Genomic DNA, 144,179 nt, shown 5'->3' on the forward strand with positions numbered 1-144,179 from the left:
CATTAATTAACAACAAATCCCTTGTATTCATCAATTTGCCTTACTAGTATTTAGATAAAGATTCTTCATCTGGAATCCATGGACCTCTAGAGGGTCTCCCATCTTCAGGTGGAGGGAGGAGGTCCATGAAACATTCTAATTATATACAGCATTTTGAGTTGATGTGTGTTCATTTTTCTGGGTGATGAGTCCATAGTTTTCACCATATTCTCAGAAGACTCTAGAAGGGTATGAAACTGGCCAAGAAAGGTCAAGAAGCCACTACAGACAGTCATCTAAACTGAGTGGACCATTTTTGCCATTTGAAGGCTGGGTTCTCATGTCTGAACAAGCAGCACCCTTACCAACTGCCCTGGGAGTTACTCATTACACAAAGTCCTCACCAACTGCAAATAATAGATTAAATATAAATCTTTGCTTTCCAACAAAGTTTTCTATATCTTACTCTGATATGATAATACAAAGTGGGGGGATGGAATGGTCCCATAGTTCAGTCCCAAATGAGTCTTTCAGAAGCAATTTTTGGGTCATTATAATTTTATGGGTGAGCTATTTAGTTAATTCCTGGCAGTGGAGTGAGCAGCAGGGAGGAGCCTTCTAAAATTTTAGAAATGAGAAAGAATGCTGCTCTTTGAATCCTAAACCTATCAACTCAACACATATAAGAAGCCAGCAAAATGTCTCCTAGGCCCTGAGAACAGCTACATAGTTAAAGTGAATAAATCAATTAATAGGAAAAACTAGTATTTTAAAGCAGTTCAGACTACAAATGGACTGCACAGGGGAATTTATAGGGTGATGGAAATACTCTATATGATACTGTAGTTGTAGACAGATGACTTATGTCTTTGTCACAATCCATAGAGTTATGCATCACAAATAGTGAACTTCTGCATGCAAATTTCAAAAATATCAACCAGGATGCCCAGGGATCCCAGGATGGAATGCAGACAATGACTAATGAACATAATTGTATTACAAATGTATAATGTAACTTGACTGAAGGAAGTGAGGAAAACAGGAGCTAACTTAAGTAACTTTGGAAAACCATGTTTTGACTGGATACTTTAAGGCTAAAGACAAAACTAGTTGACCTGAGTTAGCATTTCTGAAACTGCTTTATATATATACTAGGGTAGAAGAATTAAATAAGTTGTGGATAATAGGAGGCAGATTTCCAACTGTCAGATAATAGTTAAAAAATTAATTACAGAGAAAGAGGCTAGAGTTAATCCTATAGTGCTGTATTAGAGTTGGGGATGTATGAACTCATGTTTATTTTAAGATATATGCAGGCAGATACAGAAACATATATATGTGTGTTTACATGGGTTAGTATGTACGTGTACACACGCATACACACACACACACACACACACACACACACACATTTGCCAGCTTTGTTCACTGAGTGGGCTGAGAAACAGTGGCAACTCAGTAGCAATGAGCACACCCAGGACCCAAACCTTGGTTTCTAAGTATAATTCTCCAATAAAAGGATACTGGAGGTAACCTGAAATAGCTCTCAAAGCTAGAAAAATTTGGCCAAAGCTGGAACTATCTGAGCAACAAAATAATGACAGTACTCTATTATGACCCAAAGAATAAAATATCCATGAACCTATACTGATATAAACAATTGAATAAACAAGTAGATAGGTAAGTGCTGAAGAAAGAACAAATTTTTCTTACAGAAGAATTCAAAACAATATTTGTAGATACTTCCTCCTCCAGGAAGTAGAGATAATTCCCCTCTCCTTGAGTGTGGGCTGGATTTAGTGACTTGCTTCCAAAGAAAGTATGGGAAAGAAAAATAGTAACTTTCAGTGGAGAAAACTGGCAGGTACTACCTTAACCAAGGGAATAAGGTTAACATCATCAGTAATAAACCATTTTGATATCATATGCCTCCTGATACATGATGTGCAGAGAAGGCACTTCACCTTTGTGGTAATTTCCCCCAAAACTCATAACTCTCATGTAATCATGAGAAAAACCCAAACTGAAGGACATTCTCAAAGTATCTGATCAGCTCTCATCAAAACTGTCAAAGTCATAAAGAACAAAGAGACAGAGAAACTTTCAAAGATTGGAGGGGATTAAGGAACCGTGATGACTAAACTCAGTATGGGATACCGGGTAGGTTCCTCAAATGGAAAAAGGACATTAGCGGAAAAACTGGTAAAATACAAAGTGCAAGGTTAATGGTATTATAACTATGTTAATTTCTTAGTTTTGACAACTGTACCGTGTTTGTGTTAAGATGTTAACAGTAGGGGAAGCTGGGTGAAGGGTACATGGGAACTCTTGATCCTACCTTTGCAACTTTTTGGTAAATCTAAAATTATTCCAAAAGTATAAGGTGGTTCTGAAAAGCAAATTCTGACAGAGTGCCTAGTACAAGAAAAACGTTCTTCTGTGGGTCAAGAATATTTCCCCAGGCCTGAGCTGGCTGAAATACGCCTCAGGTCTAACTATATGCTTTGACTGGAATTCCCTGCTTATCCAACAACTTTCAGAATGTTGATTCAGCCTACAAGAGACTGTGGTCTTGGGAAAGGAATGCAGTGAAGAGGGCACAGGAGCATAATGTCACTAGAAAGATATATCCCCTTAATATAAATCAATCATCCAGCATTCAAGCTAATTGCACCAACTCAGAAAATTCTGTTATGAATCTCTCACTGAGAACCTGTTCATTCTAGGGTCCAAAGTCTATTTTCTGGACTAGCAAGCCTCAAATTCAGACCTTACAGTCTGGTGGGTTCCCTCCCCAATTCCTCCCCACCCCCACTCCCAGCACCCCTTTATCCACATTGTTGTTCCAGCCCATTAGGCCTCCCAATAGTCAGCTCTCCCAGTGATACCTCCAGTAACACCATACCAGCTATATACAAGGTATTTCTGGTATCTTGGCATCCCTTTTACTTTCTTGAATAACATGAATACCAGTTTAAAAAGTGAGACTCCCTCAGCTCCCTTGATATTTTTACTAAGTAAATGTTGTGGCTGTATCCTATAAAAATTAGGGCACAACACCAATAAACAATGACTCTAGAACCCAGCCTCTACCAGGTTTTTACTGTGCTGAAAGAAAAGAACTTGATTCTCTCCTTCCTGTATAACTAATTTTTCTTTAATCTCTGTGTACATTACTTGTGCTTTTCCTTATCATTCTACGTTTGAAGGCCTATGTAACCTGAATTGCCACTTTCCTTTTCGGAGATGAAGAGAGAAGTACTCATGTCATTTGTATTTCAAGTATGAAGTCATTCCTCTTTCTCACTTTTTTATCCATTCTAAAATTTTGCCTTGAACTTCAAGTTCTTCTGGCCCACATGACTCTAACCTGGTTGTCAATAATTTTTAGTAACTATTGTAACTGAGAGCTTTCCTTTCCACTCAAAGTTCACCAAACCCTATACTAAAAACAGAAATGTGTTAGTGAATCAAGCAGAGGCATGCAGAGCATCTTCTTTTGTAAGCCACAATGAAAAGTAAAGTTGCCGAATATTTGTTTCCTTTTCATTATTCAAACTTGATTACATATAATTTTGTGTGTGTGTGTTTCCTACGGTAAATACACACTTAACTTTGAGAAATGGATGGGGTGATTTTTGACTGAGAGAATTTCTGTCTTATTACTACAGACAAGCCTGGACCTTGAAATGCCTGACTTCTGTGTATTTCTCTCACAGGATTGGGTAAAGAGTGGGAAATTTCCTTCCCTTTTCATTGTGGATGAGCAGTTAACCCCCCTCATTCTTCTCTCTGGGAGCTGATCCTTGCCAGGGTCCCAGGGCCTTGACTCAGTTTCCTCCTCATTCTGGTCCCCCGTTCCATACTGTGCTCACAGTAGGTGAGGTGAAGGGGAAAGCAAGCAAGGAAGGGGAAAAAAAGCCCAACCTGCTGTTGCCACAGTATTAGTCAACACCATGTCCTTCTGCATCACCTCCTTCCTAACTTTTATACTACCCTCATGGTCAAGAAAGGCTGACTGGACTGGGAACTTCCCAAGTTGAGATTTTATGAGAAGGAGAAGGAGTGAGAAAGGGTAAACTCCATCCCAATACATCTTCAGACCCTAATTCTCCCACTCCCTGACATAATGCCTCACCCTTTTCCATAGACCTTTCTTTTAGGTTCTTTGTAGACTAATTTCTTGCCTCATGTTTCAGCCTTTGGTCAGCCCCTATTCTCCCTGCTCCTCAACCATCCCACACCCTACTCCATTGTCATGCTGTTCTTGCACCAGTGCCAGTAACGTGGAGGGTCCACTCTCATTGTCAGAGGGAAGAGAACAGCACCTCCAGGGAACGGTACTGAAGAAAGATTTGCTTCTAGCACCTCAAGATGGAATTCTGTCATTTACCTTGATAAACCTAAAGAATAAGCATATACCACTATCTCTTGATTCATTTGTTTTATCAATGAATGATCAATTAACTGCCTAGTCTCTCCATTTTTTCAATGTACTCACATATTTCCAAGTGAAGATACTTAGTAGGCAAAGTTCAGGGGACAGGATAAGCCTGGATGTTTAAATTTGGGAGTTGTCAGCATCCATATGATATCTGACATACAGACTGAATAAATGCGCAAGCTTCAATCCTTATAATAAATTTTAGTAAAGCTCAATTTCTTTTTCATTTCTGTATATATACATATTTTAAAAACACATCTATAGATGTTCTCACATTTTCTTCCCACACATGCCTGGGGTGCTAGAGCCTTGCTTTACAGAAAAGTGCTCAGGGATACAGAAATCCAATGGCCAAATTCTATGAAATGTACATTTCCAGTTTTACTGCAAACTGCCAAATTGCTTTTCTAAATGCAACATACTAATCTGCAAGCAGTTTATGAAAGAGTTCCTGTTTCTTCACGTCCTTTCTTAAACTTTATATTATCAGACTTCATACCTGCCAGTCTGTGGATTGATCTGTCCCCTCAGGGATCAGATTCCTGCTCTATTTCATTAGAGGAGGAACTGCCACTCTCACCTTAGCACAAGACCTTTGACCATTTAATGTCCCTGAAAATAAGATTATTTCACAGAAATAAAAGTTTCGTTAGTGGGCCAGTAATTAAATGTGGATTTAATACTTTCTTTTCTGATCCCTATAATCACATAACGTTAAGACATTGTCCCAGGAGCCCATTAAGCACTACTACCTACTACTTGGCACATAAGTAAGCCTTCAATAAATATTTTGTGAATGAACAGAAGGAGATGTCACTACATAGCCATGTACAAATACAACTGGGCATCTCTCTTGATCTCTCTCTTTTTGTTGCTTCCCTGACATGAATTACCAGGTCCCGTCAGTTCTACTTCTGAGATATCTTTTGTGGCCCTGTCTTACGGATTCCCACTACCATTGCCCAAGTTATGGCCATCTAAATCTCCTCTCTTCCTTTCTCATTCTTCCATCCCCAAACTGAAAATGTGTGGGTTATTCTCTCATGTTTATGTGACATTCTACATGCTCATCTTCTGCCTGGAAAATACTCACCTGACAATATTCTTACTTATCCTTCGGAATTCAAGTCAAATATTACCTGCTCTGTGAAGACTTTCTTGACTCTTGGGCAGTTTCTCCTCTGTGCTCCCACAGACATTCTAGTGACTCTTCTCATTGGACTTACATTCTATTGTGTTCATCTTTTTTGCTATCTTGACCAATGCTGTCCAATGGAAATATAATACAAGCCACATGTAATTTTTCTAGTAGCCACAATAAAAAGTGTAAAGAGAAACAGATTAAAAGAATTTAAATATTTTAATTTAACCTGATACATCCCAAATACTATCATTTCAACATGTAACAAATGTAACATTTATTAATGAGGTATTTTATTTTTTGGTACTAAGTCTTCAAAATTCTGTGTGTTTTTTATACTTATATTCCACTTCAGACCGGCCACATTTCAGGTGCTCAATAGCCACATGTGGTTAATGGCTCCTGTACTGAAAGACTAGTGTGACGTTCAAAAGGAATCATATCTTGTTAATTTTTGTATTCCCAGGTGTTCGACTTGTCAGAAATACCTAACAAATGCTTGCTAAATGAATTAATGAATAAATGAACAATGATAAAAATAGCTAGTGCTGATTGCATGTGAAAGGCACTGTGGTAAGCAATATACATAACTTCATTCCTTTCCCTACTGGCAAATGCTTAGTTGGTATTCAATGGCTACTTAACAGTCATTAAGTAATTAGTCTTGGGAAAGCCACTTGTTTGTTAAGAACTCAGTTTTCCTACTTGTGAAAGACAGAGGGGATGGGCCAAGTGAGTCTTAGACCAGTTCTAAAATAGTGTGGCTATAAATAAATGCAGAGCGTTTAGAGTCCAGTCATGAAAACAATGAATGATCAGATAAATTTTAGGAGACAATGTTGCACAGTGGAAGGGCACAGGCTTTGGAATTAGGCACACCTGGTTAGAATTCCCAGCTCCACTACTCAGTTATGTGCTCTTAGGCAATGAAATTAAATTTCCCAGTCTTCCACTTCTTCCCTGTAAAATGGAGACAATAATACCTACCTGTTGTGGGGTTCGGAAATAATATCTATAAAGTGTTTGGCATATTAGTATATCTTTAAAAAACAGAAGACATTATTATTGGTTCTGAGAAGTCTTTCATTCTATTTTTTCCCCCTTAGGATTTAACAATCGTAAAGGTAAGCCTTTAGATAGGGCTTACCATGTGCCGGAAACTGTGATAAAAAGCTTAAAAATATTAACTCATTCAGCTTGATAGCACCCCTATGAGGTAAGTGCTATTACTGTCATTTCCATTTTACCCCCAGGGAACTGAGGCACAGAGGGTAAGTAACTTGCCCAGGGTCACACACATAGTAAGTGGTAGTGCTTGGATTCTACACCCAGGTGTTCAGTGCCAGAGTCAGGACTCTTAGTCACTGCTCTATTCTTCTCAAGCCAACCACTGACTAATTTATTAGAAAAAACCTACAATTGGCTGCTCTAATAAATATCATAACAGAGTGGTTAAATGGCTTTTTTATGGAGAACCTAATCTGCGCACTGTTCTCTGATCTGGAGAATAAGTGATTAGGAACTGAGTTAAACATAAGTTTTATTTCCTTAAGAGTCATACCTGTGTATACACTGACAGTTTTTTTTTACACATAGGTGTGGTTTGCTGTCTGAGGTTCTCCCAGTTCAGGTGCTTTGTTTCAACTGTTTCTGGGAAGAGGCCTTTCTCTAGAAGCTCAAGGGTGAGCTGATACTGGTCTCGTAGACTTCAGGCACAGTTCTCAAAAAGCACCACCCAGAGAGCAGGACATAGGGGAGTCAGTCTGTGGCTTACACCTTGGACATGCTGTGATGTTCTTATACAGATGCTGAACTAGTGATTCCCACTTCTGGGCATCTGCAGCAGCTCGGTTCTGACTCATGTGCAAAGAGAGTAAATCCCTAAAAAAGAAAGAAAAAGAAAAAAAGAATAATCTCCAGGTCTCAGGGTCCTACTGAGTTACTATTGCCCCCAAAGTGAGCTCCAAACAATGACAATGCCACCCACAAAAGAAGGGCAAATGACCACCAAATCAGTTGTGGGAAGAAACTGGCCAGCAAGATGGTTACTTCTTTCCACAGTGACACTTGGAAAAAAGACAGCAGATGGTATTTAAAGAAATGTTACAAATACTGTTCCTCTCCCTCCCAATACCTGTGAGTCAGGTAACACCAGAACACTGTTAGCAATAAACAGGGTCTGGAGGAGACACTTGAGAATGTAGGGAAGGCAAAATTTTACCTCTACCTTCTTAGGGGTTTTCAGCTGGGCCTGAGAATTAAACTGACGTTAAGACAGGAGAAATGTATACAAATTTATATGTTTTACGTGACATGGGGGCTCTGATAAGAAAATGAAGATGCAGAGAAATGGCAAAACCCACAGGCTTTTACATTAGGTTGAACAAAGAGAGGAAATTGTGGGAAAGTAACTAAATTATATGGGGAGGTTAAAGGAAGATAAGAATTAACAGTTCTGTTTATACAGGATTCTCTCAGCTTTGATTCCCCATTGAAGAATGTTTCTTTCTCCTGGTATAGGAACAGTATCTTTCACGTGGGAGATTTTATCTCCTGTTTTCAGGAAGAAATGGGGAGATTAGAAGGCCGTTTTGGCATCTGCTATTCTTTCAAGTGCCTTTAGTTCAAAATAATCCTTATGTCACAGTAGCATATTTTGGGGTGGTATATTCTGCCACTTTTTATTCCTCCCCTCTGAAACTTCACCCCAAAGATTCATAGTGCAGAATCTGAGCTGGCAGATTATTCTGTTTCTCCTCGAATTAGTCTTGAGAATAGGTCAGTTTATTTGAACAGTTGTGTCTTAGTTCAGGAGGCAGTGGTGCAGGTGAGAGCAGTAGCTCATCTAAGTTAGATCTCTATATGATGTGAACAATCAGGCATTTAGTGAGGGGTATTTTTTAATGGAAACAAAAGAAAAACAAACATTAATAGTTGGAAATCTAGTTTCTGAGTCCAGAGGACAGCAGGTAAGATTTCTAGATTTAAGCTTAGAAGCATCCTTAGATGGTGGAATGAGGATAGCAGTTTGTAATTTGACAAATTTCCTGGTTTGAAGTTTGAATGTCTCTGGTTATGGCATTGGGTATTCTGGTGAATTTTCTGAGTGGCCCACACAGCAGCAGGCATGAAGGTTGTTTATATATGTTTTATTGTGGTGATTTTTCTGAAGTTTATATCAAGTCATCTAACTTTAGCTTGTAGGGCTTGGGTAAAAGGGCAGTTTTAGTTCTTAGTGATTTCAAGTCAGAAGAGTGGGAGAAAAATTGGAAATGATAACTTGGAGAGTTGTAGCTATGTATTTTAGGAAATTAAAAGAATTCAGGATCCAGACCAGTTTATAAGTAGATAACAAAACCTCAAAGACAGTGAACACAGCTAGAATCTAGTAATCACAAGAGTGTGTTATAGTTTTTCACTGAAACATAATTTTCTCTCTAGAGTCAACCCCATTTTTATTAAATATAATTACAGTAAGACTTTTTTTGTAAAGTACGTTTAGTCTTGTTAAACTTGGCATGATTATTTACATAAGTGCAGCAAGAATGATTTATCATATAGGTTCTTTATAAGTCTGCTTTGTTAGAACTTTTAATAAGGAATCTTAGATTGAACCTTTAAAAGTCTTTCAAGCATAAGAAGCCATGTCAAGAATTCACCAACAGACTTTGCCTATAGCACCCATATATTTGGGTGAATTCCTCTCTTCCTGAGGTACCCAATATATCTTAAGGTTCTTGGGCCTGCCAGGAAGTGACCTTCCTTACTCAGCTGTAGGGCTGGGAATCCTGTAAGCAAGGCATCAGGGTGGTATCTCAAGGGACTTTATAAGCACTGACTTCATAAAGTCAGCCTTAGTTTCTTAAATCTGTCTAGTTAATTGAGTATATGTACATCACTGTCAAATATGACATTACAATCAAAGTCTTGATAATATAACCAATGTTTCCAATTGTGTTCTGTTATAAAGAGAAGAAATTCGTATTGAATCTGTGTAAATAACTGTATTCCCATGAATAAGAATATTTCTTAAGAATTTCCAAATTCTCAGGGGATACGAAGAGAGAAAAAGATGAATGTTTTAATTTTTGTTTACAAAGGTATAATTGCTGTAAGTTAATAGATAGCTTAAGAAAAAGAGAAATGGGGTCTTCTTAAATCTGGAAAACCAACAATGCTTTAAACAAGTTATAAAATTATAATTATCCTCATTGGTTCATTCAGTCCCATGTAATTACTTTTTGTTTGCTTGATCTTGAGTTAGCAGTTTTATGAATCAAACAGTTTCTCCATTAGAATTCTAGAAATAGTTATCCAGTTTAGTGGTATGATCTTAGAGTTATCAGAAACCTATATTCTAGAGTATTTCTCAGGGTCCTTTTCATGAATCTCCTTGAAGATGAAGCATTTTCCCTTGTAGATGATTGTAAAAGCTTTCCGAGAAGAATCAAGAGTGAAACAATAACTGTCTGTGAATGACAAAAGACTTCAAAATAGCCATGGTTAAAGATCTGGTGAGAGTTCACTATTTAAGGAAATGATACAATTATAAGGGACATTTGGTTATTTCTGTGACATGCAATGTTTCAAAATAATAATTGGGTTTATGATTGCTTATACAGATAATAAGGGCACTGACAAATTTCTAGGAACTTTGTAAAATTTTTGAAATATTAGTAACATATGCCCATACAAATATAAACTAAACAAAGTTAATCAGCAATTTGACAATGTTTTCTATGTAATTTAATACATCAAATAAGCTAATTAGTTTAATCTCTCTCTCTCTCTCTCTCTCTCTCTCTTTTTTAAAGGAGAGAGGACAAATCTTTTGAGATCTTCCAGGGGCCATCTGGAAAATCCCAAAGTTAGTTCAAGGTCAAAAAGTCTTCATTTTGAATTTGATTTGGGGAAGTTTAGCAAAATTGTCAAAAGGTTTAAAACACTTGATTAAGTGAGTATCACAGGTCACAGAAAAACAGATACTTAGTTACCCATCTAATTAAGGTTGACAACTGAAAGATTTTAAAGGTAAATTAAAAAATTACATAATTGTAAAATAAAAAACCCTCAGCTTCTTTAATACTGAAGACTCAGTTTTTGTAAGTAATCAAAGACCTGATAAAGACAATGCGAAGCATAGGAAATTATTTTGATAAGACACAAAATCTTTGTTTCCTTGACAGATTATATGAAAGGTAAAGAAAAAAACCTTTTACAATCTCTTATTAAAAGCAGACCAAATGGAGCATAACCTTTAAAAACTGTACAAAAAAATTAAAAATTAAAAAAAAGCAGACAATCTAATAAACTTTGTCATGTTAACAGAGAGAAAATTAAACTCTAGTTTTGTATCAGTACATTATTGCGCTCATTTAAAGAAGTCTTATAAGTAAATGCATTTAATTTTAGCCAGCTTTGACCTTGCAACAAAAAATTTCTGTTCTACAAACCTGTAATTTTCTATATCCATTTTGATTTTGTCCTATTCCTTTTCTCTTTCTCAATCTGGAACATTTAGTCATTTTACTTTAGGACAAAAATTACTTTTTTTATTTTTTAACAGAAACACATCCTACATTCCTTATATGCTCTTCATAATAAGAATACACCTCATTCTCCACCTATACTTTGCTTACAAAGTTGTTTTCCTTTGCTGTTATTGTTTTTAGTAGTTTTGTTTTTATATATTGATTATAAATTGTAGGCAGGCAATTGTAAACTGTCAAATATTAGCATTCTTAGTAGATTTTCAAATAGGCATACCTCAATGATATTGTAGGTTCAGTTTCAGACCAATACAATAAAGTAAATAACACAATAAAGCAAGTCCACAAATTTTCTGAGTTCACAATGCATATAAAAGTTATGTTTACACTATACTGTAGACTGTTAAGTGTGCAATAGCATTATGTCTAAAACAACAATGGACATGCCTTAATTAAGAATACTTTATTGCTAAAAAATGCTAACCATCACCTGAGTCTTCAGCAAGTCATAACCTTTTTACTGGTGGAGGGTTTGAAATATTGTGAGAATTACCAAAATGTGACAAAGAAACATTAAGTGAGCAAATCCTGTTGGAAAAGTGGCGCTGATAACAAAGTATTATGAAAAAGACTGATATATTGATTAAAATTTGCTATAGCTGGGAGTGTCAAAAAAGAAAAAAAAAAAGTAAAAGAAAAGTGGTGCTGATAGACTTGTTCAATGTGGGGTTGCCACAAACTTTCAGTTTGTAAAAAACACAATATTGGGACTTCCCTGGTGGTCCAGGGGTTAAGACTCTGTGCTTCCACTGCAGGGGGCGGGGGTTCAATCCCTGGTCGGGGAACTAGGATCCCACATGCTGTGCGGTGGTCAAAAATAAAAAAACACCCCTCCCACACACAATGCAATATCTGTGAAGTGTAATAAAATGAGATATACCTGCACATAATTATAAAAATTTATAATTTTTAGAGACATATGCTTTTTCATATGTACAATTTTTTAATGTGGCAAAAATATGTGTAGTTAACAGACCACCAAATATCTTTTTTCTCTTTGTAAAAATTAAGAAGCCAAAAGCAGATAAACTTATGTTTAGCAATTAATGTTTTACTGTATTATCTCATTTAGAAATGATCTAGATATTCAATGAATAGCCATAACTTAACATAACTTTAAGGCCTCAAGTTTCAAAAAAGATTTTGGAAACTATTTTTAAGTAGATGTAACACTTTGTTATGTTAATGTTGTTAATGAAATAAAGCCAGGATAATCTTAAATTATTTTTCTTGTAGATAAATCAGGCAAATATTTTTTAAAAATCACAGAAATACTACCAAATGTAAAATAAATAGCTAGTGGGAAGCAGCCGCATAGCACAGGGAGATCAGCTCGATGCTTTGTGACAACCTAGAGAGATGGGATAGCGAGGGTGGGAGGGAGACGCAAGAGGGAGGAGATATGGGGATATATGTATGTGTATAGCTGATTCACTTTTTTATAAAGCAGAAACTAACACACCACTGTAAAGCAATTATACTCCAATAAAGATGTTAAAAAAAAAAGAATAGATATGAAACTGATAACACTGGTTGATTCAGGGAATAGAACTAAAAGGCTGAGGACAGAAATGAAAGTTAAACTTTTTACATATACCCTTTGAATCTTATGAATTTTGAACTGTGTAATGGTGTTAAATATTTTTAAGGTTTTTTGTTTGTTTGTTTGTTTTGCTTTTGTTTTGTTTTTTTTGGTTGCACCAGGTCTTGGTTGCAGCAGGTGGGCTCCTTAGTCATGGCTTGCCTGTTCCTTAGTTGTGGCATGTGAACTCTTAGTTACGGCATGCATGTGGGATCTAGTTCCCTGACCAGGGATCAAACCTGGGTCCCCTGCACTGGGAGCTCGGAGTCTTGACCACTGCACCACCAGGGAAGTCCCAATATTTTTAAGTTTTAACACTGAAAAAAATCTTTTAACTCAGGAATTCCAATTCTAGGAACTAATTCTATAATGTATTTACACGCGTTCCATATGTACAAAGATATTCACTGCAGTATATTATATAATGGCCAAAGATTGGAGACATCCTAAATGTTCGCTAATAGAGGAGGGCTTAATAAATTACAGTACAGTCATACAAAGAGTTGCATGCCTTCATTAAAAAGAATAAGGAAGGGTTTCCCTGGTGGCGCAGTGGTTGAGAATCTGCCTGCCAATGCAGGGGATACGGGTTCGAGCCCTGGTCTGGGAAGATCCCACATGCCGCGGAGCAACTAGGCCCGTGAGCCACAACTGCTGAGCCTGCGCGTCTGGAGCCTGTGCTCCACAACGAGAGGCCGCGATAGTGAGAGGCCCGCGCACCGCGATGAAGAGTGGCCCCCGCTTGCCGCAACTGGAGAAAGCCCTCGCACACCCAACACAGCCAAAAATAAATAAATTAAAAAAAAAAAAAAAAAAAAGAATAAGGAAAAAATAACTTGGTAGCACTATGTGGGCTGATAGACAATAATCTTAAACAGTTTTGAATGAAAAAAGACTGTATGTAGTCTGTATTATCTGCTTATGCTTGCATATACATAGACTATTTATGGAAGAATATACAAGAAATTGCTAATCTTGGTTGACAGGGAGGGGTACTGAGTGGTTGGAGGACAGATATGGGAAGACAATTTTCTTTTCACTGTATATCCCTTCGTAGCTTATGAATGTTTTACCATATGGCAAATACGACCTAATCAACAAAAAATGTTTAAGCACATCATGTTCAAAACTAGGGGAGTGTCTGGGGGACTTTCCTGGTGGTGCAGTGGTTAAGAATCCGCCTGCCAGTGCAGGGGACACGGGTTTGAGCCCTGGTCCAGGAAGATCCCACATGCCACGGAGCAACTAAGGCCATGTGCCACAACTATTGAGCCTGCGTGCTACAACTACTGAAGCCTGCGGGCCTAGAGCCCGTGCTCTGCAACGAAGAGTAGCCCCCACTCGCCGCAACTAGAGAAAGCCCGTGTGCAGCAACGAAGACCCAACACAGCCAAAAATAAATAAAATAAAATAAAAAATTTAAAAAAAAAACCAAACCACAGAAGTGGGACTTCCCTGGTGGTCCAGTCGTTAAGACTCCACACTCCCAATGCAGGGGGGCCGGGTTCGATCCCTGGTCAGGGAACTAGATCCCACATGCCGCAACTAAAAGAGCCCTCATGCTGCAACGAAGATCCCATGTGCAGCAACGAAGATACCTCGTGCCACAACTAAGACCCAGCACAGCCAAATAAATAAATAAATAAACATCACACACACAACAAATCACAGAAGCAAAGAATCTAGAAGTTAAAACATGACTTTCTCCAACTTTTTTAATGTACTGCTGTGTTTGACATACATCAAGCAATTTATTTTTACTATACGTCCTGATTTTAAATTGAGTTTAAAATTTTACAATCTTAAACATCTAGTAGAGATAACATAAATTCATTTGACTAGTAAACCCAAATAGAATAAGTGCTATGTCTTCATTACATTTAATGTTGACAACTCTGAAGACATGACTTAAACAAGCTTTTATCCCAGATCCTGTGAACCTAAGAAACACTTGGGTTAGTTTCTATATTTCTGAGAGTTTTAGGAATACTTTATATAAGCATTTATTTTTTTAAACCAATTAAATAGAACTCCTTCACAGAGTAATTTTGGCAATATCATCCAGAGGTAGAAAAATATTACATATATACATAGACATATAGAGACATATACAAAAGAGATCTTACAGTTTTCATTTTAATCCTTAGCCGTGAGTTAGGTATAAATATAGAAACACAAAATTTACTAACTTATACAAGAGTTATCTTTGTCTTATTAATTTTTTCCTTTCAATTTGACCTTCCCATAGGTAACAATAGGATAATTGTATAGGGTGAGAGCTCTCTAAAAACTCCTTTTAGATCTAAAAGTCCAAATATTCAAGAGCATACCTATTTTAATTATGACTCAAAACCAATAAGCCTTTTATGGCTTAGCCACAGACATGAGAGGCATCCCCAAAGAGAGTACAAAAGATGCAGCCCTCCCAAGATCCAGAAAGTTCACTCCCAGAGTTAGCCTAAGAATGCAAAGAGCTTTACTGTCACAGGCAGTAAGAATAGTGTTTGTGAAACCGGTGTCTCTTGTTTCCTACAGGAACTTGAAATGTCTCCAGCTATAGACCAGCTAATTTGTGGCATTGGGTGGGTGACATTAGGATAAGGGCTCCCTGGCACTATGAAGACAACAAAGTTAAGACAACAAAGGCTCCTTATGGACTGGAATCTCTCAAGACAAACTGGAATCTCGCTTAGGACACACTTCTCTGAGAGGTGGCAAGGTTGGACAAAGAGAATGCTGCTTGTCATTTTGTGTCTTGATTTCCAGCCTGTTTGGCTGGTTACCTGACTCAAGCCAATACTTGTACTGTACAGTCCAGCTGCTGGAGACCAGAGAGAATATTTTCCCTGGTCACAAAGCCAAGCTCTGAAGATGTGAAACAAGATGAATGGAGCAGCTCATTTTATGATTTTCCTCCTTATGACAAACACCACTAAAGACAGAGACAAAGAAACAAAGACTAGGAGGCTGTGGATTATAACCAATGGGTACCCAGAACCAAATACAAAGGTCACAACTCAAAGAACTAATTTTTACAAACTTTTTCTCCTGCCAAGCTACATTTAGAAAGGGAAAAAGATGAGGAGAGACTTTCATTATTCTTGCTTTGGTTGGGCCATGCAGGCAGAGATCTAAGGGATTGATGTGTAAGAATTCTTACCTTCTGCTGGCTTTTTGTCAGCTGTCCCAGGATCTCTCAGTGTCCCAACCATTGAAATCCCAACCTCACAACCAGAAACCGTAGGGGAGGCAAAATTTTACCTCTATCTTCTTAAGGTTTTTGGCTGGGCCTGAGAATTAAATTGGCATAAAACAGATTAACAGTAGAATTGTATACACATTTATGTTAAATGAAGACTCAAAGAAATGGCAAAATCTACAGGCTTTTATACTAGGTTGAACAAATAAAGGCAATTGTGAAAAAGTAAATTATATGGGGAGGCTAAAGGAAGATACGAATTATTTTAACAAAGTCTATGTATACAGGATACTCGGCTTTGATTTGCCACTGAAGAATGTTTCTTTTCTTCTGGTATAAGAAGAGCATCCTTCACATGGGAGCTTTTATCTCCTGTTTTCAGGAAGAAAAGGGGAGCTTAGAAGGCTCTTCTTGCATCTGCTGTTTCTTAAGTGACTTTAGCTCAAAATAATCCTTATGCTAAAGTGGCATATTTTGGGGTGGCATATTCTGCCACTCTTCAAGAACCAGAAAGTCAGTGGTCAGGACACAAGGAATATTTTAGAAGAGCCAAGAACATAGCAGCTCCATTTTTGTTCCACGTAGATTAAAGCTGTTGAATAACTGAGGGTCAGATGATTCGCCTCCACGTGAAAACCAAACTTATTTCACAGATCTCTAAAACACTCAGAACAGATACTGGGCATTAAATTTCACCCTCCTTTTAGAGATGAGGAAATGAAGCCACAGAAACCTGTGTGTACTCATTCAGACTGACAATTGATGTATTAGCAGAAATGTTAGAAACCTGGTAGAATTTTTTTGTTTGCTTTTTAATAACAAGCTTTAAAAATATGTTTAAAGCAGACCAATTCTGGACGTCATAATTGAATACAGGGCAAGGTAGAGATCACCAAATGAACTGCAGAGAGTAACTGTGCTCACTAGAAATTTGGCTCTCTTGAGAAAAGCTGCCTGAAACCCTTTCTATGCTGTGCTCAGTCTATGCTATGAAAGTGAGCATCTCTGATGCATTCTAGATAGCTGTAATGGGTTCTTCACTGCAACTACAAAGTTGTGTTCCCTTTAGTTTTGTCAAAAGAAGTAGTTTCTTTTAAATAGTTCACACTCTCCTTTGTCATGAAATCTGTAAAGATAAAGCATGGTGAAAATAATTATTAACACCATGAGTTCCATGAGAGACATACGTAAGATTCTGTGCTACTCATTGTGGGGAACACAAAGATGTATGAGAAGGCAAAGTGACCAGATCTTGTTTTGGAGGAGGCAAATGTGGCATAGTAAAAAGATTATGGAATTTGCCATCGAATAGACCTAGATTTCAATCCCACTTCGGCCACCTAACAGCTGTGTGACTTTGGGCAAATTACTTGTCTCATTGAACCTCAATTTTCTCTTCTACAAAATTCAGATGAATAGATGAACTTTTGCATAGGGTTGTTGTAAAGATGGAGTGAAGAACCTCAACAGAACTATGTTTAATGAGACACTGACAGAACAATATATCATATGAGTTAGAAAATGATACATGCCATGAGAAAAGTATTTCCTCAGAGCAGGAAGAGGTACTGTTTGCATAAAAAAATTAATGCTTGACCTTACTTGACTTCTGTTTTTAAAGAAGTTATGGAAGTCTGAGGGAATGCATAAATAGCTATAACTAGTTTATGAGTAACATATGTGTTTTTGGTGTCTATTCCTATTTATTTTCTCAGTAATATATGGTATCCTTAGGCTGTAAACTATAGTAATACATTTTTGGCTTGGTATAATTTACCTTCATTTACAGAACTGTGTTTCTGTAGCAAGAATCAAAAGTATATACAGGTGTTCCATATGTGAATAAAATTACAATGTAGTAGATTCCAATATATGGCAGCCCAATTTTGGGGGCTCTTGTTGAAAAGAGATGGGAAAAGCATTTGAATGAATTATTACTTTTTTTGGTATTACTATATTTTAAGTGTTAGACTCTGGGCAAAATCCTTCATTACCTTTTGTGAAGACTATTAGTCACTTTTTATAGATATATGACTTGGAATTCACTTAAAAATGGTGGTGCACTACAAGGGACATGAGCCACACAACATGTCCATGAGACTGTACCATCTTGGATAGTAAACCGTTGTTTTAATTTTAAGTCCTCTTCCAGAATGCATGCTGCCCATCTGTGGGGGGTCTCTGCTGGAGGGACATGTTACATACACATCGACTTGAATCAAATGAATGCCTTTAAGCCTGCAACCCTAAAGTTATTTTTGAAAGTCATAATGTATTCATTAAGCAATTACTTAATTTCTTCACATGTTTTTCTCAGAACTAAGTATTAATTTATATATTTATATATAGCTATTATATTGTTATATTTACATATAACTATTTTTAAAAATTCAAGCTTTGCACAAAAATTTAAAAATTTGTAATGAAAGTATTCTCCAGAAATAGTGCCTAATTGCTTATGGTATGGTGATAAACCTTAGCAGTGGTTAACTTAGCTCTGTGTCTTCTAAGATGCCCCTAAATTCCCTAGGTTGGGTTAGATCCTTTTTATATATATTCTCTCATCCTGCATTATACTGGAATTATCTGTTTAGGTCTGTCTCCCTGTTACACCCTATGCTCTGTGGGAAATACTGTCTTACCTAACTTTATGTGCCTAGTTCAGGGACAAGTACTTTAAACAAAGGTATTTATCTGAAATGAACAACTTAATGACTGAATTAATAAACACGAATCCTGTAATCTTTAACTTGTTTTGCTGCTGATGCCCTTCCACAGGCTAGCATTTGGCCCATAGTTCTTATGGCTATTTTGGGAAGAATATTACTGACCTATAGCTAAGAAGTGTTTCATCTGACCCTGGATATTTCAGAATTTTGCTAATGGACTGGGTTTTAGACACACACACATCTTGCCTAGCCTAGGGAAATGACTCATCCCTGAGGGTAGGCAGCTGTATTAGTTTTGTGTTCTGTGCCCTCCGCCAGGAATGACTGTACCGGTAGCCTCAGTAACCGTAAGTTCCACATCTGTGAATTCAAATAACTGTGGATTGAAAATATTTGGAAAAAAAATTCTAGAAAAGTTTCAAAAAGCAAAAGGTTGAATTTGCTATTTGTCAGCAACTATTTACCCAGCATTTACATTGTATTTACAACTACTTACATAGCATTTACATTGTATTAGGTATTGTAAGTTACCTAGAGATGATTTAAAGAATGTGGGAGGATGTGCACAGTGGTTATGTTAGCAGTGGTTAACTTAATTTTGCATCTTCTAAGAAGATGCCCCTAAATTCCCTAGGCTGGGTAAGATCCTGTTTATATGTATTCCCTCATCCTGCATTATAGTGGAATTATCTGTTTATGTCTGTGTCCTTATTATATCCTGTGCTCTGTGGAAAGTACTATCTTACCTAACTTTATACGCCAAGTTCAGAAACAAAGATTCTTCACCATCTTACATAAGGAACATGAACATCTGTGGATTTTGGTATTTGTGGGGGTGGGGTGGGGTGGGGAGAGTGTGTCCTGGAACCAATTCCCCACGTTTACAGAGGGTGACTGCACTTGGTACTGGACTGCGAGCTCCTCCAAGGCAGAAGCCACGGTCTTCAAAAGAAAGTAAAGTACGCAGCTCCGTAAACTTTTGTAGTTTCCAATTGGGTGCAGCACCACGGGTGCTTTAGTTCTAGTAACAGTGTCAGGCACTGAAACAAGCTCTAAACCCTCAGAGAAAAATCATTCTGAACCATCTTAGCTCATCCTTAAAGCACCAACCTGTGTTATTCACCGTGCCAGGAGCTTTCATTCACTTTAAATTCTCACAGTCCTTTTTTTCTTCCTCTGGTTTCTAGTTTTTGAATGATAGCTAGCTAAATCCTAGTGGGATTGTTTATACCGTGGGTGTCCCATGGAGCCTAAGGTTATGGTAATATTAGAGTTTTTCTCACAATCCTTTTATCATTTAAAAAATTGAGATATTATACATAAAGTGCGTTGAGTGAACTAATCTTAAGTGTACGACTCGGTGAAGTTGTACCTAGGCAGACACCACCTCGGTAACTACCACCCAGATCAAGAGACAGAACGCTCCGAGCTTCCGTGAGGTTCCCTTGTGCCCTTTCCATTTCCCCTCCTCCCCCCGCGAGATAACCATTATTCTAATTTCTCTCACCATGGATAAATTTTGTATGAAATTACTCTGGAAGCAGTGTTAAGTGGAAATATTTGACCCACAGTCCCGCGGGGCTGGACGAGACGCACGCTCGGCTCCCTCTCTATACGGCACCCCGCGGAGGCGCCAGGGGACCACAGAGCCACGGCTCCGCTCCCACCGACCCAAACCAGCCCCGCCAAGAGGCGCGTCGGGCCTCACGAAGACAGTGGGGGAGCACACCACGATGGCTGCCAGCGGTCACCCGCGGCTGCCTCGCCGCATCCTCCCCACCTTTCCAGTGGGCGTCGCTCCCAAACGACGGGCAGCCCGGGTGTGGCCCTGGACGCGACCCGCCGGAACACGAGCTGCCGGCGGGGGCGCTCGTGAGCTCGGGATGTGGGGCGCGCGCCCATTGGATGAACTTTCCCCGCGAGCTGGCCGGGCGCAGAGCCCACCTCCCGGCCCTCTCTCCGCCCTCCCATTGGCCGTTCGCGTCCCACCCGCGGCCGCTCCCGTCCTCCTCCCGCCCGGATAGAAACGGGGTTGAGGGGGTGGGAGGCCGAAGCCAGGAGGAGGGTGAGCGGTCCTCCTAGTAAGGGGGCGCGAGAGAGCCAATCAGGACAAGACGTGGAAAAGAGGCGCCGCGTCAGCCAGTCACATTCCGAGGTCCGGGTCGGGGCCGGCTGACGCGAGCGCGGGTCGCAGCCAATGGGCGTGCCACCACCCGTCCGCTCTTCAGCGGCCGGTCGGGGGCGGTGGAAGAGCGAGTGAAGGGAGCGCGACGGCGACGGCGACAGAGCCCTCGCTGGACTGCCAGGAGGAAAGCGAGGCCCGAGCCTCTGCGTCTAGGTGAGAGGCGGGGACGCCGGGCGGGAGAGGCGGGCTGTGGGTCCCTCCTCGCCTGGCCGGGGCCGCGGCTCTGGGAGCCGGGGAGGCAGGCCTGGCCGAGGCGGGGGCTACACCCGCTGCCCCGCCCCCGCCCACGGCTGCGTAGAGCCGGGGGCACCCGCTTCTGCCCGGATGGTCTCTGCGAGACTTGGCGGGGCCACCGCCCTCTGGAGAGCCGGGACTGAGAGCGGTGCCATAGGGAGGGGCCTGGTTTGCAGACGCGGAGCCTGGGGGCGCCGCCTGGGGCGGAGAGACCGCGTAGAGGTGGCGAAGGTGGGGCGGGGGTAGTTAACGGAGGAGCATGTTTGTGCGCCTGAGGGTGGCAGTGAAAGGAGGCCTGTGATGGAAGGATTCTGGGTCTGGGGACGAAGAAAGTGATGGGAATAGGGTGATGCTCAGAAAAGGGTGCCCGGGGAGAAGGTGCGGAGCCGGGGCGTGTGGTTGGCCTCTTGGAAGTAGGCATTGATTGAGACTGGGGGGGAAATCAGCTGGGAGTGAAGGGAGGACAAGCTTGGGACACGTGAATCTGGAGTAAGAGGCACTTACTAAAGCCGGAAGGTGACTGAGAGGCAAAGGTTTTAGGTGAGGTGTAGATGGAGGCTGTTTGACTAGAAGGCGTTAGGTGGCCAGTTAGGAGAAAGTATACAAGGAGCAAACGAGGTAGGTTTATGTATGGTAACTGAAGGGTGTGGATCTTTTATGAGTAAGTCAGCAAGAATAACTGTCGGTTTTGTCAGGTAGGAGTCAGCCAGCCACATCCATAGGTTCATTCACTACTCATCGATGGCCAAACTCTCAGACTTGTTAACTCTCACTGCTGAGGTTGATTGTCCTCCCTCCCCAACCCTCCTCCTTCCTCCCCAGCCCTTCTCCCACCCGTGTGACAGTTCATCTCATTGTTTTGCCTCAGCAGCGCACGAACTCATCTTCTCACAAGCTATGGCACAAATATTGTTTGCTTTTGATTGGATGGCAGTGAGGAATCGCTTAATTCTTATATCAAAAAAAAGTAGAATGTGTTTGTTTAAAGACAACATCAGAGGATACTTTCCGAAAACTGCAATACAGGGGAGTTTCTCAACAGTCATGTGTAATATAGCATAAAAATGATGCAAGATCTCTTACAGTAACACAAGTAAGAGTGAACATAAGTACAATTCTGTTACTCTATAAGAATCAAGCATTTTGATGTAGAATTTGATTATGCATCATGCTTGTTGGGAAATTTTTCAGCCTTGGGAAGAGTTTTGTAGCTAAATAGGTTCAAAGTTCTTTTCACTTAGAGGAAAGAAAAACATGGTATCACTGCTACTACCTTTCTGTTTAAAGCTTTGGAAGTTTTATTTGTGGGGTATGGGCAGAGGTTGGGGGCAGAGAAAAGATAGTAGAAAAGAAAATCGTCCATTACTACATTTTCATTGGATTTAAACAGGAGGAGGTGATACAACTGAGGTATAATTTCTGCCTGAGGATAGGACAGAAGGATTGTGAAGAGTTAAGTGCTTCTTTACCAACATGAAATAGTACAGTGTTAAGGACAAAACCCAAAGAGGACATTTGTCATATAGGATGTTTCCTTATTAACCAAATCAACAAAGCATTATAGGTAATGGACCATTCTTTAGAATGTAGAAATAGTTTTGTGGAAGTAATTTCTTGGTAATGCTATTCACTGATCACATTTTACTCTTAGTATAACAGAGTACCTGAGTGCTGAGGTGCTGAGGCGCTGAGGCGACTCGGGGCAGAGAAGTAATCTGAGTGGTGTGGAGTTAATCAGGGAAAGTTTCCTGGAAGAGGTGAGTGTTGAGCCATCTTTTGAATTAGGAGTTGGGACATGGGTTATTGCAAGATAAGAGGATGGCATTCCAGTAGTATGGACATGTTACAAGCAACTGTGGACAAGAGTGACAAATTAAAAATGGTTTTTAAGGAGGATTGAAGATTTGAATGAAAATTTTTTTTTTAATAAATTTATTTATTTTATTTATTTATTTTTGGCTGAGTTGGGTCTTCGTTGCTGCGTGCAGGCTTTGTCTAGTTGCGGTGCGCTGGGGTTATTCTTCTTTGTGATGCTCGGGCTTCTCTTTGCGGTGGCTTCTCTTGTTGTGGAGCACCAGCTATAGGTGTGCAGGCTTCAGTAGTTGTGGCATGTGGGCTCTAGAGCGCAGGCTCAGTAGTTGTGGCACACGGGCTTAGTTGCTCCGCAGCATGTGGGATCTTCCCGGACCAGGTTTCGAACCCGTGTCCCCTGCATTGGCAGGTGGATTCTTAACCACTGCGCCACCAGGGAAGCCCATGAATGAAGATGTAAAGGTGTAGAAGTCAAGTAAGTCTGTTGTTATAGCTTAGTTGATAAATGATGGTTTTGTATGGTGGCTAGGAGAGAAAAATTAGAATAGTTGATGATGGATTGGAGATAAGTAGTGAAGAGTACAAAAATGTTTTTTGATAGTTATGATAAGAGGAATATGGTGAAAGTAAATTGGGTTGTTGAGAGGTAGATTTGGTGTTCAACTGTATATAATAGTAAATATCTTTGATTCCTGTACTAGATTATGTTGATAATAATAGCAAAATTTATTGGGTGCTACTTTGTGCCAGAAACTGTTTTGAGCTTTCCAAGCGTCATCTTCCTTTGATAATCCCTACTTTATAGGTGAGAGAACTGAGGTTCAGAGAGATTTAATTTAACCAAGGTAACACAACTAGTAAGTGGCAGGTCAGGGTTGGCAAAGTCAGTAAGTAAACGTGAATTGAGCATCTGCTTCCTGCCAGGCATTGTGTTATTAAGTGCTAGGGATTCAAGGTTGACAAACAAATTCAATGTCAGGCTTGAGCCATGTTTGAGATTGTCAGGAGTTAACAGAAGAGAGCCAGTGAAGAAATAGAAAAAGATTAGTTGGAGAGACTTTTGTAGACACTAAGGAATATACTGTTTAGGGAAACTTAGTATAGAGTTTTAAGAAAGAGGAAGTGATCAGCAGCAAAATATGTAGCTGAGAGACTCAGAAGAACAAAGATTGAGAAGAAACCATTGAGTTAAGTAACGAAAAACATAGTGTGAATTTGGTCTCAAGAAAGCCAAAATGAAGATACTAACATACAGGCTGGTAGTTAATTGTGTTTAGTGGCAAGTGCTCTATACAGATTTAAAGTTTGGTATGATCACAATTATGGTCAAATTCATAAGAAAGATGTTGGTATGTCCCTTTGTAATATTTTAGTTATTGGCTGGTAAAATCATGGGTAGTTTAAAAATGCTGGTACTTTTTGTATTTTTCCAAGTTTAAAAAAAAGCATTGTTATTTTTATCATTAGTGGGGAAAAAATCATTCAACTGAAATGAACTAATAGTGAGGGAATATGTGGGTGGTCTAGTCTGTACTATGTTTGGGGTAGGAGAAAAGATGGTCTTATTTCAGTGTCTACTGCATATGAGCCACTTTGCTAGGCACAATCCCATCTTGGCAATGACTTGTTATTGTTGGAAACAACCTGAAACTACATTTGCTTAATCTGAGGGATCAGGTTACTAAAGCACCCTGAATCATGGAGATATGGTCTTGGCTTTTCTGAACATTGTTTAATAAATGAATTTAAGGTTAAAAAAACCAAACCAGTCGTACATTGAGTCATTTTAACTGTGTCTTTTTGGCCTTATACCCTTCTCTCCTCCCACGCGTAGGTTTATAGTTCCTCTCTTCAGTGGGTTTGTATTGGGCTTAGAGTCTCAGTTCAGTAAGGCAACATGGAAGTGCTGAGTTTACATATAACAAATTTAACTTAAACACTTAAAATTGGTCATTGTTTTCAGTTCCCAATTTGAAGAAGAAAAGAGATAAATTTCAAGAAAATAAGCTTTTCTTATCAAATAATTATTCCAAAGCAAATTAGTAGTATTTGTCCTAGGGCTAGTACAGATTTATTCCAATCTTATAAGTCAAGAATGGGACGTAGTTTTTAGTTTTAATTTCATTTGGTCCATAGGAATTGTGGAAGGAAACTTAATATTTCATCTAGGCACTGTACTATGTTCCTTAAATAAATTATTACATTTAATTCTCAGGCAATTCTGTAAGGTGGATATCTTATTTTATGAAGAGAATGAGATTCAGAGAAATTAGTAACTTTCCAAAGGCCAGAGAGCTAAGTGGCAGAGCTGGAGATTCAAATTTGCTTTCTCTGACTCCAGAGCTCATGCATATGAGATGTATGGCAAGAAGGACTTGTTTATTAATACATACAACTGAAAAATATGCCACATAGCCTTAGGTATTTAGTAACTATTCGTTACTTTAGAAGATGGGACTCTTGCTCTGTGTGTTTGTGCCTGTGACATGGGGTCTTAAATGATAGTGATTTTTGTGTCTTATAGGGTGTGTTATATTTTATTGCTTTAGAGGTGTGTGTTTTCACATTTTAATATTTTTTGAAATGAAGATTTTACAGTGTCTGTATTTTTTTAAAAATGTTTACAAAATGGATACTATGTCTTAAAGTCAAATGTGTCTCAGAATTAAGGAAGTGTGGTATGTGCATATAGTATTCATGTATAACTGTCTTAGCAGTTTGTTTGCATTTTCTTCCCAGCCTCCTCCCTTTACTTAGCATATTGCTTTTTTTTTAGTATGGTAGAATACAGAATTGAAGTGTATATTAATAATAAAATAGTCATTCTCTTTAGGTAGTGAATATTATGGTGTAGGAGAAAATTTTTTGTGTAGAAAATTCACATTGCACTGTGAATGAGCAGATCTGAATTTTAGTTTTGGTTTTGTTAGCAACTTGATGTGTAACTTGAGGCAAGTCACTTCCCCTCTCTGAGCTTTAGTTTCCTCATCAGTAGAATAGAGTGGGGAGGGGAACTTTTAGACCTGTCTAGCTTAAAGAAACTGTATGCCTTCTTTCTAATTAAAAATGTGGATGCCTTAGAGCCCTTTCTTAAAATACTGTATTTGTTGCTTTTTACTTTTTTTTCTTTCTCTTCATCTCCCTGTCTTCCCTCCCTGCCCTTTTTTCCATGGATCCTTGAGGGTATTGTCAGATTCTTAATTTATTAGTATGAATTACTTTTTATATCCTCCATCTATCAAGACAGGATGTCTGAGAAAAGTAGGTAACCAGTAAGTAGTGAATGAATGAATGAATGAATATGTTTTATCTGGTTAATAAAAGAATTGTTTAAATAAAATACCATCAAAGAGTTGTTGAAGTTTCATTGAAGGATAGTACTGCTACCTTTCACATAAAGAATGAAATGTGTTTAGCAAAGTAAGTATCTGCTCTCTACTGGTTAGATGTACAAAGAGGAAAGCTCCTGGACCTGTCTTTAAGAAGCTCTCTGTCTAATAGGCAAGGCACATGTCTTTAAACTTTGTATTATGGAAAATTACAAACATAAAAATACAGTAATATGCATATCACTAGCTTTAACATTTTTCAACTTGTGGTCAATCTTGTTTCATCTGTATCTCCACCCACTCCCCTCCCCCTTTTTAATTTTGAAGCAAGTCCCTAGACATTTTTACCCGTTTTTACCATACAGCATGGTAAGTGCAACAATAGACATGCTAATCTAAGTGAAGTGGAAATTTCTTCATATAAATATATTTGAGACTTGTATATTATACTGTTCTGAGCAAGAGAAATTAGATATAATAATCTACTGTAGGACAGGGATAAGTAGTTGGAGAGACTGAATATACATATATAAAACAGAATGTAGCAACGTAAGATCATATGTCAGTATTAGAGATTCTAAAAGGGAAATGACTTTGGTGGAGTGTGTGTATGTATGTGTGCGTGTGTTTAAGTTTTAACCGTTTGACAGTTTTAAGATTACTTTGAGATATCTAGTCTAGATCATTCTTGTCCTTTGTGGAATTTTTGCCAAAAATGTTGGCATGGCAGTCACATGAGAAATCCTTCTTGAATGTAAGGAATTCTTACCACTGTATCTTATTATTTTGGAGTATTGACTTAAAAACTTTGAACTTGGGGCTTCCCTGGTGGCGCAGTGGTTGAGAATCTGCCTGCCAATGCACGGGACACGGGTTCAAGCCCTGGTCTGGGAAGATCCCACATGCCGTGGAGCAACTGGGCCCGTGAGCCACAACTACTGAGCCTGCGCGTCTGGAGCCTGTGCTCCGCAGCAAGAGAGGCCCTGATAGTGAGAGGCCCGCGCACCGCAATGAAGAGTGGCCCCCGCTCGCCACAACTAGAGAAAGCTCTCGCACAGAAACGAAGACCCAACACAGCTAAAAATAAATAAATAAATTAATTAAAAAAAAAAAAAAAAAAAGGGAAGGGAGAGAGTAAAAATTAAAAAAAAAAACAACAAAACTTTGAACTATTAACTGAGAATTAAAATCTTAAAATATATCCCGTAATGCAGAGTCTTAGTCAAAGGTCATAAACTTCTTTGAGCATCTCAAAGCTTTGTGCTATCTCTTCTCCTCAGAAAAAATATACATATACACTTAGTTTTTCGAATAATTTCAGGAGGCTAGTAATAAGACTTTCAAAACCCATTCAGATATCTTTGAAGGTTTATAGATTCTGGTTTAATAATCCGTTCTTTAATGTATAGGCAGATAGCATACTGCTAAAATTCAACTTATATTTATTTCTTTGTGCTCTTCACCTTTTACAAACAAGTGTATTTTTTTTTAACTTTAAACAATTTTTATTACACAAAGATTGTCACATAATTGGATATTGCTCTACTCTGTACACAATTATTCTTACTCTCCACAAAAAGGCTGCTTCTTAACTTCTCATCTGTTGATGGCAATCACTAAAATCCTGATTTTAACAGAATAGTAGTAAAAATGCCTCAGTGTTTTAAGTTGAAAGCAGTACATTGGTACATGGCTCTTACACTCATTTACCAGGAATGTACAAATGTCTTTATTCAAAAATACAAAATAAATTATCTGTAGGCATGGACAATGACAGCAGTAAACCATTCTATGTTGTCAACTGAAACCAGTAACTGATGGTTATAGTGATTTTCTTAAACATCAGCCAGCCTTTTCTTCTGTCATCTCCTTCAGCTGACCTCTCTTAAAGCTATTGGTGAGGAACGCTGCCTTGAGCTTCCTCTCACAGCTCATTAATGATGGTAAAGCACTATTCTAGGAATTAGGACATGCCGCCTCCCATACCACCTCCTATTCCACCCATTCCACCCATTCCAGGATCCTTCTCTTCTGTAGGAATTTCTGTGACTACACCTTCTGCTGTAGTTAACAGAGAGGCCGCTCCAGCAGCATCCAGTAATGCACTTCTTACAACCTGAGTTGGATCAGTGATTCCTTTTTCCACCATATTCACAAAATCTCCAAGTATAGCATCATAACCAACTTCTGAAGAACTTTGCAGAATTTTCTCAACTATCAGTGATCCTTCGACGCCTGCATTCTTAGCAATGGTCATTGCAGGAATTTTGAGTCAAACAAGTGTTTTTCATTATTGAGTGAAATTATAAAATTCATTATGCAAATGCCTAATTTTTTAAAAGACCAATTCTTAATTGGATTCTTGGGGGGAAACAAGCTGTAGCCAGTTTGAATATGTAGGAATGATTTTTCCAAAGATTTTGGAATAAGTGTGTGGAACTTTGTATAATGGCTGCTATCCATCCTGAATTAAGATGAAGTAGAATATGACTTAAGAATGAATAAATACATAAATACCACTTTCTCAGAGGTAAAGGAAAAAACTTCTTTGACCTCTCTGGACCTTAAATAGTTAAGATCTATGGAGGAAAGGATCTGTTAAAAGTATTTTGAGGTTCACATTTGTGTTAAAACAACTCCTAGATATGATACACAGAGGCTTAGAAACATGTATTGGTCTGACAGAGGATTGATTCTCAGTAGAGTCCGGAGATCGTAAGTGTTTATCGTCCATCTACTTTGAAGGATGGTCCTAAATATATTTCTTAGAAGTATGGGTTTTTTTTTTTTAACATCTTTATTGGAGTATAATTGCTTTACAATGGTGTGTTAGTTTCTGCTGTATAACAAAATGAATCGGCTACATGTATACATATATCCCCATATCCCCTCCCTCTTGCATCTGCCTCCCACCCTCCCTATCCCACCCCTGTAGGTGGTCACAAAGCACGGAGCTGATCTCCCCTTGCGATGCACCTGCTTCCCATTAGCTATCTATTTTACATTTGGTAGTTCATATATGTCAGTGCTGCTCTCTCACTTTGTCCCAGCTTACCCTGCCCCCTCCTCGTGTCCTCAAGTCCATTCTCTATATCTGCGTCTTTATTCCTATCCTGCCCCTGGGTTCATCAGAACCATTTTTTTTTTTTAGATTCCATATATATGTGTTAGCATACGGTATTTGTTTTTCTCTTTTTGACTTACTTCATTCTGTATGACAGACTCTAGGTCCATCCACCTCACTACAAATAACTCAATTTCGTTTCTTTTTATGGCTGAGTAATATTCCATTGTATATATGTGCCACATATTCTTTATCCATTCATCTGTCAATGGACACTTAGGTTGTTCCATGTCCTGGCTATTGTAAATAGTGCCGCAGTGAACATTGTGGTACATGACTCTTTTTGAATTATGGTTTTCTCAGGGTATATGCCCAGGAGTGGTATTGCTGGGTCATATGGTAGTTCTGTTTTTAGTTTTTTAATGAACCTCCATACTGTTTTTCATAGTGGCTGTATCAGTTTACATTCCCACCAAGAGTGCAAGGGGTTCCCTTTTCTCCACACCCTCTTCAGCATTTATTGTTTGTAGATTTTTTTTTGATGATGGCCATTCTGACTGGTGTGAGGTGAGAAGTATGGGGTTTTAAAAATTTGTGGATTGTACCTAAAATATAATCATAATAATGGTTATTAGCATAAGCAGAATCCTTAGGAGATAGGAACAGATCAGTTAGCTGCTAAATGGGACATTTGACTCTGCAGAGCAGAGCATAGGTTGTTTGAAGATCAGTGAATATTAGGTGTATGGCTTTAAAATGATAACCTTGTGACCCATTGGAGTTAATAATTTTCTGAGTATCTAATGTATTACTAGGAAATAACTTATTCTAATACACAGTAATACATAGACTTTGAGAGCTAGAAGAGGATTTATCCATCAGTGATTTAGCCTCCCCTTCAGTGAATTTTGTGAATGATCAGAGCAGTTAATTGACTTGCCCAAGGTCAGGTGGTTAGTGGCAGTTCCCAACAGTGTAGTCTGTTGCTCTTATTTATCTTGGCTGTCTTTTCGTTCTGGATCTCAGTTTCTGGAGAAGGAAATATCTTGATACTTAGAGTTTTTAGCATTGTGACTTTGATTCTCAATTGATAAATTGACTAAGAATTCCCTGGGCTTCTTAGATGCGTTAAGTCAGTTTCAGAGCTGGAAAAAGATTCTAAGAATCCACAAAGTCATCAAACGCTTCCCTCCTGTTTTCTATACCTTTCTGTGCTTGACAGCATTTTGTTTGTTGCAAGCTGTACATAAGAACCTGGCAAGGTTTTAAAGCTAGACCAGGAAGATTTTTGAGAAGAGGCTTTGTTATGGGATTCAGTTGTTTAAAGAGATTCCTGGAAGCTTCCTACTAGAAACTAGAGACTGGAGGGATCATTGACATTCAAGTTCAGAGAAGTTTGAATTACTTCCACGAAGGGCTCTGATTCCAGGTCCTCATGCCACATTTGGTTGGTGTGGACCTGGTGACCAGGGAGAAGACCTGCCCCTGTAGCTGGGGTAAAGACCTTTAGAACAGTGACCCTCCAGCTCTTTTAATCCTGGCCCTTTAGCTGGGTCATTCTTTAGCTCAATAATTCCCACTTTCTAGTGGAATAATAACAACTAAATTGTCAAGGTATAAACATTTTGGTGGGGAGAGGGACTTTCCTCAGCAGTTAGGGAAATGGATGGTTCCTATTTGAATCGCAAAAAATATACTTATCTTAAAGTCTAGACTAGTTGGAAAACTATAGGTCTCAAATTCTAGTGATGGAATTATATAACACATTCTGCTGGTTTAATAAAACAACTAAAATGTTAATAATGAAGCTCAACTTAATTAGAAGTAAGAATAATGATAATTGAAAACCATGACCAGTTTCACTGACAGTGATTGATTGTTCCTCTTGAAAATTACGGAATTCCAGGTTTTGAGTGTGCATATTTGGTAGAAGCTTTGCAGCATTGTGAGTTGCAGCAAGCAGAGTTATTTATTGTATACAAACTGAAGTTTTCGGTACATTCTAATAACACACTCATATTTGCAACTCTTAATACCTGGCTTTATAGTTTATTCATAAGTAGCCTTGTGGATCAATGGAAGGTCATGCTTTCTAAATCATTTGTAGACCATGGGAGGTTTGGTCCATGTTTGTATAGTCATTACCTTAGAAGGCTGATGTGGTAATAATGAGCTTTTCAGGAGCATTGTTTCCCTAGCGGTGTTGGGAAATTGGTGAAAGACCAGCCTTAAAAAGAGGTCAGATGAACCGGTTTGCAGGGCAGAAATTGAGACACAGATGTAGAGAACAAACGTATGGACACCAAGGGGGGAAAGTGGCGGGGGGTGGGGGTGGTGGTGTGATGAATTGGGCGATTGGGATTGACATGTATACACTGATGTGTATAAAATGGATAACTAATAAGAACCTGCTGTATAAAAATAATAAATAAAATAAAATTAAAAAATTAAAAAAAAAGAGGTCTAGCAGTTTCTTTACCTCAGCACATTTTGTAGGTCTTTGATATGCTAATGCACTTTATAGCTCTCCTGGTTGGGGATAAAGTGTACAGCTTCCCAGCCCCATTTACCACAATTTGGAAAATGCTGCCTTGGCGGACTAGAGCCTGTTTTTAGGTTTCAGCCTTGGGAACAGATTCAGAAGGCTTCATAAGAAAGTGACACAAGAGAAACGGAGAGGAAATACAGCATACAACAGGAGCTTCAAAGCACTTTTCTGTAGTTAAGAGTTGCAGGTTATTTGCTTTAATAATCAGACTGAGTATAAACAGCTTTTAAACAAAGTCTACTTCTGTAACCAGTGAAATAGCTGATTCTAACAACTTGTTCTTAAAGTTACTAATCTTCATGAATAGGCTTTGGTAGTTTTAAATCAGACCACACAAGGTACATGATTAGTAATCTGCCTGAGTCAGTTTTTTGGGTAAACTTGTATGTGTACCTCTACATGTAATGTTCAGGGTATACATGGAACATTTGCATGTTAAAATCAGTTTTTCTGAGTAATTTGAAATGTGTATATATTTTCACATAAAAGTTCTTAGTTTATTAATTGTCTCATGAAAAATCTGCACAGTCACCACAGATACAGTCACTGCAGAGTCTTTACTCCTTCTGTTGTCCAATCTCCAGCTCACTTTTTCCCAGCACCAACATTGGCCTTTGCAGTCCTCTTGACTTTCTTCATTCTGTTCTTCGTTCCTTTTGCTGTTTTCTTGAGGTCTTTTTCTTTGCAGGCCATGTCTTGCACGTCTATGTTAGGGTTCATTTTTCTTTCTGTAGTCCAAGGAATAGTAAATCCTGCCAAAGCCAGTTGTCTTGCCACCGCCAAAATGGATTCTGAATCCAAATCCAAAGATGACATCTGGTGTGGTCTTGTACATTTTGGCTAGTTTTTCCTGAATATCTCTCTTAGCTACTTTTGCCTTCCCAGGATAAAGGATGTCGATGACCATTTGTTTCTGCTAAAGTAGTTGGTTGGTCATGAACTTCCTGGTCTGGAGAGCTACTGTGTCATTTATGATGGTTGCTGATCTTCAAGCAGCCAGAGAGGAAAAGAGTGAAATATTTTTATATTAATTCTTAGGTATATTATGGAATCAGATGCACAACTTTAATGAGTTTTTAAGCAAAATGGGATATTTCGATTTCTGTGTTGTGTTGCAGAAGTTTAAGAAGCCTTATCTTTGCTAATACACTTAAAATACTAGTATGCCTTTGTATATTGTATTTCACTTTTTTGAGTCTGAAAGTGTTAAGATAAAAATTACAATATTTAACATGAAAACATTTTTATTAAGGTAAGGAGTCTGTAGCACAATAGTTGATCTAAAGAAAATCATGTATGACTTTTGGAGGTTACTTTTTTAAGATTGTTTTCTCTCAGAATGGAATTGGATACATGTTTTTGCAAGCAGTGGAACTGTTTATTACCAAACTGTGTTAACAAGAGCACAGCCCTTCTTCTGTAGGCTTTACAGTAGAGAAGTTACCCTACTGGTACAGGCCTCGAGGACAGAAACAAAGGAAAATGGGTATTGCTAAAAAATTTAAGTTTTCTTGTTAGTAAATAATTTTAATGCTGTAGAATTGACATTTCCTCTCTGATGAAGTAGAACTTGACTTTTAAGGATGTTTTTGTGTTTGATTTTTACATCACTCAAAGGAATTCTGAGTCTGATTTTTCTTAACGTCTAATATTTTCCAGGATAATGAGGTTTTAGAGGCATTTTAACTTGCCAAAGTGCCATGCTTACAGAGCAACATCAGTATGCAAAATAGTTGTGTGTGCCCTAAGAACTAATGAACCTACTGAGATTCCTTACCAAGATGTGTTGTAGACATTGGGGAAGATTGGATATAGAGAGTTAAATATTGGCATATCAATGTCTGTGTAGGCAAACAGAGTGGCCATTATATTCACTTCAATGGGTGCTAACAACAGGGTTGGACACTAGCATCTTTTATTGAAAACCAAGATGCTAGAGTTATTCTTTTGTTTGTTGAAAAATGCTTTGTAAGCCTTAATTTTTGAAAAGAAAAAGGAACCCACTATTCTTATCAACTTGTACATTTTGAGTTTGCATTTTTTAGTCCTTTTTTTGTTGTTTACAGCTCACTTGCAGAGGTTTTCTTTTACGTTGAGTCTTAATCAAAACACTAAATAAAGATTCTAGAGTTATTAAAATATAGTAAAAAGACACTAGACCAGTGGTTCCCAATATGCCTCCAGATGAGAGTCTATCAAAAATTTTAAAAGAAAATACATGCTTACCTATAATATGAGGCCTCTTAATAGTCTAACTAAAATGAGTTGGCTTGTTTTTGGCTACAAGTATGTGAACTCCAAGTAAAAATCTACTGGTTAGAAGTTCACAATTAAGTGAATATGGGAAAGTGAAATTTTTATTCAGTGAATGAGATTATTTGGTAGGCAAAATCAGTTGACCCTGGAGCAGCAGTGAAGGTTATGGGTGCCAGTCTTCCGAGAAGTCAAAAAAATCTGTGTGTAATTTTGCAGTTGGCTCTCTGTATCTGTGGTTCTGCCTCCTCAGGTTCAACCAACTGCAGGTTGTATAATGCTGTAATATGCATTTGTTGAAAAAAATCTGTGCATAAGTGCACCCATGTAGTTTAAACCTATGTTGTTCAAGGATCATCTGTACTTAAAAGTATGAGGCCCATGGGGCCATATTTTTTTAAAGGCATTTTGGGTAACTTGAACATGGATTAAATGTGTTACTGAACCAGGTTTGTTTGCCTGATGTGCAGCAAGCCAAACGCTGAGACACTGAGGTTTGCAGCAGAGAAAGTGTTTATTCAGGAGACAGCCAAGTGAGGAGATAGGAGACAGGAGAGCAGATCTCAGATCTGCCTCCCTAAAGGCAAGGGGTTTGAAATATTTATGAGATAAAGAAGCAGGGTGGTATTAGGCATGGGGAAAGGTGATTGGAGGTAGGGGAAAGGTGATTGGAGGTAGGGAAAAGGTGAGGTAATTGGTGTTCTTTGCAGGCATATCTGAGTTACATGCTTCTTCTTGAGATACATGTTCAAAAATGGAGGCACTTAGCATGATCTGAGGGTGGAGTTTTGAGTCCTCTGACGTCAAAAGGTCATTTATTGGACACCTCTGCAGGCCCAGTTTTAGGGTCAGTGGTCCCAACCAAAAACCTTAGCCAGCTTGAACTGGGTAAGAGCTGACTCCAAGTTTTCTGGAAAACAGCATAAGCCCCCAATACTGTAGGGACCCATACAACAGAGGTGTTATCTATAGGGGGTGGTTAAGGAGCCAAAAGAAATAATTAAGATGAGCTTGATCAGTGAAAGCATATTACAAGCAGGGCGGGTTTTAATAAGCTGTTCCCTTAGCTGCTGTTCTGTAAAACAAGCTCAAGAATTTCTTTTAGTCATCAGTTTCTTTTAACCTATGGGACAGTTTCAAATGGTTGACCATCTCAAGAGTAATGAGCAGTTACTTTACCATATTCTTTGTGGCAGATTGTATTTTCTAAAAGTAGTTGTAACAATGTGTCCCTTCTCACATGTTCTTGTGACCTTGACCATTCTCTCATCCTGAGGTGGAGTTTATGTTCCCTTCCCTTGAATTTGGGTGTTCCTGTGAATCACTTGTGAGCAATAAGGTGAGGTCAGAAAACGTGAGCTTCTATCCAGCTCACCAAAATACTGGTCCTGAAGTCTTCAATAGCTTTTCAGCAGTATAGCCTGAGATTGCCATGCTATAAGGAAGCCCAGACTGCCTCATGTGGACAGACCACGTGAAGAGGCTCTAAGATAGGAGCTAGAACTGTTCAGCTAAAACTGCATATTCGAGCCCTTCTCAAATTCCTAACTCTCAGAAACTATGAGAGAGAATAAAAATGATTATTGTTGTTTTAAGATGTTGTTTTAGAGTGATTTTGTTACATAGCAATAGATAATCAGAACACTACTTTCCCTGAATCCGCTACTATATAACTGAGATTTGTCAGTGTACAGATGTACAGTCAGTGATATATTCCAATGGTTTGTTCTGGGATCTGAACATTAACTTTATTTTGGTCTTTACCTTTGATATATAAAACTTTTTTCTATCTTTCTTTCCTGTACCCATTTGGAAAAGCCATTCCATCCTTAGCTATGTAGTAGAATGTATTTTGGTAATTGAAACTGTCATGTTTGTCGGAAAGTGTCCATGATATGTTTATTATGTCATGAGAGCATATGATCATCTTTAGAAGGCCTTTTGCTCTGTACCTTAATTTTAGTTACTATGATATTTGGCCTTCTATTAGTTTCCTAGGGCTGCTGTAACAAAGTACTACAAACTGGGTGGCTTAAAACAACAGATATTTATTGTCTCACAGTTCTGGAGGTTAGAAGTCCAAAATCCATGCTCGGTCCGAAACCTGTAAGGAAATTCTTCCTTGCCTCTTCCTAGTTTTTTCTTAGCAATTTTGATATTCCTTGGCTTGTAGCTGTGTAATTCCAGTCTCTGCTTTTGTTGTCAGGTGGAGTTCTCCCTGTGTATCTCTGTGTCTTTACATGCCTCTCCTCTTATAAGGACACCAGTGATGTTGGATTAGAGACCCATTCTGGTCCAGTGTTATATCATTTACCTTAACTAATTACACCTTCGACAACCCCGTTTCCAAATAAGGTCACACTCTGAAGTCCTAGGGATTAGGATTTCAACATATCTTTTTAGGGGGAACACAGTTCAATCCATAACAGGCTTCAAGGGAGATTGATATAATTATGTTTTAACCATTTACACATTTTTACTCCAGATTAGATGTGAATGGGGTTTTTAATCAGTGACCATGAAGCTCTATTCTCTGCAGTTTAGGTCCCCTTTCTCTCTAGCATACACACATACTACACATAAAGTTTGATAGTAGTTTTTTTTACTGTTTACGCTCATTGACCCTTTTGAGAATCTGATAAGAGCAGTGGATTTTTCCCCTAGAAAAAATGTACAGATATATGCACAGGAGTGCACACTTGTACACACACACATAAACACACTCAAAACAATATTTTGCATGAAACTTTAACATGTTGGATTTCCCCGCCACCCCCCAAGCCTGTTCATGAACTTCTGGATTAGAGAGTTATTAATTCCCATCAGTTACAGATGCCTAATTTCTATTTCCCTTTTAGTGGAAAAGCAAACGAAAAGGAAAAATAATGAGGAAGCAGAAGTATGTATATGGAATCCCCTCATGGTCATTGTAGCTCAGTGCAGCTTTTGGGGGAATTTTCATAATTCTGTGATATTTACCATGTGCTTAGTCTCTTTTCTGCTTCCATTCCCGTTCCCTTAGCCATGTATAACCTTTGGCTACATAAAATTATAAGAAATGTTATACTTTTATGTAAAAAAGAATAATCTATGTAGTTTTAGACCTGTACACAGTATCTAAACAAAGCTTTGTATCTTGCAACAGTGTTGGGTTAACTCTTGACCTCTTTAAATTCTGTGTTATTTTTTGATTATTATATCAAGATTTTTTTGAACATGGTAGCGGTCTAGGGTTTCTGAGTCTGCGACAGGATTATATTCTGTGCTCTTCTTCACTTGTAGCCTTTTCTCCAAAATAATATCGCCCAGGCTTCACCCCTGAACATCTTATCTTAATGGGCTTTCCTTTTAAAAATACAGATTTTTAAGTACACCTTGAAAAAGGCTATAGGTCATGTCTTTGTGTTGTGTTTAGTCTCCGGCATATCTGTGTTTCTGAAGCCTGTCATTCATTTATTGTTTTTTTTTTTTTTGAAAATATTATATCAAACAGTTATTTACTGTCCATTTTAGAGTGATATGCATAGTAACTCTAGTAATCGTGAAATCGTAGGCAATGGATATTTAGACTGTGCTGGTTTCTCATCGATGCCTTTCTTAGTAGTTCATTTTTCTTTCTTTTTTTAAAAAATTATTTATTTATTTATTTATTTATTTATTTATTTTTGGCTGTGTTGGGTCTTCGTTTCTGTGCGAGGGCTCTCTCCAGTTGCGGCAAGTCGGGGCCACTCTTCATCGCGGTGCGCGGGCCTCTCACTATCGCGGCCTCTCTTGTTGCGGAGCACAGGCTCCAGACGCGCAGGCTCAGTAGTTGTGGCTCACGGGCCTAGTCGCTCCGCGGCATGTGGGATCTTCCCAGACTAGGGCTCGAACCCGTGTCCCCTGCATCGGCAGGCAGATTCTCAACCACTGCACCACCAGGGAAGCCCCAGTAGTTCATTTTTCTGAATGTGGAATATTCAGAATCTTTATTTAGAGCAGGGGTTGGCAAACTGTGACCTGCAAACTGTTTTCCTGTCTTTGTGAATGAAGTTTTATTGAAACAGAGCCATGCCCATTTGTTTACTTACTGTTCATGGCTGATTTTGTGCCCCAAATGGCAGAATGGAGTAGTTGCTACTAAGATTGTATGGCCCACAAGCTGAAAATATTTACTACTTGACCCTTTACCGAAACCTTTGCCAACTCTTGGTTTAGAATATTTTGGAATTAATTCCCCCTCTTTTAAGGATATTTGAAATTCTTTTTTTTTTTTTAACTTTTTTAGCCATGGAATCTAAGGGATATTAAAAGACCATTTAGCTCAGCATTCTATCTACTGCTGCTTGAATTTCCTCCAGTACTCCTGCCAAGTGGTCCTCCAGCTTAGAGGTGTAGTAGGATTATGAGACAAAACAGCATTGGATGTGTCTGTGTTAAACACAGAATTGCCCCTGATTGGGAGTCAATCAGTGACTCCCAATAAAAAGATAGATGAAATAGCTTATTCTTTGTCTCTTTGTCTCTTTGCTCTCCCCACTGTCTCCACTGGTAGGTTATTTACTTTGGGTTTGTTTACATGCTAGAGGCACAGAGGAGCCACTTTTTAAGAGGAAGACAACTAAGTAGATCCTGCTTTAAGGTGTAGCTGTAGGTGGAAATTTATAGGAAGCTGGAATGAATGCTTAGACATTGTCTAGAGATTTTCATATTCAGTGCTTAGTTTCCCTAAATAAATTTATAGCAGCTAAAACATGGAACTAAGAGTTCTTACAATTACCTTTTGTCAGTTTTTACTGTATGTTCAATAAATACTGGTGCAGAAAGAAACATATGGGTAGAGCCAGTCTCACTGCAGAACTTCACTGCAGAACCGTGTTTGGTAATTCTGTGTACTTGACTCCTTGGTGAACATGGTGAACGTAGGGGTCCTCTCAGGAGATGGGAGAGAGTGGTATCTGATCCAAAGATCAACATTATCCAGACGGGGGAAGAATGTCTCACATTCCATTTAGGAAATCCAGCCTGCTAAAGTCTTGTTAAACAACAGTTTCATAGTTAAAACATCATCTGGTTTTTAATCTAGTAGGTTTGCCATCTAATAAAGAAATGAAATAATAACTCAAGTAATAAGGATTAGCAGAAGAAAGATTTTACACTTTTTTTCTTAACACAATGCTCGTCTTTTATTTTTCACTTTAGAAAAGATTTTTCATACTTTTTTTCTCATAAATGAAAGTGAGTTTGTAAATTGTTAGAGGACAAAAGATAGTATAGACTGGCTAATTGATGGGAAAATATACGCTTTCAAATATTTTTTTGGTACCTTCTGATTTTTCTATTTACTGGCTCTACCTGTATGTTTCTTTCTGCACCAGTAGTTAAAAATATATAACACATGCACTTCGTACATAATTTTAAATTGTGCAAAAGGATATATAGTGAAAAGCAAATGCCCGTCATTTCTCTTCCCTAGTTATCCAGTTCTCCCTCCCAGAGGCAACCATTATTACCAGTTTTTTGGCTTTTTTGCCAGAAAAATCTGTGTATTTATAAACATATGCATTCATTTTTTCATTCCTTTTCCATAAAAGGTGGTATATCATACAGAATATTACATCTTGGCTTTTAAAATTAATCATGAATGCTGTGTTTCATATCAGTATAAGTTGAACCACCTCTTTCCTTTTTTAGTCCTCAGAGGTTTGGTTTAAACCTATTTCTCCTAAAATCATTAATTTCCTTCCCAGAATTAAAAAATGGGTATATGTGCATGTGACTGTAACAGTATATAGTCCAGAGATAAAGTAGCTATTAGTTTTACTTTGGTAATAAAAATTTTTCCCTAGTCTAAAAATTACACTCATAAGTAAATGATCATTTCCATAAAAAAAGATAATTAAAGTTTTTTAGACTGAAATATTACAGATCAGACTGACTGCTGAGGGACCACAGAGAAATCACTGCCAATGAAGTAGGGGGAAGATGAATAAGGAAATGTAATTGTGTGCCCAGCCTTAATCCTTACACAAATGCTATGAAGTGAAGGGGTGGGGGTGTATATGCTGTCTATATGTTTTAGAGATGAGGAAACTACAGAAACAAACAGATAAGTAAGCTCACCCCCAAGATAAATGGATGAGCCTGGATTCCAGCCCAGCCCTGCTAGACTCAGAGCCCAAAGGTCCCCACTACATCATGGCATTGGGTTATCTGAAAGGCTTGTTTCCACAAAGGGGGCCTACCTTATTTATCAGGAAGCAGTTTATAACAGGGCCAGATTCAATAGAGTACTGAAAATGGCTTCACTAGAGACTTAATTTCTTAATAGCTTATGTAAGGGAGGAAGACTTTTCTTCTATCCTTTTATGTTCTAGGACTGATGCCTGCAAATTAAAGTGACAAAAGACATTAATAGAAAAGGCATACGTATATTTTTAAAATGTGCATAAAGGCTTCACAGAAAAGTGAAAACCCAAAAAAAGATGGTTAGACTTGAGAGCTTATATACCATATTAACAAAGGGTTATAAATTATGGAGAAGTGGCTAGACAAAGGAAAAGGAGTTTGGGCTTCTAGGGGCAATAAATTGTGGGAAGGTAAATATGTGGGAAAACTAATAGAAGGTATCGGTTGCTAACATTCCATCTTCTTCATGGCCGTAAAACTCACCCAGAGAGTCCTCATTATGGCAGCCCTCATTTCTTGGAAGTTTCTGCTTTTAATCAGATGAGGGAAGCTCTGAGAAGAATTCTTTCTGCATCTGTTGAATCTCAGTTCCTTCAGCTCAAAGTAACCCATGTGCTATTAGTGATAAGCTTTGGGGTGCAAATTCTGATCCCATACTCCCTTACACAGAACTCACTGTTTTTCAAAGGTAGTTAAGTGTGATACATAGTATATATATTGGTATAGATATTTGCATATATTGGTATAGATATTTATAGAAACATGTTTGAATTTTGTTATTAATCTTAAGCAAGACCTTAAGCTCTCAGAGCTTCTTCTCTTTACCTTATCTTATTACCTCTACTGCCCTGAGTTTTTTGTTTCTAGTCTTCCAATAAATAGTTCTGTTTAGGAAAGGTCTTTCAGTGGGTTGGGTAGAGTAGAGTTGGAAATAAATCCACTAACCTTCGGTAAGTGTTTATTTCTTAACCTGAGAATGATGTCTTTTTATTCAAACTGATAGTGGCAATAATTAAGACCGCTTCGGTGGTCTTGTGAGTCGAGTTCTAAGTTTGACAACAGACCTTTTCCTTTCTCATTCTCTTTGTTGGGTGCCTCTGGAAATGGCCTTCAGGGAAATACTGGTAAAGTCTAATTGCTTTTGAGCTTTAATTGTTTAAGAGTCTACCTGAACCAGTTAATAGTCTCATTTCTAAACTGTGTTGCTGAATTGGCCCATCAACTTTTACTGTGAAATGGTGTGGAGTTTTAAGGATTTTTCAGCCAGAATTTGCCTTATTTCATATGCTAAAATTTTCTGTGGAGCATTCTTGTCTGTTACATGCCAAGGAGACCCTGTAGTAAAGATACTGTCCATTTCCTCTTATAGTGAATCATACAACTTTAGAAATGGAAAGGAAGACCATTTATTCCAGCCTCTTCACTTTCCTGAACTTCTCTTCCAGTGCTGTGCACTCACTCCTTACCCATGAGTTGACGCCTTTACCTCACTGTAGGACAAGTGGAAACTTTTTATACTCTCTATAAATGTGGAATTTAGTTAGAAGATACTGGTTTAAATTTGCCTCTGTCTATATATAGGGGCTGAGTGACCTTAGGCAAGAAAAATTATTAAGAAGACTTGTAGGAAATTGTATCGGAAAGCATGAGAGGTATAGTTTTTTGTGCTTAATCTCTCCTTTTCCTGTCTTCCTTTTATTATTTATTTTTCTCATCACTGATGAGTCTTCTGTAAAACTTTGCTTCAAGCCCATGGACCCACCTCGTTCCTCTCACCGTATCCTAATCTCCATGTACTTGTTCACATTTGTCTTTCTGCTTAGCAAGTTTCTGAAACAACTGCTTGACAGTATATTAAAAGTCTTAATTAATTTGAGTTGTTTTTAGCGCTAATATAGGCAAAGGAATTCCCATTTCTTGGCACCAAAGAGCTGCTTTTTCTTTGGCAGATTTTTATGGTTTTCATGTTACTGTTATACCCCAGTCTCTCACTTTGATTGCTTTGTCTATTTAAAGAACTCTTTTTTAAAAATTTAAGTTTATATTTTTAGTTTTTTACACATATCCCCTTTTTTTTGGATTTTCCTCCCATGTAGGTCACCACGGAACACCGAGTAGAGCTCCCCGTACCACCCAGCAGACTCTCACCAGTCATCCACTTTATACACAGTATAAAGAACTCTTTTTTAAAAAGTTGAAAATGAGAGAAGGAACTTGTCTCTAATTATTTATCTTAATTAGGTTTCTGAAAGTAATGAGACAACATGATTGGCTTTCCATTAATTTTAGGACATCTATTAAGAGACTACAATTATGTTACAAGGGTGCAGTTTATATTGATTGGGTGAGTGCTATCTTAGAATTATCTGTGGTTTCTCCATTTGCGTCCATTCCAGGCTCTTTTTGCCCATGAACCTGCATGTTCTCCTTTTATAGATAAGGAAACAGGTTAAGAGTAGTAGTTTTATCTTAGGATCTCATGGCTTCAAAGTGGCAGAGCCTGGACCTCAGCCACTAGTAAGTGAGGGTATCTTAGTTTAAGTAGCTTTGTAATATGTTCTCTTAATGTAAGTTTATGTGCATAATATGAAACCCACTAGGAAAACCCACTTTAGCAAGAAAGCCTCGAAAGTAATTGTGATATTTGGTACCCACCATTTTGCTGGTCTTCTGAAAGATTTCTGCCTCTTTAACTTTTGAACCATAAGATAAGGTACTTTTTGAAGAAAATACCCAGCTGCCACTGCTAGGTGGTGTATCCTAAGGCATCTCAAGAACAGTGAAAATAAATATGAATCATGATTCACAGCTTCTCTCCCCTGGCACATGGAATAATATTGCTGCTTTTCTCATTATTGCAGTGCTGCAGCTACTTTTTAACAGTTGATAGGAGCTTTAGATATTTTCCTGTGTATGTAGAATCACACAGTAGGAATCTAAGCAGCATGCTCTGGAAGGATTGGCAGCATTTCTTTCCTGGCTTCTGCTTTTCCTGTAGCTTTTGGCCATACTAGCAGGACTATGTGGAAGATGTGATAAGTCTAGACTTTCCTTAAAAGGAGTGCTCATTTGTACTTGCTTTGCCAGTAAGTTAATAGGGTAAAGTATATTGGTGGGTGGGGGAATCAAGAATACCTGGAGACAGAGTTTAAAAATACTTGGTGCTCGTAAAGTTTTTGGTTGCGTTGTGATAAAGTTGGGGAGCTGTGGGAATCTGTTCTTTCTTCCATGAAGAGAACCTTAAGGATAAAATCACATGCAATTAGCTTTAAGCTAGTTACCTGAAACTGGTAAGAAGTAGTTTCATTCTACAACTCTCTTAGCAAATAATCTTTATACTGTTAAGGAGAGAGTATTAAGTTCGGTAAAAATTTTCTGTTGCTTGGTGTTAACAGATTTTTATAGGGAGGGTGTCCTGGTAGGTGAGGAAGAAAGTACGTAGTTGTGTTTTTTTAGGGTTGAGCCAATCACATGTTCAGGCTATAAATCCTCAATTATTAAAGGGCAAACTGCTTAGTATCTTTTTCTGTCTTAAATGCATGTGTACACCTATGGAAAACTTTCTGGTTCCTGGTATCTGGTAGGTGCTTAATAAATATTTCTTGAATAGATTTTTACATATGAAGAAAATGAAGCTCAGAGAATTAAATAACTTGTTCTAGGTCATGTGTCCAGGGCACTGTGTTTAATATATATTTAGTATGTAATTGTCATTAATACCTACCAGATTTGTTAGGTGTATTGATGCAGACTTATTCTTCATTTCTCCTCTATGACAACATTTTAACTTTAATGCTCTATAGTTTTAATTAGGTTTGGGGGTCAAGGAAGTCTTGAAATAGTCTTATTAGACCTGAAGCAGGTTATAAGTAGAGTAACCATACTGTGAAAACTGGAACACTTTTGAGAAGAGGGGGCTCTAATCAAAGTTAAGCTGGAATAATGTGTAAAACCAGGCTTATTCCAGGAAAACCAGGACATATATGGTCACCCAATATTTACTTTTATTTTTTACAGTAAACTTTTTATTGACGTGTAACATACCTTCAGAAAGTCAATAAATCCTGTGTACAACTTGACGAGTTTTAAAAAATGAGCCACTCAGATCAAGAAATAGAACATAACCAGTATCCCAGAAGCCTCCCTCACACCCTTTTTGGTCACTACCTCTTCCTCCCCTGGAATATAACCATTGTTCTGACTTTTAACTGTAGATGATTTTTGCCTGTTTTTGAACTTTATATGCATGATATCATACAGTATACACCTTTTGTGTCTGGCCTCTTTGGCTCAGTGTTCTCTTTGTGAGCCCCATCCATGTGGTGTATAGGATAATTCCTTCATTCTCATTGTTTTTTAATATTCCATTGTATGAATATACTATAATTTATGTAATATACTTTTGACAGACATTGGGTTTTTAAAATTTTGGGTCAGTAGGAGTAGCACTGCTACAAACATATAAACATTGTTTATGAGTCTTTTGGTGAACAAATGTACTCATTTCTGTTGGGTATATAATCAGGAATGGAACTGCTACATCATATGATATGTGATTGTTTGGCTTTATTAGGTAGTACCACTTTTACTAAGTGTTACAACAATCTGTACTTCCTCCAGCAGTAGATGAGAGTTCCATTTTTCTCTCTCTGCAACTTTACCAATACTATGTATTGTCTGTCTTTTTCATTTTAGCCATTCTGGGGACAGTGTACCAGGATCACATTGAGGTTTGATAACTAATGAAGTTCAGCCCTTTTTTTTTTTTAAATTGTATTTTTATTTATTTATTTTTGGTTGTATTGGGTCTTCGTTGCTGTGCGCAGGCTTTCTCCAGTTGCGGAGAGCGGGGGCTGCTCTTCATTGCATGCGCGGGCTTCTCATTGCGGTGGCTTCTTTTGTTATGGAGCACAGGCTGTAGGTTCGCGGGCTCAGTAGTTGTGGCACACAGGCATAGTTGCTCCGTGGCATGTGGGATCCTCCCAGACCAGGGATCGAACCCGTGTCCCCTGCATTGGCAGGTGGATTCTTAACCACTACGCCACCAGGGAAGTCCTCAGCCCTTTTCTATGTGCTAATTGGCCATTTGGATATTTTTTTGTAATGCCATTTGGATACTCTCCTTTATGCTTCCTTTTCTGTTCAAGCCTTTCCCATTTTTCTATTGTTTTTTTCACTTCTCCTTATTGATTTGTAGTTCTTCATATATTCTGGTAGTAATCAGTTCTCATTTATACATACTACTGCAAATATCTTTTACCTGCTTTGCCTTTTCTCTCTGTTAATAGTGTTGTGGGATGAACTCAGTTTTAGTGCCTTCCAGTTTATCAATATTTTTCCTTTTTGGTTAGTAGCACTTCTTGTGTCCTATTTAATAAATGTTTGCCTACCCCATGATCATGGAGATGTTCTGTGTCATCTTCTAGAATCATAACTATTTTACCTTTCACATTTGGGTGTATAGTCTGTCTGGAATTCATTTTTGTGTGTGGTGTGGTATAGAAGTCAAGATTGATTTTTTGCTATATGGATATCCAATTGATTGTACTCTTCTCTTCTTGTCCCAATACCACATTTCTGTAGCTTTATGATACATCTTGATACATGGTAATATAAGTTCTCCAGCTTTGTTGTTCTTAGTGCTTGTCTTGGCTACTCTTGGCCCTTTGCATTTCTGTAACATTTTAGAGTCTTAGTTTCCATACATAAACAAAAACAGCTTAAATTTTGATAGGGATTGTATTGAATCTAAGGAATGTAGTACATCTCTCCATTTATTTAAGTATTGTTTGATTTCTCTCAATGTTTTGTAGTTTTCCATTAGTATCTTTTACATTTATTTCTAATTTTTGGGGTTCTCAAAAAAAATAAATCAGGGGCTTCCCTGGTGGTGCAGTGGTTAAGAATCCGCCTGCCAATGCAGGGGACACGGGTTCGAGCCCTGGCCCGGGAAGATGCCACATGCCACGGAGCAACTAAGCCTGTGCACCACAACTACTGAGCCTGTGCTCTAGAATCCGTGAGCCACAGCTACTGAAACCCATGTGCCTAGAGCCTGTGCTCCGCAACAAGAGAAACCACCGCAATGAGAAGCCCGCGTACCGCAACGAAGACCCAACTCAGCCAAAAAAAAAAAAAAAAAAATTCGTTGAGGTGAAATTCACATAATATAAAATTAATCATTTTAAAGTGAAAAATTCAATGACATTTGCTACATTCACAGTGTTGTGCAGCTGCCACGTCTGTCTAGTTCCAGAATTCCTTCACTCCAAAGTAAAGCTCCTGAAGCAGTTTTCCTCCACTGCCCACTCTCTCCACTCTTCAGCTCCTGCCAACCACCAGTCTGCATTGTCTCTATGGATTTATCTATTCTGGATATTTCATATAAATGAAATCCTATAGTATGTGATCTTCTATGTCTGATTTTTTAAACTTAGTATGTTTTTGAGGTTCATCCCCCATTGTAGTACGTGTCAGTACTTCATTCCTTATTATGACTGAATAATATTCCACTATATATACCATGATTTGTTGATCCATTCATTTGTTGATGGACTTTTGGGTTGTTTGTACTATTTGGCTGTTGTAAACACTGCTGCTGTAAACAAGCGTGTACGTGTACTTTTTGAGTACCTATCTGCAGGTCTTTTGTGGTGTATACCTAGGAGCACAATTGCAGGGTCATACGATAATTTTTTTGTTTAACTTTTTGAGGAACTGCCAAACTTTCCCACAGCAGCTGAATCATTTTTCATTCCCGTCAGCAATGTGCATGAGTTCCAGTTTCTCTGCATCCTCACCAATTGATACTTGATATTTTCCATAATTTTTTGGTGTTTTGGATGGTATTATAAGTGGTATAGTTTTTTTTTTAACTTTATTTCTTGTGTGTTGGTGGTGTATAGAAATACATTTGTTTTTTTCTTTCTGTATAAACCTTGTATCTAGTTCTTAAATTCACTTGGTAATTCTAATAGTTTACTTATGTATTGATTGAATTTTCTACGTACATTTGCATTTCTGATTTCCAATGCTTTCTTTTTAAAATTTTTTAATTTTATTTTTTTTTATACAGCAGGTTCTTATTAGTTATCCATTTTATACATATTAGTGTATATATGTCAATCCCAATCTCCCAATTCATCACACCACCCCCACCCCCCCGCCGCTTTCCCCCCTTGGTGTCCATATGTTTGTTCTCTACATCTGTGTCTCAATTTCTGCCCTGCAAACTGGTTCATCTGTACCATTTTTCTAGGTTCCACATATATGCGTTAATATACGATATTTGTTTGTCTTTTCCTGACTTACTTCACTCTGTATGACAGTCTCTAGATTCATCCATGTTTCTACAGATGACCCAATTTCTTTCCTTTTTATGGTTGAGTAATATTCCATTGTATATATGTACCACATCTTCTTTATCTATTCGTCTGTCGATGGGCATTTAGGTTGCTTCCATGACCTGGCTATAGTAAATAGTGCTGCAATGAACATTGATGTGCATGTGTCTTTTTGAATTATGGTTTTCTCTGAGTATATGCCCAGTAGTGGGATTGCTGGGTCATATGGTAATTCTAGTTTTAGTTTTTTAAGGAACCTCCATACTGTTGTCCATAGTGGCTGTATCAATTTACATTCCCACCAACAGTGCAAGAGGGTTCCCGTTTCTCCACACCCTCTCCAGCATTTGTTGTTTGTAGATTTTCTGATGATGCCCATTCTAACTGGTGTGAGGTGATACCTCATTGTAGTTTTGATTTGCATTTCTCTAATAATTAGTGATGTAGAGCTGCTTTTCTTATGCTTCTTGGCCATCTGTATGTCTTCTTTGCAGAAATGTCTATTTAGGTCTTCTGCGCATTTTTGGATTGGGTTGTTTGTTTTTTTAATATTGAGCTGCATGAGCTGTTTATATATTTTGGAGATTAATCCTTTGTCCGTTGCTTCGTTTGCAAATATTTTCTCCCATTCTGAGGGTTGTCTTTTCATCTTGTTTGTAGTTTCCTTTGCTTTGCAAAAGCTTTTAAGTTTCATTAGGTCCCATTTGTTTATTTTTGTTTTTATTTCCATTACTCTAAGAGGTGGATCAAAAAACGTCTTGCTGTGGTTTATGTCCAAGAGTGTTCTTCCTATGTTTTCCTCTAAGAGTTTTATAGTTTCTGGCCTTACATTTAGGTCTCTAATCCATTTTGAGTTTATTTTTGTGTATGGTGTTAGGGAGTGTTCTAATTTCATTCTTTTACATGTAGCTGTCCAGTTTTCCCAGCACCACTTATTGAAGAGACTGTCTTTTCTCCATTGTATATCCTTGCCTCCTTTGTCATAGATTAGTTGACCATAGGTGTGTGGGTTTATCTCTGGGCTTTCTATCCTGTTCCATTGATTATTTCTGTTTTTGTGCCAGTACCATATTGTCTTGATGACTGTAGCTTTGTAGTATAGTCTGAAGTCAGGGAGTCTGATTCTTCCAGCTCCGTTATTTTCCCTCAAGACTGCTTTGGCTATTCGGGGTCTTTTGTGTCTCCATACAAATTTTAAGATTTTTTGTTCCAGTTGTGTAAAAAATGCCATTGGTAATTTGATAGGGATTGCATTGAATCTGTAGATTGCTTTGGGTAGTATAGTCATTTTCACAATATTGATTCTTCCAATCCAAGAACATGGTATATCTCTCCATCTGTTTGTATCATTAATTTCTTTCATCAGTGTCATATTGTTTTCTGCATCCAGGTCTTCTGTCTCCCTAGGTAGGTTTATTCCTAGGTATTTTATTCTTTTTGTTGCAGTGGTGAATGGGAGTGTTTCCTTAATTTCTGTTTCAGATTTTTCATCATTAGTGTATAGGAATGCAAGAGATTTCTATGCATTAATTGTGTATCCTGCAACTTGACCAAATTCATTGATTAGCTCTAGTAGTTTTCTGGTGGCATCTTTAGGATTCTGTGTGTATAGTATCATGTCATCTGCAAACAGTGACAGTTTTACTTCTTCTTTTCCAATTTGGATTCCTTTTATTTCTTTTTCTTCTCTGATTGCCGTGGCTAGGACTTCCAAAACTATGTTGAATAATAGTGGTGAGAGCGGACATCCTTGTCTTGTTTCTGATCTTAGAGGAAATGCTTTCAGTTTTCACCATTGAGAATGATGTTTGCTGTGGGTTTGTCGTATATAGCCTGTATATGTTGAGGTAGGTTCCCTCTGTGCCTACTTTCTGGAGAGTTTTTATCATAAATAGGTGCTGAATTTTGTCAAAAGCTTTTTCTACATCTGTTGAGATGATCATATGGTATTTATTCTTCAATTTGTTAATATGGTGTATGACATTGATTGATTTGCATATATTGAAGAATCCTTGCATCCCTGGGATAAATCCCACTTCATCATGGTGTATGATCCTTTTAATGTGTTGTTGCATTCTGTTTGCTAGTATTTTGTTGAGGATTTTTGCATCTATATTCATCAGTGATATTGGTCTGTAATTTTCTTTTTTTGTAGTATCTTTGTCTGGTTTTGGTATCAGGGTGATGGTGGCCTCATAGAATGAGTTTGGGAGTGTTCCTTGCTCTGCAATTTTTTGGAAGAGTTTGGGAAGGATGGGTGTTAGCTCTTCTCTAAATGTTTGATAGAATTAACCTGTGAAGCCATCTGGTCCTGGACTTTTGTTTGTTGGAAGATTTTTAATCACAGTTCAATTTCAATGCTTGTGATTGGTCTGTTCATATTTGCTATTTCTTCCTGGTTCGGTCTTGGAAGATTATACCTTTCTAAGAATTTGTCCATTTCTTCCAGGTTGTCCATTTTATTGGCATAGAGTTGCTTGTAGTAGTATCTTAGGATGCTTTGTACTTCCGTGGTATCTGTTGTAACTTCTTTTTTTTCATTTCTAATTTTATTGGTTTGAGTCCTCTCCTCCTTTTTCTTGATGAGTCTGGCTAATGGTTTATCAATTTTGTTTATCTTCTCAAAGAACCAGCTTTTAGTTTTGTTGATCTTTGCTATTGTCTTCTTTGTTTCTATTTCATTTATTTCTTCTCCGATCTTTATAATTTCTTTCCTTCTGCTAACTTTGGGTTTTGTTTGTTCTTCTTTCTCTAGTTCCTTTAGGCATAAGGTTAGATTGTTTATTTGAGATTTTTCTTGTTTCTTGAGGTAGGCTTGTATTGCTATAAACTTCCCTCTTAGAACTGCTTCTGCTGCATCCCATAGGTTTTGGATCGTTGTGTTTTCATTGTCTTTTGTCTCTAGGTATTTTTTGATTTCCTCTTTGATTTCTTCAGTGATCTCTTGGTTATTTTGTAACATATTGTTTTGTCAAAATATGAACAGACCAGTCACAAGCACTGAAATTGAAACTGATTAAAAATCTTCCAACAAACAAAAGTCCAGGACCAGATGGCTTCACAGGTGAATTCTATCAAACATTTAGAGAAGAGCTAACACCCATCCTTCTCAAACTTTTCCAAAAAATTGCAGAGGAAGGAACATGCCCAAACTCATTCTATGAGGCCACCATCACCCTGATACCAAAACCAGACAAAGATACTACAAAAAAGAAAATTACAGACCAATATCACTGATGAATATAGATGCAAAAGTCCTCAACAAAATACTAGCAAACAGAATGCAACAACACATTAAAAGGATCATACACCACGATGAAGTGGGATTTATCCCAGGGATGCAAGGATTCTTCAATATATGCAAATCAGTCCATGTGTTTGTGTTTTTTATGTTTTTTTCCCTGTAATTGCTTTCTAATCCCATAGCATTGTGGTCAGAAAAGATGCTTGATATGATTTGAATTTTCTAAATTTACTGAGGCTTGATTTGTGACCCCAGATGTGATCTATCCTGGAGAATGTTCCATGTGCACTTGAGAAGAAAGTGTAATCTGCTGTTTTTGGATGGAATGTCCTGTAGATATCAATTAATTCTGTCTGGTCTATTGTGTCATTTAAAGCTTGTGTTTCCTTATTAATTTTCTTTCTGGATGATCTGTCCATTGGTGTAAGTGAGGTGTTAAAGTTCCCCACTATTATTGTGTTACTGTCGGTTTCCTCTTTTATAGCTGTTAGCATTTGCCTTATGTATTGAGGTGCTCCTATGTTGGGTGCATATATATTTGCAATTGTTATATCTTCTTGGATTGATCCCTTGATCATTATGTAGTGCCCTTCCTCTTCTCTTGTAACGTTCTTTATTTTAAAGTCTATTTTATCTGATATGAGTATAGCTACTCCAGCTTTCTTTTGATTTCCATTTGCATGGAATATCTTTTTTCCATCCCCTCACTTTCAGTCTGTATGTGTTCCTAGGTCTGAAGTCGGTCTCTTGTAGACAGCATATATATGGGTCTTGTTTTTGTATCCATTCAGGCAGTCTGTCTCTTTTGGTTGGAGCTTTTAATCCATTCACGTTTAAGGTACTTATCGATATGTATGTTCCTATTATCATTTTCTTTATTGTTTTGGGTTTGTTTTTGTAGGTTCTTTTCTTCTCTTGTGTTTCCCACTTAGAGAAGTTCCTTTAGCATTTGTTGTAGAGCTGGTTTGATGGTGCTGAATTCTCTTAGCTTTTGCTTGTCTGTAAAGCTTTTGATTTCTGCATCGAATCTGAATGAGATCCTTGCCAGGTAGAGTAATCTTGGTTGTAGGTTCTTCCCTTTCATCACTTTAAGTATGTTGTGCGACTCCCTTCTGGCTTGTAGAGTTTCTGCTGAGAAATCAGCTGTTAACCTTATGGGAGTTCCCTTGTATGTTATTTGTCTTTTTTCCCTTGCTGCTTTCAATAATTTTTCTTTGTCTTTAATTTTTGCCAGTTTGATTACTATGTGTCTCAGTGTGTTTCTCCTTGGGTTTATCCTGTATGGGACTCTCTGTGCTTCCTGGACATTGGTGGCTATTTCTTTTCCCATATTAGGGAAGTTTTCACCTATAATCTCTTCAAATATTTTCTCAGGTCCTTTCGCTCTCTCTTCTTCTGGGACCCCTATAATGCGAATGTTGTTGTGTTTAATGTCCCAGAGGTCTCTTAGGCTGTCTTCATTTCTTTTCATTCTTTTTTCTTTATTCTGTTCCACAGCAGTGAATTCCACCATTCTGTCTTCCAGGTCACTTATCCGTTCTTCTGTCTCAGTTATTCTGCTATTGATTCCTTCTAGTGTATTTTTCATTTCAATTATTGTGTTGTTCATCTCTGTTTGTTTGTTCTTTAATTCCTCTAGGTCTTTGTTAAACATTTCTTGCATCTTCTCGATCTTTGCCTCCATTCTTTTTGCGAGGTCCTGGATCATCTTCGCTATCATTATTCTGAATTCTTTTTCTGGAAGGTTGCCTATCTCCACTTCATTTAGTTGTTTTTCTGGGGTTTTATCTTGTTCCTTCATCTGGTACATAGCCCTCTGCCTTTTCATCTTGTCCATCTTTCTGTGAATATGGTTTTTGTTCCACATGCTGCAGGATTGTAGTTCTTCTTGCTTCTGCTGTCTGCCCTCTGGTGGATGAGGCTATCTAAGAGGCTTGTGCCAGTTTCCTGATAGGAGGGACTGGTGGTGGGTAGAGCTGGCTCTTGCTGTGGTGGGCAGAGCTCCGTCTCCAATGGTTTCTTATTCTCTGTTCCTTTTTCGTAGTAGTTTACTTGATGGATGCAATATTCTTGTGAATGACTTGGAGAGTATTTATTAGAGTTTAAATTTCCTGTAAATTTTTCATTACCTTAGTTTTCTTCGTGGTTGGTTCTGTTGCTTTTCATTTTAGTCCTTCTTAATTTTGTAGATATTTCTTAAATATCTGATGATCCTTAGTTATCCATATTTATGAAGGACTAGTATGATTGGTTTTGGTAGGTGATACTGCCTTCCTCTCAGTTTTCTGAAGCCTGATTTTCCAAGAGGGCTTTTCTGCAAGTGGAATTACTGAGAGCTCTATATGAGTTTGTTTTAAGGGCCAGCAGCAGCCAGATAATCTGAGGACCTAAAATTTATTTCTGGGGCACGAGTGCTCTGAAGATTTTTTTTCTTTTGGTTGTTTTTGTTTCCTTTCTCCCAGTGCCCCACCTCCATTTGTGGATGTACAGAGCAACCTCAAACTCAGCCCTACTTCGCTTTTGTCCCTAACACCCATGCTGGATGTTCTCAGCAGATCTGGATACTAAGCCTGGGAGCCAAAGTTTATACAGGAAGTAAGACTGTCAGGAGTGGCTCTGCTGTTCTGTGAGCAAGCTTTAGTTACCTTAATTTCCCTAAGCTTTTATTCAGCTTCTTGATCCTGAACTTGGTGTTTTCTATTTAGGGGGTTGGGACAGCTCTTGCCTTCTTATGGTCCTTTCCTGTGTTTGTTTTGCTTAGGTTGTTGTTCCTTATGCTATGGCTTCTCTATCAATTTAGTCTCATCTATTTCTTGTGGAAATTCTTTTTTCTTGCCTTCCTTCCTCCCTTCCTTCCTTCTTTTCTTTCTGCTTGTTACTGGGTTTTCAGATTGTTATGAATTTAAATTTTTATAATTGTGAAAAATTTAGATATAAAATACAGGTATCTACTCCTTAGCTTAAATAAAACATAAATACAATTGAAGTTTCTTATTCTCTTCCCTGATTGTATTATACTCTCTCTAATGCATTTATTAATATTATCATGTGTATGCATTTCTAAACAATAAATAGCATCATTTTGAATGTGTTTGAGCCTTGAATAGTGACATACTGCATGAGTCCTTCTGCATCTTTTTTTTTCCACTCATCATGGTTCTTTTGTGTGTTCATTCTATTAGTATACTCTCTTTTCTGCTGTTTCAGTGGAATTTGGGTAGGGAGGATAAGTCAGTCTATATATTTCTTACTGTGACTTTTTTAAAAGGGAGATTTAAGTACCTTTTGAATATATTGTCACTACAGACATGTAAAAGAAAGGACTTGGTGTTACCTCTTGTTTCAACTGGTGATGATAGGTGAATATGACACCTCACCCTGTTATACAAGCTAGGCAATTGAGTCTTGCTGCTGACCTCTATTTGGTGTTATAAATACTTTTGGAGACAGAGAAACACCACTTATTCATGTTTGGGGTTTAAGTGAAGATTTGGATCCTTATTGCTGAAGGAATTTTTAGAGGTCACTTGGTACAAACTGTACTAAAGAAACCCAGGCCCAGAGAAGGTGAGTGACTTGTCCGAGGTGGTCCAGGTGAAAACAGGGATTAGAAGCCAGTGTTGCAGTTCATTGTACTTGCCACCATACTACAATGAGCCAAACGTTAATGTCCCCTTTTGTGTTAACGTTGAACTTTGATTTTTGACTGTCCTTTAAAATACTTATTTGAATACCAAGAGATTTTCAGTATGTAACAATGAACATAAATCTTTGAAGTGATGCTTATTTGTCATATTTTCCTTAGGATCAGAATGGTTTCAATCCCAGAATACTATGAAGGCAAGAATGTCCTCCTCACTGGAGCTACTGGTTTCCTAGGGAAGGTACTTCTGGAAAAGTTGCTGAGGTCTTGTCCTAAGGTGAATTCAGTGTATGTTTTGGTGAGGCAGAAAGCTGGACAGACACCCCAGGAGCGAGTAGAAGAAGTCATTAGTGGCAAGGTAAGTATGGAAAATGATCATTTGGAAGAGAGGAAAGAGTGTGTGTTTGTGCATGTAATTATTGTAATCATCAACAGAGTATATTTCTTAAGTGTCCTGAAAAAAATTGGTAAAAAAAAAATCCTATAAGAATGGCAGTAAATTGAATATGACTTGTGATCAGTAGGAGAAAAAAGCTTTCTTCTATGATGAACAAAATTATATAACAAGTTCTAAATTACCTTTATGGTAAAGGTTTAATGTGTTTTTAGAATATTTGAGGCAGGTTATTTGTAATTACTAGATGTTTAAGTAGTTTCAGATTAATAATAATGAGTTAGTTTCTAACTCCTACTATGCTGTGAGACACAGTGCTTTGATAACAGTTAAAGATTTGTAAGCACTAATTGCTCCCCACAAAAGTATTAGGAAGTAGCAAAGTCACATATTCCCATTTGACAAATAAGAACATGATGACAGAGGGGTTATATAGAATACAAGAGTATGTCATACATTTGAACCTTTAGTAAAATATGGCTAAGAAAAAATGGAAATGAGCTGGAGTAAAATTATTTCACAGTCATAAGCTTTAGAATTTATCTGACATTCATTGTTAGTAAGTTTGGTATAGTAGCTATGTAATTTTTTAGTTATTAGGTAGGTATCTGGTACCTTTTAACCTTCTAGGGTAGCTGTGACTTACGTATAAAAAAACAAAAAAGACCAAAACTAGAAACCTCTGAGTTACTCTGAGCAGTGAAAGAATTGCTGAAAAGTATCAAAAGATATGTTGATTAATTATAGATTAACAATTCTCTAGAGTTAATAAATAATTTATTAGACATGATTTGTATTCCAGCCTGTTTTGATCTTTCAGTAGAAATTCATAGTTAATAGTGGCTGACATTTATTGAGTGCTTAAGTTGTGCCAGGCACTGTGTGCAAAGCACCTTATATGTATTTAGTTATCACAGGAACTCTTCAAGGTAAGTACTGGTCTTATTCCCATTCTACAAGGTCATATAGTTAGTGTTAGAGCCAGTGTCTGTGAACTCTGACGATTGAACCCAGAGCTCATGCTCTGGTAGGGACAGATGTTGATATATCCCATTTTACAAATATGGACAATGAGTCTCAGAAGTGGTTATTTTATCTGAAGTTGTGTAGCTAATAGATGTCGGATATAATGCAGATGACTTGATAACAAATCCCTTTCTACTTTATAGCATTACTTCCCCAATAGATAAGAAAGTAAGGCAAAGATGATGGACCGCTTTGTGATAAAATGGGAAAAGTAATCTTGAGAGTTGGATACCTTACTAGTTGTAAATGTTGTAGCTGGTACACACTGAGTAAAAATAGCTTAATTTCCCGAAGCCAATGGCAAAAAGCTTGGTGCCCAAGTTTACAAAAATTAAAAGAGAAGATGACAAAAGCAAAAGAGAAGTGTGTGAAGGGCAGCGAATAACAGAGGTTAACATCAGAAGGAATAAGAGTCAGTTTATGGGTTAGGGCAGTAGTGGGAAGCTTATCTCCTAGGAGTGATTAAAGTATGATAACAGAAAAACAATTAAAAGAAAAAGAGAAGATACACAATAAGACCTGTTCAGAAGTGTGGGAGGGTTTAAATAAAACTTTTAATTTTCTTAACATTGCAACGTTATAATAAAATACAATCACCAATATTCACTACAGTGACTAAGGATAAATTAAGAAAAGGTTAAACTATATTTAGAATGTTTTCTTTACTAAGATTTTACGTTGTTTGAGAATGATTTCCATTCAAATATAATTTTGGTTCAGAAAGATGAACTTCTGTCTTTTGTGAAGCATCCATGTTTTTCTTGTTTGTATTCCCCCTCCTCCCCATTAAGAGGTAATCCTAGACCCACAGGGTTTTAACAGTGAGGTGTAAATTAATATTTGTTTTTCCTTTTAAAAATAAATTGTTTGAAACTATTAATAGGGCATTAAAGAATAAAAATAATATTTACTTTTGTCCCACTGTTTATTGAGTTTGTCCCCATATGAAAACTTTAAATAATCTGTACTTCAACTAGAAAAACTTCTTTTCTCTGAATTACTTTTTAAAACAAATCTACTTCTTTGAGGGCTACTCCGTGACAGTATAGCTCACAAGGGTAGTTATACTCTAGTAACGTTCTTCCCATTGCCCCAAACTCTCGTGCACTTGTGTTCTTCCCATTTGCCCTCCCTTCCACAAAGATGTGAGTCCTGCTATATGCTAGAAGCTGTTCAGGTTACTAGAGATACGGCAGTGAAGAAAACAAAATCCCAGCATTTGGAATTTACATTCTAGTTAGGGAGACAAGTTAACAACTATATAACATGTTGAATAGTGGCACGTGCTGTTCAAAAGTAAAGCAGAAAAGGGGGATTGAAAGTGATGGAGGTGCTGCTTTAGATATGATGGTCAGAAAAAGTTCTCTCTGAGGTGACGTTTGGTCAGAGACCTGAATGATGAAGTGAGGAAGAATCCATGTGGTACGTGGAGGAAGAGTGTTAAAGGTAGAGGGAACAGCACGGGCAGAGGCTCTGAGAACTGCTTGGCAGGTTGGAAGAGTGTCAGAGCAAGCTGTGGTGTTTGCTTTACTGGACTCCGTATAAGGCATGTAAAGTAAATACTAAGTGCTGGAGTATTCCTACTAACACTCTTCCTCTCCCCAAGTGAGGTTTCTGCCTTTTAAAATACAATTAAAATTGTTAATTATTCTTTTAAATTTTTGCTTGTTTGACTTGAGGAAGAGGGCTTCAAACAAATATTTATACTTACACATGAGAAAAATGTAGCTAGTATTAACTTTAAACTCTTAGATTAAGGAATTATCACATGAACTTTCTACGTACTTATTTTTAAAAGTAAGATGTGGGTTAAACATGAAAACAGAGAACAGAGTAGTGATTACCAGAGAGGAAGGGGTTGGGGGTAGGGTGAAATGGGTAAAGGGGGTCAACTGTATGGTGACAGATGGAAACTAAACTTTTGTTGGTGAGCACGCAGTAGTGTATATAGGAGTCAAAATATAATGTCCTAATCGTGGAACTTATATGATGTTATAAACCAGTGTTAGTTATCTCAATTAAAAAAAAAGACAAGGGACTTCCCTGGTGATCCATTGGTTAAGACTCTGCTTCCACTGGAGGGGGCATGGGTTCGATCCCTAGTCGGGGAACTAAGATCCCAGGTGCCATGTGGCATGGCCAAAAAAAAAAAAAGACAAGTTTTAGTCATTTTCATTATTGTTTCTAAATTCTTTAGAGACAATAAAAAAAAGATGTGAGTTAATATTTCAGTATTTACTACTGTAAAATCTAGCTACATAATAACTATGCTTGAAGAATTTGCCATCTTAAAGTGTGGTAGGTACAAAGGTCATTTTCAGTTTTTCCTGAGAACTGGGAAGATCGACTAAACTGTATTCAATATCATTTTAAAATTAAAACTATTTGGTAGCCTAGTATAAGGACTTTTTAAAAAACGTGATATAATTTATAGCTTTTTTCCAAATGACTTTTAAAACTCTTGAGCAAATTATTTGATAATGTATATTGACTGCAGTGTATTGCAGACTGATATTATTACCTTATGGCTATATTTTTTCATATCATCCAAATAGGTTGAAAGATTCTGTTTATTTAAGGCAGTGGTTCTCAAACTTTTGATCTCTGGACCCCTTTACACTCTTAAAAATTATTGAGGACTTCAAAGAGATTGTGTTTTTGTGAGGTTTTATTTCAAATATCTTATTGATGTTTATCGTAGTAGAGATTAAAATTGAGAATTTTTTTTTTTTCAGTCCGTAACACCTCTTTATAAAGTTTTGAGACTTTAACAATGCCTTACACAGACCACGTGTTAAATACATGTTGAATGATTGATTCAAATAAGATACTGCTATTTAAAACATTTTGCACAAAGCCTGGGCCATAGTAAAAACTCAAAACATGATAGAAGCAGTAATAGCAATGATAGTGATTTAGTACTTATGATAATAGTAGTGCAATATTAATATTAATATTGATTTATTTTATACTGGATTGCTAGATCATTCATCGAGTGCTGAGAGTTAACAAGAACAATTTTCCAGTCAGGTATTCACACTGTAGATATGATCTATGCTTCCCCAGTTCAGCTCTTCACCCACCTTTTTATGTGTATAGATTTATCAAAGTAAGCTTTATGCTGTATTCCTCTTCTAGTTTCCTCTTTTCTTTTTTTTTCTTTTTTTTAACATCTTTATTGGAGTATAATTGCTTTACAATGGTGTGTTAGTTAATGCTTTATAACAAAGTGAATCAGCTATACATATACATATATCCCCGTATCTCCTCCCTCTTGCGTCTCATTCCCACCCTCCCTATCCCACCCCTCTAGGTTGTCACAAAGCACCGAGCTGATCTCCCTGTGCTATGGGCTGCCTCCCACTAGTTATCTATTTTACATTTGTTAGTATATATAAGTCCATGCCACTCTCTCACTTCATCCCAGCTTACCCTTCCCCCTCCCCGTGTCCTCAAGTCCATTCTCTACGTCTGCATCTTTATTCCTGTCCTGCCCCTAGGTTCTTCAGAACTATTTTTTTTTTTTAGATTCCATATATATGTGTTAGCATACAGTATTTATTTTTCTCTTTCTGACTTACTTCACTCTGTATGACAGTCTCTAGGTCCATCCACCTCACTACAAATAACTCAATTTTGTTTCTTTTTATGGCTGAGTAATATTCCATTGTATATATGTGCCTAATGGACACTTAGGTTGCTTCCATGTCCTGGCTATTGTAAATAGAACTTCAATGAACATTGTGGTACATGACCCTTTTTGAATTATGGTTTTCTCAGGGTATATGCCCAGTAGTGGGATTGCTGGGCCGTATGGTAGTTCTATTTTTAGTTTTTTAAGGAACCTCCATACTGTTCTCCATAGTGGCTATATCAATTTAGATTCCCACCAACAGTGCAAGAGACTTCCCTTTTCTCCACACCCTCTCCAGCATTTATTGTTTGTAGATTTTTTGATGATGGCCATTCTGACTGGTGTGAGGTGATACCTCATTGTAGTTTTGATTTGCATTTCTCTAATGATTAGTGATGTTGAGCATCCTTTCATGTGTTTGTTGGCAATCTGTGTATCTTCTTTGGAGAAATGTCTATTTAGGTCTTCTGCCCATTTTTGGATTGGGTTGTTTGTTTTTTTGATATTGAGTTGCATGAGCTGTTTGTAAATTTTGGAGATTAATCCTTTGTCAGTTGCTTCATTTGCAAATATTTTCTCCGATTCTGAGGGTTGTCTTTTTGTCTTGTTTATGGTTTCCTTTGCTGTGCAAAAGCTTTTAAGTTTCATTAGGTCCCATTTAAAATTGAGAAATTTTTAAAGTAAAAGAATATACATACAAGCACACATTCCATTAGCCATCGAGAGTGATGATGTCATTACACATGTAGCTTTGGAAAATTCCTCTCCATACTTGTGAGAGAATGAAAGTGAAAAATGCAAATAATGTTTTACTTTTATTATGAAAATAGTTTTGACTTTGTGCACTCCCTAAGTAGGAGTCTCAGGGACTCCTAGGATCTTCCACACTTTGAGAACTGGTGCTGATTAAGAGTGTACAGTGTTGCTTAGACCATGTGGGGACAGCCTACTGGCACATTCTAGTGGATAAACTGAATAGGGGCAAATGTTCATGCTTTAAGGAGAGAGTTGACTTTTGCAGACATCCAAAATTAATTTGAACCCAAGCTTGGCAGTAAAGATTCAGAGATGAAATTAGAGTCAGAAACAAAAGTGATTAGAAAGCTGTGAGCTCAGTTTTGCAAGGGCTCTGACTCTATAGGCATATCCCTCCAAAGAAATGTCAATGATAGCATTTTTTTTTTTTTTGGAAGAGAATGATGCTCATTTGTCTATCTAAATTCTTATAGTCCTGTTGGAAAAAACAAAAAAATTAGCAAATCCTTACATAGCAACTAACCAGACTTTTTACTTTGAATGAACTTCGTATACCTTTGTGATAGTTCTTTGGATTAGAACTAATTGTCATGTCACAGTAGGTTTTCTTTGACATCATGCAGCAGATACTTAACATGTTGCTTTTATTTTTATTTAACTGTAGGATGTAAAATCCTTTCTACAAAATTTAGAAGTTATCCCTAAACTTCTTAACTATTCAGATAATGTACGTTAGTGTCTCTTCTTTTTCCTCTTTCTGATTTTTTGCCAAATCCTTTTGGAATTCTTTGCTTCCCTTAAAACCTGTGAGAAGGGAGTCATCAAGGGGGCTATAAGACCACAAGGCCTATTTTAAGTAATAATGCCTGCATGTGTGTTTTGCTGCCATCCCTGCCCTTTGTTTACTCATCTTGGCATTTTATCATGAACCACTTGTAATTGGTATATTGTAATTCCCTTCCCAACACCCTCCCTCCCCCTAGTGAGAGGTTATTTATTCTTATTCATTTTTTATTTTTAAGAAAACATTTATTGTGCCTACTCAGTGCTGGGCACTTGACTTGATGTAAGGGGTTGAATTCAGGAATAAATAAGAGTCCCTGCCTTAATGGAGCCTACAGTCTAGAGAGTTTTTAAGAGAGAGGAGGGAAGGAAGAGAGAGTGTAGAGGTGTTAAGAGAGATTGGATAGGAGCAATTATTGAAGCTGATGTCTTGGTTGGAATTGAGGACCTAAGTAAAATGTGAAAGAGTTGGGCATCTTCTCTGGGGTCTCCAGGGTAATGCTTCTAAAATTTTTCCGCACCAGTAAGTCTAATTTGTAAAGAAAATGATTATCTTTTACTGAAAGCCTGAAATTTCATTGAACTTTTATAGTTTAGTCTAAGCATATGGCCATTATTTTCAATATAAAAATGCCTTGTCCCCAAGTATTTGTCTAAAAAATACTTGACTAAAATACTCTATAAAATTTTGTCATTTTATCTTATGCTTTTAATTCCCCCCGGCACATCCCACCACTTACTCCTAGGGCCATTCATTCCCACTTATGTATAGCATTTCTGGTGAATCAATAAAATGAGTTCTTTTTATATCAAGTAGCAGTGAATATGTACACTTAAAGTTGTTAAGAAACTTTTAGGTAGAGCCTTCTATGACTTTGAAACAGGAATAAAAGAGCATAGGCATAGAGCATATACTATAGTGGGACATTGTCTTATAGCAGAATTTCTCAACTTCAGCACTATTCACATTTTGGGCCAGATAATTCTTTGTTATGGGGAGCTGTCCTATGCATTGTAGGGTGGTCAGCATTCCTGGCCTCTACCCACTAAATGCCAGCAGCTCCCTCTCCTCACCATCCCAGTTTTGACAAAGAAAAATGTCTTCAGACATCACCAAGTGTTCCCTGGGGGCTAAAATTGCCCCAGCTTGAGAACCACTGATTTACAGGAATGTCTCTGGGAAAGTAAACCTCATTGCTGGCAAGGAGTGAAAATAGTTGACCATGAAATAAATTCTGGAAAGGGAATAAAATACATTAAAGAGGGCATTAGTGGACTTAGTAAAGTAGGAACTAATTGGGGTACCAGTGGGTTAAAAACTTTGGAAAAGATGGTATTGAATAAAGAGATGGTAGCTAAAGAAGGGAAGAGCATCACATTTGAGATGTAACTTGTAAAACAGCGTGATCACGTATTGATGGTAGTGGTGGAGATATCTGATATGAAGGGGAATTAAAGGTCATTGGCAATCTGGGAGAATGAAAAAGTCTGAATTCAGTGTGTTAAAAGTACTTTTCTGGTCATTCCTCAGGCTCCTTTTCTCTGCTAACCCCTTAAATATTCTTCAGAATTCTGTCCTAGGCCTTGATCTCTTCTTACTAGGTCCAGTTAGGTAATTACTCAGCACCTTCTGTTTTATGTGAGGTGAAAGGTTGTATTTTAAATTAGATTTGGAAAAAGCTTCATATAGTCTGGACCTTGGCAGCTCATCACTGCTGCTACCTGGGTGATATTCTCCCAGGGCTACCTGTGTGGTTAATAAAATCTATATCAGTAGTCTGGCTCTTTCTTCCCTGAACTCAGGACCTACAGAGCCAGTTATCTCTACTAGACCAGTCTTCTGGGGTGTTCTCATTGGCACTTTACACTCAACGTTCACAAAACTGAACTCATATCTCCATAGCTGTACTTCTTTCTCTCCCAGTGTTTTCCACCTAATGAATTTATTCACTTAACAAATGTTTATCATGTCACTGTCTTGCCAGGCACTCTGTTATCTGGGGCCTTTGTTCTGAGCAAAATAGACCCTAGTCCCTGTCCACGTGGAGTTTATATTCCTTATCCCTCGTCCAGTCATTGGCCAAGTCTTACTGAGTTTTTTATATTTCCCAAACATTCGTGCTCTATTACTTCTAGGTGGTTATACATGCTACTTTCTCTACCTGCAACACTATTCTTCTACTTTATAATCTCAGGTCCTTCCCAACTAGCAGGGCTAGAAGTTGCTCCTGTACAGTCTCATAACACGTATATTATCCCTATTTTATTACTTATAACATTATATTTTAACTGTCTGTTTACTTGTCTAATTTTTCCTATGAGACTCTAAATAGCTTGAGGCAAAGGTCATAATTCTTGTTTTCTCAGTGTCTAGAAGGTACTTAGTTCATCTGAAATGCTTAGTAAATATTTTATTAATTAATATAAGAAAACAATAATATTGAAGTCACTAGCTAGCAGTGGTGGAGGGGAAGACTGTTACTTACTAAAAGTCACCTGGGAAGGTGAAAGCGAGTACCATATATGTTTTATAGACTTTTTCCCCCAGATTTCAGAATCTCTGCTTAAACTACAAATATGGACTTTCAATGGAGTGGAGAGTCAGGGTGTAATAGAACAGTGATCTAGAGGTGACATCAGTGTTCCTCTATAAAATCTGGGATAAAAAATTAAATTTGACTCACAATTGAATATACCTTTATACTGTAAACATTTTGGGATCTGATTCTCTAGTTAAATTTATTCCTTTGAGTATACTTAAGGAATATTGAATTTTCTATTTTCAAGTTAGAATCCTATATGTATATCTCAAGTTTATCCAGCTTCATATTCACATTTGCTTACCAACTTTTTTTTCCTTTAACATACTTACTTTGTTTTTCCCTTTAAAATTTTTCTAAGATTTTAGGTAGAGTATGATTAATGGTATTTTAATCTACTAAAAGAGACTAAAACCAAAATGAAATGAAGTGATAAATTAAGGTTTGGATTTTAGAAATCTGAATGATCATTTTATTTTTATTTATTTATTTTAAAATGTAATTTATTTATATTTGTCTGAGTTGGGTCTTCATTGCTGCATGCAGGCTTTCTCTAGTTGTGGAGAGCGGGGGCTACTCTTCATTGCGGTGCACGGACTTCTCATTGCGGTGGCTTCTCTTGTTGCGGAGCACGGGCTCTAGGTGCGCAGGCTTCAATAGTTGTGGTGCGTGGGCTCAGTAGTTGTGGCTCGCGGGCTCTAGAGTGCAGGCTCAGTGGTTGTGATGCACAGGCTTAGTTGCTCCGCGGCATGTGGGATCTTCCCGGACCAGGGATCGAACCCGTGTGCCCTGCATTGGCAGGCGGATTCTTAACCACTGCACCACCAGGAAGTCCCTGAATGATCATTTTAAACATTGTTCTGATGTCTGTACTGCTTATGTCTATTCTGGGAGATAATATAATCTAATCAACAAAGGCATGGACAGTTAAAATTTAACTCTGCAAGCTACCAGCCCTGTGTTCTTTGGCAAGTTACTTAACCTCTCTGTGTCTCAGATTCCTCATCTATAAAATGGGGATAATAATGTGGACCCCATAGAGTGTTTTTCATACAGAATGATAGCAATTTAAGCAACCTTAGGATTCACGTAGTTGAAATTTAAAAAATAGTGATCCTTGGGGGAGGAAAAGGTGGTGATGATGGGTTTTAGAAAGCTGAAAAAAAATGCCCTAAAATGTTTTTCCCCTTTGATAGCTTTTTGACAGATTGAGAGTTGAAAATCCAGATTTTAGGGAGAAAATTATAGCAGTCAACAGTGAACTCACCCAACCTAAACTGGCTCTTAGTGAAGAAGACAAAGAGATCATCATAGAGTCTACCAATGTTATATTCCACTGTGCAGCTACAGTAAGGTTTAATGAAAATTTGAGGTAAGTAAAGGTATTTATATGATATTTGAACTGCGGCATAGTTAAAAGATCTAATTTGAATTCTACTTTTTAGTCAAGTCATTTGAAAGTGTTTTGAAAATGTTTGCTCTCTGTTAATTGTAGCATTCCATGTCCTACAGAGCATTAAAAGAATTTTCTTTCTCTTCTTAACAGTTTAGAAACATCGGATAGCTAGTATATGTTTATTAGAAGAAGTTGCCATGAATTTATATATGGGGCAGGGAGGAGGCAAGAAATGGGAAGTGTGGAGTAGAAGAAAGAGAAGTTTACCTTGGGTAGGAGTATTAGTCTTAACAACTAATAGTGTTTATTTCCTCTGCCCTCCATTCTTTCAGAAGTGTATACCCCAGCAGCTTTGTCTACTTCACACATATTCATCTGAAAATTTTAAAAAGTTAGGCTCAGGTTTTGCAGAGTAAGATGAAATGGCTTATACATTGAAGTCATACCTTGTTTTTGTTTTAAAACTTTGGTATCAGTGTTAAGAACAGGGTACATTGGATATAGGTTTACTTTAAAAATGGTTTGGACTTCCTTCAAGATGCCCTATTTCAAGAAAAAATAACATTTTAAATGGTCACTATGTTTTTAAAAATCTAACAAATACACATTTCAAATAATGGTGCTTAATTCAGAGCATTTTTTGATGTTATATACAGTTTTATAATGTTAATCTGTATGGTCTTATAGCAATTAAAATGGTGCACACTTCTTTAGGTTTCATAATTGCTTGAAGGCCTTCTTAAAATGTTTTTAAGTTCAATTCTGATTGTAAAGGGTTTTGAGATTATCTGCCATATTGTCTATGTATAGAAGTATAAACCTTAATCAACATTGTATAACATGACAGTTCAGTGCCAAAGCATTACAGTGAGTTTTGCCTATATTGCAGGTGAGGATACTATAATAGTCCCTTAGATTCCTCTAACAGTGCTTTATAGTTTGAGGGTGTTTTCTCGCTCATTATTTCATTCCATGCTTAATGTTACCCAATGTAATATAATGGTCAAATCCATTTTATACTTGAGGAAGCTGAGGCAACACTGTATAATGGAGAGGGCGTGAGCTTTGGAATTACATACCTTAGTTCTAATCTTGACTTTATCCTTTATTATCTGGTGGTAATAATTTATTTACATTTTAGTTCTTTTTATGTAGCAATTATGTGTTCAAGATTCAAAAGTGACAAAAGGATCTTATTAGAACTATAGTATAATCTCATTTTCATAAAATATTTGTGTACATAGATGTGTATTTATATACATATCTTTTAATATCGGCCAGTTATTATATTTGGATAGTGTGATTACAGGTAGGTTTTTAATATGAAATAGTCCGTCTAACTGGTATTTTTCCCTGTAGTTCTAGCTTTCATTTCTTTCATAACCAAAAGAAAGAGTTCACATAGCCTTATGAAACTGTTTTCAAGGAAAAAGGTATATAGATACTTGATAATTATGGTATAGTCCTCAAAGGGAAAATCAGATGCTTTTAAAGGGGAAATTGTTTTGCAAACAGGCAACATTCATTAGGGTGAAACTCATCCAAGTAACCTTACGAGGAGGACCAAAGTGTAATACTTTTGGGAAATGTTCTCTCCTCTTTCTCTTCCCCTCAGGGTAAGCAAGGTTACGATTAACAAAAGGGAAATCTTTTTATTATTATTCTTTCTTCTTTCACTAGAGATACCATAGTGGAAGGAGGTAGACAGGTGAACAAGAAAATTTATTGTTCTTCTCTTCCTTGTCAGGGCATGCATATTTACTGACCTAATCCTAGTCATTAATTGAAATTATTGTCTTCTGTGGAGCAATTTTAATGGATATTGATGTCTAAGTGGTGATACTACAACATTCTACAATACTGTAGGTTGACATATAATAACTACTTACGGAACAATTATTCTTTATAACCACTTTTTAAGTTAGCCCACAAATAAAAAATGGTTCAGAGCCTTTACTGCCAGGACAAGAAAATCCAGATTTTACTCCCAACATTATACTCTATATTTTGGGAGAAATCAAAATAAATTGTACACAGATCCTATTTGCAAAGTCCATATTGTCTATCAGAGGAGATGGAATATACTTAAATAACCATAAAATAGGATAGAAAATGTGGAGTTACTGAAGAGCATACATTAAAGTGCTGTGAGAGTTGAGAGGTGGCAGAGCTCATTTATTTTCAGATATGGTGGTCTATAAATCTTGAAGTGGGAAAAAATGGATATCAAGATTAGGAATTATAAAGAAATACTGACAAAAGATGAGGAGAGAGTGATATTGAGGATAATAAAGGGAGTTACTTAAATAGTTGACCATAGGTATGGTATCTCTTAGGAAAGTGAAGGTAGAACAGGGCCATTGGACTTGAGAGTAAAGAAGTGTTAGGAGACTAGAGACCATGATGAGGACAGAAAACAGGCTTAAGGGCAGAAATGGGAGGACAGATAGTGTGGTCTGGGGAAAATTCATAGTATGAGATTTTAGAGGTAGAGCAATTTTGGGTGAGAGGGCCCAGGGTATGAACATGAGGGTAGGTGTTCAGAAAGGAGTGGAAGTAAAGATCGATGATTTAGAAAAGATCAAGAAAACTGTTGAGCCTAAGGGCATGGATTCTCAAACTTTAGAATGTATTATGAATCTTAAGGATTACTGGAAAATGTGTTAAAAATGCATAATCTTGGACTGTATTTGCCAAATTCAGACCCTCTAGTTTTGAGATAATACCCAGGAATCCTCATTTTTAATAAGAGCCTAGGGTGTGATTTAAATTACAAATGACTGGGTCCCCTACCCTGATTGATTAATTGTCCCCTTAATAGATATCTGTTTCTATATCTTCATTAAGTTAAAAAAAAATCAACAGCAATATAGTGATGAGATCTCATGTAGGTAGTATTTTCTCAGAGGTGGGGAAGGGAGTGATGAGGGAGAGATCAGAATGGCCTGGGGAACTTATGTAAGATGTGATTTAAGACACATTAAAAAGTGTCTGAAGATGAGGTCCAGCAATCTGCATTTTTAATAAGCTCACAGGTGTCTGTCAAGCAAAGCATGATCTCTGGTTTAAGGTCTTATAAGTGTTATCAGCATAGATTTTGAACAACCCAATATGTCAATAGAAGACAGGTGAATAAGAAAATTTATTGGCAGTTCAAGTTGAGTTTTTTCCTTTATTAAAGTGGTTTCTATGTCTACATTAGTGATGGACCATAATTACAAAGATTTGTTCATTTTTGCTCTCCCCCCCAAAAGCCAGTGTTATATAAGATGCGTTGAATCCCCATAACCAAAACATAGTGAGAACTTTATTTTTGTTTGGTACTACTAAATGCTTTCAGATCTAACATGTCAGGGTCTCAGCCTAAAGTTCAAGGTGTACAAATTGGATGGTAGTAAAACAGAGTGAGGATACTAGCCTGGCAGAGATACTAAGAGTTATTTACATGGGCACAAAATGCCTTCAGGTTTGCGCTGTCAGGTGCGGATGGATGGGAAGAGGTGAGTAGGCAAAGCTCAGGAGTGCTTCCTCTCTCAAGTTATTCCTTATTTTCAGTGACCCAGAAATTCTGTCACCATCCTCAGGAACCTGTAACAAAATATCCTTTGTGTTCTGCTCCCAAAACATCACTCTCCCTACCACTATTGTTTTGCAAATGCAAAAGAAAATAGCACATTGCCTTATAGTCTAGTGGACAGTATCCTCTCTGTGAAACGTCTTTTTTGCTGGATATCTATTTGAACAGATTTTCCTCCCTCAGTTGAGATAAGGAAGGAAAAAGATACACTCATGTTTTTAAGACCCCAACCCAATTAGTCCATTAAAAAAATTTTTTTTTCCTTTCAGTATGTTTTCATAGGTTCTCAGATAATATTAAATTAAAAGAAAAAATAAGTCCCAAGAGTTTTTCCTCTCATGAACTATTTCTTATTCCTAGTGACCCAGAACTTGTTGTTCTGTCCTCAGAAACCTGTAACAGGATATTCTCTGTATACCTTTTCCAAAACAGTACCCTCCCATTCCCACTGTTTTGCAAATGTGATACGCATCAAAGAACTACTTTACAGTCAAGTAGACCAGATTCTATCTGTGACATATCCTGACCTTTTAAAAGAACAGTTGGATTTTTTCCTTCTTAAATACTGAAAATGTAAGAATTTCGGAAAGTACTCAAAACTATTTTTATTTTTAAAAAAAATTTTCTTGTGGTCTCTCTTTGAAAATATGTTGTTTTCCATAAAACGTAAACATAGAATTTGTAGTTTTACTTATTGAAACAATTTCCATATTTCTAACTTTTTCATAGTTATAATTTTCATGATGTGATGATACTACATCATGTTACTATACTGTAATTTATGTCATGTTCACTTAGTATAGCAAATATAGGGAATTTTTCTGAGGGTGTGGAGAAAAGGGAACCCTCCTACACTGTTGGTGGGAATGTAAATTGGTGCAGCCAATCTCTATGGAGAACAGTATGCAGGTTCCTCAAAAAAACTAAATATAGAGTTGCCATATGGTCCAGCAATCCCACTCCTGGGCACATATATCTGGACAAAACTATAATTCAAAAAGATATATGCAACCCTGTGTTCATAGCAGCACTGTTTACAATAGCCAAGACATGGAAACAACCTAAATGTCCATCAGCAGATGAATGGATAGAGAAGATGTGGTGGTGTGTGTGTGTGTGTGTACACACCCACACACCCACACACTGAAATATTACTCAACCATGAAAAAGAATGAAATAACGCTATTTGCAACTACATGGATGGACCTAGAGATTATCATATTACATGAAGTAAGTCAGAAAGAGAAAGACAAATACCATATGCTATCACTTATATGCAGAATCTAAAATCTGACACAAATGAACTTATCTACAAAACAAACTGACTCACAGACATAGAGAACAGACTTGTGGTTGCCAAGGGGTAGGGGCGGGGGAGGGTTGGATTGGGAGTTGGGGACTAGAAGATGCAAACTATTATATATAGAATGGATAAACAACAAGGTCCTAATGTATACACTGGGAACTATATTTAATATCCTGTAATAAACCATAATGGAAAAGGATATGAAGAAGAATATATATGTATAACTGAATCACTTTGCTGTACACCAGAAGCTAACACAACGTTGTAAATCAAGTATACTTCAATTAAAAAACAAAAGCAAAAACACAACCAAAAAACAAATTTAGGGAATCTTAATTTCTTTCTGTTTTAAAAATTACGGTTAGAACAAGTTTTTCCTCTCAGTTAATTTCAGTGGGTTAACTAGATTAATAACTGTCATTTCTATAATTCCTGGTACTTTGTCCTAGTCTCTTTCAGATCAGTTGTATCAGTTTATAGTGTCACCAACAGTGTATTACTTTGCCAGTTTTTTCACAGTATTACTGGTTTTGGGTATTTCAACTTTTTTTCCCCTCAAGTAAGTTATAAACAAAAGTATAATAGAAAGCAAAAACTATCCACCCCTTAAGTAATATTTATTGAATGCTTATTTTGGGACTATGTTAAGAATAATGCTGAATACTTGCAAGCTATTTTGTTTAATTTAACTTTATACAAATCTTAGTAGTTAGTCTCCATTACGTATTCTCCTTTACAGATGAAGAAATTGAGGCCAGAGTGCTTGAATGACTTTACAAGGTCACCTAATCCTAGCTGATAGGCAGGCTAAACCAGGATTTGAACCCAGGTCTTATTCCAGAGTCTTGTTTTTAATCCTGTTTCACTTCATAATCTATATATTTAAAAAATATTATTCACACAGATTTTCCATGTTTTTATAGTTGTCAATTATTTTAATGGCTGTATTCTTTCATTGTGATAAGATACCTACTTTATTAAACCATTTCATAGTGAATATTTGGGCTCTCTAGGCTTTTGCTATTACTAGATGATGCTTCATCGATTATTTTTCTGCATATATACTTTTGCATTTGTGAAATTATTTACCTCAAATAAATTTCAAGAAGGGAATATATAGATCATCTTGGGGTCTTGCATTTGCCTCTTGTAACAAATGTATTATAACACCCCTTTGAATTTTGTAAGGTAGTCTTAAAAAGGTGTTTGGGTTAATTGCTACGAAGAGAGAAGTAAACATACTTTTACTTGATTATATATTAATATAATTTAATGTTTTTGAGTTTTCTTTGACTGTTTTACCCTTATTGATGACTCTATAGCATTTTTAAATTACTTAATGATTCTTACTTCTCCTGGTGGTATAGCCATTTCATAAAACAGTATGCTTTCAAAAATCAAGAGGCAAAAGAAGTCTAAAATGACTTCAAAAATGTATGCATAAAAGCCAAAGACTGAAATTATCTGTGTCTATTTCTGGGTAATTTAAAAATTTTAATTTGTGCTTTTATTTTTACAATCCTAATATGAAGTTTATTTTATAGTCAGAAAAATTGTAAACACAACTGGTAGAATGGTTGTACTTCATGCTGAAATAACACACAAAATCTGAGCTAAGGGATCAGTTGTAAAGAAACAAAAACCTCTTTGTCCCTTTCTGTCTCTGATGCTCTAAAATGGAAATAAGATTTTTTTAACAGGTGAAAAAATGACACAGCTTCCCAATTTTTTATTGTCACTTTTTCTTTTACAGAGATGCTGTTCAGTTAAATGTGATTGCTACACGACAGCTTATTCTGCTTGCACAACAGATGAAGAATCTGGAAGTGTTCATGCATGTATCAACGGCATATGCCTACTGCAATCGAAAGCATATTGATGAAGTAGTCTATCCACCCCCTGTGGATCCCAAGAAGCTGATTGATTCTTTAGAGTACGTTTGTTTGAAATTTATATACATTAGCTTTGACCCCAAACTTTGGATCCAAGTTTATCTATTTACATGTATCTCTTGGTCTGTTTCAGTTTCTCTCTCTTTCTCTCTAAATCTCCACCCACACTTACGTATACATTTATCTCTTCCTTATTCAACAAATTATTATGTATCTACTATGTTCTTTTTATTGTATAGATTTGTACCTAAATGACTCTCCGTAAAGTCAATGTGTAAAGTCAGTGTAGAGCTTTCACTTTTGACCAAGTGTGATGGTTGGAGGAAAGCCTCTGAATAACTCATCCATGGTATTAGAGTCTCCGTTTTCCAAGGAATCAATCTTAGCCGCTAAGAAGTGCCTGATATCCATGGAGACTAATGACTGCCTATTCAATAGCAAGGTCTAATTTATTAAAAGATTATCCTTTTATTTTGCCCAATGGAGTACAGTTGACCCTTGAACAACATGGGTATGAACTATGTGGGTTCACTTATACGCAGATTTTTTTCAATAAATAAGTACTCTAGCACTACACAATCTGCAGATGGTTGAATCTTTTGATGCAGAACCATGATACAGAGGGCTGACTGTAGAGTTATATGTGGATTTTTGACTGCGCAGGGGTCAACGCCCCGACCCCATGTTTTTCAAGTATCAACTGTATATCTACAGAGGGGCCTTGAATTATTAGGGAATCGGAGGAGTCATGGTCCTTTAATTGATACTCCTAGTGTTGTTGTTTATCCTCTTTCTGAGGACTAGGATCCTGTCATCAATGATTACTTGAGAAATGTTTGCATTTGATGGATACAAATAGGCATGGCCAAGATTTCATTTGCTTCAGCCTGTACTTTCTCATCGAGTGAAACAAACAAACAGGATCAGAGCAAGAATAAATAAAGGGTCTTTTCTTTTATAGACGATAATTATAGAAAATTCCAGTATCCGTATCTTCACATATTTGTTAATCCTCATATAATATTCCTGTGAGCTTTTTCCTCCTTTATTCTGTTTGCTCTTCGGTCTCTTTTCTTCCAAGGAATCCTATTCACGTTCAGCTCTTCAGTTACCATCCCCTGTTTTCTCAGTCGAATTCTTTTCTTCCCAAGGGTGCTACAGAATGTTGATAGCTCCTTCTCCAAGTTTTCTTCTAAAATAAACACATAAGTCCATTTCTTTAAGGCTTTCCTGGAAATATGAGGAAGTGGACAGATTTGTAAGAAAACTAATAAGTATGGGAGCTTACTGAGACATTCTTATGGTAATTCCCTGGTTTCTGTTTTCTAATTCGTTTCTTAGATGGTCCCAAATATCTACCTCATTTTCCTCAGGTCAGTAGGCAGAAGTGTTTAATATCTCTGGGAAAAGCTGGGTGTGGAAGTTAATAAATCTTTTTACTTTTTCTCTTATTAGCAGTTTGTATATACAGACATTGAAGTTGCTGAGAAAGAGCCTATAACCTTCTAGTTCTATTATTTCCTTTCTTTGCTTACAAAGAAATCTGACCAACTGGCCAACAGATAATTTTAGGATAACTCATAGATTGGCTCTGTAAACTCACTCCGGTGATGAGGCTTACTGACTCTTAAGTCTTTCCTCGGTTTAGCCAGTTTTGTTTTTTTTTAATATAGCAACTCTCTCTTCCATTTTTCAAAGTTCATCTCCACTATGGAATTTTTCCTAAGTTGAGTAGCAACCTCCCTTCAATTTTGTTAGTGTTCTTTTCCTTGTACACGCAAAAAGTACTTCCACATACAGAAGAAAGTTTATCTTGATAGTCTCCATTTTATGCATCCTTATCAGTTAGTATGGGTATCATTTCTGCACTGATAGAATACTTAGTATGCATACAAGTATGCATTGTATTATAGATAGGAAGAAAAACTATCTGAAAACAAGTACATAATGTATTGGAATTAGAAATTTAGACTGGAAAAGACTATAGAGATCACCTAGTGTATCACCCTCCTCTTACAGATTATCATAGTAGAACTTTTCTTCAGAGACACTGAGAGAATTGGAAGAATTTTGTGACTTCATAGTAGGTTGCTAATTGAATTTTTATAGCGTGGTTCAATTTATTTTTATCATTTACCCCAGTATTTGTTAGTGTTGCTAGTGAGAGCATAACAAGTTTTAGTGCTTCACCTTAAATATTTAGATTACTAGACCTTTTATGTTTATTGTAAATGTATGTTCATTTAAAATGTATATAATTTACATGTTATGCTGTTATGGTGATTATATACAAATCTATAATTCCTAATCTGAGACCCTTGGGGCCAGATGTTTTTTGGAATTTATTTAGACTTTAGAAAGGAAATATAATCTATGTATTGTGTAATATGAAATAACTTCAACTGTATTCGGGGTAGCACCCCTCATCAAACACATATGAAGTATATGAATACTGACAACTAAATGATTTTTTTTTTAAAAAAAAAGACCGTAAATCAGTTCTGATTCACTTTTGCTACCTACCATATGATTTATGAAAGAACTCTTGGTTTTCAGACCTTTGTGGATATAAGAAACTGGATATAAGAGATATGGAGTTCTGGTTGATATTTAATGAAAGTAAAGCTAATTTCCATTTTTTTAGTAAAAGTTGTTGTCAAATCACTTGAGTTAGAGCAACAGATATGTTTGAAATATGCAAAGTGGTTTTTCATTTTATAGTAAAACAGCCGAAAATATTTTTGCATGCAATTTCTTTGTTTACCAGGTGGATGGATGATGGCCTAGTAAATGATATCACACCAAAATTGATAGGAGACAGACCTAATACATACATATACACAAAAGCATTGGCAGAATATGTTGTACAACAAGAAGGAGCAAAGCTAAATGTGGCGATTGTAAGGCCATCAATTGTTGGTGCCAGTTGGAAAGAACCTTTTCCAGTAAGTTGTTAGAAATCTTTGTAAATAATTGGAATTGGGAATTTTAAGGCATAATTCTGTACAAAAAGAGTTGGCAATTTTTTATGAGCAGGTTTTGTTTACTGAACGTGGCTTACTATGGCAAAGTTGTTTCCGTTTGTAGAAAGAGACACTCTTATTGGTACTTTTATTTCTAATGTAATACTGTACGTATAGATATGCAGATCAATTTTTAAAATGTTAATTGAAAATTAAATCGAAGGCTATGGTGTTGTCTGGAGTCAAAGGAGACCATGAGTTTTCTTCATGATTGATGAGGGATTGGACTCTGACATGTCAACATTTGTTGGCTTTTAAAATTATTTGCAGATTAGTTTCCCTTGCAGAGGTGAAGGAAATAGAGATGAGAATATTCAGATCTTATTTTATTTCATTTGCTTTTTAGTACCAAAAAGAGGCAGGCCTTCCAAGAGGTTGACTCCTCCCTGTATAGATTACAAGCTAAGGAAGATAAGAGATTTCTGTGATCTGCTGTAGAAAAGCAAGGCATTACGGTATTTGTGAATCCCTGAAATAAGAGAAAACATAAGAGATAAATTGATTTAGGAAAAACTTAGGTCTCTGTAATAGTAGTAAATGATAGTATCTCTTCTGTTGCTTTGGCATTACTCTGTTTTCTTCTGTTTTATTCAGTAATTTTGAGGAGGGTTTACCATTTCCCTCAATCTCAGGCTACTGCCTTAGTAAATAGCACAAAATCAAACTTAAACAGTCACCATTTAGCTAAAATATTTGACAGATATAAACTCCTTTTTTAAAAATTCTCTTTGCAGAGAGTTAATGGAAGAGTAGGTAGCCCTTTGAAAACGATTTTACTTAGTCATTTGCAATCTCAGAGGAAGACTGCTTCTATTTAAGATGGGGAGAAATATTCTGGCCTGAATCTAGTCTGTTTTTTAGTTTTTAGAAGAAAACTACCAAGTATATATGTGGAGTTATAGATTTCAAATGGTAAATTTCTAGTTTCATAATATTTCTAAGCTCCCTCCCTTTTTTTTAATTTTTGGTATTAGGGATGGATTGATAACTTTAATGGACCAAGTGGTCTCTTTATTGCGGTAAGTAAGCCTTTTGTTTTATTGACTATTCTGTACTTTTTTCTGTTTTCTGTGTATCTGTATATTGTGTATATGTGCTTTGGCTTATATTTCTTAAGGTGTTGTTTTTAATTTCAACAAAGGCAGGGAAAGGAATTCTTCGAACAATGCGTGCCTCCAACAATGCCCTTGCAGATCTTGTTCCTGTAGATGTAGTTGTCAACATGAGTCTTGCGGCAGCCTGGTATTCCGGAGTTAATAGGTATATGAGATGACAATGTCGCTTGTTAAATATATAGTAACTGAGATGGGAAAACTAATGTTAAATAATCCCTCATAACTGATATTTATCAATTTTATCAGTTTTATCAGTTTTATCAATTTATCAGTTTTATTAACCCATACCAATATTATATAGGCATTATCACTTTCAACTGCAAGAGTTGGTTTAAATAGGCGATGAAGTGGTTCCATCAGCATTTATTAAGAATTAACGTAAATTCTTGTGTACTACCCACAGGATGGACAAGGTCATTAGAAATTTTAAAAAAAAACAACACAAAACATGATTTTTTTTTTAATCCAAACTAGAACTTGGTATAAACTTGGCATATATAAAGAGCTAAAATTCACAGAGAATGGCTTACATATATCAAACATGCACACTAGAGCACTTTAATCAACTCATGGGCCTCCTTTTAAAAGGGAGTAGTAGCATTTACAGGTAACACCTAAACCTAAACACCTAATCTTCTCAATAACTCTTTTTCTAAGTAATAAACTGCCCTTATTTTTGAAGTCAGTATTTTATATCTTAAAAAGGAGGGATATGATTATATGAATATATTGTTTCTGGCGAAAGGGAACTCAATTCATAATTTTTTTCAGCTAGAGCCTCTGAAAATGTGAAGGAGATAGGAAGAGCTGAGGTTGTTTGTTTTTCTTTTTCCTCGCATGAAAAACAGACACTCCTGCTAATACAAAGAAGAAAATATGAAGTCTATATTATTTTTTATAAATAATTTTTTGGTAGGATAGGGGAAAAGGGTAGTGTAAATAGTTGTTCAGACACAAAAATTAATCCTTTAAAGATAATATTTTAAATATTCACTATAGAAAAGGTACCCATCATCCTCATTTCTTCCTACTTAAGTATCATATAAGATTTAGATTGGTTAAGTTTAGCCTCTTTTTATGTTTCATTGCTTTGATCTTTGTCTTTGCAGACCAAGAAACATCATGGTGTATAATTGTACAACAGGCAGCACTAATCCTTTCCACTGGGGTGAAGTTGGTATGATTTTACCTGTGTTTTTGAATGTTAGAATAAATTTTAAAGAACTTAGAATGTTCACTGAGTTTTTACGGTAAAATAACCCATGAGGCATTAAAGCCACCAGTTACCAATTTATTCTTATTTTAATTGCCATGTTAGAATATCTGCTAGTACTGCCTTTTGGTCCTTAATAATGTTTCATAAATTTTAAAATATCCTGCTGTATATTCCCTCCTCATCCCACCCTTGTCTGACCCTTACTATTTCTCTGCTGCCATCTGCAGCAACGCCGATAAATACTCGTGGTATGGAAATAATGCTTTTTTCCTCCCTCGTGGGTACTCTCAATCCTGATGTTCCCTGTTCACAGGCAGTATCACTTCCAACTACAAGAGTTGGTGTATTGTAGGAGATAGCTAGTTGTCCTAAGAGTAATAACTGAAGGAATTAGCAAGTAGAATACATGTTGCCAGAATATTTTCTGTTACATTTATTAATCCGTTTAAATTCACAGATTCACAGCAGGTAGTGTGTATGCTATGTTACTTGTTTTAGAATGGGAATAGTATAACTTAAAGGCCTACTTAAATTGAATCATTTTTAAGTTGTTGGTTTATGTTTTCAAATTTAAAGTAAAATGTATTTACAGTGTTGATTTAGTACTAGGTCTTATTTTACCTCTAATTGAACAATTTTTGTTACCCTTGTGGAGCGATTTGATTTTAAAGTAAATCTTTGTCTTTCATCCTAGGGTTTTTTATGGCATTTTTATTTCAATTGAAAGATTGACTGTTAGAGCATATAAGAAAAAAAAATCTAGGGTGCTTTTAATTTTATGATAATTATTTGTATTCTTTTAAGAATTTTGAAACACTTTAATGAGTTAGGTTTTTTGTAGTCTTTCATTGTGTTATGAAGTTTAGCAAAAATCAAGTTGAGCTTTATTTTAGTGAATATTCCAGTATACATTTCCATTGAAGTATTAACATACATGATAATAGATTATTTTGATATTTCATAACCTAAATAAATTACAACAGAAGTTAATTTGGGGTTGTTTTAAGCTTGTTGATATATGTTAATTTGAGCAACTTATTCACAAGCAAAGGATGATGATTTCCCTTTTCTTTTTTAAGTAAGTACAGTAATAAGAATCTGGAAAGAGGAACAGAAAGAAAGAAGCTATCGTGAGAGATGAAATATAGAAAGTGACATTGTAAACTGATATAGGTAAAACATTAAAAGGATTTTTAAGAGTGAATTTTAGCAAAAATTCATTCATCTAATTAAAATTCATAAATAGTGGCAGTTCTAAAACCATTTGAGTTCAGCAGTCTAATACCCATATTCTCTTAGCTACTATAGAAAATAGAAAAGTTTGTTTTTTAAATGAGCAAACTCTTACATCTTTGGTAAAATATTTTGCTTTGTAAAAACATGTGTTTTTCTTTTTTTTTTTTTTTCAAAACTTCATTACATGGTTATTATCAAAGCTGTTACACAACTTTTCTTCCTCAGAATACCATGTAATTTCCACTTTCAAGAGGAATCCTCTCGAACAGGCCTTCAGACGGCCCAATGTAAATCTAACCTCCAATCACCTTTTATATCATTACTGGATTGCTGTAAGCCATAAGGCCCCAGCATTCCTGTATGATATCTACCTCAGGATGACTGGAAGAAGCCCAAGGTAATGGTGACTAGCTCTGTCTTTTCTGTTCCTCTGACTGTTAAGCAACCCATGCTTACTCTAAAATGCATATTAACTCTGTATTTGTTTATGCTTATGATAAGGCTTAATGGCCTTTTGTGAATGAGAAGACTCTTGAATTTAAGAATTTGTCAGAAAAGCAAAGGTAGTGTTATAATTCACTCTGTTCTAAAGTTTGGATGATAAATTATTGTCATGTGCTGAATTCTAGGTCTAACTTCAGGTATTTTTTCTGAATAACAAATAACATTCAAAATGCTTTGACGCTTATTTTTCCTACAGGATATTATCTAAATCATTCCTTCAAGATGAATCCTTTAAACCAAGTATTCAGGCGCCCCAATATTAAGTTGTATTCCAACAACTTATTGCTTCATTATTGGAAGGGTGTCAGACATACAGTACCTGCATTATTGCTCGATCTTGCACTCAGGTTGACAGGTCAGAAACCGTGGTAAGAAGAATAGCAGTAAATACACTATGTATTGGTAAGGTGGTGGAAGCTTGCTGGAGAGACAAAAAGTCGCTAGCATGAGCTTTACCTTTAGAATTACTAACCTGATTAATCACAATCACAGTCAGGATGCTAGGACATTTCTTAGAAATTAAGGATATTTGGGGAGACTAACTGTGGATCTCATCTTATTGGGCCATTGATCCTCCAGATTCCCATAATATAGGAAATGTCCAGCGTCAAGGTTGTCATTGTTATTATAAGCTGAAATTGAGCCCTTCTCTCCCCATTAAAAATTTGGAGGTGAGTTTTATAGGAGATTAAGGGTTAAATGTTTTGCTTTAAGTGGATTGTGCAGTTTTATATGAAAAAACCTAGGATGCTTCTAGAAAATTAACTGCTTGAGCTATCTCAGCTTCCTATTCAGCTTATAATATGGTAATTACCGTTTCTGACTAATTTTTCAGGTTGAGAATTTAAAACAAAAGTTAACAAATGGAAAACTTTCTATTATAGTTGTTATGGCCTTTCTTTCTTTTCTTTTTTATTGAAACCCCACAAACTTAAATAAAGTAATCCTACTGTCTTTACCACAATTATAGTGAAATGTACTATAAAAATATTTATTTTTTTAACTACATTGGCATTATAGTGGAGCCTTTGATTAGAGAGTTCAGGATTTGAGTATTTATGTGTAAAGAAGATGCTGATTCCAGAACTTCCATCAACTCAAAAAAATAAAAGTGAGGTATCTTCCAGTTATAGTGTATCAGGATCTGAGTTACATGTAGGGAATTTTCTGTGGATTCAGTTGTCCATTATGTTTCTAACCCTGTATGTTAAATATTGAAATACAAGAGAGGTGTTGAATTGAACAACTTTAGAATAGGTAAAGAAATACTCAGTGGAAAGAAGATCCAATATATATTAAAACTATCTTCAAGTTTTCCTAGAATGATCTGCAAAGTGCAGTATTTGTCATTGGCAACATTCTTTCGTGGCTAAAAAGCAGATGTAAATTTGTGAGTGATGGCAGTGATGCCGTCTTGATATTAATAAAGTTGTTGCAAATTAGAGCAGAACAATCAAAACTAGGTCAAAAAAGTAAAATAAGTTAAATACATCACAGTGCCTTACACAGAAAGTGGGGCTTAGTAAACTTAAAAAATGAATGAAGAGCCAAAGTTTATTAAATAATTTATAGTAGATGTTGCTACATAACAAATCATCTCAAACTTAGTGGCTTAAAACAGCAGTAGTCATTTTATTTCTTTCAGGATCTGGAATTCAGGAAGGAATCCACTGGGCAACTTTGTCTTAGAGGTCTTTCATGTGATTGTGGTCAGATGGAGCTGAAAGGGGGGCGTGCAGTGGAACAGCTGGTATCACTGTCTCTTCATATTGTGTCAGGATCTCTTCATAGAGTCTTTTTGCAAGGACCAGTGGTAACCTTAGGGGAATTGGACTACGTACATGGCAACTGAAGGCTTCAAGGAAAAGTGCTTCAGCAGGCAAGGTGGAAGCTATGTGCATTTTCTGACCTACCTAAGGAAATCATGCAGCACTACTTCCACCTCATTCTTTTAGTCACAGGCGAGTCACAGATCCTCCAAGACTGAAGAAGAAGGGATATAGAGAATAGTCAAGATCATCTTGTAAATGAACGGGTGAGATGAAAGGTATTGTTGCAGCCATTTTTGGAAAGTGCAGTCTGCTATAGTCAGGCCTCTGATGCAAACAATTCATATTCCTCCCACATGGAAAATACTCTTGCCTTTTCCCCCCAAAACGTCTCTGACATCAGCTTGAAGCCAGTGTGGTCAGCGAAATCTGGTAAATTGTGGATGAAGCTCTTTAGGAGTGTTTTTTCAGGTATAGTTCCTCAAGTATTAATCTGAAAACCTGTGAACTAAAGTGACAGGTTACCTGCTGCCCGTCCACCCAACATAATAATAGTGAGACAAGCATAGGAAATACTTTAGACAGTCTTGTTCGAAAGAGAGGAAAAGAGAGGCACGCAGCAATCACTGGTCCATAACAGTTCTGCATTCCAGCAGGGTCCCGTTTGATGGTTTCTTAGTTAGGGCTCATTCGCACTCTCTGGTTGTTTTCTGAGGCTTTTGGCTCTCCCCTCTGAGTCATCCTTCTTTTCCCATAAAAAATGGCCTGTGTTTGCAACTGAGTAGCCTTCGTACCCTACTTCCTGCCTGTAAAAAGTTGGGAATCTTCAGGGCAGGGATTGGCAAACTTTCTGTAAAGGGCCATATAGTAAATATTTTAGTCTTTGTGAGCCATATGGATTCTGTTGTAACTACTTAACTCTGCTGTTAAATGTAGCTTCCACCTTGTAACTACTCAATTCTTCAGCCTTAGGCAATATGTAAATGAATAAGCATGACTGTGTTCCAATCAGACTTTATTTACAAAACAGATGGATTTGGCCCCTAAGCTCTGGTTTGCTGGCCCTTGATCCAGAGGCCTCTTTTCATTTGGTACTGTCTCTGTCCTTTTAAGAGTAAACTCATAGGATTCCTTTTAAAACTGTGTGGGTTTCCCATGTATCTATTTTAAAACAATCCACTCCATTAGATGAAAGTCCACATATCTTTTTGAGACATACCCTTCTCTATCTTGGGTTCCTTATGAGGTTGCTGTGGGATAGCACCCTTGGATCTTAGATCCTTAGACTCTTACATCCTGCCTCTTAAACAATAGTGCTTATGTAAGACATGTCTTTAACATCTAGAGTGAAACTTTTGTTTGTCTGAAAGGTTCTATGAAGTATACTACCTTAAATCTTTCTGAGGTCCTAACAAAGAATCTTATATTTACATTCTGGATTTGATCTATCCCCAGAAGATGTTTCTTAAAGAATTCCTGGCTGGAATTTTACATTCCTTCCAAATTGCACCCAAACAGATAGTTCATTTTTTAAGATCATCTTTGTCCTCTTTGAGGAAATCTTAGCTAGATCATCGAGTTTATTAGATACATTTTCTATTTTCCATGTGACCACAGGTGACAGTTTTGTTCTTTTAACTTCCAACATTATTTTCCTCACTTACCTTGAAACTCTCACCAACAGTTTCCTTAGAGCCCTTTTATTTTTTCCACTAACATTCTTGGTCCTTCCAGGTTTTACCAGTGGTTTCAAGGGCCTTCCAGTTTCTGTCTGCCCCCTAATCCTAAAGTCAGTACTGCATGTTTCAGATTTTTATTATAGCAGTCCCTCACTCCCAGTGCTGATATCTGTTCCCATTATTTGTGCTGCATAGCAAATCTTTCAAATTTAGTGTCTTTCTTTTCTTAAAAAATTGAGATCTAATTGACATCAAACTTAGTATCTTAAAACAGTAATCATTTCATTTATTGCTCATGATTTCTGTGGGTCAGAAATTCTAGAAGCCTTTGTTGGGGTGGTTTTTTCTCAGGATCTTTCAAGTGGTTGCAGTCATAGGGGCTGGAGCAGGTACACTGTAGGAGTGGTAAAGGAGAGAAAGGGTACAGAGCAGCTGGGTGGCCAGGCATCTTTCTCTCTTCATATAGTCTCAGAGCCTCTCAATGTGGTCTCTACACATGGACTAATTTGGGCTTCCTCACAGCCTGGCAGCCTCAGGGAGAGTTGGACAGCATACATGACCTCTGAAGGCTTCAAGGGTGAGTATTCCAGTGAGCAAGGCAGAAAGCTACATCACTTTTTCTTACCTCCCCACGGAAGTCACATAGTGTCACTTCCACCTCATTCTATTTGTATAAGTTACGTTCACCTCTTAATGGGGCGATAATTAAGGTGAACATGTAAGATGGGAGATAATATTTGCAGCCACCTTTGGAAATTAAAATTTGCTACAAATAGGAAACATCAAATAAAGAATCTTCTTACCTGAGGTTTGTCCTGTACAAGGCTTCCTAAGTATCAAAGCAGGAATGCTTTGGGAGCCTATACTGTAAAAGCAACAAGAGACATAAAGGTTTTTTATTTAGGCAATATTATAAATGTTAAATATAAATATATTACATTTATATTTATATATAATATAAATTACATATTTACAAATATAAATATGTAATTTATATTATTTAATTTGTTCAGATATTTACTGAGCAAGGTACTGGCCTCTATACCTTATATTGGGGCCTTAATATAATGCCTACTTCTGCATTAAACTAATGTCAGTCATGTCATTCGTGGTGTCCAGTTTACTCATTTACATTATTCTGAGTACCAGCTAGATAAAAATCTGACTTACTATATATCTTGACATAATTTAAAAAGTATACACATCATATGGATTCCTGGTTAATAGTCACTGGGGACTAGGATGCATGATATTACCACATGTAGAAGCAGTATAAATTATTTACTCTAGCTCTTGAAATGTAGTAGATATTTCATCACTCTTAAAATGGTATTTAAAAAAAATGTTTCCATTGTCTTGTTTTTTTTTTGATTATTTAGCTTAACTTTCTCCAGCTTAACTTCTCTGAATCTGATATTTTTTATCTTTGTGATTCTCAGTAGAGGACAATTTTGCCTCCCTCAAGGGACATTGGACAATTTTTGGAGATGTTTTTAGTTACCACAACTGGGGGATGGGTGCTACTATCATCTAGTGGGTAGAGACCAGGGATGCTGCCGAGCATCTTACAGTGCACAGGACAGCCCCCTACCACAAATAATTATCTGCCCTAAAATGTCTATAGTGCTGAGGTTGAGAAACCCTGGACTAGATGACCATTAAGATCTTGCCCTCCTCTAAAAGATTGTGATTATTTTTTACAGGTTGCTGTAATAAAGAATAAATACTCAGAACATACATGGCAGTGTAGTCCCAGGCATCTGCTCTTACAGCATGTTTAACCAAAGATTGATGGTGCAAAGTTTTAAGTTTCTTTTTATCCCCCATAGTATTCAATCCAGAGTTTTATTGCTTGATAAGTATTCTGTGAACTTCACACATATATGACCTTTCAAATTTCCTTCTCCCCCTCCAATTTTTTATTGTAATTATGGCTGAATCAGTGATTGGTTTTAGGGTAATTCTGTCACTTGAATGAATCTGAAAATAAGACTAGGTGAGAACTGTCAGTGAAAAAGGAGTTAGGAAGAAAAACTTTTTAGTAAGATGTATGTTGGAAAATCACATTAACCAAATATGTGTATATGTGTGATTCAAGTGTACTATACTGGCTGTGATAGTGGGTATTAATTACAAATCTGTTAAATCTTTTTGTTGTTTTTTTAGAAAAAAATTGCCCAATCTCTTTTCTAAAAGCAGCATGTCTTGTTTTTTTCCCCTTCAAGTGCTTTCTATCTATTTGAACTATTCCTGTCCAAATTTAGCCTTTGATGCTCAATAATTCTTTTTGTGTTTAATGGAGGTTTTATTTCAGAATTGCTTCCTTGCATGAAGTACAGTTTTTCTTAACATAGTCCATGTTGCCTCATTTTCTTTCAGTATTCTGGATTTAGGGTTTCTTTCTAAATGTATTGAATATGTCATCAGAATTTCTTAGCTAATGTTACTGTTTTGATTTCCCCCCCATTTCTAATGTTCCAATTTTCTCCTATTTCCCCCGTTTCTGAAGCCCCTAATTTTGGGACTTCTAAACTGCATATAATGCTAATCCTTACTGTGGGACTATAAATAGAATTCTTTTTAAGCATTACTTCACACGTAATTTTTCTGTTTACCAGAGGTTAGGAATTTTTGGTGTGTGTTTTGTTTCAAAAAGTTCTTTCTTCCGTTTCTCTACTTAGCATAGGTAATTATTATTGTATAGATGTTGCTTTTCTGGTTAGTGTTATGATATCAATGACTTATAGTGAGCCATGATATATAAAATGACAAATTTAAAGATTAAAGCCCTTCACCCTTCTAAAAAGAAACAAAAAAAGTATCGAACTCCCTTATTTCCATAAGGATGGATACTGGGGACTTGGGAAGGTGAGTGAATCTCTTGAATATCTATTTCAGAAAGCTGTCAACATGAGTCATTGATTTCATGGCACGTCCAGACAATCACGGTACCCGTTAGTGTTCAAGAGAAAGTTATTTAAAATATATAGAGAGAGTTGACTAAATGGCAAATGAATATTTCTGTATACTTTGCTTCCATGATGCTGAAGAGTTGAGATTATAATGGAACAGTATGTTATGAATTCACAGATAATCTTAGTAAAATGCAGCTGAACTAAAATGTGGCTTAAGGAACAAAAAGGAAAGGAATACTAATTGAATCCATTTATTTGCTTAGTATTGTATGTAGAAAATTTGACCTTGAAGTATTGCATTTTCTTTGAAAATTAATTTCATATATCAGCAGAACTCTCTTTAGGCAGTATTAAATTCATTTACTGCTGCTTAAATTCAATTACTGCTGCTTAAACTTACTGCTGCTGTATTAAATTCATTTTGGATTTATAAAATGTTCTTCTAAGATGCAGAAATATTCTTATTTCCTGGTGGTTTGGTACACTTATTGAATTACGTGTTACAATTTTATTGTTAATGTCTCAAAATAGAAACTGGTACCCTGGGTGGTGATGAGATTTTTCCCTATCTATGCAAATTATGAATCTCAATTTTTCTTGTAATACAGGATGATGAAGACAATAACTCGTCTTCACAAAGCTATGGTGTTTCTTGAATATTTCACAAGTAATTCTTGGGTTTGGAATACTGACAATGTCAATATGTTAATGAATCAACTAAACCCGGAAGATAAAAAGGCAAGTATTTTCTGTTTTATATTAGAAAACAAGTAGCATACTAATTAGAGTATGCTAATTAGCAACCCGAGAAATAATTGAGTATTTTCCCCAACCATTATACAATAAGAAAGTTGATCTATTTATAGTCTCCCATTAAAGCTTCAGTCATAATTGGTGGTGATAAAGTTGCTTTATCCTAGAATTTATAATGTAAGTATGAGAGTAGCAGAGGTATTTTCAAAGCATGATTGACATGTTGATTCTCTTTTTCTCTTTAATGTCAGATTCAAAGAGAATTTTGACTTCTTTATGCATTTTCCCCCCACTCTGTTTTCTTTAAGTTTTAAGGAAAACCTTCTCTCAGAAATTGTTTTTGTATACTCTTTTACTTTTTGCCATTCCACATTTTGCTCTTTGTTAATTTGAAACTAAAACTCTGTATTTTCTTTTTAAGGTTACCTTAGATATTTGAACATATGCATACTTAACAAAGTCTAAATTGAGCAATTTCTATAGCCTCTTCCTTAATGATATTTAGGACCATAAAATGTTTTAGCTCTGATTACCATCCTCATTAACTTACATGGTTATATGTTACTTTAGTTCTCTACTTAAACCTCATAATTAGAAATTATTTTGTTCAGTTTTACTTAGATTTAACTATATATTTACTAGTGTCTTTGCTATCAGATCTTCTCTTTAGGGTCATTTTTTTTCTGCTTGAAATATATCCAGAATACAAGAATATGATTGAGTAGTAGGTATGTTGGTAGTGAATTCTCAGTTTGTGATTATGTTACATGATTTCAGCACATTAAAGACAACTTTCTTTTTATATTTGTCTTATTTTCTTGGTGTTGAAAAACCAGTCTAATTTGCGGCTGCTTTACAGTATCCTTTCTTAATTTAGCAAGGTCTAATATAATGTTGATACTTCTACCTTTTCTTGGATAATGCAAAGGGTAACACCTATCTGCTATGTTGTTTTTTAATTCTATATTTATGTTATGTGCCTCACAATCATTCCTATTATAGTCTAGTCAGTTAGTATTCATATAGATTTACTGGCATAATTGTCCTTTTACTGCTCTTATTTCTTCCTCCATCCTCCATCCTCCTCTAATGATTCCAGACTTCAATCTGGAAGCATTTTCATTCTGCCTAAAGAGTACCCATTAGTATACTTCCTCTAGTGTGTGTCTTCTATTGATGTCAGCTTGTATCAGTTTTTATTCTTCTGGGAATATTTTTATTTTTCAAAGATATTTATACTGGTATAGAATTCTATGTTAGCAGCTTTCTTTGAGCACTTGGAAGACATCTTCTCATAGTCTTTGGGCTTCCATTGCTTCTTTTCAGACGTCAGTTGGTCAGACTAATGTTTCTTTGGAGGTAATCCACAGTGCCTTCTCTGGTTTTTAAAAAAATTTTTTCTTTGACTTTCAGCAGTTTTACTCTGATATGCGTAGATATGTGTGTGTATATGTGGTATATGTGTGTTTTGAATCTTTGGCTTGGTGTCTCACCATTTTTGGAAAATTTCCAGCCATTGTCTTTTCAGATACTGCTTCTGTTCTATGCTTTTTCACTCTTCCTATGGGAATCCAGTTGCACATATGTATGACCTTCTCATAATATCTCATATCTTAAGTCAAGTCTCCATTTCAATGCACTGGTACTTTAATGATTTATTTATGGTAGCTTTTTTATTTTTGGTCTAGAACTTGCTATTTTCAGAAATGATGGTAAATTAAATTGTGAATAATCTGTTACACCAAAAAAATTACCTGATTGTGTGTGGAGGAGCACTGAGCAGTGTATAGCCCTCTTATTTTGTCATGAAATAGCATTTTTGTAAGGCTTTCTTTTCCAGATTTATCTACCCTTTTCATCAGATGGCCTACTTACAGTTATCTAAACTCCTAAGCCAGCTTTCGTAACATATTCTATCTCTTGATGTCAATGCTATTTCTCTAGGAAAATTAATCTGTGTGGTATGCAGGATGTTCAAAAAGAAGAGATAGTATAGACAGAAGGAAACTGGAAATAGGTGTATTGATACATGTATAAAAGGAATACTTAGGTCTATTTGGACAATGGGATTTTGTCGGTTTATTTATTTTTAATGGTGCAGGCTTCTTTCTTCTTCATGTACTCCTCTTTAAAAGCTGACATGAGTTTTCAGATTATCTTCTCAAATGTTTCTTTGTTTAATGGACGATATGAAATAGGAATAAGAACTTTTTTGTGCATAACAGTAACATTTAAAAAACTAATACAGTAAATGTTTTGTAATCATGTCATGTGGAATTAGCCTTTAGAAAAAGTGTGAATTTTTGACTGGTTGTGAAAAAAATTATCTAAGAAAGTAACCAATAATTTTTTTGTTTATGTAGACTTTTAATATTGATGTACGACAGTTACATTGGGCAGAATATATAGAGAACTACTGTATGGGAACTAAGAAATATGTATTGAATGAAGAAATGTCTGGCCTCCCTGCAGCTAGAAAACATCTGAACAAGTACGTTTTATATGGGTTTGATTTCATCTTGTCTTCCTTATGAAATATTACAATTTTTTCTAAGCTGATAAATTGAGATACTGCTAATAATATATTGTATCAATATTTAAGAAAAGTGGTTGCCTTTGGGCTGTAACTATGGTAGTATTAATTTAGCCTATGATTGTTGAACCTTACTATTTTCATCAGCTTATACTGTCCATTAGTAATAAAGTCAGGTGGAATTTAGTTTTAAATATCACTTTTATCTTCCCTTATTGCTAGTGAAGAAGTAAAGATATTAGGAGAAAATAAAAATATATTTTAAACTGGAGGTAATGTAAAGTTTCTTTTACCCTATTTAAATACATCTTTAGAAGAGGAAAAGAGGTATAATAATACATTATTCACTATAGAACTTTTTTCCTTGTTTATAAAATAGTTGTAATTATTCCCTTAGTCTCTTGTAAAAGTAATACATACTAATTGTTAAAAAAAAAAACTCAGAAAATAGAAAAGGAAAAATTACTATTAATCCATTATTCAGAGATGCAGTTAGTTTTAAAAGTAATCTCTTTTATTCATAGTAATTTTTTAATACAAGTTTTATAACAGTTTTCAAAAGTTTCACATTATTATTCTTGTGCTTTCAACTCTTTGAGAATTTATAGGGCAGCTAGTTGTATAGATGAGGAAACGCAGACTTAGGAAAGCTGTGTTTGACAAGGTCATATTGTATTAAGTGGCAGGGCAAACTAGAATACTGATCTTTGACTCCTAATTCAAAGCTCTTTTGTCTACACCCGTTGTTCGTGTGTTGTACGGTTAACCCTTGAACAACATGGGTTTGAACTGCGTGGGTCCATTTATTGATACATGTAGATTTTTTTCTATAAATACATACTATATTACTACACAATGTGAAGTTGGTTCAATTCACTGATGCAGAAACACGGGTAAGAAGGGCTGACTGTGAAGTTATACTTGGATTGTTGGAGGGTCAATGCCCTAACCCCCACGTTGTTCAAGGATCAGCTGTAGTCCTATATCTTTAACTGCCTGTTGAAGTTAATGGAATTTATGTAACAGTATTGCATATCTAAAGGATTTATATTCCTTTCTAACACCATTAAAAAACATCAAAAATGTTTTGAAACATGAGCAAGATAATGTGCATGTTGCTCTTTGAGAATAGGAGGGTCTTCCTATATAGAGCAAGTGCCATGTTTCATTCACGAATGAGGACTTGTCCAGTTGGCTTTTGATCCTGGGACTGAAGGAGTAAATTCACTTGTCTGACAACTTGTAAGCAGCTAAAGATGTCCAAAAAATGTTTATTTTGTCTGTAGGATGATGTATATGATGAATCTACCTTTTTAGATTAGATAGGAAGCTCCGAAGTGCAAGAGATATGTCTATTTTACCTACTAATGTACTTGCTGACTAGCACAGTATAGGGCATACAGAAGGATGCTAAATAATACTTGTTAAATAAATAAATTTGCATCCCAAATGTACTGTTATAAAAAAACTTTGTGTTATTCATTGTTAATAGAGGTAATGCATTGTTTGATGGACTCTTGTCCAGAATGTGCACAGTCAGGTTTGTTTGATGTTTGCTAACTTTCTAATTTAAGGACTTCTAGTTAGTTTGCTTTTTTTTTTTTAATAGATTTATTTATTTACTTTTGGCTGCGTTGGTTCTTAGTTGCTGCGAGCGGGCTTCCTCTAGTTGGGGAGAGCGGGGGCTACTCTTCATTGCGGTGCGCAGGCTTCTCATTGCAGTGGCTTCTCCTGCTGCGGAGCACTGGCTCTAGGCACACGGGCTTCAGTAGTTGTGGCACACAGGCTCAGTAGTTGTGGCTCACGGGCTCTAGAGCGCAGGCTCAGTAGTTGTGGCACATGGGCTTAGTTGCTCTGCGGCATGTGGGATCTTCCCGGACCAGGGCTCGAACCCATGTCCCCTGCATTGGCAGGTGGATTCTTAACCACTGTACCACCAGGGAAGTCCCTTCTAGTTAGTTTTTAAATAAGTTGCAGCTTAGTATGGATTTGAACTTTGATTAGATTAAAACTGAGCATGAATTATCTGCTGTCCAACAATATTCTATTCTAGAAAATAGTATCCAGTACATTTCTTGATTTGCTTTTCAGGTTGAGGAACATACGTTACGGTTTCAATACTATCCTCGTGATCCTGATTTGGCGCATTTTTATCGCAAGATCACAAATGGCAAGAAACATCTGGTACTTTGTGGTTAGTCTGTGTTACAAGTTTCTGTCTTACTTCCGAGCATCCAGCACTATGAGATACTGAAGACAAGAATTTAGCATTAGAACATCTGTGCATATGGTGGTCTAAATGCACAAAATGTAAAATGTACTTAAGTCATTTCACCTTTTGTCAAGACATTAAACCATCTTAACTCAGAGTGTGGAGTAAATTATGGTACATTTTATGTAACATTTTAACGTATGCTCATAAAAACCTAGTGAACACACTGTGGTATGCCAACTCAAATCTATAATAGCCACCAAAACCATGACTTAACATTTTGTTCCCTGGGGAAAAGGGGTTGGGTGAGGGTAGGAGTGGGGAAATAGGAACACTGACCAGTATAACTGTGCAATTCTGGAACATATTAATTAAAATATGCCTTAACATACAGTGATTTTCTAATTATAATATTTAGTGCAGTGGAAAGCATTTATTTGGACAGGAATGCTAGCTAAGTGGTAGATATTTGATTCTTTAGTGTTTGATTTTTTTCATCAGTTCAAGTGGGTTTTAGTTTTGTTAAAATTACAGCCAAACTATTTTCACCTCATCCTGTAAGTTATTGAGTGGTCTCAGACATGAGAGACACGTTCTTTTTTTTCTTTCTCTGATTAGAGGTCTGATGCATATCATTTTTCTATAAGCAGTCAGTTGCTTTCATAATCAGAAGGCTATATATTATTATAGAGGCCCTACTGGATCTAAATGAGTTTGAGAATCCATGTCAACATATGCTATGTGTTTTTAGAAGGAAAATGAAAATTCAGTAAGACCGTTAGTATCAAAAAGAATAGGAATACATTTTTCTTGACCACATTATGACCAAATGAAAATCAGTTCTGTGACATTTTGTTCATATTTTGAAGCTGGATGATTACTTGAGACTTTGACAAGCAGGTGTGGGTGCAGGGAGGAATTCACCATACTTGTGCTCTCTGCCCTTTATAAATTTTATTAATAGGACTTTAAAAGGTTTATACTGTCTTTCCAATGAAAACTAAAAGTACATTACTATGGAGGAATGCATTTGCAGGTAGTCGTAGCATTAAGAAAATGTTCTCATATGTGTGTAAACACATACTAATTTTTGACCTTGAGAGCTGAATTTCTTCCAGAAAAGCTAAATAATACATAAAATAATGTGTATAAAATTAAAGAACTTTATTTACATACCACATAAAGTAGCAAACTGTTGAATGAGTTTAAAAATATCATTTATTTTTTTCTGCATGTGGTTTTAGCTTTTAGAAAGGAATTCATTATAGAAACAAGTAATAGCAAGAAAATCGATGTATATTTTAATGATACATTATAATTCCCTTTAAATCTTAATAGTAGGTAACTCTCCTTACTGTTATAACACATTTGCTTTAACATATCAGCATAACATGTTCTAATTTAGCTGATCAAGTTGTACTATATTTAAATCATTAACAATGTATCTTGAATATGTTTAATGAAGTCAGTTCACAATAGAAAAAGTTACATAGAACTTTACATCTTAATTTTCTTCATCAATTTAAATGCAATGTATAAGAAGTTTATTTTGTTATTGTGAAAAAACTAAATGTAAAGGAAACCACCTTCTTCCATGCAGGTGTATAATCTTGAAAAGGAAAATGCTTCCATGTTGAAGCCAGATTTTCTGTAGTAAACCTTTTAAAACATTATTTTAAAAGAAATATGTATATAAATATAAATACATATGTATTCTTTGCAATGATACTAAAGTCTCTGGTCTAGGACCATACCTTGTGTAAGGTGTGAGAGACCATGGCAGTGTCTAAAAATGGAATAAATGATGATGCCTTTGATTTGAAGTGGCCCACAAAGTTAACTATAGATGTCCTATACATTGAGTACTCCATCTCTCCAAATACATTTCCATAATGTGTTGAAAACATGCTAACATTTGTATGATTTTTACACATCTGCTGCATATACTTAGAATCAGATGAATTGCCTTTGTGTCTTGCAAAAGAATCAGGTACAACTTCAGCAGGCGTGTGAAGTACATGGAAGGTATATGTCTCTGAACTCTGTCATTGTTCCTGTAATCTAACTTAAAGAAATGATAACTGGGAGGGTGCTGAGGCCACTGCATTAATTTTGTGTGTTTAGAATTCTTTTGTCAAAAGAAAGCTAATGAATAAATTAATATGTCATTCTGGAACTTAAAAGTTCTAAAATTAGTTTAAAAAGTATATAGGTTGTTAATCCTCACCAACTTGACTTTAAGCTTAACTCAAACAAAGATTTTGGAAATCATTTGTATTTATGTCATTTGCTAGACATGGTTTTTAGTTCTTTCTGATTGTGTTTTACACACAAACTCAGATTTTAACAGGGTAGCCTGTTAAATAAATCTAATATTTCATTTAACTCATTTGATAAAGCTGTTTTTTAAACATTGGGCTTTTTTCCCCTATTCACCCTTGATTCTTATAATTCTGGCATATGCATTTGTCAGTCGTGAAGTCATTATAACTATATTTAAACTTGACTTGGCAACATTAATATGTTCAAAAACTCAACACAGAGAAGCATGGCAATACAGTCTTTGACTTAAGGGTGGTATAAAATAAATATTTTCTGAATCTGCGTAATAAAGCTTGGAAGCAGGGAGGAAAAATCTCTCCCTTTTTTGTGCTTGTCTGTAGGAACTGTTTCAGGGTTTTTTGCTTTTTGTTTTAAATGTAAATCGATAGTCTTTTATAAGAAATAAATAGAAGCATTATTGGGTGCCTTTGTTTGTAAACCAAAAAGTAATAAATGAATCCCTATATTTCCATTATAGTATTTATTGTATTTTTACAATAATTGTCCTGAAAATTACTCACGAGGTAATGTGGTTAGGATTACAGGAAACAGTTCTCATTTATACTTCTTACCTTTTTAAAGGTGTACTCATTACTTTTTATATCCTAATTTTATTGAATTCTAAGTCTCTTACACAGCATTTTAGGGGAAGCATATAGGCAGGATGAATACTTTTTGTTAAAGTATTATTTTTATTTATTAGCTGGAATGAGGTGGTTTTTCTAAAAACAGTGCCAGGGTGTCATTAGGCTCCAGCTCCTCTCCTCCACATTGAATGATATTATATTAATTTATAAATACATTTGTTGTAATTTGTCTATTGAGTAAGTATAAGGAATCATTCATTAGTAATAGAGGGTAACCAAAAAAGGAGAGAGCTGATATCAGGCTGGGGTACAGGTGAATATAAATGTCCTTCCTAGCCAAGCTCTTCTAGGCTGACTCCAAGCTGTGACTTGAAAATATTAGCACTGACTTGCTCTATTTTGAGAAAAACTCCCTAATCTTTTGCATGAGAAGCTAGAGAAAGGAAGGTATACTACATAACTTGATATAGAAATGAGTTAATTAAATTTACAGTCTCTGTGATAAAAGAAATATGAAATATTTTCTTATTGAATTAGTATTTTTATCTTGAGACATTTTCAAGTCATAGAATGAATGAATGCCTTTTTTTTTTTATTATGGTACTCTCTTAGCGTACATCTCTGCTACCCTTAAGATTCCTAAACAAATCATCTTTGTCATTTGAGCATATTTGTTAAATTATTCCTTTGATTTTTCTTTATTAAAGAAAAATTTGAGTAACATTAAGTTTGACGTGCTCCTTTGCAAGTTGATTGCTATAAAAATACATTTATATAGAAAAATGTAAAGTGATAAATATGAGTTTAATATCTTTATGGTGGGCAAATAAGGCTATAATTGTCATTTTCTTTCTTTTCTTTCTCCCTTTCTTTCCCTCCCTCCCTTCCTTTGTCACAGATCACATACAATACCTATACTTTTATACAAGATGAAGAGAGGAAGGGACTTCCCTGGCAGTCCAGTGGTTAAGACTCCGCACTTCCAATGCAGGGATGCAGGGGGTGTGGGTTCGATCCCTGGTCAGGGAACTAAGATCCCACATGCTGCGTGGTGCGGCCAAGAAATTTTAAAAAAAGATGAAGAGAGGCGGTGGAGATTTTTCTGAATTCATTAAAATATATAAGCATACCTCATTATTCTCTTCAAAATATTTACTTTGAGATTCTCTCCTAGACATTTGACTTTGTTTTTTTATGGGGTTGAATTAGGTGTCCTCCAAAGATGCTTTGGAGGCAGAATTCCTTTATTTTCTGCTGTTATACAGAAAACCTAATTCTCTTTCTCTTTCTCTTTCTTTCTCTCTCACATATATCTGTGGAAAGCTTATCTTCAGTTTTTGAGAGCAAAGTGTAACTAGAAAGTGTTAGGTTGAAACACGTAAAAATGCTAAGACTTGATGGTCTTTGAACTACAAAGATAATCTCATATGACTCTACCTAGTATTAGAGCTGCTTTTTTTGTTTTATTTTTTAACAAACACACCTGAACCTAAACATACAGATGAATGGATTTTTTTTTAAAATAGTCATCCCAGGAGAATATATATTTATTTCATCAGTACTTAATTTTTTGACATATAATACCTACTTCTCTGCTTTATGTTACATCTTTCACAGGTTTGTCATTTTTCCGAACTGGGTTGTTGATTTCTGGTTGTTGAGAGGAAAACCAGCTCGCACCTTTTACACTGTAGAAATAACATTAGTGAACACTTGTTGAGCACTCACTATGTGCCAGGCACTACTCTAAGCATTTTACATGTATTAACCCATTTGTGCCTTACAGCAACCCTTTGAGAAGGGCACCTCTGTTACCCATGTTTTATAGGTGTGGTAACGAAGGTGTGTAACATTAGTAATTTATCCATGTTACACTGCTAGTGGCAGAGCCAAGGTTTGAACTCAGGTAAGTCCAGCTCAAAAGCCTGCTACACTTGTCCATCACGCTATACTGTCTTTCACTATAGGAACACGTGCTTCTGGACCATTTAGGGAGGTTCTCTTATATGCTGTTGGGTTAGGCACTATGTTTTATATATTGCAATTAGCTGTTTATCTGTCTGTATCACTCAACACACTCTAAACTTGTCAGTGGTTCAGATCGGAGTATGACACACTACCTACCCTTTAGGGTTGTATGACTTAACATAGGTAAGTAAACATAGTTTTAATATAACATATAAAGAAAAGAACAAAATACTAAAAGCACAAAGGAGTGATTAGTGCTTAGTGTTTCAGGGAAGAGCTCATACAGACATACAATATTTGAATTGTGGTTTTAAGTCTGATTGGAAGAATGGTGGGAAAGGGAAGCGTTCCAGGTACAGAGAAGGGCATGTGTAAAGGGAAGTGTGGGGAGCCATGAGGAAATATTTTGGTGCCAAAGGGGAGGATGACTAAGGGAAGATGAGGCTGGGGAGGCAATTGGGGGCCAACCGAGGGCCTTTATATGCTCAGAATTCACTATGGAATGTGGAATGGCTGTGGTCAAAAACACTCAGAATGTCCTCCTAGCCAAAGCACACCAATTTCTATTAAATATGAATAGATTTTGGACTTCAGTGAACTGACCTATTACACTTATTTCCTGAATGAAATCAACTTAAGAGAAAAAATTCTACTTAAATAGTGACACTAAGTATTTTTGAGAATACAAGCCACACCAATGTTTAAACAGCTAGTCTCTCTGTTTTTCAGTTTTCTGTGATTCTCAAAGTATGATCCCAGACCAGAAGCATCAGCATTTGCATCACCTGGGAACTCAATAGAAATGCAAGTTTCAGATCCCACCCAGACTTACTGAATCAGAAACTGGGTGGGGCGCAGCAGCCTGTTCTGACATGGCCTCCAAGTGATTGTTACGCACACTAAAGTTGGAGAACTGCTGGTCTGAGTAGTCAGTCTTTGTGAGATACCAGCAAGGTCCAAGTAGAGTACATTCCTAGGACCTGGGACAAGGTCTGGAAAGTCCCACTTGAAACTAAAAATCAATATATAAAACATGACACAAAACACATAGTAGTAATACATAGGAAATGGTCTGGCCTCACAGGAATAATGCCAAAATGTTCAAGAAGTTAGCCTTATGTGATAATTATGGGTGGTCTAGCTTTTTTTTTTTTTTTTTAAGGGGAACGCTATTTATTTATTTTTTTGTTTTGGCTGTGTTGGGTCTTCGTTTCTGTGGGAGGGGTCTCTCCAGTTGCGGCAAGCGGGGGCCACTCTTCATCGCGGTGCGCGGGCCTCTCACTATCGCGGCCTCTCTCGTTGTGGAGCACAGGCTCCAGACGCGCAGGCTCAGCAGCTGTGGCTCACGGGCCCAGTTGCTCTGCGGCATGTGGGATCTTCCCAGACCAGGGCCCGAACCCGTGTCCCCTGCATTGGCAGGCAGATTCTCAACCACTGCGCCACCAGGGAAGCCCTGGTCTAGCTTTTTGACCCTTATATTTTCTACGTTTTCTGCAATGAGCCTGAGTTTTTTGTAAACTAAAGCAAAAGTTTTTATTTTACAGTAACAAATGAGGGTGTGTGGAATCTGGAAAAATAACAAAAGCCTTAAAAAAAAAAAAAAAAGTCCATTCATTCTGGGTTTTTAACTCCAGATCTTGAGATGGCATTTTTGTCTCATGGTTAGAGAACAACAACTTACTATGCTATGATAGCCTTTGAAATTGTCCAGGTCTTTATTATGTTTTTGGTAAACTCGGTAAGTATATTCATTTCTGTGCTTACTAGTTTCTTACTCTGTCCTTATCTGGTACTAACCATGAGTGTATGTCCTTTCTGTGCAGCCAAGTTACCACAGTCCTCCAACTAGCTTACTTTCCCATTGTAATTCCCATTATAATGCTCATATTATATATCAATTAATTGTGAGTTTATGGAGAGTCATCTGTCACAGAGAGTGCTCAACTCTTCGTAGATTGAGAAGGTGTTTCTGTCCTTAAAACTGGGTTCTAGAGCCTGTGTCATGGGAACCTCGCATAATTACCAAAGCATGCAGGCAGTTGAAAGTATTGCTAATTTTAGAATGTTTTACCTGAGAAAATCTGAAATGATTAGGGGGTTTGCCTTAAGCTATATGAAAACAGGATCTAACCCCATTAGATTGAAAATACCTGTTTACTTTGTTTCCTTCATACACTTGTGAGCTCTCCCATAGGGCAGGACCTGTTTCTTTAAGGAACCTGGCACATAGAAGTTACTCAATAAATGTCTCAGCTTAATTGATAATATGAAGTTTGTCCTTCCTTCTATCAGCCCCAGAATTGTTAAGCTTCCTTTTCCTATATAATACAAAATTTTACAATCAAGAAGAATTTGTCAAAAGGAATATAAAAGTTGACACCAATAATTTCATTTTTTTCCCTCACCTAGAGATGCTAACAAAAGACAATGCAAGTGCTCCAAGTTAGGAACTCCACAATTGACAAACTTTACTAAGTCTTTTATTCGATAAGCATTGATTGGCTCTTTGCTATCCACTAATGTAAAGTCATGCTAAATACAATCTTCTGAATTCTTAGTAGATCATAAAGTACTAGTTCTGCTGTCTGTACTACTTCTAGAGTTTTTCTTCATGAAGACACTTATCCAAAGAAATCCAGTTGTCTAGATTGAAGGGCAACTTGATTCCTGGTGTGTGGTGATTCCTAGTCGTGTGTGCTTTAGATTAGAAAATCTCTGGATTAAGCTTTATGAATCTGCTTAGCTCAGTGGTGCGAAAGCCACTGGAAGGGTCGACTGTGCATGTAACATCTGGCAGCACAGTAGAATGGCCTGATGGCACATTTTTGACCTGGCTATATCATCTGCCTTCTTCCCCAGTATACCAGAATGATCTTGCAGGCCTAGGCCAATTTTTGAATTTTTTCCCTTTGACACAAGAAGTAATGTTCAGTACACTATATGAAATGCCCGCCCTGCTCTGACATCACTTCAACCCTCAATTTCCTCATTGTATAATTTCAGTATTGTTCAAACTTATACCGTGTTATGAGCACCCTCCTACTTCTCGAATTGTCAGATGCACTTTACCTGCAAGCATATTGTATCCATATACATCAGTACTCTGCTTAACAGACCATAAAATTCTAGGTCATCACAGAGCATAAGGACAAATTCTTCAAGAAATGTCAGTACTGGGATCCTGGAGTATCCCGAGATCCTCCTTGGCACTAGGCACACTTATTAGCATAATCTCAAAAAGACACACAGAACCATCCCCTAGGTTGGGCATCCTAGGAGGAATCCCTTTTGTCTGAAAAGAAACCTTTTTTTTCTTAACACAGAAAAAATGCAAGGGGAAAACGTTGACTTTGAGGCATTTTAAAACTCCAGCTCTGGGACTTCTTCACAAAGCCCAGGTAATGTAGTAAAACCTAGCCTCATCTGTTTGAGAGTCACTACTGCTTGTTTGCCCACTCTGGTCCCATTGCTACTCTGCCTTTTGTCACATAGTTCTTGACAGTTCTCTCTCTGCTCTTGTCTTCCGCATTTCCCATTTGAAAACTCCCTTTCCAGCTGCAGTGAGTCTTCCAGGATTACTGACATTCTTCTTGCAGGGAATTGGACTAACATTCCTTCTAGGAGGCTTAATTCCTATAAGGTCCACACACATGAAGGATTTGCTGTTTTAAAAAATAAGCGGAATTCCCTGGTGGTCCAGTGGTTAAGACTCAGTGCTTTCACTACCGTGGCCTGGGTTCAATCCCTGGTCAGGGAAGTAAGATCCCGCAAGCCACGTGGCACAGCCATGTTAATAATAATAATAATAAAAATAACTAAGCAGTTAAAGATTAGTGTCGAAAGGGATTCTCACAGATATTCTAATTGTTCTTGTAAATGAATACTCCATGTCTACTTTTCTAACATACTGTTCCATGGTAACTGGAGCACAAGTACATAGTCACTTCTAAAATTAAAAAAAAAACTATTACAACAAAACTTCCGTAAGGACAGAGAAGCAGAATTGTATAGTAGAAAAAGCATTAGTTTTGCTGTAAGACTAGGCATGAATCTACTGCCACTTACCAGCTGTGTGACTATGAATGAGTCATTTAACCTCTCAGACTCAGTTTCCACTTTTGTAAAATACCTGCCCAGGAAGGTGGTTGTAAGGATTAAATGATATAATGAATATAAAGTGTGTGTTACATAGTAAGTGTTCAGTAACTGTTTCTTCAAAATCACCAAAAATGCCTAAGGAATAAAACTATGGAATAATTATGGAATTAGTTATACTAATGCAACGCAGTTTATATTCTCCAACTTTATACTATGATTTCCCCATTTCTGATATCACTTTTTTTAAAAGATTTTTTTAATGTGGGCCATTTTTTAAAGTCTTTTTTAAAAAATATAAATTTATTTATTTATTTTTGGCTGCGTTGGGTCTTCGTTGCTGTGCGCGGGCTTTCTCTAGTTGCGGCGAGCGGGGGCTACTCTTCGTTGTGCGCGGGCTTCTCATTGCAGTGGCTTCTCTTGTTGCGGAGCACAGGCTCTAGGTGTGCGGGCTCAGTAGTTGTGGCACGTGGGCTCAGAAGTTGTGGCTCATGGGCTCTAGAGTGCAGGCTCAGTAGTTGTGGCACATGGGCTTAGTTGCCCCGTGGCATGTGGGATCTTCCCCGACCAGGGATCGAACCTGTGTCCCCTTCTTTGGCAGGCGGATTCTTAACCACAGTGCCACCAGGGAAGTCCTCATTTTTTAAAGTCTTTATTGAATTCGTCACAATATTGCCCTTGCTTTTATGTTTTTGGTTTCTTGGCCCCGAGGCATGTGGAATCCTAGTCCCCAACCAGGGATCAAACCCGCACCCCCTGCATTGGAAGGCGAAGTCTCAACCACTGGACCGTCAGGAAAGTCCCTGATACCACTTTTTTTAATCATTAAGGAATACGAATTTTGAACATTTTGAATAAAAGTATAAGAAATCAGTTCTCTTTACACCTTGCAGTGTTAATGTTATTATCACTTTAATTGAGCACCCTTCTCCACTGTGGCTTTTCTGCAATCAACAGGACTTGCCCACTGGATAAAATGAGGATCCTTCAAAATTTCCTCATACGGGAACAGAAGTCCCACTTAGTCATTTCACCCGCGGGCAGAAGAATTCTTTAAAGGTAGCCAGTTCCCAAATCATCCATTCCCACAGACTTCTTATTAGCTACATGTTGAGACAACTGGCCCTCTTTATCTGCCCTAATGATCTGTAGCCAACCCAATAGTTTGTCTTCTTGCTGAGGTAGAGAGATTATAGCACATGACCTGGGCCTCATTTGTGTTCCAAGAATTCTTTGGGGAGTTTCCCTCCTCTTGCTTTTATTTAAAAGAGATAAAACAAACTTGAACTGCAAACTGTCAATTTTTTCTAATTGTTTATATAACTTGGCTGCTGGAGCATTTTGCATTCCATTAGCTCTGTAGTCCTCAGTCCTGATAGGTGGCCTGTAATTAGGAAAAGCCTTGAACTATCCAGAAGCAAATTCTGGAAATCATCCCACCCTCACACATACACATTTAAAATCTTCCTTTTTGAACAAGGCTTCTTCCTCAGAATCAAAAATCTTCCAGAAGTTTTCACTTACAACTAGAAATTGCAGGGTATGTGTATTTGTATACTGTTAAATCACAGATTCTTAGCTCTAGATTTGGTTCTCTGCTTTGCCAGGCATTCTGTACAGCTTTCTCACTCTTTCTCATTTTCAAAGGAGAATGTACAGTGTTTCCACATCCAGTTGTCAGGTTCCCCTCTTCCCCCCACCCCACCCTGGGCTTCAATTATTTTTTTTCCAAGATAAGTCTAGTTACTTTTTACCTTTTTTCCTTGGTTAGAACTTGCCGGTTATTTCATTTGAGTTTCTAATTCTGATTCACAGTCCTCACTTTAGAGGCCCCCCACCCCCACCCTTTTCCCTCAAGAAGGAAGTTCCTCTGCTGAATGTTCTTCTTTGCCCCTGCAGACCCACTCTCTTCTCCACGCTGCTCTTTGCCACATCAAGCTGACCTCTGTGGATGACACATTTGGGTTCCCTTGCCTTCTGGCTTCCAGTTGGATTCAGCCCGTGAGAGGCACTGACAGGAGTAGAGGACGAGAGGAGAGAAAGGACAGGGCTGTTTGCTCCTCAGCCATTCCTTCTGAGCTCTGGTTTGGCAGTGGTTGCATTCCTCTACCAAATGCCATTGCTGCTGCAGGGTGGCCTCCCTCCTACAGCTCCACATTTCTCAGAGTTCCAGTCATCGTCTCCTCCCCTGGCCTGTAGCTCCCCACTGTTGATAGTCCCTGTGCTTCACCATTCCTCGTTGTTGCCTTAACCCTGCTCATACTTCTGTAGTCCCTTCCTTGACCTTTGTTACTTTTCTCAGTGTGCCATCTGTTTCCTGTCCGGTTTGGATACAGTTCGTCATCTACTTCTTAGCAATGCTGGTACCTTCCACTAACACAGTTCAGGACCCCAAATGTGGTGGAATAAAGCCTACTGATTGGTCCTGAAAAAATGTTCACTGCCTTTCTCACTTTTTCAAGTTGGCTACTACTTCCTTTGTCAGTCCCTGATATGGGCACACCATCATTACATGGGAATCATCTTTGCTCTTCCATATGTGTTATATCACTGTGGAACCGATTGCTAATTCGCAGATTTGGTCCACCCACCAACATCTAGAAGGCAAATTCTTTGCCTGAAAACAAAAATCAAAAAAACCCCCACTCTTTCTACCTAGTCTGTCTTCCCCTATCTATACATCCCATTCCCAAAAAGGCGTGCGCGTGCGCACACACACACACACACATTGTTCTGTTGTTGGTCAGACGGTGGAGTCACAGTTGTAGTACCTCAAGAAAGAGCCCTTCATCCGTTCCTTAAGATGAACTCAGCTCTGGAAGAGACTGTTCAAGTTTGTCCAAAAATGGAAATTATCTCTTATATTTTTCTCCCTGTCCCCCAAACTCTCCTCCTCTGTCCCATCGGATGGACCCCATCATCCACCCAGGTAAACTAGAAATGGGAATCATTCTTTGCTCTTCCCTCTCTTTATACTAATTTTTGCATTAGTCACCAGATCTTTGCCATTCTATTCCCTTAACATTGGGGATATGTTAACTTCCTTCCATCTTCATTGCTACCGCTGTGGTCCAGAGACCAACATCTCTCTTACCTGGATCATGATGACATTTTCCTAACTGATTTCCATGCCTCTAGTCTGGTTCCTCTCCAAAGCATGCTCTCTTCAACAACTGAATGATCTTTCTAAGTCACAGTTCTGATATGTTGGTTTCCATACTTAAAACCCCTAAGTGACTTCCCATTTGTACACTGTACCCAGGATAAAGTTTGTACTTCATAACACAGATTTCTAAAGCTCATTACGATCTGAACATTCTCATCTCCTACATTTTTTCCTGTTCCTCATGCCTCAACCACTTGCTCTTCTACCAAAGTTCTAATCTCTGTCTTGTCTTGATCACAACGTGCCTCTACCTGCAAAATTTTGTCTGCTCTCACCCATCTTTCACATTTCAATTTAGGCATCAAACGTGTATCAAGAATGCTTTCAATGGCAAATATCCAAAACCAGATTGCTACTAATTTTTCTTATATAAGAAATCTGGAGATAGGCAGTTGATAGCATTGATTCATTATTACTGTCATCATAATCATTACTGTTATTATTTATAATAATAAGATTAGTCTTCTAACCTATCATCCTTAGTGATCCCAGAGTTCTGATAAAACTCCATTCCACATTTCATTCTTCTGGTCCAAACCAGAGATCGTAAACGGACTTTATCTTAGGTATTATTGCCAGTCAGTTGATAACTAATAATCTGTATTGAGAAAAAATTTGAGACCCAAGAGAGGCTCAGCAGAAGAGAATGCGAGGCATGATCACTTAGTGATGTCTGCCATGGGTGCAGAAAACAGAAACATGGCATGTGTGCAATATATCTGCCATCTTTTGTCAAACTTAAGCATCTCTACGTGGCCTGGTTAAAAGTTGCACAGTTAGCTTGTCAGGATGGAAAAGGACAATTCTAGAATAGGAAAAACATTATGATTATTTTTTTCTCCTTTAATTTGCATAGAGTGAATTATTCCACTTTTAATTATAAAACAACCTCACTTTTCTAGGATTAAACCCAATTTAGTTTTGGTATAGTGTCTTTTGTGTACACTACTGAGTTTGGCTTGCTAATATCTCTACTTATCACAGTCTACTTGGAATTAATGTTACACCACTTAACATATAAGAACGTAACAACAGTATAGTTCTAATTACCCCTTCCCATTCTTCATGATACTGTTACCAAACATTTCTCTATTTCTTTTTTTTTTTTTGCTTTTCCAAATGTTATAAACTGTAATAAATTGTTAATACTTTTGCTTTAAACAGTCAGCTGTTTTTCTTGTAATGAAAACAAGACTTTGTATTTTCTAAAATACTTTTAAGAAAAGGTATTTAACATTTCTGGAGTTCTTCATTTCTTCATGTAGATTCATATTTCCATCTGGTGCCATTTCCCTTTGGCCTGAAAGCATTAACATACCTTGTAGGTCTGCTGGTGATGAATTCTTCTGCCTTTGTCTGGAAATGTCTATATTTCATCTTCATTTTATAGGATGTTTTCTCTGGAAAAAGAATTCTAGGTTGACAATTTTTTTCTTTAGCACTTTAAATATATCATTCTGTTGTCTTTTTTTTTTTTAACATCTTTATTGGAGTATAATTGCTTTACAGTGGTGTGTTAGTTTCTGCTTTATAACCCAGTGAATCAGCTATACATATACATATATCCCCATATCTCCTCCCTCTTGCGTCTCCCTCCCACCCTGCCTATCCCACCCCTCTAGGTGGTCACAAAGCACCGAGCTGATCTCCCTGTGCTATGCGGCTGCTTCCCACTAGCTATCTATTTTACATTTGGTAGTATATATAAGTCCATGCCACTCTCTCACTTTGTCCCAGCTTACCCTTCCCCCTCCCCGTGTCCTCAAGTCCATTCTCTAGTAGGTCTGCGTCTTGATTCCCGTCCTGCCCCTAGATTCTTCATAACCTTTTTTTTTTTTTTTTAGATTCCATATATATGTGTTAGCTTACAGTATTTGTTTTTCTCTTTCTGACTTACTTCACTCTGTATGACAGACTCTAGGTCCATCCATCTCACTACAAATAACTCAGTTCCCTTTCTTTTTATGGCTGAGTAATATTCCATTGTATATATGTGCCACATCTTCTTTATCCATTCATCTGTCGATGGACATTTAGGTCACTTCCATGTCCTGGCTATTGTAAATAGAGCTGCAATGAACATTTTGGTACATGACTCTTTTTGAATTGTGGTTTACTCAGGGTATATGCCCAGTAGTGGGATTGCTGGGTCGTATGGTAGTTCTATTTTTAGTATTTTAAGGAACCTACATACTGTTCTTCATAGTGGCTGTATCAATTTACATTCCCACCAAGAGTGCAAGAGGGTTCCCTTTTCTCCACACCTTCTCCAGCATTTATTGTTTGTAGATTGTTTGATCATGGCCATTCTGACTGCTGTGAGGTATTAACCTCATTGCAGTTTTGATTTGCATTTCTCCAATGATTAATGATGTTGAGCATTCTTTCATGTGTTTGTTGGCCATCTGTATATCTTCTTTGGGGAAATGTCTATTTAGGTCTTCTGCCCATTTTTGGATTAGGCTGTTTGTTTTTTTGTTATTGAGCTGCTTGAGCTGCTTGTAAATTTTGGAGATTAATCCTTTGTCCATTGCTTCATTTGCAAATATTTTCTGCCAGTCTGAGGGTTGTCTTTTCGTCTTCTGTATGGTTTCCTTTGCTGTGCAAAAGCTTTTAAGTTTCATTAGGTCCCATTTGTTTATTTTTGTTTTTATTTCCCTTTCTCCAGGAGATGGGTCAAAAAGGATCTTGCTGTGATTTATGTCATAGAGGTGTTCTGCCTATGTTTTCCTCTAAGAGTTTTATAGTGTCTGGCCTTACATTTAGGTCTTTAATCCATTTGGAGTTTATTTTCATGTATGGTGTTAGGGAGTGTTCTAATTTCATTCTTTGACATGTAACTGTCCAGTTTTCCCAGCACCACTGATTGAAGAGGCTGTCTTTTCTCCATTGTATATTCTTGCCTCCTTTATCAAAAATAATGTGACCATATGTGCGTGGGTTTATCTCTGGGCTTTCTATCCTGTTCCATTGGTCTATATTTCTGTTTTTGTGCCAGTACCAGACTGTCTTGATTACTGTAGCTTTGTAGTATAGTCTGAAGTCAGGGAGCCTGATTCCTCCTGCTCCGTTTTTCTTTCTCAGGATTGCTTTGGCTATTCGGGGTCTTTTGTGTTTCCATACACATTGTGAAATTTTTTGTTCTAGTTCTGTGAAAAATGCCAGTGGTAGTTTGATAGGGATTGCATTGAATCTGTAGATTGCTTTGGGTAGTAGAGTCATTTTCACAATGTTGATTTTTCCAATCGAAGAACATGGTATATCTCTCCATCTATTTGTATCATCTTTAATTTCTCTCATCAGTGTCTTATAGTTTTCTGCATACAGGTCTTTTGTCTCCTTAGGTAGATTTATTCCTAGGTATTTTATTCTTTTTGTTGCAATGGTAAATGGGAGTGTTTCCTTAATTTCTCATTCATATTTTTCATCATTAGTGAATAGGAATGCAAGAGATTTCTGTGCATTAATTTTGTATCCTGCTACTTTACCAGATTCATTGATTAGCTCTAGTAGTTTTCTGGTAGCATCTTTAGGCTTCTCTATGTATAGTATCATGTCATCTGCAAACAGTGACAGCTTTACTTCTTCTTTTCCGATTTGGATTCCTTTTATTTCTTTTTCTTCTCTGATTGCTGTGGCTAAAACTTCCAAAACCATGTTGAATAATAGTGGTGAGAGTGGGCAACCTTGTCTTGTTCCTGATCTTAGTGGAAATGGTTTCAGTTTTTCACCATTGAGGACGATGTTGGCTGTGGGTTTGTCATATATGGCCTTTATTATGTTGAGATAAGTTCCCTCTATGCCTACTTTCTGGCGGGTTTTTATCATAAATTGGTGTTGAATTTTGTTGAAAGCTTTTTCTGCATCTATTGAGATGATCATATGGTTTTTATTCTTCAATTTGTTAATATGGTGTATCACATTGACTGATTTGCGTATGTTGAAGAATCCTTGCATTCCTGGGATAAACCCCACTTGATCATGGTGTATGATCCTTTTAATGTGCTGTTGGATTCTGTTTGCTAGTATTTTGTTGAGGATTTTTACATCTATGTTCATCAGTGATATTGGCCTGTAGTTTTCTTTCTTTGTGACATCTTTGTCTGGTTTTGGAATCAGGGTGATGGTGGCCTTGTAGAATGAGTTTGGGAGTGTTACTCCCTCTACTATATTTTGGAAGAGTTTGAGAAGGATAGGTGTTAGCTCTTCTCTAAATGTTTGATGGCTTCATGTGTGAAACCATCTGGTCCTGGGCTTTTGTTTGTTGGAAGATTTTTAATCACAGTTTCAATTTCAGTGCTTGTGATTGGTCTGTTTATATTTTCTATTTCTTCCTGGTTCAGTCTCAGAAGGTTGTGCTTTTCTAAGAATTTGTCCATTTCTTCCAGGTTGTCCATTGTATTGGCATAGAGTTGCTTGTAGTAATCTCTCATGATCGTTTGTATTTCTGCAGTGTCAGTTGTTACTTCTCCTTTTTCATTTCTAATTCTCTTGATTTGAGTCTTCTCCATTTTTTTCTTGATGAGTCTGGCTAATGGTTTATCAATTTTGTTTATCTTCTCAAAGAACCAGATTTTAGTTCTGTTGACCTTTGCTATTGTTTCCTTCATTTCTTTTTCATTTATTTCTGATCTGATCTTTATGATTTCTTTCCTTCGGCTAAATTTGGGGGTTTTTTGTTCTTCTTTCTCTAATTGCTTTAGGTGAAAGGTTAGGTTGTTTATTTGAGATTTTTCTTGTTTCTTGAGGTAGGATTGTATTGCTATAAACTTCCCTCTTAGAACTGCTTTTGCTGCATCCCATAGGTTTTGGGTCATCGTGTTTTCATTGTCATTTGTTTCTAGGTATTTTTTGATTTCCTCTTTGATTTCTTCAGTGATCTCTTGGTTATTTAGTGGTGTATTGTGTAGCCTCCATGTGTTTGTATTTTTTACAGATTTTTTCCTGTAATTGATATCTAGTCTCATAGCGTTGTGGTCGGAAAAGATACTTGATACGATTTCAATTTTCTTAAATTTACCAAGGCTTGATTTGTGACCCAAGATATGATCTACCCTGGAGAATGTTCCATGAGCACTTGAGAAGAAAGTATATTCTGTTGTTTTTGAATGGAATGTCCTACAAGTATCAATTAAGTCCATCTTGTTTAATGTATCATTTAAAGCTTGTGTTTCCTTATTTATTTTCATTCTGGATGATCTGTCCATTGGTGAAAGTGAGGTGTTAAAGTCCCCTACTATGATTGTGTTACTGTTGATTTCCCCTTTTATGGCTGTTAGCATTTGCCTTATGTATTGAGGTGCTCCTATGTTGGGTGCATAAATATATACAATTGTTATACCTTCTTCTTGGATTGATCCCTTGATCATTATGTAGTGTCCTTCTTTGTCTCTTGTAATAGTCTTTATTTTAAAGTCTATTTTATCTGATATGAGAATTGCTACTCCAGCTCTCTTTTGATTTCCATTTGCATGGAATATCTTTTTCCATCCCCTCACTTTCGGTCTGTATGTGTCCCCAGGTCTGAAGTGGGTCTCTTGTAGACAGCATATATACGGGTCTTGTTTTTGTATCCATTCAGCCAGTCTGTGTCTTTTGGTTGGAGCATTTAATCCATTTACATTTAAGGTAATTATCGATGTGTATGTTCCTATTACCATTTTCTTAATTGTTTTGGGTTTGCTATTGTAGGTCTTTTCCTTCTCTTGTATCTCTCACTTAGAGAAGTTCCTTTAGCATTTGTTGTAAAGCTGGTTTGGTGGTGCTGAATTCTCTTAGCTTTTGCTTGTCTGTAAAAGTTTTAATTTCTCCCTCGAATCTGAACGAGATCCTTGCTGGGTAGAGTAATCTTGATTGTAGGTTTTTCCGTTTCATTGCTCTAAATATGTCCTGCCACTCCCTTCTGGCTTGCAGAGTTTCTGCTGAAAGATCAGCTGTTAACCTTATGGGGATTCCCTTGTATGTTATTTGTTGTTTTTCCCTTGTTGCTTTTAATATTTTTTCTTTATATTTAATTTTTGATAGTTTAATTAATATGTGTCTTGGCGTGTTTCTCCTTGGATTTATCCTGTATGGGACTCTCTGCACTTCCTGGACTTGATTGACTATTTCCTTTTCCATATTAGGGAAGTTTTCAACTATAATCTCTTCAAATATTTTCTCAGTCCCTTTCTTTTTCTCTTCTTCTTCTGGGACCCCTATAAATCGAATGTTGGTGCGTTCAGTCTTGTCCCAGTAGTCTCTGAGACTGTCCTCAATTCTTTTCATTCTTTTTTCTTTATTCTGCTCTGCAGTAGTTATATCCACTATTTTATCTTCCAGGTCACTTATCTGTTCTTCTGCCTCAGTTATTCTGCTATTGATCCCCTCTAGAGAATTTTTAATTTCATTTATTGTGTCATTCATCATTGTTTGTTTTCTCTTTAGTTCTTCTAGGTCCTTGTTAAACGTTTCTTGTATTTTCTCCATTCTATTGCCAAGATTTTGCATCATCTTTACTCTCATTACTCTGAATTCTTTTTCAGGTAGACTGCCTATTTCCTCTTCATTTGTTTGGTCTGGTTCGTTTTTACCTTGCTCCTTCATCTGCTGTGTGTTTCTCTGTCTTCTGTGTTACTTACTGTGTTTGGGGTATCCTTTTCACAGGCTGCAGGTTCGTAGTTCCTATTGTTTTTGGTGTCTGCCCCCAATGGCTAAGGTTGGTTCAGTGGGTTGGGTAGGCTTCGTGGTGGAGGGGACTAGTGCCTGTGTTCTGGTGGATGAGGCTGCATCATGTCTTTCTGGTGGGCAGGTCTGTGTCCAGTGGTGTGTTTTGGGGTGTCTGTGACCTTAGTATGATTTTAGGCCGCTTTTCTGCTAGTGGGTGGGGTAGCGTTCCTGTCTTGCTAGTTGTTTGGCATAGGGTGTCCAGCACTGTAGCTTGCTGGTCGTTGAGTGGAACTGGGTCTTGGCATTGAGATGGATATCTGTGGGAGATTTTCACTGTTTGATATTATGTGGAGCTAGGAGGTCTCTGGTGGACCAATGTCCTGAACTCGGCTCTCCCACCTCAGAGGCACAGGCCTGACACCTGGCCGGAGCACCAAGACCCTGTCATCCACATGGCTCAGAATAAAGAGAGAAAAAAGAAAGAAAGAAAGAAAAAATAAAGTTGTTAAAATAAAAAATAATTATTAAAAATTTAAAAGTAATAGAAAAAAAAAAGAAAGAAGAGAGCAACCAAACCAAAAAACAAATCCACCAGTGATAACAAGCAGTAAAAACTATACTAAAAACAACAACAACAAAAAACAAAAACAAAAACAAAAAACGGACAGACAGAACCCTAGGACAAATGGTAAAAGCAAAGCTATACAGACAAAAATCACACAAAGAAGCATACACATACACACTCACAAAAAGAGAAAAAGGAAAAAAAATATATATATATATCATTGCTCCCAGAGTCCACCGCCTAAGTTTGGGATGATTCGTTGTCTATTCAGGTATTCCACAGATGCAGGGTACATCAAGTTCATTGTGGAGATTCAATCCGCTGCTCCTGAGGCTGCTGGGAGAGATTTCCCTTTCTCTTCTTTGTTTGCACAGCTCCTGGGGTTCAGCTTTGGATTTAGCCCCGCCTCTGCATGTAGGTCACCTGAGGGCGTCTCTTCTTTGCTCAGACAGGACGGGGTTAAAGCAGCAGCTGATTGGGGGCTCTGGTTCACTCAGGCCAGGGGGAGGGAGGGGCACGGAATGAGGGGTGAGCCTGTGGTGGCAGAGGCCAGCATGACATTGCAACAGCCTGAGGTGCGCCGTGTGTTCTCCCGGGGAAGTTGTCCCTGGATCACAGGACCCTGGCAGTGGCGGGCTGCACAGGCTCCCGGGAAAGGAGGTGTGGATAGTGACCTGTGCTTGCACACAGGCTTCTTGGTGGCTGCAGAAGCAGCCTTAGCATTTCATGCCGGTCTCTGGGGTCCACACTGATAGCCAAGACTCGCGCCTGTCTCTGGAGCTTGTTTAGGCGGTGCTCTGAATCCCCTCTCCTCGCACACCCCGAAACAATGGTCTCTTGCCTCTCAGGCAGGTCCAGACTTTTTCCCGGACTCCCTCCCGGCTAGCTGTGGTGCACTAGCCCCGTTCAGGCTGTGTTAACGCAGCCAACCCCAGTCCTCTCCCTGGGATCTGACCTCCGAAGCCAGAGACTCAGCTCCCAGCCCCTGTGGGTGAGCAGACAAGCCTCTCGGGCTGGTGAGTGCTGGTTGGCACCGATCCTCTGTGCGGCAATCTCTCCACTTTGCCCTCTGCAGCCCTGTTGCTGCACTCTCCTCTGTGGCTCCGAAGCTTCCCCCTCACCCCCCCCCGCCCCCGTCTCCACCAGTGAAGGGGCTTTCTAGTGTGTGGAAACTTTTCCTGCTTCACAACTCCCTCCCACTGGTGCAGGTCCTGTCCCTGTTCTTTTCTCTCTGTTTTTTCTTTTTTCTTTTACCCTACCCAGGTACATGGGGAGTTTCCTGCCTTTTGGGAAGTCTGAGGTCTTCTGCCAGCATTCAGTAGGTGTTCTGTAGGAGTTGTTCCACATGTAGATGTATTTCTGATGTATTTGTGGGGAGGGAGGTGATCTCCACGTGTTACTCTTCTGCCATCTTGAACGTCTCCATTCTGTTGTTTTTTGATCTCCATTGCTTCTCATGAGCAGTCAGTGATTATTCTTATCATTGGCCCCCATATGTAATGTGCCTTTTTTCCTCTGGGTGCTTTATTTTTATTTTCTTTTAGCAATTTGACTATGATGGATTTTTAGTTTAGTTTTTTTTTTTTTTTAATGTTTATGCTGCTTGTGTTTTATTGAGCTTCTTCTGGGATCTGTGGGTTTACAGTTTTTATCAAATTTAGAAAATGTTGGCCATTATTTCTTCAAAATCTTTTCTGTGCTGATCTTTCTTTCCCTCTGAGGCTCCATATATACATATATTAGACTGCTTGAGATTATCTCATAAGTCACTGAGGCTGTGTTTTTCAATCCTTTTTCTTTCTGTGTTTCAGTTTGGATAGTTTCTCTTCACCTGTTTTCAAATATACTGATTTTTGTTTTGTAGTGTCCAACTTGCTGTTAAGCCCATCCAGTAAATTTTTGTTTTGTTTTGTTTTGTTCTTTATTTTTTGTTTTTTCTTCTTGGCCATGCTGCACAGCAAGTAGACCCTTAGTTCCCTGACCACGGATCAAACCTGCGCCCCCTGCAGTGGAAGCGCAGAGTCTTAACCACTGGACTGCCAGGGAAATCCCAAAATTTCATTTTAAATATTATAATTTTTAGTTCTAGAATTTCCATTCTGTTCTTTTTTTTTTTTTTTTTTAGTAGTTTCCATTTCTCTGCTGAGATGCCTTACCTCTGTCTTTTTTTTTTTTTTTTTTTTAATCTTGAATATATTTATAATAGCTGTTTTAAAGTCCTTGGCTGTTAATTCCAGTGTCCTCTCAGAGTCTGTTTCTTTGGACCATTTTGTTTTTGTTGTTGCTACTCTTGGTTATGGGTTGCATTTTCTTGCTCTTTTCCAGGTCTAATGATTGTTATTGCTTGCTGAGCCATGTGGATATTACATTATTGATAGTCTGGATTTGTTTTCTTCCCACAAAGAGTGTTGTTTTTTTGTTCTTTTAGGTAGTTAATGTATTGGCACATCACTTTGATCCAACTGGGACTTGGTTTTAGGCTTTATTAGGGTGGGACTAGAGTAGCCCTTATTCTAAGGCTAGAGCAAACCTACTTCTAAGATATGGCCCTTCTGAGCTCTCCACTGAATGCCTGGGGTGTCACTTTATTCTGGCTAGTTGGAACACCAATATCTCAGCACTGTGCAACCTTCAGAATCCTCATTTAGCTTATACCGACCCCAATGGATAATTCCTTTCTGACAGACCTGTGGTATCTTGCTCTGTGCATCTACAGGTTAGTATTTGGTCAAAGACCCAAGGGGGTTCATACGCAGATTGCAGGAGCTCCTTCCCTGTGCAGCTCCCTCCTCTCTGATATCCTGACTCTCAATTTCCAGGCACCTCAGCAGCTCCAGACTCTGCTCTGTGTTTCCTCCACCTAGGAAGACCACCCTCAATCCTGGGCTCCCCAAGGCTCTGGAAGTCCCTCCTGAGAGAGAAGCAGGTGATCTTGCTACTGTTTCTGGCCATCTGATTAGGGAGGTGCCTGATATCCAGGAAGAAATCTGCAGCTCCCTTTCTCCCCCTAGATCCACCTGGGGCACCCAGCTCCCTGTCCCTGACGTACTCCTTGCTGAGTTTGTCTGTACACACAGGGCTTCCAAACCAGAAAGCTCTACCAGATGTCAGTGTGGTGAAAAGGGAGGACTGGAGGGCCTTCAGCTTCTCCATCATCTCCACTAACACCCTGGAGCCACCACTTGGTATTCTTCAGTAGGGATGATTTTTCTCAAATGTATGAAAAGCTTGAATACAAGAAGTTTAGAAAATATTGATATTTGTATTTATCTTTAAATTTTTTAAAATGTGGCAGTTTGGGTTTTGGGGAACAGACTCTGGGTTGGGGTTCTGGGATCAAGCTGTTTGTTAGGGATTAACACCTGTGAAATTGGTAGAGGTGGAAATCAAACTGTGTTGGAGGCTGATAGAGCCTCAGCCCTCCAGCAGGGAGCCCAGGAGTCAGCACTGCCTGTTAGATGTCTTGCATCAAGCCAAAATGGCTAAGCCTAGATACCCCACCTCCCTCAGTCACCAGATAGGGGCTGCCCCGGTGAGGGCATGATTTTGGACATGGCAACTCTTCAGCTGAGGCAGACCCTGTAGGAGCTGACATCAAAGGCTGTCTGCTGACCATGCTTCCTGCAGCTGAGCAGCAAGTCCTCCCTCGAAGGGGACTGTGGTGGTAAACCTCCATGTCTACCACACAAAAAAAGTGCTTGCTATGGAAATGGAACTTTAAGACAAATCCCCTTGCCAATCTTCCCAACCTGATTGCTACTCCTAAGCTCCTTCTAAATAGAAATTCTGGAGCCAACTGGACTCATCCTTTGAAATACCAGGAAGTAGTGAGAACTGGACTGTCATGGAGCCTCACTGGGGTAAAGTCATGGCAGGGACTGCAGCAGGCATTGATCCATTTATCCACCCATCTGTCCGTCTTTCCACGGATCCACCCACAAATGTTCTCTCTGCCAGATTCTTAGACATGTGTTGGCAAGGTAATTGTGGCTATGACACCTTCTCTGTCCTCAAGGAACCCAGAGTCAGTGGGGGTGACATCACAGAGAGCACAGCAGCCCTCAGTGTGACCCGGGCAGATGATTGGATGCACAGCAGGAGGGCCTCAGCTAGTCAGTTGTCCCACTGCTTCTGGGCCCAGAAGCCAGTGTCAAGGCAAATGGGAGGCACTGAGAAGTCAGCCCACATGGGAAAGTAGCAGCCATGAGGCCATGACAGGGCTGGGCTGGCAATAGCTGCCATAAAAGGGTCAGGCCTGGGGCTGGGGTGCCTGGGGTGGCACAGGCAAAATAGGCCCTGGGCTCTGTGGCAATCCTGCTGGGCCGGAGCCCTGAGGTGTCTGGGCACAGGGTGCAGCTGAGCTTTGAGGAACTGAAGAAAATGTAGTGAATCCAGAAATGAGGGGGGAGAAACAGGCTGGGTGGACGTAGGAGTGGAGTGGGGTGAGGGGCACCAATAGTGACTGTGACAGGTGGGAGGGGCACAGATTCAGACAGTGGAGGCAGAAGGTCAGCTTCCTTCTGGGGTTGAGGGTCCTCTTTCTAAATGTTCTTTCTCAGACGAGCTTACTTGGTGGTCCCTTACTCTCTCCTTCGTGCTCCTTCTGCCTTCTCCCTGACCCAGGGCTGACTTAGGAGGAGGCTGATCTTCAAAGAGAGAAAGTCACGGTGAATGAGAAACAGGAAGACCAGCCCTGAAATGGGCACCAGCCTCACTTGGCTGATGATAGCCCTCTGCTGAGGACTTCAGCCAACAGAGGGGAGGCGGAGGAAGATGCCCTGGGTGTACCTAGGGCTGCTGCCATCGTTTCTCAGGTCTCTGCTGTTGGGGGAGCTTGAAGCAAGCTCAAAACTCTCCTACAGTACTCTTCAACCTGGAAATATTTCCTCTGCCTGCTGCAGAGACACAGCTCCCATATCCAAAACATACCTGCTTACGTCACCTTCTCACCCAGGCAGATCCAGTCAGGCTGTGAGGAAAAACAACCTTCGGAAGGTCTGGAGCCCTGCAGCCAATATTCCAATAGCCGTTGCCTGACCGAGGCCTAAGGAAGCGGACCTGAAGGCCTGAGGGAAGCCTTTTAGAAACTTCAGCAGTAATATTATTTCTGGGCAATTTAGGCCTTCCCTCAAAGCCCTGGCACATGCTGCATCTATGGCAAGAAAAAGACAGCTGAAGGTTTTGCAAGATACTTGCCTTTTGGAGAAAAGCCAAAGAAAAAAGAAAGGATTAGCACGAATGCTCAAGCTGTTGTTTTCTGCTGGGGCAAATTCTCTTGCACCTGGGCTGCAGGGGAAAATACAAACAAAGCACAACTCTTCTGGGCATCCCTGGGGGGCTGCTTTGCCCACTTCCTGTTGTGGTCATTTAGTGCTCTTCTTCACTCTCTGCAAGTTCCCGCATCAGTCCAGACTCCTTTCCCCCAAATCACAGACCTTCAGGCATGAACCCTTCTACTTACAGACTCACCGCTCAGCGCTGCCGTCCTTCCCTGGGTCTCAGGTCAAGGCCAGGCCCACCCCTGTCCTCAGGTGCCCTTCCTGCCTTGACTGTTCCAGGACACTTACCTCTCCATGATTCTTTCTAACCTCTCGCTCCCCCTGCTTCCTTTCCTCTTCCCTAACCACCTGCTCAGATGTACCCCATCAAGAGGCAGAGACTCTCCACTGGCTCCTTTTCACACTACTGCCTTCTTGTTTCTCTCCTGTCACTTCCAATCTTGAAAGAGCAGTTCTTTCTTGCTTTTCTATCTTGGCTCCCTCCCTGCCACCCACACTTCAGCACGTTGTGCTCAGGCTAGTCACATCCAACGGATCCTTGTCCGCAAGTCCTTATCTCCTTTGACCTTGCTGTACCAGTTGGCACAGTTGGCCACTCCATTCTCCTTGATCTCTCCCCTCCCTTGGCTTTCCCTAACACAGCTGTATCCTGGGTGTCCCCAATCTCCTTTATTGACATTGCTTTCCTTTTTTTCCCCTTCTCTTTACACAAGCTCTGTCCTCAGTACTCTTCTCTCCTTCAAGTGCTCCCTGGCAGTGACCCATCCACAAGCATGTGTTCCCCTCTAGTGATTCCAAGTCTGTACCCTCAGCTCAGATACCTCTCCTGAGCTTCAGATCCACATTTCCAGAGACCACCTGTCACCCCTTGAGGATAGACATACATAGACATTTTCAAAAAGGAGCTGGTCATCTTCCCACCTTCCAGTTCTCCCTTCTCCTGTGTTATCTTAGTCACGTCTCCTGTGTTATCTGTCCTGGTCACTCAGTACATGTGGTTGCCCAAGCCAAGCACCTGGGAGTCATCCTTGCTCCTCTACTGGTGCACTTGTCTCAGTCCCCCGCCCCCCTCCCTCCTCCTCCCCCTCTTCCTCCCTCTCCTCCATTACCACTGCTCTACTCTGGTCCTTATCTCCTCTTACTCCAGTCACCTCCTCCTCTCTGACGCTCCTGAAACTCATTCTGTGTAATCAGAACAATCTCCCAAAGCACACAGCTGATCATCTCACTCCTCTGCTAGACACCTTCAATGGCTCCCTTAAAGTACAATCTCCTCAATGTAGTCTATAAAACCATCTCTGATCCGGCTCCTGTCGACTCCTCCAGCTTCCCTTCTCCCTCCATGCCTTGCATTTTACACTCCAGCAACAAAAAGCTGATGCCTCTGTAACTTTGTTCATGCTGTTCTTTCTGTCTGGAATCTGTTCTCCTTATATTTCCCCTTTCACTTTCCCTACTCCTTATTTAACGCTCAATTCTGACGTTCCTTCTCCAAGACACACATCTGATTTACATGCCCCTTCTCTGAGCTTGCACCTATGATAGCTTGTGTCACCATTGCACTGTAGTTACTTATGCAAAAGAGTGTTCTAAGTGAGCCTAGAATGGGAGTCAGAATTGGTGGACTGGACAGCCCTTGGATTCTATTGGCAAGAGCTGATATGCATGAGGGTAGTTTAGGGGGAAGTACTGAGTGTGAGATTGGACAATTGGATGACTGAGAGAAAGATGGGAGATAGGAGGACATTTGGGGCTGTGCAGAGAGGCATTTATTCTCTGCCAAGCCCCTTGAAATGTGAGTCCTGGTGAGGGTGAGTCATAAACCTTGTGCAGCTCTGGGCTCTGGCGGCATTAGTTGGCCCCCAGGTGACGAAGTACGATGCAAATGTAAAGAGAGGCTGTTCTCTTCTCAGCATGGACCAGTATCAGTCTGGCACCCTGAGGCCTAGAGGTTTGGGGAGCATCCTTGGCACCCAGCCCTAGCTTGTATGGTTGTACAGGTTGTGACTTCCACGTGGGATTCTGGACAAAGGGTTGGGAGTGGAGCTCAAGTCCACCCAAAGTAAGCAAGACCTTCCTCTGCTTTGCATAGAAGATTTTATGGTCTTGTGGCGGCTCTGTTGGAGTAGCCATGGCTTTCCTGGAAAGGGCACTGTCATTTCTGGGTGTGGAAAGGCTCCCTTGTGCAGCTGTGAGGACACAGGACATTGACAAGAGAGAACCAGGGCAAGCTATAGGGTAGGGGTTAAGTGTTGGTTAAACTGATGCGTTGACTCATGATTATAAGTCAAACACTCCTTGGAAACTTCAAGAAATATTTCAGGGACTCTTTGTAGGGAATTAAAGTCTCTGAGTGAGTTATTTGAATGCATGAGCCCCCATCTGTATTCATAAGCTGCTGAGGACTGGGGACATTGAGTTTGTATTTTCAGTCTCCCCATACTGGACCCCCAAAATCTAAGGATTGGACTATTCTTATTCCTTTTTCACTCCCTGAGGCTAAGCACAGTGCCTGGACATAGCAGATGATAAATGGATGGATGGTTGGATGGATGGATGAAAAGACTATTCTATTGATTCCTTGCCCCAAATCCAAGGGTTTTAAGGAGGCCATAGCAGCCCTGCCCAGGCCAGTCCCAATAGCAATTTTCTCTTGTTTCTTCAGGCAGGATAATAGCCCTCTGACAGTGAGAGACTTGACCCTCATCCAGGAGGATGCAAAGAAAAACACCCAGTGGTGGATCTGGCTTGTGCATTGGCTCTGGGGACAGTGAGCTGTGGGCCTTTATGGTGCCCTGGGGAGAGAAGAGTGCTTCCATGAGGTGCTGCCTCCACAGGCTCTGGCTCCTCTTCCCCATGTAAAGGTGGCTAGATCAGTACATCCCTGTACAGCCAAGGCACCAGCCCAAAGCAAGGAATTGGCTGAGGCAACTTTGGGCAGCCCTGGAAGAGAACACCCTGCCCAAGCTCTACTCCGCTTCCTGCTTCCACTCCGCAGCTCTCCTGGCCCTATTCTGAGCTGAGCGAGGGCCCGGAGAGTAGTGGGCATGGAACCCTCGCACCATTGTGCACAGAACCCACTGTAGTGCTCTGCAGACCTGTCCTGCCAGGCGGCTGAAAGAGCATGCCTGTCTTCACTGCCTGGGGGTTACCTGGCTTTGGGCCCTTTCCTCCCTTTCAAGAAACCACCATTCCCTTGTGACTGAGAGGAACAGGCTGGTGTAGGGGAAAGGGCAAAGGCCTTTAGAGTCAGAAAGATCTGGGTTCAAGGCCTGGTTCTCCACTTGGGCACCTTAGGCAACTCATTTACTTCTCCTAGCCTCAGTTTTCTAACCTGAGTGCAAAATGAGTCACTGTGACGATGAACTGTGACCATTTTATGTAACGTACTGGGACAACGCCTGACTCAGAGCAGCTTGCTTAATAAATGCTAGCTCTTACCATCATTACAGGCAAGCTGGCAGAGCAAGTTCTTTGGCCTCCTCCTGGGATGAAAGCCCTTGTACAGGCTCAGAGCAAATATTCTGACAATCCAATGGTGCCACTTTAGCCAACTGAAATATACATGAGCAACATGGAACAAGGGTTTACTTTCACTGAGCTGGTGTACCAGGTCTTGGAAGTGAATTCAATTTGGCAAATGTTTTTTAATTGCCTGTTTGTATCCACACTTAGTCTGGAGTTTCAAAGGGAGGACGGCATCATTCTGGGGCCAGGGACAGGACGACTGGGAACCTGAGCAAGAGCCGTGGGGGAGGGGGGAGCCTAGGGAGCATACCTGGGCACCGTGTGAGCACATCCATCACAGCATCTCCCCACAGAGGCCTGCAGGGATGCCTGCTGGCTTTTAGAAATGGTGGGAGCCATTCCCTGCAGACGAGAAGGAATTCAGTGGCTCTGTGTCACCTGCAGGAGGGCCCAAAGCCCATCATCTAGCCATGAGGCCGTTTACGATTTGGCCCTAATTTATCTTTTCACTTACATCTCACACTCAAGCTTTCCTTCCCCACCCAGACTCTCAGTTTCTCAATGGGGCTGCTACTGCTATTTCAGCCAGGACATGTCTTCGTAATACAGGACTGTCCTGCATGGCTCAGGACAGTTGACTTAACTGGCCTCCACTCACTAAATGTCCGTAGCACCCACCCCTTTACCATTCATTTCCAAATGCCCTCCCCCTTTTCCAAGTGTACCAGGTGCTCTTTGCACTTGCCTGAGCCTCTGTCTGGAATGTCCCTCCCACCCCCACTTCTCCACCTAGAGAAGCCCCCCTTCATGAGAACCAAGCTCAAATGTCACATCTCTGGAAGCTCCTCCTAATTCCCCGCAGGCCAAGTCACAGCTACAGTCTGACCCTCTGACCCTGCTGGGATCTCCATATCGGACGGGTTGTTTGGAGGTCGATTTCCTTCGTTCACCTGCAGCCCCTGAAGGCTGGACCACATCTTAGAAGCTTTTTTTGTAGTCCTCACAGTGCCCACCATCAAGCTCGAGATGCAAAAGGTGCTTCACCCTGGGTGCCTCGGAGTAGCGCCGCGTCTTCCCAGGTAGGGCGGGGCGCGCTCCAGGAGACCCGGCGGGACCGCAGCTGGGCTTCCACTGCCACCTGGCGGCGACCCAGCGCTCGCTTTGATGCAATGGAAAGAGCGGCTGGGCCCGCGGCCAGCCCAACCCCAGCCTGGGCTCCTGAGGCCCAGTTACGGAGGCGCTCCTGGCATAAGCCAGGATATTACAGCAACCATCATGATTATTATCACTGTGGCAACCACTGTTTATGCAGCTGTTTACAGTTTAAAGAGCTTTTATTTCATACACACTATTTCACGCAAAGCGCATTGCAACCTCGGGAAGTCGGCAGAGCTTAAATTATTATTCTTATTTTTCAGATAAGTAAAGGGAGATGAATAATATCATTAACAACACCAGCTACTACTATAAAAATAACATCTCTTCTTCCACCTCCATTCTCTCCTCTGTCCTAATTACTGGGTGCTTAATATGTGCAAGGCAGCGGTCTAAGGGATTTGCAAACATCACATAACAGCCTCTTGAATGGGACTTTTCCTATCTCAGAGTTTGGACCAGGCCCTAAAGCCATGTGCCCATGCATTTTAAAGCAGCGCTACCCAATAGAAATATAACGTGAGCTGTATATGTAAATAAAAATTTCCAGTAGCCACGTTTTAAAAAAGGACAAAGTGGTGAAATCAATTTTAATGAGATAGTAAATTCATGCAATACATCAAAAACATTATTTCGACATCTAATTAATATAAAAATATTAATGAGATATTTTACAATCTTTTATTCATACTAAGTCTTTGAAAACTGGTGTCTTGGTGACATAGCTCATCTCACTTTGGACCAACCATACTTCAAGTGCTCAATGGTCATACAAGGCTAGTAGCTGCCACGTTGGGTGGTGTGGTTCTGAGGAAAGGAATTTCACCATCCAGAAAGACCTTGCTCACTGGAAGTCTGCAAGCCAGCTCGTGAGTCTTAGCCCACCACTATCAATGTCTAGACCATTTGTAAGAGGAGCTAGGGGATTGGAGGAAGAGAACCGGGGAGTGAGAATTTCTTTGAAAAGAGTTGTTGGAGTGCTGTGTGATCTCATTCCCCTACTAATGGAGGAGAGGAGGGCTGTTCCCTTTCTGCAATTTGAACCAAGTAAGGGAAGCTTCTATGCAGTACAGAAGCTGATGCCTGACTAGTGCTGGGAGAAGCCAAGGAATGAGCCTGGCTGGGGTTGACCCTGATGTCAGAGGAGGGAGAGAGGGCTGCAGAGTGAGTAAGGTGAGCCGTGCTTATGGCAGGGCAAGGGGCATGTTCTCCATGGGACATTAGTCACCTTGAAGGAGCCAGCCCAGAGGACTTCATGCCAGGACAGAAAGGCTGCATGGAATGCACCAAAGGAGCAGGGTTGGAGGGGCCAGGTGTGAGCAGCCAGCCAGAGTTTGTGTCACTCACAGCTGAGGATGGTGCAGTGAGAGAGCCCCACTGAAGGGAGTTTTTGAGAAACCCACAGAAGTCCTCCATGGGAGAAGGAGCCAGGATGTTGATACCTCCCACCCAGAGTGTCCCAAACCTGTGTTAAAACGTTATCTATGGAGGACCTTGCCCTTTTCCTCAGATCTCCTGCTCTTCCCGTCTGTGACCTGAAGGAAGGCCCAACATGGCAGCTTGAACAAGTGGAAGGCAGTGGAGCAAGGAAGAGGGAAGAAACTGACCATTACCTTCTTTTCCTTCTGTGGCTTCTCCAGCAGTGGCAGACGTTATATGGGGAGGTAGGGCAAGCAGGAACTGAAATTCCTAGAGAGGGACACAGGACTACGTAGCCTCAGCTGGGTCCTGCCCTGTCGTTTGACAAGGCTTTTTTACTTTGGTGATGATCATTCATCCCATGAACATTTAGGGAGCACTCCACAGTAGTAGTTGCTATTATCACATACTAGCCTTTATTATTTGGGTTAAAATGTATTTTAATAAATAACTATTGATAACACTGAGGTTAAGTTGGAAGCTTTGTAATACAGGTGGCTTAATCAGAGATCTCTGATGTAAGCAAAAGAAATCCAGCTCAAACTAGCAAAAGTGGAAATGGTAATGGAGTAGATCATATAAGTGAGAAATTTAGTGGTGACTTACCTCAGGAACAGTTTAATCCAGAAACTCAGGCAATAGTATGTCTTTTTTTAATCTTAGATTTTTTTTTTCTGCTTCTCTTTGTGTGATGACCACAAACTTTCTTACTGTAAATGACGTCTCCTGCCAAGCTATGGAAGATGGCTGTCCATTGCTCCAAATTTGCAGCTTTCTAGCACTGTAACCTGAAGGTAAGATAGCATCTTTCTTGCTAGTGTCAGCAGGCATGTTGTTAAGATTCTGGTTTGACTGACTCAGGTGTCCACCCTTTGGAGTTGGTGATTAGGCATAGACAAGATGTGGTAATTGACCACATCCAAAACACAAGGACTGGGGGTAAGTTTCCTTGGGAATGAGGGTGCTATAGCCAGAAGTGAGCTGGGGAAGCATGCTGAGAAGATAAAACTACAGTTACCACTATCCACTCTGGAGTACAAGTGCACAGAGCTGTGGGCACACAGAAGAGGGTGTGACCAATATTGCTTCTTTAAGAAATTCCCAACAACCTTTGTCAAATACCTCATTCAAGTCCAGATACGTTATGTATATTTAATTTCCCTAATATTCCTCAGCTGGATATCTTCTATTTGCCCCTCCAGATCTGCCCTCCACCCTTCTCTAGCCTGTTCTGTGCCCAGGAGGCTGACTTCTCTGGACTGCATCAATGGCTCCTTTGACCTCCGGTTGGATTTCCAGTTGGGGTTGGCCAATGGAGGCAAGAAATTGAAGGGAAAGAGAAGGACGAGTTGGGATATTTATTCTCCAGGTCCCTTAATTCAAGATTACTTGAGCTGGCCAAGTGGTGTGGCCCTGTAGACAGTCACTCTGCTTCCAGGTTTGCCCTCTCACTCTCACTCCTTCAGGCTTGGGTGGTAACATCCCCACTGTTCTAGCCCAGGGTACTGTACTATTCCCTGTGGTTTTCCTACATCCTGCTCATCTTTGTGTATAGTCCCTTTATAAGACTCTCTTTTAAACCATCCTAATATGTGTACACTGTTACCTGCCAAGACCCAGACTGATATAAAATCTGTCTGCAAAGCAAATGAAAATTAGTTGGTTGTGATTGTCTTTAAACCACATTGACTCCTTATGGTCTCTGCTTTTTTCCTAAGTGCTCACAGACCAATCTCTTCACAGTACTTATTCCTTCCAGACTCTTGTAGAGAGTCAACACCAAGCTTGGCAGCCTGTAGTTTCGGAACACTCTTTTAAAAAGAATCACTGCATTTGCTAGTCTCAGTTCTTTAATGTCCTTCCTTATGCTCTAAAGTGCTCTAGAAGTTTGACCATTTCGTCCCTTTAGTGTTTCAGTCAGAATAACCCAGGTTATGCTGTGGTAATAAACAACCTCCAACACATGATGGCTTCAAACAAAAACAGGTTTATTTCTCGTTCCCAATACGTATTCATCACAGGCTGGCAGAGGGCTCTGCTCATGGCAGACACTCAGAGACCCACAATGATGGAGCTGCCGTAACTCAAGTGGTGCCGGTCATTGTGCCAGAGGGAAAGAGAATCTGAGAGTCTTGCAAGGACAATTAAATGTTTGTCCTGAAAGTGACACCAAACTAGTCACAAGGCCTCATCCCTGCACAAGGGGGCCAGGAAGGTAGTCCTATTGAGTGTCCCTTTTAGGGGAATGTTATTTTAGGTATATATCTTGTCCTTCCAACTGGGGTATAAGCTCTCTTGGGACAGAGTTATTTTTACACTGCTTTTTTTTAGCATATGTCTGGACCCAGATCATGCTCAGTAATTACTCACTGGAGGGACAGCTTATCCAACCATGATTTTAAGAGTGAATGACATTTGAAAAAAAAAGAGTGAATGACATTTGAAAGCAGGAAGGTGTGCGGGGTGTTATGATGTTTAGGCAGAAGTTGCTAAGGTTTGGGGGGGTGTGTGTGTGTGTTTTAAAGTTAATGGTAAATACTAGTTCTTCCAATAGTAAAATCTCATACAGAAGGTAAAAAGCATAATACAGAAGGAAAAATGCATCTTCTAGATGTGCCAGTTCTACTATTAGGTTTGTTTTAAGGTAAATATACAATTTGGTTTGGAACCAACACAATGCCTGGCACATATTAGGCTAAATATTTGTTGAATGAATGAATGAGTATCATCTCTGCTTATTCACTTAGCCTCATATATCAGCTCTTTCTCATTGCCAGGCAACAGAGACCATATGTTCACTTTATACATAGTATAATGTAGAAGAGCTGGACTACAATGCCAATAAGGTGAAATGAATGATGAGGGTTCTTATTGAAACACAAAGACAGCAGAATCTGGGCTAGAGGGGCTTTGATTGTAAAGGGGGAAAGGGGTGGGTGGAGGACCACAGAGGCCATACATTTGCTGGCCACTGCTAACCTCACCTATGTAACTTTAAATCCCCCTGGCTTCACCTGCCTGAGAGTGTAAAATACACTGAATTAACATAGAATCCCACGTCTTGAGTGCTGTGAGTCCCATCTGCTCACAAAGGAGTTCCAGGTGGTTCCAAAGCCCCCCACCCCAGGTATTTCTACATACCTGTGCTCAGGCTGAGTCCATTCATGCTTTTCTACTCCTCGATGCAGGTTGGTGCCTGCAAACCATGCTGCCCCTGCTAGGGGTGCAGGTGGTTTAATACACAGTTCTGTCATGCACAGCTATCTGTCCTCTGGCCAATTCTTTCTAACATAAATGAAGAAGCATTTTGAAGGGATGTAAGTATCTCCTTCGACTGTATAGTTTAGGATTAGCTTGTAGATAAGCCAGGACTGCATAGAGTACACAGCTTTAATGCCAACAGAACAAGACAGATGTGGGCAGTGAAATGTGGCACTGGGTGATGAAAGAGCCCTGGAAAGAGTTGACTTAGAGACAATGAAAGAAGAGGAGAGTGGAGTGGAATACAGTTGTAATTGCTCAGAGACCACAGGGAAAAGACAGTAGATTGGAGACAATGTTTATATGATGAAAAAAATCCACTGGGGCTCTTTAGGTGTTAGAAACATCACAGTCCAAATCAAATAGATTTGGCTTAGGCCTTCATCTGCCAGAATTAATGAGAAAAGCAAAGTCTGTGCCTCTGTGTGTGTGCATGTGTGTGCACACGTGCATGCCTATGTGCCCACCTTTCCTATCCAGCAATTATGCAAGAGCCCTGGGGGCTTATGGGGTATTCCCAAAAGAAGGCTTTTGCAGGTGGGTGCAGCTCTTGCTACTTCTTGGTCATGTCTCATTGGATCCATTCAGAAGCAGCGGATTCCGTGTATGTTATAACAAGCCCAAACACAGAGATCTTTGCCAAGATTCCTACCTAAGCCCTGGTTCCTTGTGCCCAGTGTTCTTAACCATCTCTGTTTGGAGCCTCTAGTAGTTTTTTGCTACTCAGCATCCATACCTGACTTCTTCCAGTTATAGTACCCAATTCTCACAGTTTCAGGGAAGAAATATGTGACTGGCCAATTAGAGTACTATGTCTCATGGCTTTAGTAATTGGCTCAGTAATTGACATATATTCTGTTGAGAAGCCAGTGAGAGTTTGTTTGTTTGTTTGAGACAGCTTCTGGGAGAACATTACATGGATCTTGACAATGAAGTCAACAGAGAGAGAGGGAAATGCAATGTTGAGAGAGATGAATAGAAACAGTCCTCGTGATATATTTTAGATCCCTGGATCAACCCACACCTGAAGTTAGTTACCCATGCACTTTTTAGTAACAAACAAATAAATTACCCAACCTCATCTTTTTTCTCCTCTTTAAGCCTGTTTGGCTGTGTCTTCTGTCATTTGCAATAGAAGGAATCCTAATATTACTGAGTCCTGCTCATCCTGGGGATATTAAGTGAGGTGAAGGTCATGGTCATTTTATGAACCCAGCTTCTCCCCTCTAGCCTGAGTCTTAAAGAGTGTAATTCTCTTCTTGTTTGCGAGTTTTCTCTCTCTTCAACCCTTGGGATACTTTCTTCTCTGGAACAATCCAGCTCTAGGTTCTAGGTGACTAGGTCCTTGAAAATAAAAGCCTGTTAATTCTCCCACAAGGCAAAGGTCACTGAGATCTTTTGGACACAAATGCTTGTCTGTTCTTCCAGGAATAAGGGAGGGAAAATTTACCTTTTCATTTGCCTTCAGCTGGGGGAATAAGCTAGAATAAATATCTCAGTAAATTGCCTGCTCATTAACTTTAGAAGATGTAATGGTAAGGCAGCAAGTCCTAGTAATAGAGCACCTGACCAATGACTCAGTTTCAGGCATGTTTGAAACACTATGAGGACAGGACAGCAGAAGAAGACAGAGGGCACCTGACCCAGCCCTTCCTGACTAGAGACCTCTTGCCAGCTGCCACTGGAGAGGCTGGGTGGCCAGAGCTAAACTCACTTGGCAGATTGCAAATTCAAATGCCACCAGGGGCCAGGTGGATAACAAAATAAGTGAACTGGGGGACGACGGAGGAGGAGTGGGGTCTTCTGTGAACAGGAGAGGTTGCCTCAATAAAGAGGCAGCCCCTATTCAATGGAGCCTACGTCTCCATGTGGGAAAATGGGCACGGTGTGGCTCCAGTTTAAGAGAAGCCTTAAATTTTGCAAGTTCTAAATGTTGGCAGCCAATTACAAAAACAAAAAAACAGCACTATTGAGCCAAACAAAATATTCAAGCAGGCCGGATCCATCTTTTTCTGTTCCTTTGTTTAAATCCAAGATAAATAGTTGGTCTAGGATATCATGTTCATCAGAAACCAGATTCCCCAAACCTCACAAGCTTCTAGATGGGTGCCTGGCTTGGACCACTGTGGGTGATGGGTATCTGCGTTGATCTGTTCCTCCTTTCCATGCACTGGACCTGTCTCTCGTTTGAGGACTGCTCCCTCTCCAAGTACAGGTGGTTTGGCTGGGGCCGACTCAACCCCTGAATCCAAGGGTCAGCCCATAACCTGATCCTCTGATCATCCCTGCTGGACTAGGGCAAGGTTGGGCAGTAGTGCATCAAGCCGCACCAATGAGACCATTTCTGTTTGTTTGTTTGTTGTTGTTACTATTATTATTTTTGCAAAAATTATTGGGAAAGAGAAGCTCTCTTTCCTCTGGCATTGCTAGCTATGAATATTATAAATCTGGAAGATCCAGGTGCCATCAGCGGGAGAGGGCCTGGAAAAGAAGGACACTATCACCAAGGAAAATGGAAAGTGGGGAGAGTGCAGGTGAGAGAGACAGGGACCAAATTTGAGCCCCTGACTACAGCTGAGCCTGAAGCCATATCTACAATTGAACTTTTGATTAGGTTACCAAAATGTAATCCTTTTCTTAAGATAGTTTGAGTTTAGGTTCCCTCACTAGTAACCAAAATAAACTTGTCAAATATATACCGTACTGTTAACTACCTGTTAGCACCTCAGACATAATCGAAGCCTGGGAGCCCAGAGCCTTGATGGCACCTCCCTAGCAGGAGGTGAGACATTTGTGAATCCAACATTGAGTTTGTAGGGAGAGAGGCCAGAGGAAGAAGGAGGGCTGACAGATCCATCCTTTCAGCAGGGGTTATTGTCAGATGTGTTCCAGGGAAGCATCCCACGTTCAGTCTGTTTGCTATAACACTTGTGCGTTTGTGAGTGATTGTAACATAAATTAGCTCAAATGTAGTTGATAAATGGTGGAATGGTGTCAGTGAAACGTGGAAGTTGTGCTGGTTCATAGGAGATGCTCCTAGCCTGTCAGAAGATGAAGGCAAAGTTTAGAACCACGGCTGACGGCAGCAAGCTGAGGAGGGAGGCGGGGTGGTGCATGATCCTCCCTGCCTCATGTCTCCCTGTCGCCTTAGCTGAGCCATCACCTTGGTCTAGGAGTGCTTCCTGCTCAGTGCGCCCCCATCCTGCGTATCGTTCCCTTATTTCCAAGACTCAGAAGACTACGCTTCTCCCACACTGCCTGCTATCAAATTACCTTCTCTTTCTTTGTTTTCTTTTTAAGGCAAAGTCCTTTGTTTTCTGCAAAATGTTTTATTTATTAAGTGCTGAGCATTCTTTTTAAACTCTGCTGATATTTTAAAATTAAGATTTTTATTGCTTTTGTTAGTGTTCTAGTTGCAAAGTCGTGTAAGTTTTAAACTGTCTGCCTCAATCCTCTTTCCCCCATAAGTCTTATTATTTTTAGTTTGCAATTTGCAGAAAGTGTCTTTTTGTCCTCTCCCACAGGAACACATATATCTCGTTATTGCAGAAACACTTGCACTTTTTAAAAGAGCAAAATGATAGATAGCTCTAGATGTGCTGAGCCTGGACCACATTGCTTCAGTTCTCATTGATTTTCCTTGCTTTTATACAGTATCATCAAAGTTCAACCTGTCTTATCAGTTTTTTTTTTTTGGTCTAGTATTGAAATATAAAGAGGGGCTTCCCTGGTGGCGCAGTGGTTGAGAGTCTGCCTGCTGATGCAGGGGACACGGGTTCGAGCCCTGGTCTGGGAAGATCCCACATGCCGTGGAGCAACTAGGCCCATGAGCCACAACTGCTGAGCCTGCGCGTCTGGAGCCTGTGCTCCGCAACAAGAGAGGCTGCGATAGTGAGAGGCCCATGCACCGCGATGAAGAGTGGCCCCCGCTTGCCGCAACTGGAGAAAGCTCTCGCACAGAAACGAAGACCCAACACAGCCAAAAATAAATAAATAATAATTAAAAAAAAAAAAAAAAAAGAAATATAAAGAGACTTGAATCTGATTCCTGGGTCCTGATAGGCTGAACCCAGGAAGTTTTCTGGATCCCTGAATCCAATTTTCAAACCTGGGTGACCTAACTTGTGCTCTGCCTCTCAGCATCCAGGAGGAGCCTTTAAACAAAACTATACACACCAACAACACAGCATAAGCAGATGCCACACACTGTAAAGGACACAGGATGCAGGCAGCTGGAAAATTGTGCTACAAAAATAAACACCCATTTTCTGCAAATTGGGCGACTCTCATTAGCCCGGGGAAGCTCATTCTCATGGTTAAGTAGTTAAGCTGCTGATTAAAGGCACAAGACCATTTAGGCACCTGCTTATTCTTTCATTTTCTTTTCATTTTAAACTTTGGCCAGGAGATGGTGCTCTTGAATGTATTCTGCCAGAGGACCCCTCAGATTTGGAGCTACAAGAACAAATTCAGCACCTGCAAATACTCTTTCTTAAACTGAGAAAATGACTTGGATTTTCCAAGGGAGAGAGGAATGCAATTTTAAAACCAGTTAGAGTCCGAGTGGCTAAGAACATAACACCACCTGTCATTTTTCTTTTGGATTTCCAAATCCAATTAATGCTGATTCGTGGTAGGGGCAGGTACAGCCGCAAGACTGTGATGTTAAACTGGCAAGTAAAACTATTTGGAAGTAAAAAATATAAAGCACTTCAGGAGAAACTAGTTTTAGAGCCTACCACATTAGAATAATGACAGCTTGGTACACTGGCCTGTGGTGACCTGGATTTAAATCTTGTACACAAATGATGCATGTAATGGCTTACACCTTCCAGGTATGCCTTTGCATGTTATCAGAGGCCTTCAAAGCCATTATGCCCAAGACTGAGTAAACCAGGATGGATCGTCAAATATTGCTTTTTAGGCAGCTTCCACCTCTATTCGAAGAGCTAGTTCTAGAACATAGCGACTTGAGGTCTGAATCTTACATTGAGATGTAAGAGAGTGGTATCCTAAAATAGAATCATACCACTATTGATGGCTGCCGTGTGCCAGTTGCCCTGCAGGAGGTGCTCTGAATGTTTTTTTTCTCGCAGTCCTTACTACAACATCAAGAGGTGGTTACTCTTGGGCTTACCTGGTGGCGCAGTGGTTAAGAATCCACCTGCCAATGCAGGGGACACGGGTTCGATCCCTGGTCTGGGAAAATCCCACATGCCACAGAGCAACTAAGCCCATGCGCAACAACTACTGAACCTGCGCTCTAGAGCCCACAAGCCACAACTACTGAACTCGTGTGCCACAACTACTGAAGCCCGAGCGCCTAGAGCCCGTGCTCTGCAAAAAAGAAGCCACCGCAATTAGAAGCCCGCGCACTGCAATGGAGAGTAGCCCTCTCTTGCCGTAACTAGAGAAAGCCCGCACACAGCAACGAAGACCCAACACAGCCAAAAATAAATTAATTAAATAAATAAATTAACATATATAAAAAAAGAGGTGGTTACTCTTATTATCCTCATTTTACAGATGAGGAAACAGAGACTTGAAGAGGCTAAATAACTTGCCCAAGGTTAAACTGGTAGCAAATATTACAGCTAGTAAATTATTCAGCTGGTTCCAGAATCCACACTAATTATTATGCCCTTAACCTCCCCCCAGAATTGCTACTGTGTATTTCCCTCTTAAAACCTTCCGAGGGCTTTCACAACCCACAGGATAGAAACCAGATCCCTTAGCCTGACACTTAAGGTCTTTTATGATTTATGAATCAGAAGAATGGCAGTGATATTATCGAAGGCCATGTGTAAGGCAGTGACCACCAAGTCCTATCACTGCAACTGTTTTGAAGCACACATCCACAACACGTGAATATTTATTCATGAGTTATTTACGGGTTTTCTTGTCAAATCAGGCATTAAATACCATTAAACTTTATTTCTAATTTAAAAGAAATTCTAAATAATGTCTAATATATCCTTCCTTCACCCCCAATGGAAGATCTTTTTCATCCCTTGCCTCGCACACTCTGTGCACACTTGGGAAACCACCAGCCTAAGGTGAGGCCAGCTGGGTCTGGCTCTCTGCTCTGAGACAGAGATTCTCCCTTGTCAGTGTTCAGGAGAGCTCAGGCCCTGAGAGGCAATGGGCTGGCATACTTGTGCTGAAAAATCTTTTCCCTGGGATGGGGAGGGGGTGAGTATCATAATTATCTATAACTTGGTAAGCTTGGAAACAGAACTAAGGGACATATAGGGACTGAATGATGCTTGCGCCTCATGGTCCAGGACGTGCAAAGTCCATTGGCCAAGGCATCGTCTCCCATAAACTGTGCTTGGATGATGTATCAGTTTTCTAGGGTTGCCATAACAAAATACCACACACTGGGTGGCTAAGACAACAGAAATTTATTCTCTCACAGTTTTGGAGGCTAGAAGTCTGAGATCACGGTGTTGGCAGGGTTGGTTCCTTCTGAGGGTATGAGAAAGAATCCTGTTCCATGCCTCTTCTTTGATGTTCCTTGGCTTGTAGACACAGTACCCCAATATCTGCCTTCATCTTCACGTGGCGTTCTTTTTATGAGGATGCCAGTCATGTTGGATTAGGGGGGTCTGCTCTTCTCCAGTATGACCTTACCTTAACTAATTACATCTACAATGACCCTATTTCCAAGTATGATTGCATTCTTGGGGGTGAGGATTTCAACATATCTTTTTTTTTTTTAACATCTTTATTGGTGTATAATTGCTTTACAATGGTGTGCTACTTTCTGCTGTATAACAACGTGAATCAGCTATATGTATACATATATCCCCATATCCCCTCCCTCTTGCGTCTGCCTCCCACCCTCCCTATCCCACCCCTGTACGTGGTCACAAAGCACTGAGCTGATCTCCCCTTGCAATGCAGCTGCTTCCCACTAGCTGTCTATTTTACATTTGGTAGTTTATATATGTCAATGCTGCTCTCTCACTTTGTCCCAGCTTACCCTGCCCCCTCCTCGTGTCCTCAAGTCCATTCTCTATATCTGCATCTTTATTCCTGTCCTGCCCCTAGGTTATTCAGAACCTTTTTTTTAGATTCCATATATATGTGTTAGCATACGGTATTTGTTTTTCTCTTTCTGACTTACTTCACTCTTTATGACAGACTCTAGGTCCATCCACCTCACTACAAATAACTCAATTTTGTTTCTTTTTATGGCTGAGTAATATTTCATTGTATATATGTGCCACTTCTTCTTTATCCATTCATCTGTCGATGGACACTTAGGTTGCTTCCATGTCCTGGCTATTGTAAATACAGCTGCAATGAACATTGTGTTACATGACTCTTTTTGAATTATGGTTTTCTCAGGGTATATGCCCAGTAGTGGGATTGCTGGGTCATATGGTAGTTCTATTTTTAGTTTTTTAAGGAACCTCCACACTGTTCTCCATAGTGGTTGTATCAATTTACATTCCCACCAAGAGTGCAAGAGGGTTCCCTTTTCTCCACACCCTTTCCAACATTTATTGTTTGTAGATTTTTTGATGATGGCCATTCTGACTGATGTGAGGTGATACCTCATTGTAGTTTTGATTTGCATTTCTCTAATAATTAGTGATGTTGAGCATCTTTTCATGTGCCTCTTGGCCATCTGCATGTCTTCTTTGGAGAGATGTCTATTTAGGTCTTCTGCCCATGTTTTGATTGGGTTGTTTGTTTTTTTGATATTGAGCTACATGAGCTGTTTGTATATTTTGGAGATTAATCCTTTGTCTGTTGCTTCATTTGCAAATATTTTTTCCCATTCTGAGAGTTGTGTTCTCGTCTTGTTTAAGGTTTCCTTTGCTGTGCAAAAGCTTTTAAGTTTCATTAGGTCCCATTTGTTTATTTTTGTTTTTATTTCCATTTCTCTAGAAGGTGGGTCAAAAAGGATCTTGCTGGGATTTATGCTATAGAATGTTCTGCCTATGTTTTCCTCTAAGAGTTTTATAGTGTCTGGCCTTACATTTAGGTCTTTAATCCATTTTGAGTTTATTTTTGTGTATGGTGTCAGGGAGTGTTCTAATTTCATTCTTTTTCATGTAGCTGTCCAGTTTTCCCAGCACCACTTATTGAAGAGGGTGTCTTTTCTCCATTGTATATTCTTGCCTCCTCTATAAAGATAAGGTGAGCATATGTGTGTGGGTTTATCTCTGGGCTTTCTATCCTGTTCCATTGATCTATATTTCTGTTTCTGTGCCAATACAATACTGTCTTGATTACTGTAGCTTTGTAGTATAGTCTGAAGTCAGGGAGGCTGATTCCTCCAGCTCTGTTTTTCTTTCTCAAGATTGCTTTGGCTATTTGGGGCCTTTCCTGTTTCCATACAAATTGTGAAATTTTTTGTTCTAGTTCTGTGAAAAATGCCAGTGGTAGTTTGATAGGGATTGCACTGAATCTGTAGATTGCTTTGGGTACTATAGTCATTTTCACAATGTTGATTCTTCCAATCCAAGAACATGGTATATCTCTCCATCTGTTTGTGTCATCTTTGATTTCTTTCATCAGTGTCTTGTAGTTTTCTGCATTCAGGTCTTTTGTCTCCTTAGGTAGGTTTATTCCTAGGTATTTTATTCTTTTATTTGCAATGGTAAATGGGAGTGTTCCCTTAATTTCTCTTTCAGATTTTTCATCATTAGTGTATAGGAATGCAAGAGATTTCTGTGCATTAATTTTATATCCTACTACTTTACCAAATTCATTGATTAGCTCTAATAGTTTTCTGGTAGCATCTTTAGGATTCTCTATATATAGTATCATGTCATCTGCTAGCAGTGACAGCGTTACTTCTTCTTTTCCGATTTGGATTCCTTTTATTTCTTTTTCTTCTCTGATTGCTGTGGCTAAAACTTCCAAAACTATGTTGAATAATAGTGGTGAGAGTGGGCATCCTTGTCTTGTTCCTGATTTTAGAGGAAATGGTTTCAGTTTTTTACCATTGAGAATGATGTTTGCTGTGGGTTTGTCATATATGGCCTTTATTATGTTTAGGTAAGTTCCCTCTATGCCTACTTTCTGGACAGGTTTTATCATAAATAGGTGTTGAATTTTGTCAAAAGCTTTTTCTGCATCTATTGAGATTATCATATGGTTTTTATCTTTCAGTTTGTTAATATGGTGTATTGCATTGCTTGATTTGCATATATTGAAGAACCTTTGCATTCCTGGGATAAACCCCACTTGGTCATGGTGTATAATCCTTTTAATGTGCTGTTGGATTCTGTTTGCTAGTATTTTATTGAGGATTTTTGCATCTATGTTCATCAGTGATATTGGTCTGTAGTTTTCTTTTTTGGGGACATCTTTGTCTGGTTTTGGTATGGTGGCCTTGTAGAATGAGTTTGGGAGTGTTCCTCCATCTGCAATATTTTGGAAGAGTTTGAGAAGAATAGGTGTTAGCTCTTCTCTAAATGTTTGATAGAATTCGCCTGTGAAGCCATCTGGTCCTGGGCTTTTGTTTGTTGGAAGTTTTTTAATCACAGTTTCAATTTCAGTGCTTATGATTGGTCTGTTTATATTTTCTATTTCTTCCTGGTTCAGTCTTGGAAGGCTGAGCTTTTCTAAGAATTTGTCCATTTCTTCCAGGTTGTCCATTTTATTGGCATATAGTTGCTTGTAGTAATCCCTCAAGATTCTTTGTATTTCTGCAGTATCAGTTGTTACTTCTCCTTTTTCATTTCTAATTCTGTTGATTTGAGTCTTCTCCCATTTTTTCTTGATGAGTCTGGCTAAAGGTTTATCAATTTTGTTTATCTTCTCAAAGAACCACCTTTTAGTTTTATTGATCTTTGCTATTGTTTCCTGCATTTCTTTTTCATTTATTTCTGATCTGATCTTTATGATTTCTTTCCTTCGGCTAAATTTGGGGGTTTTTTGTTCTTCTTTCTCTAATTGCTTTAGGTGAAAGGTTAGGTTGTTTATTCGAGATGTTTCCTGTTTCTTGAGGTAGGCTTGTATTGCTATAAACTTCCCTCTTAGAACTGCTTTTGCTGCATCCCATAGGTTTTGGGTCGTCGTGTTTTCATTGTCATTTGTTTGTAGGTATTTTTTGATTTCCTCTTTGATTTCTTCAGTGATCTCTTGGTTATTTAGTGGTGTATTGTTTAGCCTCCATGTGTTTGTATTTTTTACAGTTTTTTTCTTGTAACTGATATCTAGCCTCATAACATTGTGGTGGAAAAGATACTTGATATGATTTCAATTTTCTTAAATTTACCAAGGCTTGATTTGTGTCCCAAGATATGATCTATCCTGGAGAATGTTCCATGAGCACTTGAGAAGAAAGTGTATTCTGTTGTTTTTGAATGGAATGTCCTATAAATATCAATTAAATCCATCTTGTTTAATGTGTCATTTAAAGCTTGTGTTTCCTTATTTATTTTCATTTTGGATGGTATGTCCACTGGTGAAAGCAGGGTGTTAAAGTCCCCTACTATGATTGTGTTACTGTCAATTTCCCCTTTTATGGCTGTTAGCATTTGCCTTATGTATTGAGGTGCTCCTATGTTGTGTGCATAAATATTTACAATTGTTATATCTTCTTCTCGGATTGATCCCTTGATCATTATGTAGTGTCCTTCTTTGTCCCTTGTAATAGTCTTTATTTTAAAGTCTATTTTATCTGATATGAGAATTGCTACTCCAGCTTTCTTTTGATTTCTATTTGCCTGGAATATCTTTTTCCGTCTCCTCACTTTCAGTCTGTATGTGTCCCTAGGTCTGAAGTGGGTCTCTTGTAGACAGCATATATACAGGTCTTGCTTTTGTATCCATTCAGCCAGCCTGTGTCTTTTGGTTGGAGCATTTAATCCATTCACATTTAAGGTAATTATCGAAACGTATGTTCCTATTACCATTTTCTTAATTGTTTTGTGCTTGTTTTTTAGGTCCTTTTCTTCTCTTGTGTCTCCCACTTAGAGAAGTTCCTTTAGCATTTTTTGTAGAGCTAGTTTGGTGGTGCTGAATTCTCTTAGCCTTTGCTTGTCTGTAAGGCTTTTGATTTCTCCATCAAATCTGAATGAGATCCTTGCTGGGTAGAGTAATGTTGGTTGTAGGTTTTTCCCTTTCATCACTTTACGTATGTCCTGCCACTCTCTCTGCCTTGCTGTTTCTGCTGAGAAATCAGCTGTTCACCTTATGGGGGTTCCCTTGTATGTTATGTGTCATTTTTTGTTGCTTTTAATAATTTTTCTTTGTTGTTAATTTTTGCCACTTTGATTACTATGTGTCTCGGCGTGTTTCTCCTTGGGTTTTTCCTGCCTGGGATTCTCTGTGCTTCCTGGAGTTGACTGACTATTTCCTTTCCCATGTTAGGGAAGTTTTCAACTATAATCTCTTCAAATATTTTCTCAGACTCTCTCTTTTTCTCTAATTCTTCTGGGACTCCTATAATTTGAATGTTGGTGTGTTTAATGTTGTCCCAGAGGTCTCTGAGACTGTCCTCAATTCTTTTCATTCTTTTTTCTTTATTCTGCTCTGCAGTAGTTATTTCCACTATTTTATCTTCCAGATCACTTATTCGTTCTTCTGTCTCAGTTATTCTGCTATTGATTCCTTCTAGAGAATTTTTAATTTCATTTATTGTGTCGTTCATCGTTGTTTGTTTGATCTTTAGTTCTTCTAGGTCCTTGTTAAACGTTTGTTGTATTTTCTCCATTCTATTTCCAAGGCTTTGCATCATCTTTACTATCATTACTCTGAATTCTTTTTCAGGTAGACGCCCAATTCCTGTTCATTTGTTTGGTCCGGTGGGTTTTTACCTTACTCCCTCATCTGCTGCTTATCTCTCTGTCGTCACATTTTGCTTAACTTACTGTGTTTGGGGTCTCCTGTTCATGGGCTACAGGTTCATAGTTCCCGTTGTTTTTGGTGTCTGCCCCCTGTGGGTAAGGTTGATTCAGGGGCTTGTGTAGGCTTCCTGATGGAGGGGACTGGTGCCTGTGTACTGGTGGGTGGGGCTGGATCTTGTCTTTCTGATGAGCAGGATCGTGTCTGGTGGTGTGTTTTGGGGTGTCTGTGAACTTAGTATGATTTTCAGCAGCCTCTCTGCTAATGGGTGGGGTTGTGTTCCTGTCTTGTTAGTTGTTTGGCATGGGGTGTCCAGCCCTGGAGCTTGTGGACCGTTGAGTGGAGCTGGGTCTTAGCATTGAGATGGAGATATCTGGGAGAGCTCCCACCAATTGATATTATGTGGGGCCGGGAGGTCTCTGGTGGTCCAATGTCCTGAACTCGGTTTTCCCACCTCAGAGGCTCAGGCCTGACACCCAGCCGGAGCACCAAGACCCTGTCGGCCACACCACTTAGAAGAAGAGGGAGGAAAAAAAGAAAGAAAAAAAAAAAGTAATAAAATAAAATAATTAAAATTAAAAAATAATTATTAAAAAAATTTTTTTAAAGTAATAAAAAAAGAAGAGCGCAACCAAACCAATAAACAAATCCACCAATGATATCAAGCACTAAAAACTATACTAAAATAAACATAAAAAGCAGAAACAAGTCAGTCGTAGACAGCAAACACCAAGCCTACCATTGCTCCCAAAGTCCACCACCTCAGTTTTGGAATGATTCGTTGTCTATTCAGGTATTCCAGAGATGCAGGGTACATCAAGTTGATTGTGGAGATTTAATCCGCTGCTCCTGAGGCTGCTGGGAGAGATTTCCCTTTCTCTTCTTTGTTCGCACTGCTCCTGGGTTTCAGCTTTGGATTTGGCCCTGCCTCTACATGTAGGTCGCCTGAGGGCATCTGTTCCCCACCCAGACAGGACAGGTTTAAAGTAGCAGCTGATTAGGGGGCTCTGGTTCACTCAGGCCTGGGAGAGGGAGGGGTACGGAATGTGGGGCGAGCCTGCAGCAGCAGAGGCCGCCATGACATTGCAACAGTCTGGGGTGCACCGTGTGTTCTCCCAGGGAAGTTGTCCCTGGATCACGGCAGTGGCAGCCTGCACCGGCTCCTGGGAGGGGAGGTGTGGATAGTGACCTGTGCTTGCACACAGGCTTCTTGGTGGCTGCAGCAGCAGCCTTAGCATTTCATGCCCGTCTCTGGGGTCCGTGCTGATAGCCCCAGATCGCGCCCGTCTCTGGAGCTCATTTAGGCAGTGCTCTGAATCCCCTCTCCTTGCTCACCCCGAAACAATGGTCTCTTGCCTCTTAGGCAGGTCCAGACTTTTTCCCGGACTCCCTCCCAGCTAGCTGTGGCGCACTAGCCCCCTTCAGGCTGTGTTCACGCAGCCAACCCCAGTCCTCTCCCTGGGGTCTGACCTCCGAAGCCCAAACCTCAGCTCCCAGCCCCCGCCCGCCCCGGCGGGTGAGCAGACAAGTCTCTCAGGCTGATGAGTGCTGGTCGGCACCGATCCTCTGTGCGGGAATCTCTCCGCTTTGCCCTCTGCGCCCCTGTTGCTGCGCTCTCCTCCGTGGCTCTGAAGCTTCCCCCCCGCCACCCCCCCCACTCCGCCAGTGAAGAGGCTTCCTAGTGTGTGGAAAGTTTTCCTCCTTCACAGCTCCCTCCCAGAGGTGCAGGTCCCATCCCTATTCTTTTGTCTCTGTTTTTTCTTTTTTCTTTTGCCCTAACCAGGTACGTGGGGAGTTCCTTGCCTTTTGGGAAGTCTGAGGTCTTCTGCCAGCGTTCAGTAGGTGTTCTGTAGGAGTTGTTCCACGTGTAGATGTATTTTTGATGTATTTGTGGGGAGAAAGTTGATCTCCACATCTTACTCCTCTGCCATCTTGAAGCACCCCCCTCAATTCACTTCTGTATCGCCGCTCACCCAGCATGGCACCCAGCACCCCCGCACGTTTTGCTTCATTTGCTTCAATCACCCCAGCTGATTGCTTCATTCTGTTCGTTACCAGTGTATCTTTTTTAAAAAACTGCTTGATTGAGACATAATTCACATACCATACGACTCACCCATTTAAAGTATGTAATTCAATGGTTTTTAGTATATTCGCAGAGCTGTGCAATCATCACTACAATTAATTTTAGAACATTTTTATTGCCCGCAAAGGAAACGCTGTGCTGATTCTCAGTCACTCTCCATTTCCTCCAACAGTCTCTAACTTTAGCAATTACTATTCTACTTTCTGTCTTTATGGATTTGCCTCTTCTGGATATGGGTATAAATGGGATAATACAATATGTGTAATCAAATTTCATCCATATTGTAGCACATATCAGTACTTCATTTATTTTTATTGCCAAACAATATTCTATTTTATGGATAAACATGTTTTATCCGATATTTGATGGACATTTGCATTGTTTCCACCTTTTGGCTACTTAAATGGTAACATATGAATATGAATGTTTAGATGCTCTGTACAAGTTTTTGTGTATCCAAAAATTGGGTCAGGTGGTAACTCTGTGTTTAACCTTTGAAGAAACTGTCAAACAGTTTTTCTAAAGCAGCTGCATCATTTTACATTCCAAGTAGCGGTATATGAGGGCTCTGATTTCTCTACATCCTCACCATCTCTTGTTATCTTTTTTATTGTAGCCATCCTAGTGGGGGTGAAGGTGTATCTCACTGCAGTTTTGATTACATTTCCTTGATGGCTAATGATGGTAAGCATCATTTCATGTGTTTATTCAGTCAGTTATACATCTTCTTTGGAGAAATGTCTATTTGGTTCCTTTGCACACTTTTTGATAGGGTTATTTGTCTTTTTATCATTTGATATATCACTTTTATCATTATGTTATTTGAATTCTTAATATAAAGAGTTATCAACATATTCTAGATATAAGTCACAGATATATAATTTGCAAAAAAATTTTCCCATTCTATGGATTGTCTTTTCACTTTCTTGATGATGTCTTTTGAAGCACAAAAGTTTATTTTTGATGAAGTCCAGTTGATAGTTTTTTTTTCTTTTGTTACTTGTGCATTTGGTGTCACATGCGTATCTTGAACAACATACATACTACATACATACTACAATAGCTCTTACGTGACAGTATTGAAATATTATTGCCTTGACTCTTCCTGATGGGACTCTGAGCTCCCTGGCAAGGAGCAGGGGGAATGGGGAACAATCATGCCTTAGTAAATTTGTATCCTTAATAGTCCCAAGTGGTTGTTCTCATTCTAGCAAAGTGGTTAAGGACATGGGCTCTCCAATCAGGTGCCTGGGTTTGAATCCCCTCTCTGCCACTGTCACTGTGACCTTGAGCAAATTACATAGACTCACCAGGCTTCAGGGACTTCAACTGTAAAATAGGGAAAATAGCAACCAATTAGCATTATCCTGAGGATTAACTGGGTAATGCATGTACGGTGGTTGGCACAAGGCCTTGGACTTATTATGTTAGCTGGACCATTATTATCTCAGTACCTGGCAGAGAGTAGACATCCAATAAACGCTTGTTGAATCAATGACTGATAAAAAGGGTCATTTAGGAGAGCAACCCAATCTCTATGTAGAGTCACAATCCTGGTGCCCCGGGGGGCAAACAGAAACTTCTACTCTCTTGGAGAGGGATATCTAAACCAGTCCATACCTACCGGGGATGGAGTCCCATCTGGCACACTCTCCAGATAAGACTTTTCTTGACCTGGGCATTTCTCCCACCTTGAAATGTCTGTTTACACAGCTCACACTTTGAGGGTCCTGGGGACAGTACCTTCTGCTGCTCTTGCTTAATTGTCTCCTAAACATACAAAGAAAGTAGATAATTGTTCCAGGAGGAAATACTGCTGGGCTTTGATTCCTAAGCTGGCATTACAGAGATGTCAGCATTTCTTACGAAGTCCCCAAGCACAAGGTTTGCACAAGCGCTCTATCCCTCGGGTCATTATTTTGTGACATTTGTTAAGAAATATGCTTTCTATTTTACAGTCAGAAGCTTCTTATCCTAAGTGTGCTTCTTTCCTTGGTCTTGGTGAGACTGAGGCTGAGTTCACTGGCCACTGAACTTAAGTCAATTTTTAATTAATTGCTGCTACCAAGTGGAGGCAGATTCTGGTCGTGGGGATGCTACGCATGGGAAAGGACAAAGCATGCAAAAATCTAAGATGAGTTCAAGGATCATCACAACATAAAGCAAATATAAATGAACTTAGTTATTTTACCAAAATATGTAGATTGAGATTACTTTAAATTCAGTTTTTCTTATTCTTTGGGAAGTTCAAAAGTTATTATCTATCGTTCCCAAAATGAGAAAAATAGGATGGCTGTTTTTTTTGGAGCTGCCATTATTGGGTTCATCACAAGCCTGATCTTTTCATTGAAGCAGGTCTCTTAATGCCTGTGCTGGGAAGTGAGTTCAGCTTTATTCTAGTTGATGACTGATGTTTGCTCAAAGGTGTTTTCTTTCTTGGATTTTACCTGAATTGTGTGTGTGTGTGTGTGTGTAGGACTGGGGTTGGGAAGGATGAGAATACAGATCAGTAGAGGTCAGAGGAGGCTTCAGGCTCCTCCTCTGTGGAAAGAATGGCAGCCCTCTAGGTATGTAGAAGGACAATCGCTGCTACCACCTTTGCACTCCCTAACACCAATCCTATGAGCACAGAATATCTCCATTCTCCCCTCAAAGGTCTTCCTAAAACAGGTTGACTCTACTATTCCTCAACCCTCAAGTCTGCTTCAGTATCAGAGAGAGAAAACATGATATCATAGAATAGCAAGGAACTACGAGTCAGAAGACGTGGATTTGAATTCAGTTCTGCTGCTGATCTTGGGGAAGTTGCCTAATCAAACCTGAGTCTAACTGACTTCAACACCAGGACCCAAAAGAGGCTCAACCTCTCTCATGAAGAGCCTTGAATGATATGCTGAGATGTTGAATGCTATTGGGCGGGCATATCAACATCCATTGTAATATGGGTGTGATCCAGGGCTCCCAGGCCATGAGCAGAGGGGAGCTGAGACTGGCATGATGACAATAGTTACAAGTCACCTGCAGTAGCCGTGAGAGCCCTCCCACCAGTTGTACGCACGCAGTCCCTGCACTGCTGATGCAGGTGCCTTGCTGCTCAGCATGCCATGGGGACTGGGGGAGGTGGGGGAGAGGGCATGTAGGATATTTCAGTTTTTATTTCTTTTATGTTACAGCTCCTTTGCTTTAGAATTCAGCATGAGCCCATTGGGATGAAGGGCAAGCTACAGACAGACCCCATGCTGGGCTCAGGCCTCTGTTCACCTCTCCCACTGGCTCACTGTCTCTAAACCAAACTTGTGCTCTTTTCCAGAAGTCTCCTGGCCTCCTCATGCAAACAGGTTCTCAGTAGACAGTTCCCTCTAAGGCTAGTCATATGCAGCTCCGGGGGTAACTACAGCTTGGCTTCAAACCAGGCCCCTCCAGCCATGTTTGCCTTCTTATGTCCAGGTATGCCCTTTGAGAAATGGGTTCATGTCTCACATTGAATGCATTTTCCATCAGCTTTATTGTGAAGACCAATTAGATGTTTTATTGTATGAATCATCTTAAGGCCATGCATTCTTGACAGGGACAATATCACCCCAAGGGAGTGAAAATGGGTGCTTGGTTATATGCTTTATGTATAAAGCACATACATATAAATAGTATACATATATACAAAATATTGGTGGTATTACAATTTCATTGGGGATATTAGGGAAAAAGTGTCTAAAAGGCTACTTAGGGGCAATAATGACAAAAAGTTGAGAAACACTCTTAAGACCCTAAGATAAAAGGAATATATATGTAAATTACAAATATACTTTCTGTGTGATTATCTTTCTGTCCATGCTTATTAAGAGACAATTTCCATGTAACAAAAATATTAGTAAAACAAAATGAATGTTGAAGACTCCTGTTTCAGAATGTGTCTACAGATGTTAAACATTTCAAGAAATCTTTTACATAGGCTGTATTTGGAGTACTTCATATATTTGGAATTCTGTGCTTTCTTAAATGAAAACATAGAAATTCCCCAAATGGTTTTATTGGCGTTGGTTACCATCCTTGAATTTGAATGGAAAGCCCTTTACACATCTGTGATCAATTAGCTTTTGATTATTGGCTAATGGTACACATTTAAATATATCCAGGAGACAGATATTATGGTTCAGTACAATAATTAAATTAGTGCTATGATTGAAAATATTTTAATCTTTTATCAATCTAGGGCACTAATGGAAGGAATATTTATTATTTTATTTTAGTGCACAATTTACAAAGAGCTTTCAAATAACTTCATTTGCTAATCATACAACTCATTTCACCCTCACAAGTCCTATAAAGTTAAGATTATTATCAATTTACCATTTTCATTTTAGAGATAAGGCTGAAGCTGAGGCTCAGTCAGCTTAAATGATATGTTTAAGAGACTTAGCTGCGAAGAGTGTGTATGACCTCAGGCTGCCACAGCAGTGCATCAGAGACTGGGTGGTATAGGTGAGGAAAAAGTCTTTTTCTTACAACCCTCTTAGGTTCTGTGCCTGGGGACTGCTTGAACTGGGCTGACAAAAGACAGATTAACAAGGGAAAAGCAGAAGTTTTTCATATTTACATATGGGAGCAGTCAGAGACCAGTAACTCAAAGGGTGGTTAGAATTTAGGCTTACATACCATTTTAGCAAAGGAACGATACATTTTTAGAGAGATCACAAGACAAAGGAAAAGAACCTTGAGTCTCTAGGAGCAAGAAATTGTGGGAAGGCAAATACAGAGGGAACTAATGGTACATAAAGGCTAGTTAGTGAAGTTTGCTTATGTAGATTCCTCTGGTGCCATCTCTAGGCTGGTAAGGGATTAAAGTTGTCTCCGATGATTAACTTTTGTCCTTCCTGGTAGATAGGGAGGAAATTTATGTCCTATTTTTAGGCAAATAGGGGAAACACCGAGCTCTTTTCTTGTATCTGCTTATTCTCGACTGCCTTCAGCTCAAAATCATCCTTATGCCAAAGTAGTATATTCTGGGGTGACATATTCTACCACTCTACCATGGCTTAAACAACAGAAATTTATTTACTCACAGTTCTGGAGGCTGGAAGTCCAAGAGTAAGGTGCCAGCAGTGTTGGTGTCTGGTGAGCCCTCTCTTCCTCGCTTGCAGATGGCCACCTTCTTTCTGAGCCCTCACAGGGCTCACGCGGGGAGAGGAAAAGATCTCTGGTGTCTCTTCCTCTTCTTATAAGGTCACCAATCTTATCAGATTAGGGCCCCACTGTTATGACTTCATTTAACCTTAATTACCTCCCTATGGGTCCTAGCTCCAAACAGAGTCACATTGGGGGTTAGGGCTTGAACATATGAATTTGGCAAGAGGGGAGACACAATTCAGTCTGTAACAGAGTGGCAATGGGATCTGAATTCCTCCTCTGACTCCCAAGCCTGTTCTTCTTTGTCCCATCACATGACCCCTCCACGTGCTGACATCCATCCTCTGAGCCAGGGCCAGACCACTGGCAGCAAGCCTAGAGCAGGCAGGCAGCTGTCTGATTCTGGGGTGACTGCTGGAGTTGGGAGGAAGGTGTGCATCATCTGTATCAGGGGGAAGAAGGGCAGGGGGAAAGGCAAGGTTGCCCTTGACGTGGCCACTGCCTTAATTCAAGTGCTTACTATCTTTTGCCTTGACTCTTAGAAGAGTCCCCTGCTTACTTTCCCTGCCTCTAGACTTGT

General features: G+C 38.7%; 1 protein-coding gene and 1 pseudogene across 2 annotated transcripts; one reads left to right on the forward strand and one right to left on the reverse strand.

The window, feature by feature from the left end:
* Positions 1–20,693: 20,693 nt before the first annotated feature.
* FAR1 (fatty acyl-CoA reductase 1) lies at positions 20,694–93,997 on the forward strand. 2 transcript variants are annotated; one of them, XM_061201479.1, is made up of 12 exons: positions 20,694–20,901; positions 54,549–54,744; positions 64,716–64,891; positions 71,552–71,731; positions 74,458–74,635; positions 75,688–75,732; positions 75,855–75,973; positions 76,938–77,005; positions 78,506–78,677; positions 85,756–85,885; positions 88,264–88,391; positions 90,525–93,997. In XM_061201479.1, exons 2-12 carry the CDS (start codon positions 54,556–54,558, stop codon positions 90,685–90,687), a joined length of 1,548 nt encoding a protein of 515 aa, XP_061057462.1. In that variant the 5' UTR covers positions 20,694–20,901; positions 54,549–54,555; the 3' UTR covers positions 90,688–93,997. The 2 variants fall into 2 exon arrangements, with proteins under 2 accessions (XP_061057462.1, XP_061057461.1); XM_061201478.1 differs by lacking the exon at positions 78,506–78,677 and adding an exon at positions 78,981–79,152 and having other exon boundaries at positions 20,819–20,901.
* LOC133099891 (small ribosomal subunit protein eS24-like) lies at positions 32,275–38,978 on the reverse strand (annotated as a pseudogene).
* Positions 93,998–144,179: the final 50,182 nt, after the last annotated feature.

The sequence above is a fragment of the Eubalaena glacialis genome, chromosome 10, assembly GCF_028564815.1.
Source record: "Eubalaena glacialis isolate mEubGla1 chromosome 10, mEubGla1.1.hap2.+ XY, whole genome shotgun sequence".
NCBI classification, from domain to species: domain Eukaryota; kingdom Metazoa; phylum Chordata; class Mammalia; order Artiodactyla; family Balaenidae; genus Eubalaena; species Eubalaena glacialis.

Coding starts and splice junctions, on each gene's coding strand:
- FAR1 (XM_061201479.1), top strand. CDS start 54,556: ATGGTTTCAATCCCAGAATACTATGAAGGCAAGAATGTCCTCCTCACT. Junction 64,892..71,551: donor AGGTTTAATGAAAATTTGAG/GTAAGTAAAGGT, acceptor TTTCTTTTACAG/AGATGCTGTTCAGTTAAATG. Junction 75,974..76,937: donor TGGTATTCCGGAGTTAATAG/GTATATGAGATG, acceptor TTGTCTTTGCAG/ACCAAGAAACATCATGGTGT.